Source organism: Pipistrellus hanaki (genome assembly GCF_964339955.1).
Source record: "Pipistrellus hanaki genome assembly, chromosome: 17".
Lineage (NCBI taxonomy): Eukaryota > Metazoa > Chordata > Mammalia > Chiroptera > Vespertilionidae > Pipistrellus > Pipistrellus hanaki.
The window spans coordinates 37,533,249-37,677,427 of NC_140519.1; the positions used below are offsets into that span (position 1 = coordinate 37,533,249).

Consider the following 144,179-nt stretch of genomic DNA (forward strand, 5'->3'; position numbering starts at 1 on the left):
GGAAAAATCCTACTTGGTCATGGTGTATGATCTTTCCGATGTACTGCTGGAGCTGATTTGCTAGAATTTTGTTGAGGATTTTGGCATCTATGTTCATGAGGGATATTGGCCTGTAATTCTCTTTCATTGTATTGTCTTTATCTGGTTTTGGTATTAGGGTGATGCTGGCTTCATAGAAGGAGCTTGGAAGTGTTCCTTCCTCTTGAATTTTTTGGAATAGTCTGAGGAGGATAGGTTTTAGTTCTTCCTTGAATGTTTGGTAAAACTCTCCTGTGAAGCCGTCTGGCCCTGGGCTTTTGTTTGCTGGAACCTTTTGATGACTACTTCAACTTCTTCCATAGTTACTGGCCTATTGAGCTGTGTAGTAACTTTATCAACTTTATTCCTGTGGTGCAGCAGTCGTCAGGAGAGGGAGGCTGGAGAGAAAGTGCCCAGTACATGGCATGGTGAAGGGCCAAATGCCCATTTGCAGCAAAGACCTGTCCCGGCCCCAGGGAGGGCCGGCTCCCAGGTCAGACCTTTGCTCCCTGGTTTGCAGAAGGACACGAGGGCACGTGCATTGTTAGGCTGCTGCCCGGCCCTCCGCTCAGCCTGCTCAGAAAGGAAGCCCATGCTGTCTCGTCCCTGAGCCTTTGCTGTCGCCTTTGCCTGTGCATGTTGTTCTGAAGGAGCCATGTGGGGAGGAGGCCGCGGGCCCCTCTTCCCGCAGCCAGTGTCTGTTCATCGCCTCCTCTTTCCCCGGCACCTTCCTCCGAGGCCAGCGGGCCGGAAGCAAGCACCGCCCTCTGTCCCTCTACCTGGGCCAGAAGACGGAGATTTGTAAATGAGCCCAGCAGACTCCTCCATCCCATAAACTCACACTCAGCAGCAGGGAGGGGAAGAGAAACGTGGGGGAGAGAGTCCCTCCCCAGGGTCCCTTGGAGGCGGCCTCTGTCCAGACGTCAGGGAAGCCCCTGCCCGCCTGTGCGGGAGGCGCGGGGCTGAGCGTGCGGGAGCCGCCAGGAGTCTATTTTTATTTGGTGCCTTCTTTTCGCTCCCGGCTTTGGGCGGAGAAGTCTGGATTCTGCAGACTCCTCAGTGAACACAAACAGGAGCAGGCAGTGCCAGGGCTGTCCCTCCTTCTCCTCCCCCTCCTCCTTCCTTTTCCCTCCCTCCCCCCCTCCCCCCCTCCCTCCCTCCCTCCCTCCCTCCCTTCCTCCTCCTCCTCCTTCTCCTCCTTCTCCTCCTCCTCCACCTCCTTCTTTTCCTTCTCCTTCTCTTCCTGCTCTTCCTCCTCCCCCGCCCCTCCTCTTCTTTCTCTTCCTCCTCCTCATAGTGTGGGGACCGTGGAAGGCTGGGGCCTGGTGGGCCGGGAGCAGGTGGTTTGCTTTAGAGAAAGGCCCACGGGTGGCCAGTGAGGGGAGTGCTGTGCTCGGGCAAAGATGTCTGCCCTGCCAAGGCTGGCTTTCCCAGCAGCTGCCGAGGACTTGGTGTGTGTGTGTGTGTGTGTGTGTGTGTGTGTGTGTGTGTTTAAGGGGGTTCCTTCTTATGTCCCGAAGACCTCTAGGCCAAAGCGAGAAGGTGGCCATGGCACACCTGGGCTGGAAGGATGGCCGAACCTTCCCGAGGGCAGAGCCAACTCACCCTGGGATACCTGGCCCGGCCTAGGGCTGTGGCAGGAGCCTGGGGGGTGCTGTTAAGAGACAATGCCCTCTACTGCCCCCAGGTCGTTCCTAGGGCGACACCTTGGGCTGCCCACTCAGGGCTGCACTCCCTGGAGGGCGGGCACGGAGCTCGGCGTTTCTCTGACCCGACAGGAAGCTCCTGAAGAGCTGGCTTCCCCGTCTAGTTTGCTTTTAGATTCCCAATGACGCCAAGTGACCCACGGTGCTTGAGTGAATGAATGAATGAATGAATGGAGGGACCCGTGCTCCGATGGAGGCAGGTGGTAGCTGGGTTAGTGGTCCAGCATCGGGCACACCACTCAGGCTTCGCGTCCCCTGGATCAGGAGTCCCTGAGCCGATCCGCTTCCTCGTGCGTGCCTGGAGCTCAGACTCAGAGGGCTTAGGTGAGGTGCTTCGGATGGGAGGGAGGGGAGCCCAAACCTCAGCGCATTTCTGAGGTTGGTTTTCAAATTAGAACCAGGAAGGGAAAGGCTCCAGAAGCCGGGTGCGTGCCTGCGCGCCGGAGGATCAGCGTGTCTGGAGAGCAGCGGCTCCACCTTGCAAAGTGGCTTTGGTCCCTGCTGGCCGGCCCGTCCCCCTGGGGACCAGCTGGGTGGCTCCCTCTCGGGCAGGCCCTGGCCAGTGCCAGGGAGGAGATGCTTTCCCGGAACTCAGAGGCTCTCTCGCCTCTGCCTGAGGCGCCATGAAATCCCTGGCAGCAGGGGGCTCAGGGGGGTGGACCTGGAAGCTCACAGACTGGGTATCGGACGGATGCTCCTCTTTGAGGTGGAGGTTGGGGCCCGTGAACCCTCAGGGAGGACCCGCACGCACGGAAGGAGGAGTTGCCTCCCTTCCAGCAAAAGGAATGCTTCCCTGGACAGGCTGCTCATCCTGCAACTGATTTCCTCCGCTGGCACAGGATGGCCCGTGGTGTGAGACCCTGAGGCTGCGGGGAGAGAGAGGATGGACTCAAGAATTCCTGGACGGGAAGGCTTTTCCCTGCGCTGCCCACAATTGCTGAAACACTAGGTCGAATAGCCCGGGGTGGCCTATATTTGCGTGGGAACCGTGTATGTGTGGAATTTTATCTTATTTTGCTTCAAGCTGACCATCGGGGCCAGAAGATGGGCGGCCGTGACAATCCTAAATTCCCCATCCCGTCCCGGTAGGCTCCATTCCGAGATCTCTGTCCTAAACGTTCCAAGTGCGTGTGTATCTAGCGACCTCACGAAAGCCCTCGTGGTCGCGGGTGCCAGACACACGGATCGGGTTTGCAGCCGGTTACCCAGTTCTAGGGCTGCCTCCTCTCGGACCGGCCGCAGAGCTTGAGGGAGGGGAGCGGTCTGGCAGGCTGTGGGGAAAGCTGATTTTGGGAACGGCTGCCTTTACGTGCGGAAGGTCGCTATGGAGCTGGCAGGCACGGGGGGCTGCTTCGGCGAGGCGGAGCGTGTGCAGTCGCCGCTCCTGGCTGAGCTGTGTGCTTGGAAGAGGGAGGCACGCCGCGGGTTGTTGGCCTCAGGAGTCTGGCTCCCTGTTCCCACCCCCTGAGTCATGTCCACTGGTGCACCTGCTGCTTTTGGAGCAGAGCTTGCACACGATCGCCGTTACTCTTCAATAGCACTAACGTGCACTCATCTAGGAGATCTGTTTCTTTCCCTTTCTTTCTCTGCCATGAAATAAGATCTCCAGGAGTGTGTGTGTGTGTGTGTGTGTGTGTGTGTGTGAAGGAAAAACACCTTCTGAGTCATTGCCTGAGAAGTTTTTTTATTGCATTTTTTCAAGTGATTCAAGGTTGTGAGAGCAGTACAGGGCAAGCAGACATTTAAACAGAAAACAAACAGCCAGGTGGTAAGGACCTGTGCTTTACTCTGCCCCAGGGCAGGTAACTCCCAGCCATTTCTGACGCTGTGAGCAAGTTGGAGAGTGGGGCTGGGGAGACTTCTCCCGTAGAGGTGGTGGCGCACACACACACACACACACACACACACACAGACACACAAGAACCGCAGCCTGTAAGAGAGAAGCTTCGGCACCTGTGACGACCTCAGAGCTCCCATTTGTGTCTCGTAGAAGCAGGAAGGTCCTGATGCACATATGGAGACCTGGTTCCACCCACCCATCGCATTAGCTGGTCATGAACCGTGAAAGGGCGCTCTTGTGAGCTCCCGAGGGCCCAGGGAACTAGAAGGAAGCCGTGGAGCACGGGCAGAGGCGTCTAGGCCAGGGGGGCTGGGGGGGGGGGGGGGGGTTGGCTAGCCACAGCCCGAGGGCAGCCACCTGTGTGGGGAAGTCAGGCTTTTTGTGTTTTTAAAAATATATATTTTATTGATTTTTCGCAGAGAGGAAGAGAGAGGGATAGAGAATCATCGACCAGCTGCCTCTTGCACACCTCCTACTGGGGATGTACCCGCAACCAAGGTACATGCCCTTGACAGGAATCGAACCCGGGACCTTTCAGTCCGCAGGCCGACGCTCTAGCCACTGAGCCAAACTGGTCCCGGCGGAAGTCAGGTTTTACTGGTGCCCAGCCATGCTCACTCGTTTCTGTATCGTCCGTGGCTGCCTTCATGCTACAAGCACAGAGGGGAGTAGCTGGCCGCACGGTATGGCCAACGCACCCAAAACATCATCTCTCTGGGTCTCTCAGGGAAGCGTTAGCAGGCCCCTGGTCTAGACAACTAGTCAGATGAGTCAGGTGTTGGCTAGAAGTCCCCAACTCATGGTGCCAAGAGGAGGACGGGGTTGGCTTTGGTGGTTGTCATGCACTGTGTAATTTTAAAACGTCTTTATAAGCCGGCACGATGGAAAGTCTCATTCACCCAATTTTGGAGCAGCAAGGTGGAAAGTGAAATTAGACCTGAGTACAGTTTCTATGTTACCTGGGCTTCTATCATAAAGCATTGCTCCACTGCTTATATATACCTGAGTCAATGTCATGTCTCCAAACTTTTAAAAAGATGCAAATGTAGGTGATTTTTAAAGTATTGGCATTATGCTTTTATCTGTAGCAGAATTCTACAATGCTCAGCATCAAGGGCTGTGGCTATCCTTTCAGTCCTACATCAGGTAAAACTCTTTAGACTAATAGTTTCCCCATCTTTGAACCCGTTTTAAGAGTCACCAGAAGCCTGTAGGTTAAGACACCAGACACATTCCCGAGCTGAGCTTGCCAGTGCCAACATGCTGGACCAGTTCAGTCAAACATGCCATAAAATTATGACTGTTTTATTCGAATTAACGGGACACTTTCCACAATGGCAGGAGTTCAAAAGCCAGACGTGGGCTCCAGGTTATCATGCACATGTTGGTGACAGCTTTGAGCCTTGCCTTTGTGGTCAGGTCTGGTGAGGAGAGCAGGGTCTGACCAAAAGCACAGCTCACAGACCTGCAGCCATGAAAACTACAGTCTCCATAGGGCTGTGTTCACCAAGCTACACAAAGGCAAGGGGCTGGGACCTCGCTGTCCTGACATGTCAGAGGTGACCTGGAGGTTTTGAAATGCCCTGAAGGAGAGGGCCTATTATTTGATGTTGGTTACAATGAAGGGTAACTCTCTTCTCCTTGTTTGAATATTGGGTAGATTCATAAGTAAATGATGATTGACGGACACTGCCTGCAAATGTGATCGTAGTTGATTTGTGACCAGTGGCAACAGAAAAGCCCTCCAGGGCACAGGAGCCCCGGGCTTCCTCTCTAGACTCAGATGGACCACCTGGCTGTGTGCTTTGTCTAGGCCCGTGGTCGGCAAACTGCGGCTCAAGAGCCACATGCGACTCTTGGCCCCTTGAGTGTGGCTCTTCCACAAAATACCAGGCCTGGGCAAGTCTATTTTGAAAAAGTGGCGTTTTACTGTTGTCACAATCGTTGTACTGTTGACACTTGGCTCTGCAGACTAACGAGTTTGCCAACCACTGGTCTAGGGTTTAAATGGCTGGGCCCCCAGTTCTGGAACTGTTCCTTCTACCTGGGCGAATTTATAAAGCTTGAAATAATGACGTAGGGGAGAAACGCCGTGTTAGTGAAAATATCACCGGGAATTTAAATATGATTTTTTTGAGACGTGTTAAGAGTTACAACATATAACTTATAACAGCCCACATGATAAATTATAACAGCTAAGCAAACGAAGGCACAAGAATATGAAACTTTTTCTTCAGTTTCAATTCAAGTGTAATAGGATCTTAATAGCTGAAGGAAACGTCACCATTCTGTATTATTTTAAAAAACAACGGTCCTAGTTCTTAGGTATTTTTTCCTTAAGAAGCCAGCAAGGTCTTTAGGTTTGGCCTGTCCCATCTTGGAATGCCACATGTAAATCCGAACTTAAAGGTATCCTTCATGTTTAAAGAAGGAGCATAGTAGGGCTGGTTTTCTGAAAAGAGGACTCCCTGTTCTTCCCTGTTCTTTTTTTTAAATATATCTTGTTTTTTTACAGAGAAGAAGAGAGAAGGATAGAGAGTTAGAAACATCGATGAGAGCGTCATTGATCAGCTGCCTCTTGCATGCCTCCTACTGGGGATGTGCCCGCAACCAAGGTATATGCCCTTGACTGGAATCAAACCTGGGACCCTTCAGTCTGCAGGCTGACACTCTATCCACTGAGCCAAACCGGTTTCAGCTTCCCTGTTCTTATTTAGGAACAGAAAGGTGAGAGACCTTCACGGGGTGGCTAAGAAAAGATTTCAAAAAAATGATTGCTCTCAAACCTGTATTCCAGGAGTCAGGCTGTGGTGGGGTTGGGGGGAAGCATCTCTTTAAAGCAAAGCAGCCGGCACCCCCGGAGGCTGCGAGCAGCCAGGTCGGGGCACGTTTCTGCGTGGCAGTTCTGCTCGGGGAGCCAGGCCCTCGTTAAGCTCCAGGCGGCCAGAGGCTGGCTCGGGAGAGGCCCCGGGGGTGGGGGGCACTTGAAGTTACATTCCAGGCGAACATTAGACTGTCAGAGCGCAGGGGGGCCCGAGCGTCCGCAGGATGGAGGTGGGCAGAGACCTGGAACGCACGCGAGCACATGTCAGCGATAAATAGCTGCTGACACAAATGGAACATGTGCAGCTTTTTAAGAAGGTGGGATCGAGTAACAGGCCCACAGCCATCGCTCTGGGCACTTTAGACCGCTTTCTTCTCTCCACTTGGGCTCTTTGTTGAGTCACTTCCATCAGGCGGGGTTCCACGGGATAAACCGTTTGAATCTGGTTGTATTTTATCCAGCGTTTGTTTCCCTGCGGAGATAGTAATCACACAGAAATCCTTCGAGCTCTTGTAGGAGCGTAAGGCTTCGTAAATTCCCCCTTTTTAGACGGGGTGGTCGACCTCTACGCAGAAGGGGAAAGGCCCTGAGGCCCCCGTGCCCCTCGCCACATGGTCAGTGGTCAGCATTGTCCACGGGAGAAGGCAGTCTCCCCGCCCACGGAGGCTGCCACGCCGGGCACAGAGACCAGCCCGGGGCGGCCAGGAGGTGAACACGATGCATCCCCCCATCTCCAGAGCTTGCTCCCCAGAGTCCTGTCTCCTTTTAGGTGGAGTCTAACGCACATGGCTACACAGAATGGCTTCTAACCGCCACCGATCCTATGCATGGGGCTTTGCAAAACGAAAAGGAGTTGAAAATAAGTGAACTTTATTTCCTACCGAGCCTCTGACCGCACGGGTCACCACCTCTAATGCACACCTAGCCACGAACGCCAGCTCTTAATTCCCGCCCCGAACGCTCTCAGCCCACCAGAGGGCTCACGTGGGAAACAGAGCACAGAGTCCACGGGGCCATGTGTTCTCAGTCGGGCGGACGAGGCTTTAAGGGCTTGTGCTTCAAAGGCGTGGTCCCAACAGAACGGTGGAGGAACCTGTGAGGACACCAGGACTCCTGGCTAGGCCCCTACAGGTCACCCCCGACCCCTAGCAAAGCTGGAGACTGTGGAGGGGGGAGGGGGGAAAGAAGGGAGGACACAGTGGAGGGTGTCCTTCGTCCTGGACATTGCTTCTGTGGGCCGCAGGACTAACAAGAGTGATTCTCGGGGAAAGGAAGGAGCTAACTGGAAAGATGATGCAGGTTAAAGGGACCAGGGGGAAGGAGGAGGGGGAGAAGCCACTCATGGTCTGGGGAGAAGGTCACTCTTAGCCTCACAGAGCACAGACCGCCTTCCCCAGGAACAAGGTTCCCCTCCTCCTCTTTCCCAGTTTAAGGAAACTCGGAGGAAATCGGCAACATCACCCAAATCAGGAGAACAAGGTCAGTTCTTTTGTAGCTCCTGTTCTGTGCAAACCCGACGTCCAAATAGATGAACATTAGCACAGTTAATGATAACACCAGAGGTGATGCTTTTAAGTGCTTATGTTTTGAAAATAATTGTTTTCCGTGAATTTTACACCCTAAATTGGTGGTCGGCAAACTGTGGCTCGCAAGCCACATGCAGCTCACGAGCCACAGTTTGCTGTTCTGTTGACTGAGTTTGCCAACCACTGACCTAGTCTCTCGATTCCAATAATTGCAGGCTGTTGTTCCTTGTGATTAAGCCCCTATCCCAGTGGTCGGCAAACTCACTAGTCCACAGAGCAGCCAACCATGGTTCGAGAGCCGCATTTTGCTGACCACTGCCCTAAATAATACCAGCAATGATTAATTTATGAGGATAACATTTCTATTGTAAATGAAAGAATATACACTTTTACCGGGAATAGTCCCCAGGTCAATGTAAGACTGTGGCAGATGTTCCTTCCCTCGATGTCTCGTGACCAAAAACACACCCAGGAATGACAGAGAACACCTGTAAGGAGAACAGAAACACAGAACGCTGAAACAGCGTGTGGTATTAAATAACAGCCCCCTATTCCACAAGATGGCATACATTCCACTGGTTTTGTTCTTCCTGTTTCCCATGGTAAGCTGCCTAAAACTTGTCTTAATTGCTGTAGCCAATAATATTTGTCCTCAGAACCAAGCACTGGAGAGCGTCCAACAAATCTCTGCCCCAGCTTTTCACCATCTGGAGGCTAATTCAGGCTCTAAACCCTTTGGGTAGACATTAAGTCTCATTTTCTGTCCATGCATGCCCAGACCCATTACTGGCATGCAAAACGAGCACACACACACAGAGAAAAAAATAATTTATGCTTTAATTTTCTAAGAAATTTAGTTGTCCTTGGCCATAAGAACAGTCACAGTTTCCAGATCCCAGAAGTTTAGCCTTGCCCAAATATCTTATGAAATTGCGTTTTCAAGATAGATGGGTTTTCTATGCTGAGAGTAGTCTGGGCTCCAGTTTGCATAACAACAGTCATGCAGCATACCAGATGAAATGTCCACACTACCCAATGCAATCTACAGATTCAATGCACTCCCCCTGAAAATACCAATGGCATATTTCACAGACCTAGAACAAACTCTCCAAAAATTAATCTGGAATTAAAAGACCCCGAACAGCTGCAGCAATCCTGAGAAAGAACAAAGTAGGAGGGATTTCAATACCAAGATATCCAGCTGTATTACAAAGGTAATAATGCGGGTTAAAGGGACCAGGGTGAAGGAGGAGGGGAAGAAGCCACTCATGGCCAGGGGTCTGGGGAGAAGGTCATTTTTAAAAAAATATATTTTATTGATTTTTTTTTTTTTTTTTTTTTACAGAGAGAGGGATAGAGAGCCAGAAACATCGATCATCAATCAGCTGCCTCCTGCACACCCCCTACTGGGATGTGCCCGCAACCAAGGTACATGCCCTTGACTGGAATCAAACCTGAGACCCTTCAGTCCGCAGGTCGACGCTCTATCCACTGAGCCAGACTGGTTTTGGCAGAAGGTCACTCTTGTCCTCCCAGTGCACAGGCCACCTTCCCCAGGGACGATGTTCCCTGGCCTCTGCCCTGTTCCTCCAACGCCCTCTGAGCTCCGGGGCTGTCTTGACTCCATTGTATGTTCTTGCCTCCTCTGTCAAATATTAATTGAGCATAGACCCAAACCACTCTGCTCAATTAATATTTCACAGAGGAGGCAAGAACATACAATGGAGTCAAGACAGTGTCTTCAATAAATGGTGTAGGGGAAATTAGACAGATACATGCAAAAAAAAAAAAAAAAAATGAAACCACCAGCTTATACCATACACAAAAAATAAACTCAAAATGGATACTTAAACGTAAGATGGGAAACCATAAAAATCTTAGAGGAATCCACAGGGAGCAAAATCTCAGACATATGCCAATGCAATTTCTTCACAATACAGCTCCTAGGGCAATGGATACTAAAGAGAAAAACAAATGGGACTACATAACAAAAAGCTTCTGCACAGCAAAAGAAACCATCAACAAAACAAGAAAGCCCACTGCACTGGAGAACATATTTGCCAATGTTATCTCTGATAAGGGTTTAATTCCAACATTTACAGGGAACTCATAAACAACCCAAACAAAAAATGGGCAATGGACCTAAATAGATAATTTTCGAAAGACGACATACAGAAGGCCAAGAGACATATAAAAACATGTTCAAAGTCACTAATCATCTGAGCTATGCAAATCAAAATGATAACGAGGTGCCATCTCACACTTGTCAGAATGGCTATCAACAAACAAGTGCTGGTGAGGATGTGGAGAACAATATGGAGTTTCCTCAGAAAATTAAAAATGGAACTCCCATTTAACCCAGTGATCTCACTTCTAGGAATAAATCCCAAGAAACTAGAAACACCAAACAGAAAGGATACATGCACCCCTATGTTCATAGCAGCACCATTTACCATAGCTAAGATTTGGAACAGCTTAGGTGCCTGTCAGCAGATGAGTGGATTAAAAACTGTGGTACATCTACACAATGGAATACTATGCTGCTGTTAAAAGGAACTCCTACCATTCGCAACAGCATGGATGAACCTGGAGAGCATTATGCTAAGCAAAATAAATCAGAGAAAGATAAATATATGATCTCACTCATTTGTGGAATATAATGAACAACATAAACTGATGAACAAAACAGATCCAGAGTCAGAGAAGCATCAATCAGACTGTCAAACGTCAGAGGGAAGGCAGGGGAGGGTGTGGCGAAGGGGGAGAGATCAACCAAAGGACTTGTACACATGCATATAAGCCTAACCAATGGACACAGACACTAGGGGGTGAGGGCGAAAGGACACATATGTAATACCTTAATAAAGAAAAAACACCATTAAGCAAAAACTGGTTTGGCTCAGTGGATAGAGCGTTGGCCTGAGGACTCAAGGGTCCCAGGTTCGATTCCGGTCAAGGGCATGTACCTTGGTTGCGGCTCATCCTCAGTTGGGGGAGTGTGCAGGAGGCAGCTGATCAATGTTTCTCTCTCCCTTCCTCTCTGTAAAAAATCAATAAAATATATATTTTAAAAAGCACCATTAAGCATTATTGGACTGCCATTTGGAACCAACGGATGATCCTATACCTTGGTGATCCTCCATCAAAGTCCTGTCCTCTGCAAAGATGTCGGCAATGATGCCCAGCAATAAAGGGTTAAAGCTGGGCACCCAGATCCGGGAAAGGGATGTCACCAATCTGATGGCATTAGGTCCAAAGCTAGATCTGCCCATCGTGGTCTTTTCTGCTAGGTGATCCTTGAGGTGTCCATAGTTCCCTGTTTGAGATCTAACCTAGGGCTCCCCAAGGGTGAGACAGGTCTGCTGTAGTATGGAAAGGCATGGAGTAGCTACAAGGAGCCAGTGGCTGGAACTGAAAGTCCCCAATGTTTCAGAACCCTCAGGCAGATACCTACATCACAAAGTCAAAGTCACTGAGCCTTGTGTTGGGTGTGAAATTGAAAAACATTTCCTTTAGGAGCCCAGGAGATGCTTGTCTGTCCTATAATTTTCCAGTTTTCTGTGCCTCATGTGCAATGCCAACAATCCTACATAAAAGTAATAGAACTTCAGATATTTACTCACCCAAAAAAATATATAAACAGAGAGAGAAAAGCCGCACCCAGGAATTCCTTATAAAATATGATGCCTGCAACAGGAACAGAAGACAACATTTTAGGATAAGAATATTTACAATAAGCTGCACATTGGTTTTCAAATCACGCCAATAGAGGAGGCCCCATTTAGCCATGGCTTCTGTTACCCAGGGTCAAAAATATTAAATGAAAAATCCCAAAAGTAAACAATTCATAGGTTTTAAGTTGCAGGCTGTCCTGAGTTGCATGAAGAAAACCCACACCCCCGGGACATGAGGTATCCCTCTGTGCAGCATGGAGGGATATACACTTAGGTAGCAGCCATCTTGGTTGTTAGGCTGACTATGTGGTAGTGCAGAGTCTGTGCTCAAGTCACCCTCCATTTACTTAATAATGGCCCCAAAGCACAGGAGGAGTGATGCTGGCAATGTGAACATGCCAAAGAGAAACCAGAAAAATGTATTAATTTTTAAAATTTGCCCACTGGCAGTCACATTGTTTGCCATGAAGTAAAAAAAAAGAGGAGCCGATTAGGAAACAGATAAAGCCCTACCTACCTCCAAAATACAGGCATTTTTGCAACAGGAAATGAAATCTCAATATTGGTGAATTCATCCAATGAGCCAAAGAACCAAACAGTAGGAGTGATGTACCTGGTTCTACTGTATTTGGGTTGGAACCAAGTTTAAATTTCATACTTTTTAAAAAACACCATTGTGTCTGACACATTAAAAAACTGTCCATAGCCAAAACTGGTTTGGCTCAGTGGATAGAGCGTCTGCCTGCGGACTGAAAGGTCCCAGGTTCGATTCTGGTCAAGGGCATGTACCTTTGTTGCAGACACATCCCCAGTAGGGGGTGTGCAAGAGGCAGCTGATCGATAATTCTCTCTCATCGATGTTTCTAACTTTCGATCCCTCTCTCTTCCTCTCTGTAAAAAAAATCAATAAAATATATATTAAAAAAAAAAAGAATGTAATAGTAGAAAAATAGAGGCTAGCACAGCAAAAGCAGTAATTTCTGTTCTCATCTGTCTGGCCTTCCTCAAACACTGGGCTGTTTTGGGCCCTCTCTCTGATCAAGGTGGCGAAGGCCAGAGAGGGAAGAGTTAATGGACCTGGGATGTTTGGCCCGAAGACAAGACACAAGAGGACCCTTCCACTGCTCTCATCACCAGCAGGGCTGGCAAAGGGAAGACTTCAGAAAGCAGAACTAAGATGAATGCCTTGAATTCACAGGGAGGCTAATTGCTGTCCAATATAAGGAAATAATTTCTAACAATTAGAGCTCTCCAAATAATTAGAGTAATTTAAAACGGGTCTGAGCTGTCTTGGGAGGCAGAGAGCCTTGGAGAGCATTCGCTTACACAGTAGAAGAGCATTCCTAGGCTGAAACCTGTTTGGCTCAGTGGATAGAGTGTCAGTCTGTGGACTGAAAGGTCCCAGGTTCGATTCTGGTCAAGGGCATGTACATTGGTTGCGGGCACATCCCCAGTAGGGGGTGTGCAGGAGGCAGCTGGTCGATGTTTCTAGCTCTCTATCCCTCTCCCTTCCTCTCTGTAAAAAAAATCAATAAAATATATTTTTAAGAGAGAGAGCGTGCGTTCCTAGACCTGTGGTCAGTAAACTGTGGCTCTTGAGCCACATGTGGCTCTTTGGCCCCTTGAGTGTGGCTCTTCCACAAAATACCATGGCCTGGGCGAGTCTATTTTGAAGAAGTAGCATTAGAAGAAGTTTAAGTTTAAAAAATTTGGCTCTCAAAAGAAATTTCAATCATTGTCCTTTTGCTATTTGGCTCTGTGGACTAACGAGTTTGCCGACCGCTGTCCTAGAGGGTGTGATGGAGGAAACTCAGACACTGTGTGAGGCTGGGAGGATATGGGTTACACAGATCCTGGTAACTGAAGGATTCCTTGATTTTCTTACATGCCTGTTTTGGGGGTAGAACACCTGAGTACAGAAAGCCAAAACTCACCTGCAATAATGGCACTGGTTGTAAATAAAATGTGGTTCACGGGCACCACCGCCACTGTACTGTAGAGTTTCGTGGCTTGATTCAGGAACCTAGAGCAGAAGGCACTTACTGACGCTCTGGCTTTAAGAGATGCCGGGCAATAAGTTAACAATAACATCGAGAAATGCATGTTCTTCAGCTACAACTACAAAGGGAGAGGAAGTGCAGTAAAAGGGCATTTCCAATCAGCAGTCATAGCGTATATGCATCTGATGTATGAGATCAGATGTCAGGTTTTATGGTCTGTTTAAACCAACAACAGTAACAATGAAAAGCAATTAATCATATTCTGAGGCCACAGAAGTTTGAGTTGGAAGCAATTCAAGCTGCTGGACTGGTATCACACTGCGGCTGATTCATTACGATAGGCCCTAGAATCTGTTAAATATCATATCGAGGGAATAGTATAGCTTATGCCTTGACATGCCACGTGCCAAGAAAGAAGATGGAGAAGGAAAAGGAATGTTTAATGTTTCAAAAACAATGCTGAGGGCTCCAGCTGCAGAGCACATGTGGGGAACTCGGCTTCTCACTTTGGCCACCAACCGAATTCAGGTTCCTGCACTCAGCAGTGCTGCCCGCCAGGGACTAGAACATTCTCTAGAGCAGTGCACTGCACTGACATCACCTGGGTGCTTTCAAAAAGCATGAATGCTTAGGTCCTCTTCTTGAGCAATGGAAAAAATAATTTTTGTGGGCGGAGCCCAGGTATGCCTATGCAAGTATATACATGCGTACATGTGTGTATATACATATACACATATATATATGGATTAAGCCTCCTCAGGTAATTTTAATGGGCAAGCCAGAGCTGAAAGCCACAGTTCTACAGTTCCACTGTGTTCACACAGCTCCAGTATGCAAGGTGCAGGGACCGAAACAAGGGCAATAAGAATGCAGTTTACCTGTGCCGTATCTACCTTTTAAATTCATCAAGCAGAGGTCAAGGATCATGATGCTAATCGTTACATGCTAAAAGGTAGCAGAGCAGCCCTGATTAATTCAGAAGAAGGGAAGAGACAAAACAAGCAAGACTCAAGTATTAGAAGCACACTCAGTCTTATAAGGAAATGACTAATGAAACGGTGACAAAACATCGGTTCCTCCAGTAATTGTCCGCACTCCCAGTTACAGGGCCTACAGCCAACCCATGACAATGGGGCTTGACTTCTAGGACTAAGAAAGGAACCGATCCCTTCCCGAGTGTGCGCTCTGACTTCCCCGCTGGCGCTGGGATGGCGGTGGCTTTGCATAGCGTTTTGGGGGTAAACAGAAGACTTTCTGGTTGATTCGAGAGCCTAGCAGGCAAAGGCATCCTCACCATGTGAGATGGAGGGGAAGCTATTGGAGCAGAGGGGTGGCGGGGGGGGGGGGGGGGAATAGGCGGGGAGAGCAGAAATTAAAAATGTTCCATGTCACCACTATTAGGCCCCAAGAGAAACATAAAACAATCATTCCACAATCCCTTGGGTACGAAGCAAATTCTGGCCTGAGATACAAAGTTCTGGGGAAAGGATTTCCCTCCCGGCCAAACGTCTGGTTTCGTCCATCTCTGGGCAATTAATGAGCATGAGCTAAGAAGCGAAGGTGAAGGGTTCATGTATTTCCTATACTTAGAAATGAGATCTGGATGTGGACCTGCCCCTTTGATTTATTGCTAATGACAACCTGTGTACGGTGGATATTAATTACAAGCAGAAGAGCATCAGGAAAGTATCAAAGTGCACTTAGCTGGATTATGGCTGCACTTTAGAGCTCACAAGATGTGAAGGCAGCGCTCAGTAAAAACGTCTTATTGGATGTGAAGGATATTGCAAGGCATGTTAGCTGAGGATAAGCCGTAGACCCTTCACCCTTCTAAATCAGTTGCATCTAATTTTAATTATCATCTGAAGCCAAGAAAGACGGACGCTCAGGGAAGCACAGGAATGCTGAGAGACGGGTGAGGACATGGGAGCTAACTTACTTGACTTGGAAAGCACAAGATGTGATCATGATGATAAGCATTATATAGAAGATGGGATACGTTAGCTGTATCTTATCCGTCACAGAAAAAGTGATCATGCCCGAGACGGCTTTCACGGAAATAACAGTCAATGAGGCTGAAAAACAAAACAAAAACAAAAAAGGACACAAATAAAACACATACCTGAGACAGGATGAGAAATAAATACAGGAAGCGTACATGGTACAGGGGTCCATACCCCACTTATGCGTTAAGCATGAAGACTCGAGCTAAGCAGTAGCCCTGGTGCTTAAGCTGGGCGGGCGTCAGGTTGGCTTCTATCAGCTGAAGATCTGCCGTGGGACTGTGCTTTTTATCTTTGCAGCAAGATGCTTATTTTCCAGCCGTAACTGTCGAAAGGATGCTACAGAGGTTATGATTACTAATAGACGGGAAAGGAGAAAACAGTGAAGGGAGAAGATAAGAAAAGTCAGATTGTCCATGTGACATTAACGGGAAAATAACTATGAAGCTATACCAAAAAAAAATGTAAAGCCAAAGAGATGAGAAGACCGAAAAGTGAAAAGCAACCCACTCTGTGAGTTGGCTAAGAGTTGTACTTAGTTTGTGCATGAACCCTTTGTTAATAAATGCCTAGAAGTTTCATTAAAATATTTTTTTGAAGAAGACACTAATAGGAAGCAGGACCAGAGCTGAGGATGCATTTCTCAGAGTCAACCATAACTCTAAGATTTACATAAGCATGTTTCCACATTTTCTATGCTGAAGAGGAACCTGCCCTTTATGGGAACACGTTTTTCTTAGTTTCCAAATAGCAGCAAAGAAAAAGTGACCTGACAAGGTTATATCAATGTGAACGCAATGAAGCATTTTCTGGAAACACTGAAGAAGACAGGGCTTCCTTTTTGTCTAGATCCCTTGAAATATGTTACTTATGGTTCCACAAATTAGCTGAAAGCTACAGAAAAATAGAGTTTTACATGAAATCAAACATAATTATCAGTCAAAGGCAAGGGGAAGGAGAAATACTGTTTTTGTTGCTGCTGATATCTGGTCATATATATCTGAACTTTACTCCTTTTAGTTTCTGAAAAGAATATATATATATATATATATATATATGACGTTACCTATTATATATATGATGTGCTTAAAATAGCAGGTGAAGTGTTCCAACCAGGAAAAGCCTTCCAGAATCTCCTTTTCCAAAAACCGAAAGTATACTTTAACTTGAAGGGTACTAGGGCACACTTCCAAATTAGGCATTTTCTTTCTGTTATAAGTCACACTTAACAGAGGAGACCTGGTAATAAATTCTAAAAACAAACTGCCAATCCCAACAAGGAGGCCCTTACAACTGGGCACCTCTCTTCATTTTAAAATGTCTTTTGACCTGACCTTTCACATATTTTCTACAGAGTGTGACAACAGTCATATGTCAGCGAATCTAGGCAATGTCAAGTATCTACTGAGATGTGTGTTACTTGATGGTTTAAGTTTGTAAAGTTAGCTCTTGAGGGACCCTGATTTCCTCCTAACCCCGTTGCTTGTAATTAGAGCACAATGTGATTATGGCCCTGTGGTCTGAATAGCTTGGATTCCCAAAGGGATGGCTGATGGAGAAACAGCTGAACACACTGCTCCATTAGCCGCAGAACCTCAGGACTGCCAAAGCCCTGAAAGGTCACCGACTTTTAAAAAATCATCTAATTCAACAGCCACCTGATGTTAAATTATACTTAAACACAAAATAAAAACAAGACTGGAATTCTTTACCAAACAGCTAAACCAACCATTAGTTGCTAGAGTTGATCATTGCATTTTCAAAGCATGCACAATCATCAACTGATTAATCACTATTAATTATAACTCTGCCGAAACCGGTTTGGCTCAATGGATAGAGCGTCAGCTTGGGGACTGAAGGGACCCGGGTTCGATTCCAGTCAAGGGCATGTACCTTGGTTGCGGGCATATCCCCAGTAGGGGTATGCAAGAGGCAGCTGATCGATGACTCTCTCTCATCGATGTTTCTAACTCTCTATCTCTCTCCCTTCCTCTCTGTACAAAATCAATAAAATATATTTTAAAAAAATTATAACTCTGAAAGTTACTTCTAGACTGGTATCAAGTTCTTCTAAGATGTTATTTTGGTGGGGGGAGGGTGGTTGATGAGGACAGATGAAAATACAAAACTGTAATGCAGTCTCATTCTAATATTGTATATATAAAAATAAAATATTATGCAGAAAGAAGATTAGAAGAACCTACATACTCTAGGTAGTGGGATTATGAATAAATTTTAAACTAATTTTTTTAAAACTATACAAATACACATGTTCGTTTAAGAAAACTTAGAAAACGCAGAAAAGCCTTAAAAGAAAAATGAAAATCACTTATAACCTCAACATTCAACTCCAGGTCATTCTTAACATGGGGGAGATACTCTTGTAGTTATTTTTCTATCTTTATATTTTTCAATTATTTCCAAGAAAAAAAATGCTAAGTATTCAGAGAGCAAATATAATGACCAAAAAGTAAAAAATTGTTAAATATATTTTTAAAGAATTAAATGTATATCAATTTTAGTAATAGACATGCAAAGTCTAGTTTACATAAATGAGACTCAGTTTCTTTCTATAAATCAGAGTTGAAAAGTAGAAATAGTGAGAAAGGAATAGAATGCTCAAGTATTTTTCCTTTCTGACTTAGCATGGCCTGATTACAAAATTAGGAAACAAAACACATCCTTACCTAGAAGTGCCACCAGGGTTAGTAGAATTGCAATGTGCGTCATCCCTTTTCTTTTATAGAAATATAGGAGAACGCAGAAAATTAGTATTTCTGAAATCTGGAAATCAAACAAAAGAGTCAAGTATAAATTATTTTATACAAAGTCTTCAGAATGTCACATTTCTTTGATTTTGCAAGTTATGAGAATTGGTAAAGTGACTAGAATCCCTAAGGACAATTATAAACATGGGAAAACAATACTTAAAACCTCTGCTCAACCACGGGCTTCCATTTCTCACCGGATTCGGGGACCACAGTTCCCACTGATGGAGAGAAGCAAGCTCTTCCTCACTTACATAGAGCATGGTAGCTGAATGGATGAGCGTGCGGATTGTTAATTTTTGGTGGGGTGGGGTTGGGCGATGAGGGTCATTATCAGTTCTAAAACTCATGTATGACTTTTTGTAAATCCGCTTCTGAGGTTTCAGATAAATAAAACACGGGTTCCTATTATTCATAGAATGGCTGCAGTTGCCCTGGGTCCTGTCTTATGTTAAGACGTCATGGCACTCCCAGGAACAAAATATTTAAACAGCATGAATTAATGTTAATTTTTTTCTAGCAACATTTTCCCCCCTCTGTGAAAATATCAATATTAAAGAAGCTGTGATTTCTGCGGGTTGCTGCAACCCACAAAGAGGCTGCTTTGCTGCTATCTGAGGTCAGAAATAATAACAGCGCTTCATGCATGCTCACCACATGCTTTAGTTGTACTAATTCATGGAGCCCTCACAGCAACCTGTGGAGTGGCACTCTTACTATCCCCATTTTACAGATGGGGAAACCAAGGCTCAGAGGGGTTTTGCTGGCCTGGCAAAAGAGCAGTTATCATTACTGTAGTTATGGTCTTTGCAGTCATGGTTTATAGAAAAAGCACAGAATCTGCCACATCTAAGGATTAAATATTAATTATTTAGATGTTAACAGATTTAAACCAAACTTTAGCTCAAGATCTTAGCATGTAATGGATAAGTTCTAGTCTTTAGAGATACAACATCTAACAGGTTAAATTTCAAACTAACATAATATAGATCTATTTCCCTTAGAGTCTAATGCCAATAGTGTTATTTAAACATGACTTTATTAAAGGTTTATTTTATGCTATCTTATAAATATCTGGAATTATATACATTTTTGGTGCATTTTACTTTCAAATGTATTTTTATGGGACTATGGATCTCTCCCAGGACTGTGAAATTTCTGCTACAAAAATTCCCCTCTCTCTACTCAGAACGACTAATAAATTGAGTTGCTTTTGGAAAATAGTAAAATGCTCTTAATTTCAAATTTTTGTGTGTGTGGAAACATAAGGTTTCATAAAAAGTAGCCTTATTCTTTTAAATAATAGAATGGTGTTAAAATGGTTTTCTCTGGTGTTAAAACAATGTAAGATACATCATCATCAAACAATGCTGCTTATTCCCCCCAAAATAAGTCTTGATGCGTCTTTAATCTCCAAAGGATTTAACTTGGCCTATTAAACTTCTGATCATAAACTATGGGACCCTTTTCTCACTGGATGGACAATTTGTTTTGCCTACAGACAAAGAATAACATGTGTTGGTAGGACTTCAAGTTTAGACCATCATGAAGTACAGAACGAGTCCTTCTAGTTCTTAGATTTGATGGATGACAGCTGCCGAAGTTCAAGGACTGGGTATGGTGAACAAGTAGGAAGATACAATGGGGTGGGCAGGCAGGAGACACAGAGCATGACAGACCCAAGGAAGGCTGACCTGGGTTGGGAAGCCCAGTCCTAAAGGCTGATGGAGGGCAGGGGTTAGGGGAGCCTTCTGATATGAGAGAGGAGGGAGTTGAGGGGAGTAGATGGTGAGTTCAGTTTTTAAGATGCTGCATTTGAAGGACCTCTGGGACATCTATGCAGGATAGAGTAATCAAGGGACAGATGAGACATAGATGTGCAGCTCGGAAGAGGCCTGGGGAGAACTATAGATCTGAGGTTGGAAGTCCTTCCAAAGAAGGATGGTGGGTGGGCAATGAGCTCACCCTAGGAAACCCTGGTTGAATATGTAGCATGAATAGGTAAGAGTGGTTGGCAGAAGACAAGGAGGTGACTATCAAGAGTCTGGGATGGGCCGAAACCTGTTTGGCTCAGTAGATAGAGCGTCGGTCTGGGGACTGAAAGGTCCCAGATTCGATTCCAGTCAAGGGCATGTACCTTGGTTGCGGGAACATCCCCAGTAGGGTATGTGCAGGAGGCAGCTGGTCAATGTTTCTCTCTCATCGACATTTCTAGCTCTCTATCCCTCTCCCTTCCTCTCTGTGGAAAATCAATAAAATATATATTTTTTAAAAAGAGTCTGGGACAGAATAGTTGGAGAAGAAGAGGAGAAACAGGGAAAACAAACTGAGGAAGCAGAGAGGCGAGCAGTTTGAGACGATGATGGGTCATGAGTCAATGCTGCTTAAGGTGCAAGAAGAATTAGGTTCCCACCTCACCCCACCCCTCAAAACACACACACACACACACACACACACACAAAAAAAAAAACAACAAAGAGAGAGAGAAAGCAATTGCATTTGGCAATTTGTGGGGAGGGATCGACTAGATCAGCGGTCGGCAAACCGAGGCTCTCGAGCCACATGCGGCTCTTTGGCCTTTTGAGTGTGGCTCGGTGTTAGAGGCATGTCTTCAAAATAGACTCGCCCGGGCCAAAAATCGACTTCTGTGCATGGGCCACAAAGTTTCAATCGCACTGGATGTGCACGCCCGCACGTGGTATTTTGTGGAAGAGCCACACTCAAAGGGCCAAAGAGCCGCATGTGGCTTGAAAGCTGTGGTTTGCCGACCACGGGCCTAGATTATAACAAATGGTGAGTGAGTAGGAGCTGAGAAAACAGAGGGGAATAAGTGGAGGTGAGTGGAAGAGAAATACAAGTTTATTAAAGGGTGTGTAGTATGTGAAGATTTAAAAAAAACAAAAACAGAGGAATCTTTGAATTCAGGGAAGAAAAAGGGGTCTTCAGGTACCTCCCTTTGGACTTGGAAGAGAGGGTTTTGGGGGGTTTGTTTGTCTGTTTTTACTTTGAGTTTTCCTAAAACACGATGCTCTGAAATGTGCCAGATCCAATGTTGTGGAAATTATTCCAGTCACGGGTCACCCTCAAAGATGGGCTACCTGGGAAACTGGAGATGTCTATTGCTGAGTTAGTGTTTCAAATGCTTCCATGTTGGTCAAACACATTTGCACTGTAATGAGATATTAATGCTGAGAAGGAGAGACTGTGTTAGTTCTCCAACATCTGCAGCTACCAGCGGGCTAGATAACATAGCTGCGCCATCGTAATTAGAATGCTTACCACATAGATCAGGAACTGCCAGCCAACAAAGTAATTCTTCACTGTTCTTCCAGAGATAGCCTGGGATATGTTTGGAGCAAAGTTCACCAACAAATAGGACCCTGCAAAGGCCAGTGTCATACCTTTAAGCAAAACAGAAAAGACAAAGCAAGTTGAAAAGAGACTTTTTAATCTTTTGTTGATGTAAACATTCCCTATAGACTGAGCATTACTTGTGAAGGTGCTGACAGTCCCGCCCTAGTCAAATATAATTCAACAACCATCCCTAGATAGCAGCACACATTCACCTGATAGCATTACCTTTCAAAAGGGATAAGGGCCCTGGCTGGTGTTGCTAACTGGTTAGAGCACTGGCTCGAATACCAAAGGGTCACGGGCGGATTCATTCCTGGTCAAGGGCACATACCTAAGTTGCAGGTTCGTTCCCTCACCCCAGTGAGGGAGCATGGGAGAGGCAACCAATTGATGTTTCTCTCACATCAATGTTTCTCTCTCTCCTCCTCTCTCCCTCCACTCTCTCTAAAAAATCAATGGAAAAAATATCCTCGAATAAGGATTAACAACAATAACAACGAAAGGGGGTGAGGGGGGGAGAGAGATAGGGCCAGGGAATGGATGGGGCAGGACATAACTTGTGGTTTTTCTCTGTTGTTCCAGATAGATCCTGGCCTAAGCAGAGAAGTGTTCTGTTAAGATGGGGAAGATCAGAACATGTGCATATGGAGACATGAAAACCCAACCACGCTGGCTGTTTGTGTACTTATGGGCGAGTCAGTGCAAGATGGACCTGGATTTAGGTTTTGATGGCAGAGCCCAGAGGGTGGGGAGTCCATCACGTGCCATTTACTCTACACTCTACTCATCTTGGGAGCCTTACACACACACACACACACACACACACACACACACACACACACACACACACGGGTGATTTTACACTTAGAAACTCTGGTAAATGAGCATCTTAATCATTGCCACTTTTTTTGGAGCTCCTTTAGCAAAAATAATGAAGGTGAACATTGACTTTGCTCTAAGATTTATCTAGTCCAATTTAGTATCTAGAATTCCAGGCATAGCTGAGTAAAATATCACATAATAAACCTATGAAAGGAATGTGTTACTGTCATCACTTTAATGTTACTTAAAATAAAAGAGGAAGGGCATGTGTTGGGGGAGTGGCCATGGATGGAGGGGTAAAGGATGGACACTGCCAAATAACACCGAAAGCTGCTTATTTGTTAATAATTAGCAGCCTGAGAAAAAGTGACAATCGTAGCATTTTTCAGGTAGCACCCTTGAAAACATAAGTCAGCTCGCTCCATCACTGAGGTCGGGATTGTTCTGTACATAATTGACAACCAGCATTGACTCCAACCCGAAACAATTTGATTTGCTGATAAAACCTCACACTTTGAAGACACCAATTTCCTCTTCTTCTTCTTGACCAAATGATTTATGACTTTGAACTCTAGTTTCTGAGAACAAAGAGCATTGGATTTTTCACACAAGCTAACTAATAGCTGTTGCCAAATCAGGTTTGGCTCAGTCGTAGAGCGTAGGTCTGCGGACTGAAAGGTCCCAGGCTTGATTCCGGTCAAGGGCATGTACATTGGTTGCGGGCACATCCCCGGTAGGGGGTGTGCAAGAGGCAGCTGGTCGATGTTTCTCTCTCATCGACGTTTCTATCTCTCTATCCTTCTCTCCTCCTCTCTGTAAAAAATCAATAAAATATATTTAAAAATAAATAAATAAATAATAGCTGTTCAGGGTACTGTAGAAGCTATAAAATAAGTTTTATCGAAGTAACAATAAATTCTGTAATGCTCTGTGAAGACAGAAATTATATACACAACTTTAAAAGCTATTTCTAGTGAGATTTTAAAAATAAAAAATACATTATTAAGCATTGTAATAAAAGGAAAATAATAAGCACCATCTATAAGAACGTGGGCAAAATTATTGGTCAGCCTTGTCCTTTCTTTAGGAATAAAAAATTCTTTTATAATTGTTCAATATTAGGTTTCTAGGAAGAAGGGTTTAATAAAAAGTTTTGTAAACTTGGTAAAGTAGAATAAAAGCACTGAATGCGATTTAGAAGTCTCAGAGACTTCCAACTTTCTTTTGTGAAATCCAAATTTCTTGTTTATATTGAGTTCCTCTGCCAGCTATTTCTTTATCTCATTTAACTGTATCTAGTGTCCTTTACATTTCTCTCTAAAAATTTACTTTTGGATGGGTATCATATGTATATGGTAGAAAATTCAAAAGCACACGAGGGTGATGCATGAAGAATTAAATCTCTCTTCTACCCTAATGCCTCCATCAGTTCCAAGTTCTTGAGATTTCCTTTTTTGAGATACTTTATGCATGTGTATATGTTGGGGTGTATGGCTTTTGGATTTCTTGGACAATATTATCCATGCTCTTCTGTACTAGTGTGCATTTTATTTCTAATCAACAGAACATTGTGAAGAATGTTTCAGTATAGGAATGGCAGCCTCATCCTCTTCGAGTCTGCATAGCATCCCATTATACGGAGGTTGTGCTACTTATTTAACTTTCCTATATGGTCCCATGTCACATCCTGACACAACCCCTCTCTCCCACATTTCATCTGCTTCCACATTTGTTTACTGTTCCCATTTATACCAATGTAGATCTTCACTGCATTTCAAAACTCCTTAAAAAAAAAAAACAAATGACTAATGATTCCACAATTATACACTGAGTGGCCAGATTATTATGACCTCTGAATGCATATTAATCTGGCCACTCAGTGTATATCCTATATAATAAAAGGCTAATATGGAAATTGTTCCCTCGACCAGGAGTTCAACCAGCAGGCAGGCCGGCTAGCTGCCCTTGGCCAGGCTGGCTGGACCCCACCCATGCATGAATTCATACAACAGTCCTTATAAACACAATTCTAAATGTTTTATATATAACTTAAACCTTACAATAAAACTGTGAAAAATAATTATACCATTAAATTATTATACTATTATAACATGTACTATATGTATATTATATGTATATACATAATATCTCTCTATATAAAAGGTTAAGTGACTGTACATCCATTTGACTGGCCGGTACATATGACATGCACTGCCAATCTATATATATATATATATATAAATGGCCAAGTGACTGACCATCTGTCCATCTGACTGACGGTCTGGTACATATGATGCACAATGGTTATTTAAAAATAAACGTTGACTCATGCATGCATGATACAGATAAAGCTCTTGCTGGTGCCAATCACACGTGTGTTTTAATTTTATAATACCATATTATATATACTATTTTGACATATAATTTTTTGCAGTAATGTAATTATTGCATGAATCTTTCTTCTAATTAATATCCTTTCAATGTGCATGAATCTGTGCATAGGGTCACTAGTAACATATAATATTGTATAAAACTATTACTGTCCCTATTGAGCATCTGAGGATATGGAGTCAAAGAGGGAATGACTGTCTTATCTGGAATTTTCTAGCTAAGTGGAGAGTGTGGATTGGAACCCAGGTAGTTACTTAATGATCACACTCTCATGCCTCTTGTATGCCAGGGCCGATGCATGGGACAGCTCATCCCTGCCGTAGTCTCAGCAAGTGGCAGCTAGGAGCTGCACGGAGCATGACAGGGGAACTGACCATCATGGCAGTGCGCCTTGCTGGCCTGAGGTTCCTTCAGACGAGCTCTCCAAACTGGAACACGTTCCATAAGGTGGACGCTCCACCAAGAGAGGTCCCACGTCAGACTGATTTGGGAGGAGAAGGCGAGTTCAACCAGCTTCGATGGTTCTTTAATGGAAAGAACCTCGGATCCTCAGTGCCTTCGTGTTCACTGTGAATCTCCTCCAGGAGGATATGGTTGTGATATTTCTAAACATATCTGACCATTAATATCATCCTGAAGTAGAGCTTTGCGGAATATTTTCTACTTTGGGAAACGTCTGACATTTAACTGGATGCAGCTGTGCAGGAGGCGCCGCCGCCCCAGCCTACAAGTCTCCTTTCGGAACTCGCGGGCTGAGGATGCAGCCCAAAGTGGTTGGAGGGAAAACAGCCTTGAATCGGAGTGATGCTTCCGTTCACTGGCACCTCCAGCTGCTGTGTCCGCTACGCAAGCCCTGGATCCGAGATCTGCGGCCCCATTCTTCCCCGGCTGACATCCTGGTTCCCAGCCCACCTGTCCTCTTAAGCAAAACCTGAGATCTCTTTTAATGAGTCTCTACCCCAATTAATCTATTTCAATGGGTCTCTATCCCCAGCTCGAGGCCAGCGGGTGTTAACTGTCTGTCGCCTAGCTTCTGGCATTTGACTTGACCTTACTTCTGGCCTTCAGAGTTTTTTCAGATCCAGCTGAGCCCGACTCCAGTGAAGATTGATGGCAGACTCTCTTGGTCCTGGTTCTATGTCTCCTGACCAACAGGGGTCCAGCGATTACTTTTGTGGGATACCAGGAGTCACGGAATAAACTGGCTCCTGAATACCCCGTGGGACATGCTCTCCAGATCCTCGGGCTATGGCCATGAACCCTTGAAGGAGGTCTGGACCAAGACGTCTCAAAAATGCCGGGAATGCGGGGTCCTGAACCTGCCATTGGAAAGCCTGTCGTTCAAAGCCCAAACAGCCACTCTGTCCTCTCAACCAGAGATAACGGCCTGTGTGGCTAGATCCGTACTCTAGACACTGGCCCCACACAGGCTGGCCTCTGGCGTGGGGGAAGGAAGCGGGAGACGGTCCTCATCTCACAGTGAAGTTCTTGACATTCTGTCTGGGGAAGCCATTCATAGGTGACTTGAAGTCAATACGTGACTAGTCTCTGGAGAGAGCTGATGAATGGACTTCAGTTTTTATTTTTATGATAAGTATCTGGAATAAATCAGCAAGGATCTCCCAGATGATTAGATTCCATACTTTTGATGACAAAGGGAGAAGAGAGGGGAACATACTATCATTTCTTGGCTGATTAAAGGGGAGAGAAATCTGGTGCTTAAAAAAAAAAAAAAAAAGGAAAAAAAATCATTAAACTAATTTAAAGCTATTAATCCACTGAGAATCAGAACACAGGCCAAAGCTTGTCATTGAGTTAATAATAGTTGGCGATGCTTCTCAGACATAGCTTTTGTGAGGTCATTTTTTTTGAGGCCAGTGGTGAAAAGCTTCACAGTCACAGAGCCACATTTGGCAATAAATTAGTTCAGCTTGTTCCCACATGGTCCAGAAATCTTCATTTGTTCCATCCTGAAAACAAACTGCCATTTGCTTTGAGCAGGGGAAAATAAGTGATTTTTCTTTTGCACATTTTGACAATTTAATTTTTAGCATGCTTATATGTTAATCTTTTTTTTTTCTTTAAAAAGTCACTATTCTTTCCCTTGTTTGGTTTTAGTCTGTGTAAAGGGAAAAAAAAAAATGCATTTTTTAGCTTCTACCGAAAAGTGCCAAATGTGCTCAAGGCAACAGCAATACAGGACAAAAGAAAAGGCGTGTGACAACACGCTGCTAAGTGAGGCTGAGGGAAAACCTTTTCCTAAGCCTGAGGTGGGTGACTACACTTCAGATCATGATAGCATATGATACCGCTGTCGGAGACGTGGGTATGGAATCAGTGACTAAATCCTTCCTTATTCTTATGATACTAGATGGAAGTTAAGAATTAACCAGTTTTGCCAGCTGGCATGGCTCAGTGGTTGAGTATGGACTTATGAACCAGGAGGTCACAACTGGATTCTGATTGGAGCACATGCAGGCTGTCCCCAGGAGAGCAGCCAATCAATGATTCTCTCTCATCACTGATGTTTCTTTCTCTCTGTCCTTCTCCCTTCATCTCTGAAATCAACCTATCTATCATCTATCTATCTATCTATCTATCTATCTATCTATCTATCTATCTATCGAGAGAATGGACCAGTTTTAACTAGAGTATGGAACAAATATGCTATCAGTGATATAGCCCTACTAAAAAAGCATCAAGTTAGGAAAGCAAAAAAAAGAACCCCAACCAGAGCTATGGGAAATGAAACCTGGGTTGCTAAGGTGTGCAAAGATATCCTAACCTGGTTTCTTCTGCTGAACCAGTAGAGTGCAGTGGTGGCTAGGGTGGCTGTGGGAGTGAGGATAATGATATTATGTGATATTATGTGATACTAAGAGTTTTTCATACATGAACTAATTTAACCCTATGAGGTAGGTAATATTATCTTCATTTTAAAGATGAGAAAATTGAGACTTCAAGTCAGGAAGTAACTGTGCCAGGGTCACACAGCTTTCTTACAAGGGACACACACCTGAGCTTTTGCCCTGTAGTGCTACCTGACTGCCAGTAGGGGCATACTGGCTCACCACTTGCTAGTCCTATGACCTTGGGCAAGTTATCTAACCTAAGTAACCAGTTCTGTAAGTGGGTTGATTCCTGCATTTAAGTGGGATAGCTCATTTAGGACATTTATAATACATGGAAAGAATAAATATTTAATAAAGTATTCTGTTATTAAAATAAGAGAAATTAGTGAAGGATTAAATAACTAATAGAGGTTTTACTTTGGGGTGTGTGTGTGTGTGTGTGTGTGTGTGTATGTCTCCTATTTCTTTTTAGTATTACCTCTTGGGCATAAAGTTGGCTACACAAATGATGACAATGAACAGGGCTTTACATTTTTCAAGTTGTCTTAAGTGAATGACTCAATTTGATCCTTAAAACAGCCTCTAATACTTGTCAGCCAGCAGGCCTAGAGAAGTGAAGTCATATGCTGGCCACACAGTTGACAGCAGAAGCTGAGTCCAGATCTGAACCCACGAGAGAGAGTTCAATTCATATCCTTTGATGTTGAGCCAGTTCATTGCTGTTAGTAATGCTTAGTTGATTTGGGGTTTTCAAAGTATATGATCAAACCACCTGCACCGATGGATACTGATCTTCTTCCCTTTCACAATTTGTGACTAGCATTTATTCTTCCCCTAAACAGTGGTTTTAGTTCAGTACCGAACAGAAACTTACCCTTTTGCACCTCTGTTAACACTTCTCGTGTGATTCCCTCTGTATGCCCTCCTCCCAGTGCTTGGATGTGGCCCTTGCCTGACATACCCAGCCATCAGAGAGGACTCAAATGTCACCTCTGCTGTCAAAAGTTCTCTCTGAGCTTCCCAGTTACAGTAATCTCTCTTTACCCTAAACCAGCGGTTCTCAACTGGGGGCGATTTTACTCCCCTCTCCCCGCTGCCCGGGGAACATTTGGCAATGTTTGAAGTCATTTTTGGTTGCCATAACTGGTGCAGAGGGCTCTACGGGCATCTAATGTGTCAAGGCCAGTAGGGATGCTGCTAAATACCCTACGAGGCACAAGTCAGCCCCCTACAAAGAGGGAGTAGCCAGCGTAAAACATCAGCAGTGCCGAGACTGAGAAACCCTGTTGTAAACTAAAGCTTTAGGCCTTAATGGTACATATCGTTTCCTACTTTTAGAAAACATTCAACTGTATTGTTGGAGGGCACAGAATCTTTCTTAATTAGTCATCTTTTTACCACGAATATTCACCACAATTAAGCAAGTCTCCCTTTATATCTTATATCTTATTGCTTCATTAAATATCTTGGATTGATTTAAACATTAATCGACCATTAATTACAAATGATGGTATATTTTCGACAAAACGATGTAAAGTTTCCTGAAGACATTACATAAATGAGAAAAAGGACGTAGGGCCTAACGTTTTTAATTTATAAAATGCAGGCATGGCTCATTCTTATTTCTGATTTGGACAACTTCCCCAAATGATTGCACAAACCATTAAAAAAAAAAAAACATAGAAAAAGAAGATATTTGACAAGATGCAGTCACAGATGAACAGCATTTGGAAAGACATTTTAACCATGAAAAATGTGACAATGTTGACTAAAAATTCGAGTAGCAGAATCCCAGTGAGGAGGAGAGGAGCAGCGCCAGCCCTGTCCCCACACTCGCTCCCGGGAAACACGACCAGAGACAACAAAGGCCCAACATAGCAACGCCGGAGTCACAGCCAAAGCTCACATTGTAAAGGCAAACGTGATCTCCTCAGAAGCAAGTGGACATTGTTTTATTTCAAGTGCCTAAAATATTCATTCAATCATATCCATTGTCATTCGTCAGCAGCAATTCTGACAGGAGTTTGTCAGGAAAGAGAACAGGCATCTCCCAAGTCTTCTCTCGCCAAGGACATTTCCAACAAGAGGTGGAAGATAGGATCAATTTGCTAATAAGGAATCTGTCTTACAGCCAGGCAGGCTACTGTGTCTTTCCACTAACTGCTGTATTTCTAAATAAGATTTTATGAAAGAGCAAAGTTCTGTGTTATGTTTGGAGAGAGCTAACTACAAACCAGGTAGCTACTGGTACATCTAATTTGTGTGTGTGGTTTCCCTTTTTCTTTCATTTTGTTAGTCCTCACCTAAGGATATTTTTCCATTGATTTTTAGAGAGTGGAGGAAAGAAGGGAGGGAGAGAAAGGGGAGAGGGAGAGGGAAGAAGAGAGGAGGAGAGAGGGAGACAGAGAGGGAGAGGAAGAGGGAAAGGGAAAGGGAGGGGGATAGGGAGAAGGAGAGGGAGAAAGAGAGATGTGAAAGAGATACATTGATGGGTTGCCTCCCACACATGGTCTGACCAGGGCCAGGGATCAAACCTGCAACCCAGGTATGTGCCATGGACCAGGAATGGAATTTGTGGCCCTCCTGGACCGAGGGCCAACACTGTAAGCATTTAACATAGGCCAGGGTGTGTTTTATTTTTTAATTTTTTCTCATGTATACTTACAGTCTAACAAACACATCCTTTGAAATAAAATTTACTGGATTTTATTATGCTCGTAAAAATTCCATAAAATTCATAATCACAACAGTATAAAATAATAATTTGCTGTGGTCAGTAGTATGGGGAGTGGGTGCAATGGAGGTGGAAGTATTTCCCACGGAAGAGCAAACAGCAGCTCCAAAAATCATATCATTTCAGTAATTTGTTCCCAGTTTTCAAAGCACGTATTTTTTATGGATAGTATTATTTCCCTGATCAAGCAGTGCTATAATGACACGAATTGAAGAATTACTTACCTAGTACATCGGAGGCTCTCAAATTTTCTTTCAGAAACATAACAGAAATAAAGGCACTACCTAGAAAGAAAAATGACCATTAGTGGTGTTTCCAATATAAAAACATATATTATGCAATGGCATTTGAAAGGAGTGAAGCAGTTCGTGTCCTAAGCTGGCTTGCTGTGCCCTGGTCAGAGACACCCAGTGACTGTGGCTGTAAAATAATTTCCTTCATTCCTGCTCATGGTTCAGGATACATGGAAATAGCCTGGCTCACAATGGCCCTGGGCTGTGATTGGGATGGTGCCCCAGTACAGTGAGGGCTTAATAACTGAATGAATGAATGAATGAATGGGAAGGAAGGGAGGAAAGAAGAGAAGGAATGATGAACTATGACACTAGTGTTGCTATGGAGAGATAGGAAGGAAAAAAAGGAAGGGTGGATAGAAGGAAGTCTTAGCTCTATATCCCAAATGGAAACTCATTATTTCCCGTTACCCCCTCCTCCAATCCTCACTCCTATGATACCTCTGTGGAGCACCAGAATCCTAGGACTCTGCCTGGCTGCCCCCTCCCTCACACTACACATCCAACTGGCTACTGGATCTGTTAAATCCACGTCTCTCTCTCTCAAATCCACCCTCTCCTCGACATTTCCCTGCCGCTGTCCCAGCTCAGGCCACTCTCATAGCTTCCACTGGGGCCTCCCATCTCGCGACCCCTTCCCCTTAGCACCACCAGAGTCATCTTTCTAAAATGCAAATTGAATGTCAAGCCACAGCTGATCAACCTCTTAGTAGCTTCTTCTCGCTTTCAGGGGAGAGGTGGCCATGCAAAGACAGCCAGCCACGATTTGGTCCTGCCACGTTCCTTGCCGCGTTTGCCCTTGACCTCTTGTATATGCCACACTCACTCCCACTAAAACAGTCGCAATCCCCAGGACCGCCACTTAGCTGCATGCTAAAGGACTGTCATGTGTACCATTCCCTCTGCAATGCGGCCTCCGTCCCCTCAAGCACCTGGAGACTCAAGCATAACCTCTGGGCCCCTCACCCTGCCTGCACCCCAATTTCCACCTCCAGGCTGACCACGCCACCCTTATGGGTGTCACCCCTTGGAATAGAGCTTTCACCACACCTAAGATCTGCGTGTCTCCCCTAGAACCATCCATCCACTTGGCTCTGAAGTATAGCTTATTATCCCAAGATCTCTGATGGATCTTGGGGGCAGACTGAAAATGCCTGAAAATCTTGTTTCAGGTTCGAACCAACATAATTCAGGTCAACTGATTTCACGTGTTAGAGAATTAGAAAAGGTATTAAAATCAAGACCCCACTTCCAACCCCCACCACTGACTTCCTGCAGAGTGGTTCGTGCCTAGCGCATCAATAAAGTGTTTGAGGATCTCTGTCCTACACTTGCTGGCCCTTGTGAGGTGTAAGAGCCTCGTTCCATTGCCGAGGCTATTGAGTTCGCAGCCTCGTGACTGAGCCATGGCCTCTGTGATGGCTCAGCTACATGGGCCAGCCAACTCTTCCCACATAGTTCCTCTTATGGAGCCATTCCTGGGCGAGTGGGGGCATGGGAAAAGGAAACGTGCAATAATACAAAGAGCAGACACACAACATGATCTGTATTTTAAATTAAAAAAATTATTAGCCGAGTTGGGGTTTTTTTTTTTTTAAGTAAATATACAAAGGGAAAATCATTATAAAATAATTTAATCACTTAGAGAAAACTGCAGTTGGTGTGTGTATTTTCCTTAATTAAGATAAACTATAATGCAAGTTCTTTTCTCAGTTTCCTTGGTTACTATATTACGCACCATTTGCCGTGTCATTAAAAATTCTTCATAGATACCCTTTTAATGAGTCTGTATAATAATCCATTAAATCAGTTATATTTGAATATATCTGATATTCTGGCAGTTGATGTAAAACAAAATAACAATTCTACACCAGAAACTCTCATTCAGAGTAAACTGGGATCCTCATAGGTTCTCTCCATCTTTTTCTCAGCCTAGCTCTCTCATTCAAGTTAAGCTATATCCTTGTGAACTTTTCCTGAGCAGGTTGTTTATAGGAATGAACGATTCACACACAATAAACAGAGCATGGGAACTGTCCACCAGGCATGAATTTAATTGTGTGGCATGGCTCTAAAACATTAAAGAAACATTTTCTGCACACAAATTAATCTACAGATACATAGCCCATTACCTTAAGAATTGAGTTGGGGGCAGACTGAAAATGCCTGAAAATCTTGTTTCAGGTTCGAACCAACATAATTCAGGTCAACTGATTTCACGCGTTAGAGAATTAGAAAAGGTATTAAAATCAAGACCCCACTTCCAACCCCATCACTGACTTCCTGCAGAGTAAGGTAAGGAATGTTTCCAAGCAGAGGGAGACAGATTAGCAATAAAAAAAAATAGGCAAAGTATCCCTATGCTAACACACACACACACACACACACACACACACACACACACAGTACTTTCCACTGTAATGACAGATGACTTATATTTCATAGCAAATATGCCAGTAGGGAGGGAGACACTGTTGGCATGGAACAAGGGAATTCTACAGCGAGTAGGAGACAGAGATAATTTACTGTTAGAATTGGGAAACTGAGGCCCAAAGAGGTGGTGTATTCATCGATCTGTTCATCTAACAAGTATGTATATTACAGCAGGCGTGGAAGCAGCGGCCATGTTTCCTTATCCCAGTCCAGAGCCCTTTCTAGTAAACTACACTCCGTGGCTCCCTTGAAGTAAGGAAAACATCATTTTCCTTCTCTTGTTGTTGCTAAGCCACCATTTCATAAATGCTTCCACTTTCAGAGGAATTGGGGAAAATGTTATGTAGGAGATAATTTCATTGCAAGAAGCAAAAAGGATATGATTGGTAACAATAAGCTTGAACTACACGAATGCACCAAATCATATAAATGTCTGTGAAATAGTTATCAGAGTTTTATGAAACATAAATATGCTGTTTTTACTTTCTGGGGGGAAAAACATTATGTCCTATGCACTTATATACTCATTTTTCTGTTTTAAGAGAACATGAGATTTTCTGTAAACATTTTACATAAGAGAATAAAAATATTTTAAGTTTTATTTATCTAACAAAGAAAGCAATAAAAAAAAAGAACATTCTATTAAGATCCATTTACTTGCAACTCATCTACCTTGCAAAACATTATTAAAATGAGAGCTGGGCTGAGCAAACACAGTATCGGAACAACAGCTAGTCACATGACTTGCAAGTGGAGAAGTAAATATTCAAGATGAGGAAAAAATAAACTGAAAGTGCTCCCACATACAATCAGAGATCTGTCAAACTCAACCCTGTCTAGTTGTGGCTAAAACCCTGACAATTGTGTAATGAACACTTAAAAAGGGGGAAAATCTTTTACACTTTTATTCCTCTAGTAAAATCCAATATTTAACAAGAGAAAAAAAAAAGTCGAGATCAAAAGCATTAAAACAGAACACACTTGTAAAGTAAACAGATTTGGGCTGGGTATAGCTACTACTGAGCACGCACACTGTTGGTAATTTTGGACTACACGCATATTTGGGCAGAGGTTCGTTCTGGCTTTCGTAGGACATGGGTCTACACAGAGAACGCTACGACACAGAGTGCTCACAGACACTGGTCTACGTGAGTGTGCATAGACTCCGGGGTTAAATTCATGACACAGTGTCACTCTGTGACTCCAGAGATAGACACTGGACTGCAAATGACCATAACAAATTAAAAAGATGAAAAGCAGCATAAGAAGTGGTTCTGTAGGAATTATGAGGGGAAAAGAGAGCAGAAATATTATCCATAGGGAAAAGGACAAAAAAAAAAAAAAAATACTGAAGTATCTTCTCTGGTTCACAGAGTGCTCCATGGGGAAGTTTATTCATATATTCACTTGGCCTTGACCAGAGAGCTTCATGGCCACAAAGAATCTTAGCAACAGATAAAATGGACTGGCTCCTATTGATGAGTTGTCTATACTCTCTTCAGCCGTTAAGTGTCACTCAGGTTAGCAATCGGAATGAAGATGCTTTCTGGTCAAGGTTGACCAAGGAAAAGTATTATACACATGGGCATTCTGATTTGGATTTCCAGATGAAAACAGATAAAGGCGACACAAGATTCTGGTGGCTTTCGCTGAACCAAGCCTAGATGTGGGGGACCATTCCGGTCCCGGGTATAGGTATGTGTCCTGGTATTGAGTTTCCTAATACTTCCTGGTTTACTCAGGAACAAACCCTCTTATTTGTCCTTCATTTACCTCCTTTTTGATGTCACTTAGATTTGGTCTGAAACCTGGCTGTTATTATCGAAGAGTTACTTAGCTTACTGTAGCCGAGAGCTGGTGTTGCAGGCCACGAGTTAGAGAGAGAAACCAACGAGCATAAATTAATCTGGTGCCTGAGAGTTCCGAGAGGTTGTACACACTTGATTTGGATTTCTTCTGTGATAGCTACTAAGGATCAGAAGTTAGGCATCAGTTTTCTGTTTAGGTCTCAAGGTCTTGGCGGTTCTTAATGCTATTCTTTTTTTTTTTAATATATTTTATTGATTTTTTACAGAGAGGAAGAGAGATAGAGAGTTAGAAACATCGATGAGAGAGAATCATCGATCAGCTGCCCCTTGCACACCCCCTACTGGGGATGTGCCTGCAACCAAGGTACATGCCGTTGACCGAAATCAAACCTGGGACCTTTCAGTCCACAGGCCGACTCTATCCACTGAGCAAAAACGGTTTCGGCTCTTGGTGGTTCTTAATGCTATTCTTGCTAGATGTTAAAAAATGCACAGTATTTTGCAGCGGTAGCTGCAATGAGATGAGCTTGACCAGAACCACACCTACATAAGTTTAGGCAACTGCGAAGAAGAAATGAACAAGTAATCAACCAAACAGCGTATACAAACAATGGCTAAGCCTTCCTTTGGGAAGACAGAGCTTTAGGTGTGCGTTTCACTTGCTGCAAGAATAAACAAGAATAAAACTAATGGCAACCGTGCCTTGTTAACAAACCCCTTGAGTTTGGTAACATTTCTGTAAGGTAGCAATGAAACGCCAGGGTAGATTTTTACATATCATTTTTTATTTTTGTGTCTGTAGAGTGATAAATTGGCACTCCCTTTTTCAATTTGCAACACTGAATTATCTGTGTACATTTTACTTAAATGATCTATCCCTCCAAATAATTTTTTATTAAAGATTTATTAGCACAGAAGAAAGTTCAATAACTAAATGTGTTATAGGATGGCTATTTAAAAAAGATTTTAATCCGAGTGGATTAAAAAAATTGTGCTTTAGCTACATAATGGAATACTACACTGTTGTAAAAAAGGAACACCCACCATTCGCAACAGCATGGATGGACCTGGAGGGCATTATGTTAAGTGAAATAAGCCAGTCACATGATCTCACTCATTTGTGGAATATAGTGAACAACATAAACTGATGAAGAAAAATAGGTCCAGCCTTAGCTGGTTTGGCTCAGTGGATAGAGCACTGGCCTGCAGATGGAACGATCCCAGGTTCGATTTTGGTCAAGGGCACATGCCTGGTTGTGGGCTCGATCCCCAGTAGTGGGTGTGCAGGGAGCAGCTGATCAACAATTCTCTCTCATCATTGATGTTTCTATCTCTCTCTCCTTCTCCCTTCCTTTCTGAAATCAATACAAATATATTTTTTTAAAAAAATAGATCCAGAGGCAGAGAAGCATCAGACAGACTATCAAACCTCAGAGGGAAGGCAGGGGAGGGAGAAGGGGGTAGAGATCAACCAAAGGGCTTGCATGAATGCATATAAGATTATGGATGCAGACACTAGGGGGTGAGGGCATGTGCTGGGGTGGGAGGGGAATGGGGCACCTGGAGAGCACTGTGCTAAGTGAAATAAGCCAGTCTGAGAAAGATGAATATCACATGACCTCATTCATTTATGGAATACAATGAACAACATAAACTGATGGGGGAGGAAAGGAGACATATGTAATACCTTAATCCAGGGGTCTTCAAACTACGGCCCGCGGGCCACATGTGGCCCGCAGAGGAGTCTGATCCGGCCCGCCAGGTTTTTTGGGCAGTGAGCGCAGCCGAGGTGTTACAGTAGGAATTAGTAGTTCATATAGTCCGGCCCTCCAGCTCTCTGAGGGACCGTGATCTGGCCCCCACTTTAAAAAGTTTGAGGACCCCTGCCTTAATCAATAAAGAATTAAAAAAATAAGAGATTTTGTTCACATGTAGTTTTCATTTTTTTTTTATCCTTTTATGACCACTTCTTAAAAAACAAATTTAATCCAAAATTTAGGAATAAATACAATTACACATTACCTATATGTAATTATGATACGATATTCTTATTTGATTCAATTGGAAGGAAAAAAACCCACTCAGATCATGGACACAGATGCCGACAGTGACCATTTAGCTGATCCCGTTGCCCAAAGGCGCTGTGGGCTGTGGCGCCTCGGCCCACACAGTCAGCGACAGGTGGCAGCCGGCCCTCAGCCCTCGCGCACTGCGAGTCCCGAGCCACCAGATCTGATTCCTTTGGACAAAAACCCAGTTCTTGTGTGTCACGGTCCGGTTTCTAAACATGAGAAAATAATTTGTGTTCTTATAAGCACTGTTCGAGCCAAACAAAACACAGCCGAGGCCAGAGCTGGTGGGCAGGCCACCGCCAGTTTGTGAGCACTGACCTCGTCCTCAGTGTCCATTTCCTAGGCGTTCGAGTTATTGGTTCGTGTCTCCCATCTGAAGGGAACTCAGGGTATACATTTATAATACAGGAAAGTAGAAGACAAAGTAATAGAGAGAACTCTTCTTTTATTGAAACACACACACACACACACACACACACACACACACACACACACACACACACATGAAACAAAAAACAAAAACATGACATGAAAAGAACAGGCTTACATAATCATGCTACAAACAGCTCCTCCCATGTAAATATCTGGCTTGTGGTTTCTGACCGCTTAGAAGGGCAGCTGCATCGTACGGGGAAAAGCTAACCACAAGGCGCTTTCATGTCAGTCACGGCCCAGTGTCAAGCACGTGCACACATGGAGCGTGCTCACAGGCTCAGTGGGCTGCCCCACCATGATCATCCCCTGTTAGTTGTAGCATTGCGTGTCAGTTGCAATGGACCCCGCGGAGTCAGGATTCAAAGATCTGAGGACACCTTGAAAGATGTTTCTTTTTTTTCCCTTTTTTAAAATATATTATATTGATTTAATTTTTTTTTTTTTTTTTTTTTTTACAGAGAGGAATAGATAGTTAGAAACATCGATGAGAGAGAATCATTGATCAGCTGCCTCTTGCACTCCCCCTACTGAGGATGTGCCCGCAACCAAGGTACATGCCCTTGACTGGAATCCAACCTGGGACCTTTCAGTCCGCAGGCTGAGGCTTATCCACTGAGCCAAATCGGTTTCGGCAGATGTTTCTTTACAGAGAGAAAAGTTAGCCTACCATCCCTAATGGTAGGAATAAAAGGGAAGAAGTAATTCATCTTACTAAGAAAACTGCTATTGTCATTTATTGAAGACAAAAGATAATTCATAGGTTATTCAAATAATTTCAAATGAGGAAATGTACCCGGATTAAGAGCAATAATCCCTTCTTTTCTACTTTTTTTTTTTTTTTTCTTGACACACTGTAGTGATTAAACTTGAAGATGACTCCAAAAAAAAGAAAATGCTATCACTGGAAAGATTAACTCTGTATTATAAATTTAAATGTGCATTACTTCAATAATAGCAGTTTCTCTAGAAATACATTGCGGTGTTCTCAAATAATAAGGATGGATGGTAGAGACATGTCAAATACAGGTTTTAGGCTTTCGGAATGCTTTCAGCTGAGTGCATGAGTGGACAGAAATAAGGTGCGAACCTCAGAGTTTTATTCCACACACCAGACGCCTGGTGTACGAATTCATGCACCAGTGGGGCCCCTCAGCCTGGCCTGCAGGATCGGGCTGAAAATGGCTCTCCAACTTCCCCTGAGGGGTCCCGGATTGCAAGAAGGTGCAGACCAGGCCAGGGGACCCCACTGGTGGACAATCAGGGCCAGGGAGGGATGTGGGAGGTTGGCCAGGTAGAGAGGAAACATGGGAGGGCTCCAGGGATGTTTCTGGCCCGTCTTTCTCAGTCCAGATTGGCCTGACCCCAGCAGCAAGCTAACATACCAGTCAGAACATCTGCCCCCTGGTGGTCAGTGCATGTCATAGCAACCGGTCAACTGTCTGTCCCCTGGTGGTCAATGTACATCATAGCAAGCAGTTGAGCAGCCTTAGCATATCATTAGCATATTACCCTTTGATTGGTTGAATGGATGACCGGACACTTAGCATATTAGGCTTTTATTCTATAGGATGTTGCTTAGGCTGGTTTTGGGACCAGATGCTGAAGCAGACAGCCTAGCAAGTCACTGAGAAAAGGGGCATCTTATCTTTGCACATGTCCAACATGAAGACAAACGTCCATGCGGAGTGCCACTGTGACAGGCAGCTGTGAGGTTTGGAGCTCCAGCGAGTCCACGGGCTGGCACTAAGCACAGGTCTGTAGAACACGATGTCACTCACTCATTGGCCTGTTTATGCTTCCTTTCATTTGTTTCTAGTAAAAATCTTGGGAGACCAACATTTCTGCTTGAGAGAGGACTTCTCTGGAACTCCACGAGGCCTCGCCCGGGCGTCTGGCTATGCTATGCCCATCATCATTCTAATGGATCGCAGGCATGTTTCAGTGCAGAGCCTCCTAACAGCACAGCGGAAATACACGAAACAACATACATGCCACACCATGCCTTCCATTCTGAGCAAAAGCCAGCCATGTTGGGGGTAAATGAGAGACGGAAGAGACTTATCAGTCCTAGGTCTCCCTCTCCTCTCCAGTTTTAATCCAAATGAGTCACAAAGAGGGTGACTCCTTCTCTTAGAAAGTTGCCCCAGGGCCGAGGAGATGTAGCTGCTATTCATTTTTTATCATTCCATTCACTATCCCACCCTTTGATCTTGGATAATTCACCTCAAATTTAACCTACTTGCTACTCATTTCTATTCATCTGAGAGGTAATTAAGGAAAATAAGCGTATGTGGCTCGGATGGTACCTGGCCCAGAGGATGCACACTCAAGGTTAGTTTCTTACCTTTCACTAATTTCTAAAGGACTGCCCGCGCCGGCACCGGTTTGGCTCAGTGGATAGAGCATCGGCCTGCAGACTGAAAGGTCACGGGTTCGATTCCGGTCAAGGGCATGTACCTTGGTTGCGGGCACATCCCCAGTAGGGGGTGTGCAAGAGGCAGCTGATCGATGTTTCTCTCTCATCGATGATGTTTCTAACTCTCTATCCCTCTCTCTTCCTCTCTGTGAAAAATCAATAAAATATATTTTTTTAAAAAATAAATAAAATAAAGGACTGCCCGGGTTTAATTGGAGAAAGATGACATCGTCTCTGAACTCTTTTCTAATTACTTCAAAAAAAAAAAAAAAAAACACTTGGAGACACAACACTGGACAATGTCCCTCGTCTTCCATCGGTCCCACCCTCCTGCCCTGCGGCAGGCTCCCTTCGTGGCCCGCTCCCTGCCACCCCCGGTGAGTCTCATGCTCAGTAAGCTTCCCTGGATCTCCTTCACCCGTGTGGCTTCAGCTCTTTGGGGTGTGGGTAACGTGATGATTTTAAATCATCTCTCAACGCACAGATCACAGTCCCGGGGATGAACGGAAAAAGGAAAACGTCACACAAAGGACACCCTTTGTCGATGCACAAATAACCTGAACCAACCCCCAAGGGACAGTCTTACAAACCTCTGTGTATTCACGAGAGCCAATAGTCACAGGGCCCTTGCAGTGACATGTGTAGTAACCCTTATGCTTCATCAGGAACGGAGATCTTGGACACACACGTTCTTTTCTGTCCCAGCACCCTAGAACGGAGCAGCCTGTCCTCGTTGTATCTCCATTCCGATTCAAACCAATCTCCTAGAGCAGTGTTTCCCAAACTTTTGACATATGTGCACCCCTTCTATAATTTCCGTAATGCTGAGTACCCCTCGTACTCATGAGAACGTAGAATTAGGTGCAGCTAAGCACGGTGCAGTGCATATCCCCACCAAACTCCGGTGCAACGCGATCCCCAACCAGACTTTTCCCGTACCCCTGGGGGTACGCGTACCACACTTTGGGAAACACTGTCCTAGAGAGGGCCAACAGCAGGCGACCAGACACGCACAGTCACAGCAGCCTCCTGGCTCTCCCAGTCACAGGGGGCATGAGGAGACTTGCCAAAGGGGAAGGGCAAGGCCAGGACCGGCCGGGGCCGCTGAGCAGGTTGTGCAGAGCACAGACAGGGCACCGGAGGCGGCGCCACCCACATCTCAGAGTCTGTTGATTTGTATGTTCCCCGGGACAACTTTCTGACAGACGGCCCCAGAGCGTCCAGCTTTAATAAAATCAGTGCATCCCAATGTGCAGACAAAGTACCACGAGAAAGGCTGCCTTTGGCCAACTCACCGAAAGGCACTACGTGGCTGAGAGGGCCCACAGAGGGCGGGGAGGGAGCGGAGACCACGCCTGCTGAGTTTGGTCTAGGAGCCGGGAGAGGCCTGCTGAGGGAGAGGGTGTACCTGAGACAGGCAGTGAGGCAGGAGTTTACATTTTTAGAACAAGTTCTACAGCTATCCAACCTACTTCTTTTTGCTAGGTGTTTAGTAAATAGTTCTTCAGAAACTATTTTTTAAATATATATATATATATATATATATATATATATATATATATATATATATAGATCTCAAAGAGGAAGGGAGAGGGAGAGAGAGGGAGAAACATCAATGATGAGAGAGAATCATTGATGGGCAGCCTTCTGCTCGCCACCTCCTGCCCTCTTATTGGGAATCGAGCCAAAACCTGGGCATGTACCCGGACCGGGCATTGAACCGTGACCTCCTGGTTCATAGGTCAACACACAACCACTGAGCCCACCAGCCGGGCAGAAAACACGTTTTTAAATTGCAGTGAGACCTGAAAAACTCTGCCCTTCAGCCTCTCAGAAGTTAGTTAGCGAGTGAAGAAAGTGCTGTCAAGTGACCACTTGTCCTCTGACTAGCTCCTGGGTCCGGTTTCTAGAGGCGTTCTGTCTCGGTAGGTTACCTGGAAGTCCTAGAGCTCTCCAGCTTGCTTTGGGAGGGGACGTGTGGAGGAGTCCAAGCGTCATTACTGCTTAATGGCCCAAGGGAGGAGCCGGGGAGATCCGGCTGCTCAGCTCCCTGGAAGCTAACCACTGCGTGGGTGAGAACGGAAAGCTCTTCTCCAACTGGTCCGTCCACTTTAGAGCATGTAGCCACTGGCCTCCTGTGGGGGCCTGCAGGCAGCTCCGTCCTCGGGAACTGGGAGCTTCGTTTCCATGTGAGGAGGAGGAGGCACAGCGGAGACAGCCAGTGCTGACACTGAACTCACTGCACAGCTAGCTCTGTTCTCAGGGGCTACCAGCTCCTCCTGTGACCCTTCTGAGGCAAGCACTCTTCTGTTTTTTATTTTTAAATATATAGTTTATTGATTTTCCACAGAGAGGAAGAAAGAGGGATAGAGAGCTAGAAACATCAATGAGAGAGAAACATCGACCAGCTGCCTCCTGCACACCCCCCACTGGGGATGTGACCGCAACCAAGGTACATGCCCTTGACTGGAATGGAACCTGGGACCTTTCAGACCGCAGACCGACGCTCTATCCACTGAGCCAAGCCGGTTTTGGCTCTTCTTTTTTAAAAACAATTACGGTATCTTTTTGTTGAAAGGATTATAGATGTGACCCCCCACCCCCATTAACCTCCTCTACACAGCACCCCCCTCCCATGCCTTCACCACACTATTGTCTGCCCCCCGGATTATGTATAGAGACATATAAATTCTTTGGTTAATCTCTCCCCACCCACCCCCACCTTCCCTCTGAGATTCCACAGTGTGTTCCACGCTTCTAGTCTCTGGATCTATTTTGTTCATCAGATTCCACCTATGAGTGAGATCGTGTGATACCTGTCTTTCTCTGACTGGGGTGAGCACTCTTTTTACCCCCATTTTACAGATTAGAAATCGAGGCATAAATCAGATTAAACACCTTGCCCGAGGTCACAGAGCTTTCCGGGGGCAGGGCTGGGATTTGAACCTCAGTGTGCCCCGAGAGCTTGTGCTCCTGACCATTCCACCACCCTGGCTTATTGGGGAAGCACCCAGCCGAAGGTGAAAAAACTACCCATTGAGCTTTCTTAATTACGGAAACATAAACACAAGTCTAAAATTCAGACCTATTCTTCACGGACAAAGGCCTTTAGTGAGAAAAGTAGGGAAAAAGCACAAGGTGACAGAAGGATATGAGAGCTCCGACTCTCTCTCCCAAAAAGCAGGACCCAGGCCTGGCCACTCCGATCTGCCCATCTGCCGACACACCAGGACTATTTCCCTGCATCCGACCCCACTGCCTGCTCTGGCGAGTGGCCTATCCCGGCCGAGTCCCGATGCTGGGACTCGATGAGCACTGCCTTCAGAATTCCCTGAGGGTCCTCAACAGAACTGTTGCTTGTAGAGATGCTTTGCAGAAAAGCATCTTGAGACTGACAGGTGTGGGGGACCTGGCCCACTGCCCCTGCCTTTGAAAGACTGACCCTGCGCCTGGACGGTCCCAGGCCCCGGAACCCCACACGGACCACACCTGTGAAAGCTGTCTCAGGGTGAACACGTCAGTGGGGACCAGCAGGACACAGACAGAGGGCCAGAAAGCACAGGAATGAGGATGGTTTGAGGCGGGAACGTGGAGAGAGTGCGAATGGAAATATTTGTAACGCTGACCATAGTGCTTCTTCCATACTGGCCCTAATTAAAAAATAAATAAATAAAATAGCCTGCTCTATTGCAGGGTACAAAGGGAGCAGGAGCTCTGAAGACAAGACAGAGCTGCAGGTCCGACACATGGGCACCCATGTGCGGTGAGGCTGCACGTGGGGCTAAGGAGCACCGAGGGCTGGGAAGAGCGGACGAGCAGGAAGAAGAGGGTAGAAGGTACCTTCACTTGGGACTTAAGAGCTAAATTCTCTACAGTGTTCTAGATTTTAATTTCTTTTTTAAAATGTATAAAGCAGCAGAAGAAAAAGAGGCCAGACAGAATATGCAACCTCCGTGCAACATTGCGACAGACATGATCATGTTTTCTTAATTCTAAGGGAGATGTGATTTCTCTGTTGAGGCTCATAAGGAATAATAAGAGAAAAAGTTCTAGCAAAGGAGTGTGGACACTCTGCTGTTTTATCTGTAAGCGCAGCCATAAGATACATCTGCGTGAAAAATACCTCCCCCTTCGCTTCAAAGTCTCTCGAGTCTCCATAATCTTTATCAAGCAAGAAGCTCAGGATGGTAGGAGGTTGTTCTGGGGGAAATTCTCCATCACCAGTAGACCCTATCCCTCCCACAACACTTCATCATAACCTAAATTGAGCTCAGGAGTGCTGTGGGGATATTACTTCTGAGAATATATTATTATCATTTTTTAAAATATGTTTTATTGATTCAGAGAGGAAAAGAGAGAAAGATAGAAATATCAATGATGAGAGAGAATCATTGATTGGCTGCTTCCTGTACACCCCCTACTGGCGATTGAGCCCACAACCCAGGCATATGCCCTTGGCCGGAATCAAACCTGGGATCCTTCAGTCCACAGGCCAATGCTCTATCCACTGAGCCAAACCAGCCAGGGCAATGAGAATATATTATTATTTGCAAAGATTGTAAAGTAGGAAATGATTTGTGTTTGTGGCCATCGTTTACTTCTTTGAATCGTTTTAAATGGGCAGACAGGGAAATTGCTAAAAATGCTCTACATGTGAACCATTAATTGGGGCTGAGATCGCACATGCACAGTGATGAGAAGCAGTGAGCAAAGCCCATCAGTCAAGGCAGTGGACTCAGAGTTTGTGGTGGGCAGGCTGGCCCCACAGGGACTTGGCGGGACAGGGCAATGAGGGAAAGGAGCTTCCTGTGGTTAATGAGAGCCTCGGGCAAGGCATGCCGCAATGAGCAGTTTCACTGAACATCTGCCCTGAGGGCCCTACACTTTTGGCAACTTCTGAATTTCAGCCTCAGGTCCCAGGAGGCCTGGCTATATTTCATTCCTGGGAAGTCCCGAGTCTATACAATAAATCCAGCTATATCCCTCCTTCTTTCAGCTGGTTAGAGTAGCGCTTGTTCTCTCTCTCTCTCTTCTCTCTCTCTCTCTCTCTCTCTCTCTCTCTCTCTCTCTCTCTCTCTCTCTGTTCCCAGAAAAATTATTTCCCAGAACTGGGTATCTGGTGATCAATGGAGAATTTCAGTACAATCTGGTGCCCTCGGCCCTGCCCCGGTAACTGATATGCCTGGGCACTTTTTTCCCTTTAGCTATTTCATGGAAATTGAGGACAAAGCAGAAAAAGAAACAAAACTAAAGCAGTCATTAAGAAAAATAATATAACATTTTCAGAACAATTGGGGAATTGGGCCTGAAGTCCCACGTGGACAATGTAACTACATCTTTTATGTTATTTCTCAGATTTTGAAAATAAAATCTAGGACATCCATGTATATGGCATGTATACTAAACAGAAGATAAGATATACCCATGTTGCTCCCTTTATCAGGATGTCAAAAAGGGTAAAGAATTACATAAATTGTGAGCTTATTCAGAATAATAACAGCATGGCGATTTTAACTGAACAATTTCTAGATATTAGCAAAAAGTGGTCTTTGCTAAATGTTCTACTATCATGTATCATAAATGTATTTAAATATTTTAAATGATTAAGAGGGGGAAACTACTTGCTAAACCAAATGAAATTCTCTATGAATACACATTATTTCAGTTTAAACGATGCATTCTTTAAGACGATTTTATACTTCTTAGGAGAAATACTAAAACTGGGATATGTTTGCACATGTTATGCTTGATCTAGTTGTTTCCAGACAATAACCATCAACTTGTTTCTATTTCAATGGTTTCCAAATCCACAGAAATTTAGAAACATGCCGTTTCCATAGCAGCAAATAGAGAGTAAAAATAAAAAGACCTTATTGATTGAACAAAGGTTTAGAGAATTTGTCCTCCTTTTCAGCAGGGATTTTTGCTCCATGTTTAGTCTTTTAGCAACATCTCACATTCTCTTTCCTGAAAGCATTTAGTAAATCATATACATTTTAAACGTAACAAATATTTAATTCTTAATGTCAAAGGGATGCGAACCTGTGGAGTCGAGATCAGGCACCAGAGTCTAAGTACATTCCATGTCAGCTTACCAAATAAATAAAATATAAATTGGATTACAGAAGCTTTGCGATGAGATTCATTAAGAAGTAACAAGCAGCCGAGACCGGTTTGGCTCAATGGATAGAGCGTCGGCTTGGGGACTGAAAGGTCCTGGGTTCGATTCCGGTCAAGGGCATGTACCTTGGTTGCGGGCATATCCCCAGTAGGGGGTGTGCAAGAGGCAGCTGATCGATGACTCTCTCTCATCGATGTTTCTAACTCTCTCTCTCTCTCCCTTCCTCTCTGTACAAAATCAATAAAATATATTTAAAAAAAAAAAAAAAAAGTAACAAGCACAGCCTAGCCGTTGCTGTTACTGGGAATTTATTAAGACGCAGGCTGGGAATGGGGCTTTTATACACAGTGGTCATGCTACCAGAGGCAAGTTTACTCACGGTTCATGTGGCAGCATGGCAGCGGATAACTGAAATGAGTCATATACTGCTTAACATGCTAAGAGGACAGGAAATAGACCTTCTTCCTTCCTGTGTGTGAGGCTGTGTGTTTTCCATCAACTGTCTGATCTCTTAACATTTCCATTTGTCAACACATAGGAAATGGGCTCACCTGTAACAGACATGCAGCCTAGCGGAGCGACGAGAGTGACGGGGGCCAAGCCGTAGGCCGCGAAGTTGCCTGCCTCTCCCAGGGCCATGAGGAGCGCCCCGCCCCACCACAGCGCGCTCCTGAAGGACGGCCTGGCGTGCTCCTGGTGCGCCGACTGAAGATGAGAGTATTTCTAGACGTAAATCAGAATGCAAAGAAGAAGATAGTTAGAGCTTTGTTTGAAAAGTGTTGGCCTTATGAATTTGCACCGTGGCCCTAACATTTATTTGCCAGGATCCCTGTGTAGAGCAATGATTACGTTCGTGTGTTTGTGTCAAAATAGTCGCAGCAGAAGTGATTCAACACTGATGTAGCATTTTATAGTTCAAAGGGTCTTCTCACACATGAATATTGCTTCATTCTCATAACAACTCTGTAAAATAAGCATCAGTACTATCAAAAGTTGAGGTGTGCGTGAAGTGGCTTTTTGGTCCACCATCAAAACACTTATTTTATTATTTTTTTTGTTCTCATTAAACTTCATTTTACTGCGTCTCAAAATTCTGTGATGGATTTTTGGTCAAGCTTTTTTTCCCATTAAAAAAAAATACTGATTTTTAAAAACTAATCATTTAAGAATTGCCACACACACACACACACAAAAAAGAATCCAAATGGCCCACAACACGTTCTCCTTTCCTTCTGAAGGCTTTATGAGGCATGAATCGTTCACCAGTCTTTGCCTGTTAAACCCGAATGGCCAATGGAGACAAACAGTCCTGAGACTGTCTCCCACCACCGATGAAGAAGGGGGTGGCAGGTATGGGGATGCCATGCATTTAGCTTCTGAGCTCTGCCAGCTCCAGCTGCCTTCTTGCCCACTGCTTTGGTGACACCCACAGCAACTGTCTGTCTCATGTCACGAACGGCGAAACGGCCCACAGGAGGAGAGTAAGAAAAGCTCTCCACACACAAGGGCTTGCCAGGAGCCATACTGACAATGGCAGCGTCAAGATCTCTGGGCCCTCTTCCAGCTTTCCCCCAGAATGACAATCCATCTTCTCCTTCAGCTCAGCAAATTGTACAAGCAATGTGAGCTGTGTGGTCATCAGCACCAGTGCCTCGTCAGCCTTGATCTGACCTGGATGGTTCAGGATAATCACCTGAGCTGTGAAGCCAGTTGCTTCCACAGGTGGGTCATCTCTGTTGCCACCAGCCACACTGCCATCCTCGACAGACACGTTCTTGACATTGAAGCCCTCCCTGCCTTCAGGGAGAGTTCCATCCAAAGCTTCATGGTGCATCTACACAGACTTGGCTTCAGTTGTAACACTGCCTGGAGCACAGGTGGCCATGATGCTGGATCTGAGGACACCAGTCTCTACTGGGCCCACGGGGACAGTACCAACACCACCAATTTTGTAGACATCCTGGAAGGACAGACTCCAGGGCTTGTCAGTTGGACCAGTTGGTGGCAGGATCCAAGCCAGAGCTTCAAGCAGCGTGGTTCCACTGGCATTGCCAGCTTTACCAGTGATCTTCCATCCCTTGAATCAAGGCATGTTATGTTAGCACTTGGCTCCAGCACGTTGTCACCATTCCAACCAGAAATTGGCACACATGCTACTGTGTCAGGTTTGTAGCCAATTTTCCTAATGTAGGTGCTGACTTCTTTAATAATTTTCTCCTATTTCTTCTGGCTACAGGGCCACTTAGTGGAACCCATTTTGTTAAACATCAACAACCAGTTGGTTCACACCAGGCAGAGTATGCTCAGAGGTCTGCCCATTCTTGGAGATGCCTGCTTCAAATTCACCTACACCAGGGGCAAAAGTCAGGACAGGACAGTCAGCCTGAGATGTGCCTGTAATCATGCTTTTTATGAAGACTCTGTGTCCTGGGGCATCAGTAATGATCCCATAATACTGATTGTTCTCAAATTTCCACAGGGAGCTACCAGTAGCGATACCACGTTCATGTTTCAGCTCTCAGCTTCTCCAGGATCCAGGCATACTTGACGGAGCCCTTCCCCATCTCAACAGCCTCCTTCTCAGATTGTGGATGGTTCTTCTGTCAGTCCCATCACACGTGAGCAGATGGCCAGTACTGGTATCTACATTCCAGCCGGAATCTACATGTCCCATGACCATGATGTTGATGAGCCTTTTCCTTTCCCATTTTGGTTTTGATTTAGTGGTGGCTTTCACGACACCTGTGTTCTGGTGGTAAATCCTTTGCTCCAGAACACTTATTTCAGAATATCGAAAAATCCAGATGCCAAAATAAACATAATAGAAGTTAATAAATTACTAAAGAGAAACCTTTTGAAAAGAGATTCAATTTATAAGTCAAAGTAGCAGTCACAATGAACACGCCATGGCAGATGCTTCGGTAGCAGGGGTTACGTTGGGGGAGTCTTACTTATATCTGGCTTGAGTATTTCTCTGTACTTTAAACATATAAATTCCTGAAAAACAGGCCATTGAAGAAAGCTCCATTTCCTTATCGATTTTATGAAAACTGAACTTTTTTTATTGCAAAGTATGTACAATTCTAGATTACTTTAAAAAAAATGTAAAGACAATAATTAAAAGTACTAGAAGAAAACACAGAGCATTAAAGAAAATCTTAGCTTATGCCAAGGCTATGAATATCTTTCTAAGTGTGGTACAAATTCATAAGCCACCTACACACCTTGCCTAGGGTATACAATACTATCAAGAGGACCACAAAAGCATTTATTTCTTTTAAAATCAGAAGAAAACATGACTGTAATCCAGTTGGATTAAATTTCTCTTTATATTGGTGAGTTCATAAAACTCACCATGTCATAAAACATAATTTTAATATTTTTAATGGAGGAAGAGCCCATGGCCCATTAAAGTCATGTGCTAGAAAAAATTCAGAATTAGGAAAACAAGCTCTTCTTACCTGAATATTCAGGGAAATGCTAATGACCAAGTTTCCTAAAACAGCCAGCAAAACTCCATAAAGGTGAAACTGAAAAAGAAAATGTTATATTTAAATGGTGCACTAAATAGCATTTGCAAGATATTTACTAAACAAACAAACAGCAAAAAAAAAAAAAATAGGTTGATACATTTATTCCTTTGTTCATTCAGCAAATATTTACTTGGCATCCATTTGGGAGCATTGTTTGAAACATGAATAATGACTTTATTAGGATTAGTAGCCCATCTTTACTTTCTCAGACTCTCAGTAGCCAACATCCCTTAGTCCTTCTGTTATATTGTCATGAGTATCATTAGGATCTATAAATAGATGGCAGATTCTCTGAGGAAAGAGAACCATGTCTCAGGCTTCTATTGGGTCTTTGATATCATCTACTATACAAAATCAGGGGATTGAACAAAACTTGCTTGGACATATGTACAGTGGTTTAAAACAAGAACTATATAAGTTAAAAATTATTTCTTTTGCATTGCCCAAGATATTTACTATAGATAGTGCATCTATTACGTGATGACTTCAAAAGATACATTAGCAGCTCCAATCTAAATACAAAGGTATAATATCTTCTAGCATTATAAATTGCTATGATTTAAGGAATTTCCCCCCTCGCTTCAACTTCCAAGGAGTTGTTTGAATTTCAAATGAACATTACAACCATAAGGAACCTTTTTCAGAATGCAAAATGTCTTTGAAGTGTTAGAAGTTTATAGAAGCTGAAGTGAAACTCAGTATTTTGAAAAAAATGAAGCAAAAAAAGTTAAAAACCCATTTAATAGTTGATATATAATATCCATAGTCTTTGATCAGTTAAGAATTTTCTCTTCCTAATATAGGCAGTTGGCAATCATTTTGATCACTATTCCTCATGGGGAACAATTGTATCATAATACAATGTGCTATTTCCATGTTTTTGATTTCCATTTAAATGCATTTGGCAGCAATCAGGAAAATAAAGATTCAGATGAAGTTTGGGATTGAATGAAAATCTCCCATAGTTATAAAAGTAAAATGATAAATAGAAATAACATTCCTTAAATCATTCACTGCATAGTGTAAATGCCACCAGGGCAAGTATTTAGAAATTGGTAGCAGCATTTGGCAATGATTTCTTGGATATGACACCAAAAGCACGGCAACAAAAGAAAAAAAACAGATAAATTGGACTTCGTCAAGATTAAAATCTTTTATGCCTCAAAGGACACTCTTAACAGAGTAAAGAGACAACCGACATGTGAGAAAATATTTACAACTCATATATCTGATAAAGATTGATATCTAGAATATATAAAGAACTCCTATAAGTCAACAACAAAATAAACAATTCAATTTAAAAATGGGCGAAGGACTTGAGTAGCTATTGTTTCTAAGACAATATAAAAATGGCCCATAGGCACATGAAAAGATGCTTAATAATCCTAATCATTAGGGAAATGCCAATTAAAACCACAATGAGCTATCACTTCACACCCATTAGGATATCTAAAAAAAGAAGAAGAAGGAGGAGGAGGAGGAGGAAGAGGAGGAGGAGGAGGAGGAGGAGGAGGAGGAGGAGGAGGAGGAGGAGAAGAAGAAGAGAAAATAACAAGTGTTGGGAAGGGTGTGGGGAAATTGGAACCCTGTACTTTGCTGCTGGGGATGTAAAATGGTACAGCTGCTGACCTCACACCATGGACAAAAAATAACTCAAAAGACCTAAACGTACGGGCCCAAACTACAAAAAAACTCAGGAGAAAACATAGGAGTAAATCTTCATGACTTTGGACTTGGCCATGTTTTATTCTTACTGATAAAACATCAGAAATATAAGCAACAAATGAGAAAATATTTGGACCTCATCAATATTAAAAACTATTTTATTTCAAAAAACACTATCAAGAAAGTGAAAAAACACATCATAAAATAGTAGAAAATATTTGTAAATCGTATATCTAATAAAGGACTTGTATCTAGAACAAAGAACTCTTACAACTCAATATTAAAAAGATAACCCAAATAAAAGTGAGCAAAGGATCTGAATAAACATTTCTATAAAGACAAATGTCTTATAAGCACATGAAAAGATGTTCAAGATCGTCAGCTATCAGAGAATGCAAACAAAACCATAGTGATATACCAGCTTGACACCAAGTAAGATGGCTAACACAAAAAGCCAGATAATAACTAGTGTTAGCAAGAATGTAGATAAATCAGAACCTCATAACATTTTATGCTGATGGAGACATAAAATGTAAAAACACTTTGGAAACACTCTGGCAGTTCCTCAAAAAGTTAAGCATGGCAATCCCATTTTATTTATTTATTTTTTTAATTTAATTTAATTTAATTTTATTTATTTATTTTTTAATATATTTTTTATTAAATTATTATCTGTGTACACATAGATATTGCTGTACATGTGAAATAGTTCACTAATATGTTATATTCATTACATGTTGAAATACTACATGTTGAAATACTATTGTGCATATGCTAGATTAAATATGTGTTTAAAAAAAAAAAAAAAAAAGTTAAGCATGGACTTTCCATTTGACTCAGCAATTCCACTCTAGGTACATATCCCAGAGAAATGAAAACATATGTCAACACAAAAACCTGTACAACAAGCATTCATAGTGGCATCTATATATATAAAAGCCTAAGCAACAGGCCAACCTTTTGACCAGAAGCTACGAGGTGCACTGACCACCAGGGGGCTCAACACAAGAGCTGCCCAGCTGCTGTGACTTGGCAGCTGCAGTTTTCGGGTGATGCACCTGGAACCAGAGAGAAGGGAGCCTGATTCTGGGGTGTGTCACTCGAGAACCGCCCTCTCACAATCTGGGATCCCTTGGGGGATGCCAGAGAGCTGGTTTCGGCTGATCTCTGCAGGTCAGGTCAAGGGACCCCACTGGTGCACGAATCCATGCGCCAGGCCTCTAGTTATGCATAACAGCGCAAAGTGGAAATGACTCAAACGTTCATCACCTAATGAGCAAGCAAAATGTAGTACATTCATACAATGAATATCATTCAGCAACAAAAAGGAATGAAGCACTGTATGTATGCTACTGCCTCGGTAAGCCTTGAGAAGTTTATGCTAAGGGGAAAAAGGGCTAGTCACAAAGCCCACATATCCTATGACTTCATTTATGTGAAAGGTCCAGAACAGGCAAATCTATAGAGATATAAAACAGATTTGTGATTGCCTAGGGTTGGGAAGGATGGGAGGCTAAAGGGTGGAGGGTTTCTTTCTGAGGTGATGAAAATGTTCTAAAATTATTGCGGGGATGGCTGCACAGCTCTATGAATATCCTAAAACCAGCGAATTGTACCCTTTTAATGAGGAATTGGATGGGATGGGAATTATATTTTAAAGAAGTTGTTATAAAAATAAAATAATTTTGAAAACCTAAAACATTTGCATCTTTGTTTTTTGCCCTGAGAAATAAAATGGCACAGATGTAGCTATCTGTATGTCAGTCTCTTCCTGGCTGCAGTGTGGAGGATGGACCTGCAGGAAGCAAGAACAGGGACCAGGAAGACCAATTCCAGGAAGGAGACTTCAGGAGTTCAGAGAAGTAGGTAGGGGCAGTGAAGACAGTTAATTACACCAGGGCCATGAAGTAACAATATTCATGCTCATAGCTGCCAACGTTGGCGACAACCTGAAATATGCAATGCTTTTCAGATTACTGAGTGGGTTGGACTATCCTTACCACTAATCTCCTTGCCCTTTTATGTAACTGAGTTGTTTGCCACACTAACCCAAGCTGAGTTCAAACTAAAACCCCTATGTGAAAAAGAAGAAAAAGGTTCAGTCAGGAACAGATTTTATATATATATATATATATATAAAATTGATTTCAGAGAGGAAGAGGGAGAGAGATAAAAACACAAAAGATAAAGAGATAAAAACACAACATACAGATGATGTATTATAGAATTATACACCTAAAGCCTACACAATTTTATTAACTAATGCCACCACAATAAATTAAGTGAAAATAAAATAAAGAAGCCAACCACAAGAAGGACAATGAGAGAGAATCATTGACTGGCTGCCTCCTGCAGGCCCCCAAAGGGGATTGAGCCTGAAACTCAGGCATGCGCCCTGACTGGGAATCGAACCATGACCTCCTGATCTCCTGGTTCAAAGGTTAACTGCTCAACCACTGAGCAACACTGGATGGGCAAACAGATTTTTAATTTATCTTGCTTATTGTATGCTGAAAGGTTATTGCCTTTCTTTTCTAATTATTTATTTATGTAAAGTAATTTATTTGTTCGTCCTTCCATCCATCCATCCATCCACCCATCCATCTAAGTCAAGAAATAGTTATTGAGCACCTGCTACAACTATGAGTTCCAACTATGGGCATACAGCAGAGAACAAGTTAGACTCTGCTCTCAAGTAGTTTACATTCCTTGGAAACAGATCAGCAACAAACAAACAAGAACACACATCTAGTAAAAACTGGAAGACGAACATACAGTAATGCCATAGAGGGCGCGAGGTGGTGGCCCAAGAAGGCCTCTGCGGGGGTGCCAGGAAGCAGCTACTACGGGGAGAAGGAGGGAAGAGCAGTCCAGCCCAGGGAACAGCTCGCTCACTGTTCTGCCTGCAGATTCCAGAGTTCGTGCCCTAAAACATTCCTCTGGAGATATCCAGGGGGCTGGAATCTGACCCTTCCTTTTGAGAGGCTCAGAGCAGCATCCATCTTGAACTACTACGATGGTGCCCGTGTGAAATAGTTTGAGACAAGTGTTTTCCAATCCTTTTTATGGATGCAAGATTTTAATACTCCTGACAGCTGTGTCTCCCCACTTTGCAGTCACACTCTAAGGCATTTTCTCCTTGATGGTGCTCTCTCTCTGTTGCTTTTGTTGTTTGTTTGTTGTTTTTCATTGTCCTTCTTGTGGTTGGCTCCTTTATTTTATTTTCACTTAATTTATTGGGGTGGCATTAGTGAATAAAATTGTATATGTTTTTGGTGTACAATTCAATAATATATCATCTGTGTGTTGTATTATGTGTCCATCACCCCAAGTCAAGTCTCCTTCCATCACCATTTATTCCCCTTCTATTTATTCTCTTCAACTTCCTTTCCCTTTGGTAACCACAATACTGTTGTCTTTAATAATTTTTGCCTATGCGTTAAACACACACATACCCACCCACACACAAACCCATAAACACAGACAACTGTATGGTTATTGCCTTTCTCTCCTGAGAATGTCTTATGACACTGAATCCAAATCTGGTGATTTAAAGCCAGCAAAGAAGGTCAGGGTTACATAACACACACACACACACACACACACACACACACACACACACTTTTTTTTTTTTTAATAAACCTTAAAACCTAGGTAGGAAAGCCCAACATATTGCCTTCCAATACAACTATGAACTATTACATTATTTTTTCTTTTACTCTGGTACACATTTACTTACATAATTGTACATTCATTATTTTTAAAAACTGAACTCCACTGAGGATAAACCTTACCAAGCTTACTAAGAAGCCATTATGGTTTTGCTCTTGAGAAATTTGTTTCAGCAGAATAAATTTATGGGGAAAGTAATACATTTAATAACACATCCTCTGGGGGCTTTTAACACTTCATTAAAAGGAGAGCAACAATAGTCAAGAAAGGTGAGACATCAGTTAAGGAAGTCTTAAACTTGGTTCTACTACAGAACAAATCAATCCCATATAATGGAAAGGGAATCTTTGAAACAAGGACAGACATTCTGAACACTATTGTTTGCATTCAGATCAATATATGCTCCCCTGAGTGTCACATTTTGTAAGGACATTGTCATCGTCATAATTTTAAGTTTTTTGTTTTGTTTGTTTTGTTTTTTTACAGAGAGGAAGGGACATGGATAGTTAGAAGCATAGATGAGAGAGAAAAACATCAATCAGCTGCCTCCTGTATATGCCCTACTGGGGATGTGCCTGCAACCAAGGTACATGCCCTTGACCGGAATTAAACCTGGGACCCTTCAGTCCACAGGCCGACACTCTATCCACTGAGCCAAACCTGGTCAGGGCAAAAATCTGTAAGCTTTTGTTTCCAACAAAGCAGATGTCAGGCTGCCTTTTGCAGGGCCAGTCCAGGGTTTGGAAGAGACTTCCTACCCTAAAGCTGGAAACTTGAGAGCTGGCTGATCAAGCTGAAGGTGGCTGTGACAGAAGGGAACACAGTGCACCTGCCTTCCAAACAGCCCTGGCACAGTCAGAGCTCTGCAAGTCCAGAGCCTAAAGCCATAAAGAACCCCCAGAATTCACAGGGTTTTCTGAAATTTAATGAGATATTGGCAACACTAAATGGCTTCTAGGGTTCAATGCAGCATTGTACTCACATACCATCCCCTTTTCCCTAAATCCACACTTCTTTGCCACACGTGTCCGGGTTTCTGCAGTACATGTCCCCTCTGAAAGCAATGCCTGCCTTGAATATGAATATTTTGCCAGATCCATTCCCCTGGAGGCTGAACTCTATGGTCCATGTCAGGACCCAGCCACGGGGAGAGTTTCTGCCTCAGTATGGGGGAGGGACCATGACATTGCCAATCACTGGTAGACCTCTGCCAGACTCCCGTGGCCCTCCTCACCCCCCCCCCCCCCCAGACCAGATCTTTCTGACAGCAAGGCAGGGATCCAGTCCAAGTTGCCTACAACTGTGGGGCATTGTTACGTGGGCTCTGCATTGCCTCTCAGGGGCCAGTCTCCATAGCCAAGATAATACCTCCTACCCCCAAGGTCCCCCCCCCCACCCCATTCCTGGCTAAATTCTCACACCCTGCTGATCCAGCAGCCACATCCCAACACACTCCAAGGCCAGCCTACATATGACACCCACAGAACTTACCAGTGCTGATTGTGACTTGGGTCTGCAAGTGTCTTTCATAAAAATAATAAATGTCTGTGTGTGTGTGGGGGGGGGGGGTGGGCGCACAGAGAATCACAGGTTTCTCTACTGCTGTGACTCAGGCTGCCATATCCAACGGTGTATGACAATATTGCCTCCTCTTCTTTGGCTCTTTTACAATTACGTAACTGTACTAGCATGTCAGTCCTGGAGGCTAACCATAAAGCGTCCATCAGGTAGTATAAGACAGCAGCGTCACACCAGTCCTTCAAACGTTGTTTTTCAAGTATTTCTAAAGCATTCTCTACCCTCCCACACCTCTCCCTCTCTTTCTCTCTCTCCCAAATTATGTAGCTACCTTTGAAGGACAAAATCCATGTTTTCTGATTTCTTTGACATCACTTCCCAACACAGCTCTGTGGAGAAGGGCTCTCTGCTTATGATTTGTATCAAGTAGAACGTTGACTGCATCCAGGCCCTTATTGAGCTGATCAAGCTTAAGATGGCTGTGACAAAAGGGAACACAGTGCACCTGCCTTCCAAACAGCCCTGGGACAGCCAGAGCTCTGTAAGTCCAGAGACTAAAGCAATAAAGAACCCCCAAAATTTATAGGGTTCTTCTTGAACTTCAATGAGATATTGGGAATGCTAAATGCCTTCTAGGACTCAATGCAGCATTGCACTCACATACCATTATCTCTTAGGACCCTGGTCTGCAAACTGTGGCTCTCGAGCCACATGAGGCTCTTTGGCCCCTTGAGTGTGGCTCTTCCACAAAAATACCACGGTCTGGGCCAATCTATTTTGAAGAAGTGGCATTAGAAGAAGTTTAAGTTTAAAAAATTTGGCTCTCCAAAGAAATTTCAATGGTTGTACTGTTGATATTTGACTAATGAGTTTGCCAATCACTATAGGAGATTCCTGCCCACTACAGAGGTGGTTGCTGATGGTTTAAAAAAATTGCTAATCAGGTAGAGGCAAGACAGGGACTGAGCCAGGGACATTGCCTTAGCCAGCTGATTCCCTTGGTAGGAAAGCAGGCCTTTCTAGAAGTCCTTTTTGAAGTCACTGCTTAGAGATGATGTTAACTAAAATGTTTTGAAGGAGATGATGGCTCCTGTGCTCTCACAAAGACAAGGAAGGCTAAACACGGAGCTGCATTTCAGGGGTTGCTCCTGGGAGATAAAATACGGAGGGTAGGTCATAGATGCATTGGGAGGGGTGCTAACCTGAGAGTTGCTCAAGAAGATATTCATCCACAGGAGGAGAAATGAAGCCCACCTGGTGGGCTCTGACTTAGGGCCACGTAGTTAACTATTTCTTTTGGTCACAGGACCCTCTTTCATCCAGCCCTTCCCAAGCATTCCCATGTTCTTGGGGACACCAAGCCCAGTAAGCCTAGGTACGTCTAGCCCTGGTGACTAGTACAGCAAAGGACATGGACCTAACCTTGTTTAGTCAGACTAAAGCCCGAGTAGGTTGAGAAAGTTGAGCTTTCTCTTCTGGAAACTGTAGGGTAGAGTAGTAAGCCTACTAAACATGGGATCCATGACCCTGAGGAACAAAAGTGGAAGAGGAGGGTGAGAGACTGTTAAAGCCTCTGAATGAAGGTTTAGGTGAACCCATATTTCTTCTGGCCTTTTATGCCATCCACATGGATTAATTTCTTTGATTATTTAAGCCAGTTAATGTCAAATTGGAGGTTTTCTGTGACTTGCAAATGAAGCCTCTTAACTTACAAAGCATTCTTGGGAACACAGTGCACCTGCCTTCCGAACAGCCCTGGGACAAGCACAGAGCCAGAAGGAAGAGGGACTCCTACAGCTAAAGAAGGAAGGCCGGGGCCCAAGTTATGGAAAGAAAAAACCACCTGGGAGGTGCAGAGTAGGTGATGTAAGACACCAGTGTGTCTGCGGGAGGGAGGGCGGGCAGGCAGGCAGCAGGGCGTTCACTTTAGGCAGAGCTTTTCATGCCCTGCCAAGGCCAGGGTGGGCCCCTGAGGAGCCGTGCCAGGACAAACACAATCGTCAGTGAGGTGCGGAGTGCATAACTAAACATATGTTAGCCATGCGGGGAGTGACCCAAGTTCCAGGCAGGTGACAGGGGAGGCACATGTCTCACAGGTGTGCACACGATGAGAGTTACATGGAGGGGCATTGGAGCATTAGCTGCCAGTCCCCAGGCAATTATGGCACTCCCATGACTCAAGATAGACTGGGAATACAGGGGCGGAAGGGGCGGGTTATAAAGTATAAACTGGCCCTGGCTGGTGTGCTCCAGTGGTAGACCATTGGCCTGTGCACAAAAGCACTGTGGTTTCCATTTCAGTCAAGGACACAGACCTGGGTTGCAGGCTCATTCCCTGGCCTAGTCAGAGTGTGTGCAGGAGGCAACAAACAATTGATGTGTCTCTCTCACATTGATGTGTCTGTCTCTCTCTCCCTCTCTCCTTCTCCCCCCCCCCCCCCTCTTTCTCTCTTGTTTCTCTTCCTCTCCCCTCTCTCTCCTCTCCTCTCTCTCTCTCTCATTCCCTTCTACACTCTGAAAAAGCAATGGAAAAAATATCCTCAGGTGAGGATTAACAAAAATCAAACAAACAAAAAAGGTCTAAACTGAATAAAGGAATTTTGGACTTTCAAGAAAACAAACAAAAAACAACCCAAGCTAAAATAAACTACAGTTGGTGTCTGAAGATGTGATCCCACCACTGCCACCAAAATATCCGTCAGCTGTTCCCGGATCCCCACCCCAGAAGTCTGGAAAGTGCTTACAGGCCTGTGAGGAACCCTTGCTTTAGTACTTCAAGACAAGTTTTCCAATTAGATGATTAATTAGGAGGTGTTCTGGAATGTGAATTCACCTGAAAAGGGAAGGGGAGGCAAACATCAAAGGGAGTGAGAAAGGTATGAGGCACAGCGAAAGCAGTGATTTTAGACGAAAGAAAGCAACCCCTCATCAAATCACGGATACATTTACCTCTTATTTCCACTTGTCACCAGCTAAGACCGGTGACTAATTATTAGAAGTACTACACCTTTTATGACATTTCTTATCATCTAGGTGGGCTGCAATCTGTTACTAATAGCTAGTACTTATGAGGGCTCTTTGTGTGCAGAGCACTTTGCTGAGTATTTGACACACATTCTCTTATTTTATTCCTACACCATCTCTATAGGCACGTAGTGTAATTATCATTTTAACTTCAATAGAGAAAGCTGCAATTAGGGGGAATTAAGGAACTTGCTAACACATCCAGTAAAAACACTGAGCTTTAAAACTGCACTAGACAAGAACAAAGAGGGTATCTTGGAGGGAATGCAGTCCTTGCCACGGTAAGCTCTCAAATGCTAATTTGAACAATGACCAACATTTCAAAAAGAAAGGATTTACATAATTCTCAGAAGCAAATAAAATATGGCGTAGCATTTCCCACGCTATCTGGATGAAACATGTGAGCTGAACAGTTATGGCAAGGCCAACATTATTTTTAAACTTTTTAAAATTGTAAAACAGATACAGACAACTGCAAAGAGAATGATATACGTAGATGAATGAAATGAATTATTTTAAGGCAAACACCCTTATCACACCATCCAGATCGAGAAACAGGAATTGGGCATCCAGCCAAGGCCCTCCCTTTGCCCCATCTCATCACATCCCCGCCCTTCCTGAAAGGGACCATGGCCTGACTGTATGGCAATCACTCCCTTGTGTTTCCTTAGAGTTCTATCACCCAAGTCTGCATCCTGAAATACTGCAATTGAAGGTTGTCTTTTTTCTGATTGAACTGCTAGGTCTATTTTATTTCATTTGTTTTATATTATTTAATTTTTAAAAACATTTTTGTTTATTTTTTAAAAACATTTTTATTGATTTTTTACAGAGAGGAAAGTAGATGGCTAGAGAGTTAGAAACATTGATGATAGAGACATCAATCAGCTGCCTCCTGCACACTCCCTACTGGGGATGTGCCCGCAACCAAGGTACATGCCCTTGACCAGAATCGAACCTGGGACCCGTCAGTCCTCAGGCTGGCGCTCTATCCACTGAGCCAAACTGAATAAGGGTGTTTTATTTATTTATTTCTAAATTGAATTTATTGGGGTGGCATTATTTAATAAAATTATATAGATTTCAGGGGTACAATTCTATATTCTATTATCTGTATATTGTATTATGTGTTCACTACGGCAAGTCAAGTTTCCTTCCATCACCATTTATCTCTCCTTTATTTCTCCTACCTCTTCCTACTCCACTTTCCCTCTGGTAATCACTATACTGTTTTCTGTCTATGAGGTATGTGTTTGATGCTTAATCCTTTCCCCTTTATCATCCAGCCCCCCTACCCACACCCCTCTGACAGCTGTCGGTCTGTTCTCTGTATCTGTGAGTCTGTTTCTGTTTTGTTTCTTAGTTTATTTTGTTTGTTAGATTCCACATATAAGTGAAATCATATGGTACTTGTCTTTCTCTGACTGGCTTATTTCACTTAGCATAATACTCTCCAGGTATTAGAATACTCTCACTCATACAATCATGAAAGGCAAAATTTTCTTTCTTTCTTTCTCTTTCTTTCTTTCTTTCTTTCTTTCTTTTTTTAATGGCTGAATAGTAGTCCAATTTGTAAATGTACCACAACTTTTTTTATCCATTCATTTTCTGATGGGCACTTGGGCTGCTTCCAAATCTTGGCTACTGTAAATAATCCGCAATGAACATAGGAGTACGTATATCCTTTCAAATTAGCACTTCAGGTTTCTTCAGATACATTCCCAGAAGTGGAATCACTTAGAGAACCCTCGTGCATATTGGTGGGAATGCAGATTGCTGCAGCCACTATGGAAAGCAGTGTGGAGTTAACTAAAAAAATTACAAAATGGGACAGCTAGGTCTACTTTAATCTACAGGTTCTCTCTCCGTTCATTGTCTCCCTTTGTTTTTCTTGTAAACATGATTTATGAGGAAATTGAGTCTTGTAAACCCCTAAACTGGCAAAGTTGCCCATAGCCTGAATTTTTCTGATTGCATCAATGCCAATATTCATACTAGTTCATATGAACCAAGTCATCAAGAGGATAGCAAGGTAGATTTAAACTCCAACACCTGGTCTGCTAAATCCACAAGCGCATTAAAATGCTGTTCCTCTAACACAGCGGTTCTCAACCTTCCTAATGTCTCGACCCAAGGGTTGAGAACCGCTAGCAAGGTCGCCTAAGACCATCAGAAAACACAGGCATTTACATTACGATATATTAACAGTAGCAAAGTTAGTTATGAAGTAGCAACGACAATAATTTTCTGGTTGGGGGGTCACCACAACATGAGGAACTGTATTAAAGGGTCAATGCATTAGGAAGGTTGGGAACCACTGATCTAACAAGAACCACGGGATCCTCATCATGATCACAAATGCTCTGACAGAGTAATCTGTTTCTCTCTTCCCTCTTGCTGCCTTACACACACTGCTCACAGAATAGCTGGTAAAGGGATGTGCTTGTTGTATACATAAGGCAAAAAAAATAAATCAATATGCATTAAAAAAACAAACAAACAAAAAGGATTTTTCGTGGGAAGAAAATGGAGAGGTTCAGCAACCTGTACCTGGCCCTTTGACCATTTGTAAGTTTTGGCACTTTCTTTAAGAGACAGTAAGATGCAGCTACCAGCCGAAAAGAGATAGATGGAGGAGGGAAGGCAACATCAATAAAGGGGTGATATGAAACTCAACGCCATTTTTTTTTTTTTTTTTTAGAACTGTGAAAAGCCATATTCACCCCCTCCCCCCATTTACTCTCACCACCACATTCTTTTCAAGCCGGGGTTTCTAAGCATGGCCTTCAGGCACGGGATAAAAATAGCTTTGCAGTTAAACCTACTTGCTGTAAGAACTTATGCAAGTTATTCAACATGTTTCCTATGTGAACAGTGAGGATAATAGGGACCTTACGAGGTTGCTGGGGCTCCAATGAGATAATAGCTATAAAGTGTCACGTAGTAAATGCATAACAAATGTCCGTCTCTCTGCTCTGCCTCTTCCCTGCCAAGTTGTATCAGTTTTCCTTTAAAGATGTTGACTTTAAAGATTCAAGTCACCAAAAATCAAAAGTTCAAATAAAGGACATCAAAAATTCTGAATTTTCATTCACCCTATGTGGGATGAACCTTTTGACAATTGTGAATATATATTTAGCAATATGCTGTACATAAATTTAAAGAACCAGTAGCAAAACCCTCCCCTTCACATTATTTCCCACATTCTTCTATATCCCCTCTAAAACCATGTTGATTTGGCATTAATTTTTTTATTTTAGTTTTTAAAAATATATTTCTATTGATTTCAGAGAGGAAGGGAGAGAGAGAGAGATAGAAACATCAATGATGAGAGAGACACATCGATGGGTTGCTTCCTGCATGCACCCTGACCAGGGCTGGGGATCAAGCCTGCAACCGAGGCATGTGCCCTTGACCAGAATCAAACCCAGGACCCTTCATGCTGCAGACTGAAGCTCTACCTGCTGAACCAAACTGGCCAGGGCGGTTTAGCATTTGGAGAACTATTTCAAACCTAGTTTCACAGGTAAAGAAAGTGATGCTCAGAGTGACTTGCCCAAGAACACTCAGCTAGTCAATAGCGAAGAATAGACAACGGTCTCTAACGCTGGTTGCAAATTGCCTATCGGGCCAATAGGTTAAAGCCATGGTCGGCACACTCATTAGTCAACAGAACCAAATATCAACAGTACAACGATTGAAATTTCTTTTGAGAGCCAAATTTTTTAAACTTAAACTTCTCCTAATGCCACTTCTTCAAAACAGACTCGCCTAGGCCGTGGTACTTTGTGGAAGAGCCACACTCAAGGGGCCAAAGAGCCGCCTCTGGCTCTCGAGCCGCAGTTGGCTGACCATGGGGCTAAAGGATGAGAGCAAAGGTAGGGGCTTAAGTGGGGAGCACAGCTGTTCTAAACTGTCAACTCCAGCTCACGGTTACCAGGTGGGAAAGAGGGCCTGGTGTCGCTAGGATGTCTAATATTTAAAGAGATCGTGGAAACTTCCTAGATCGTCTATTCATTTTTAAAGGTTGGCAACGCATTAAACATTTCCCAAACCTCTCTGTAGGTCTAACAAGACCTGTATGGATGGGAAAGGGTCCACAGTTGGCCAGTTTGAGGCCTCTGCATCCTGCTAACCCTAATTTAAATTTATTGAATTTAATTCTCTTTCTCAAACGCCCTTCTCAGAAAATCTTCACTGGTTCCCTATTGTCTACAAGATAAAACCCAAACTCCTTAACCAGTCCTGCAAGGTAATCCATGACTATACCTAAACCCCAAACTATATTCCCACCTCACAATTAGTCTCCCACTACAACCGGGATGGCCACTGACTTCTGTTCCGGGAACAAAAATGCCCAGGCCACGCGGGCTGCTCCCTCATTCCCAGACGTTTCCTTTTCTTGGAACGCCAACCGTCTGTATCTCCCACCCATGAAATCCTGTCCATCTTCAGTGTCCAGCTCACATACCGCCTTTCCACAAAACATCTCTGATGGTCCCTGCCAAAAGCCACCTTGCTCTGAATCTCCAAAGACTTTATTTTACTCACTTGAGGCGCACCACATACTGCCTTGTTTGGAGTTACCTGCATAGCTCATTCCCCCAAACACCTAATACCATTCCTGGGAAGAAGGGTTTGAGTATTAAGATTACAGTAGCCTCCCCACCCCCTATCCACAGGTTTGCTGTTTGTGGTGTCAGTTACCGGCTATCAACTGTGGTCTGAAAATATCAAATAGAAAACTCCAGAAATAAATAATTTGTAAGTTTTTTTTTTAAATATATTTTATTGATTTTCCACAGAGAGGAAGGGAGAGGGATAGAGAGCTAGAAACGTCGATGAGAGAGAAACATCAACCAGCTGCCTCCTGCACACCCCCTTACTGGGGATGTGCCCGCAACCAAGGTACATGCCCTTGACTGGAATTGAACCTGGGACCTTTCAGTCCGCAGACCGACGCTCTATCCACTGAGCCAAACTGGTTTTGGCAATAATAATTTGTAAGTTTTAAGCTTCATGCCATTCTGAGAACCCTCCTGGCTCCATCCCACTGGGGACACAGATCATCCCTTTGTTCCACGTATCCACGCTGTATACGCTCCCTGCCCAGTAGTCACCCTGTACCATCTTGGTTGTCAGATCAGCTGAGGCAGTATCCCAGCACTTGTGTTCAAGGAACCCTTATTTTACCTAACCATGGCCCCGAGTGCAAGAGTAGTGATGCTGACAACTCGGATATGCCAAAGACAGGATGTAAAGGAAGTGCTTTCTTTAAATGAAAAGGTGAGCGTTCTCAACTTAAAGGGCCGGAAGAGGGATGGGAGAGAAACACCTTATAGGCTGAGGTTGCTAACATCTATAGTAAGAATGAATTTTCTATTTGTGAAATTGTGAAGAAAAAAAAAAAAAAAGAAACTCATGCTAGCCCTAACCGGTTTGGCTCAGTGGATGGAGCATCGGCCTTCGGACTGAAGGGTCCCAGGTTCGGTTCCGGTCAAGGGCATGTACCTTGGTTGCGGGCACATCCCCAGAAGGGGGTGTGCAAAAGGCAGCTGATCGATGTTTCTTTCTCATGGATGTTTCTAACTCTCTATCTCTCTCCCGTGCTCTCTTTAACAAATCAATAAAATAAAATAAAATAAAATAAAATAAAATAAAATAAAATAAAATAAAATAAAATAAAATAAAAAAATAAAATAAAATAAAATAAAGTAAAATAAAATAAAATAATAAAATAAAATAAAAGAAAAGAAAAGAAAAGAAAAGAAAAGAAAAGAAAAGAAAAGAAACTCATGCTAGTTTGTGGTCTTACCCAAACTGCAAAAGCTATGGCCACAGTTTTAGCGCTTTGTGGGCGGGAGAGACAAGGTAAGTTTCAATGGATGGCAATGGGTTGCACCTGAAAGCACGGAGCCTCTGGGAAGACTTCAGCAAGGGATTGCCCAAACCTGTGACACAAGCCATTTATTTCAAGTCGGAGGTAGTTACAATATAATATTTTGAGAAAGTGACCACAATCACATAACTGTTAATAGCAAAGTGTATTAGTAAAATTGTTCTATTTTGCTGTTAATGTTTGTCTCTGACTGCGCTTAGTTTGTAAATTAAACTTTATCACAGGCATGTGAGTATAGGAAAAAACATAGTGTATAAAGGGTTCGGTAGTATCCATGGTTTGAGGCATTCCCTGGGGGGTCCTGGAACATAACCCCACAGGACGGGGGGAGACTGCTGTGTACTGACTATCCTTCCAGTGCTTCGTACAAAACAGGGAGCACAATCACCATTTTAGAAACACTGTCCTTTTATCCGGCCATAAAGAAAATATCTCTGCAAAGCTCCACTGCATCCACACTTGTATAGGCAGGCCTCGCGTCCCCGGCTCCCCAAAACATTTCTCCACGCCTACTCTCCCCCCACTACTTTCTGCTTGCTTTGGGGATTCCTCCTTTAAGGTTCTCAGATCTTCCCCCAGACAACACTCATTCTAAGGGCCACTGTTACGCATTCATCTCTCACAGAAATGGTTTCAGGGGAGTTGGTCTTTTTCTGGGAGTGAGGCTAATTAATCCGATCTGATGGCTATCGCTGGAGGGACACGGAGAGCTGGGCTCTCAGTAAACAGACGCTGTCCAAATATTTAAGTTGTGATAAAACTGATTAAACCTTGGCTTTCCAGTAACCAAGGCTAATTTTGAGTAAAGTTTTATTTCACATTTTGTTTTTCTTCAGCCACCCTCATTTTCAGCCTTCTATTTTTAGTTAGGTCAAAAAAAAATAAAATAAAATAGAAAGAAGAAGAAGAAAAATTAAACTCCCTTTTACTTTTATTGGCCTGGCTAGCACTAGAGGCGTTCAATAAAACGTTGACCAAATGAATAAAGAAATCGATTTTTTACTTTTGCTTCAAAACAAATGCAATTACTGAAAGGGTAAATATGACAGCCTTACGAGACAGCCTAAATTTGCACAATAATGGGAAAAGTGGATCTGGTCTTGCCTCCAACTAGCTGTAGTTTAAATGCCAGCCGAGTAATTTCAATGAGCCTATTTTGGGTATAGCCTTTCGAACCTGTATAAATATATGGTCAAAGGCAAGTCGAGGGTTGCAAAAAAGTCCTCACATTTATGTCACACGGTCATCTGCATTCAGAGAGCCAAGACAGTCTTGAATTCCAGGAAACATTAAATAAAGGAAGACTAATGAGGACAGAGGCTTCCGCTGAGAACACAATGGTTTCTCCTGTTTTGGATGATGGCCATGGTAGCTCACAGGTACTTAACATTCTTAATTTCTTTACCAAAAGAGAAAAAGCCATTCCTAAACTCTTTCTAGGAGTGCTTCTCCCATAAGCACTTTATAACACGCCATAAGCACTTTATAACACGCCCATAACATGTACTAGCATTAGCATAATATAACATGTCCTCAAAGAACTTCCCACAGAAAGCCACTTTCTCCCAACTCCTGTGAGAAGAGAGGAGACAGGGAATAGGTTACATCTGCTAATCAAGAGGCTCTGGGCCCCACATTTATCCTGTTTCAGTATATGTGGCGGTAAGACTTAAAGCAACGCTCTCCCCTCTGTGGAAAGCGACGGTGAGCACGCTTCTTCTGTCCTTACATAAATAATCCTGTGTTACATTTTTGAAAATGATATTTCAACATTACAGAAACCGACGTTCAAAACGCTTTTTATGCACACAAGGATCCCAGACATTTATTGGTTAAAAAAAAAACCCTGCTTTAGACCAACAGCAACAAATGGCTAGATCGTTGTAGAATAAAAGGGCCCACAGATTTGTTCAAGAACCAGAACAAAGTAAGGTGGGAGGGAGGAAGCCTGCAATCCACTCTCTCGGTCCACTTGTGCCCACTAGCGAGGGTCACAGCAGCCAGAGCGGGGCCCTCAGAGCCCTTTTCCTGACCTCAAACCAAGCCCCAAGTTCAAGGGCAGCCCCGAACCCCTCGCTGATGTTACATGTTTATCTGCGGGGTAACCTGGTGCTGTTTGGGCTGGCTATTCGGTGCTAAAGGGCCGGCGAGAAAGAAGGAGAGAGCCAGGCAGATGCTCCTGGGAGTCAGGTGCTCCTGCTCCGGGCCCTTCCTGAGCCCCTGCTTCTGAGGAGCTGTCACTGCTGCTAACTGGGACACAATCCTGGGGGGATAGGGGTGGAGGAGGATTCACCAACGCACACCCCAAGAATCCTGCTGGGAGCCTAAACCGGTTTGGCTCAGCAGATAGAGCGTCAGCCTGCCAACTAAAGGTCCCGGTTCGATTCCCCGGTCAAGGGCATGTACCTTGGTTTTGGGCACATCCCCAGTAGGGGGTGTGCAAGAGGCAGCTGATCCATGTTTCTAACTCTATGTCTCTCTCTTCCTCTCTGTAAAAAATCAATAAAATATATATTTTTAAAAAGAGTCCTTCTGGGAGGAAAGGCAGATTCAGGCTGGAGGGGCCCAGGAATGACGCGCGGAGGTCAGAGCCGCAGACCTGTGCGCCCCAGAGCCGGGGACTGGGGGGGACTGGTGCCCAGGGGTGGAAGCCGAGGGTACCCCGCCCGCTGCCCCCCTCCAGGGCAGTGACGTCAGCGCTGCAGACCCAGGCGCGGCGGGGCCACGTGGCCGCGGGCGCTCGGCTCCGGGAGCCGGCGGGGGACGCGGGGGGGCGCGGAGCAGGGGTCCGCGGGGCGCGCCCCGGGCTGCGGGCGGCGGCCCTTACCTGGTTGCGGCGGTACCAGGCGCCCGACAGGGAGCCGTTGCCGGCGCCCGGCGCCCCGTACGTGAAGTTGCGGGCCAGCTCGTCCAGGGCGGCGCCCCCGGGGCCTGCCATGGGGCCGCGCTCCGCTCCGGCCGGGGCTCCCGCCTCCCGGGGCTGCAGCGCGGGGCTCGGACAGGAGGCGCCGCGCCCGGGCCGCGCTGCCTCCTCCGCTTCCTGCTGCTGCCGCCGGCCTGGCGGGCGGCGATCGGGGCCACCTGCTCCCGCCCGCCCCGCCCCTCGGGGCCACCTGGCTCCCGCCCCGCCCGCAGGTGCGCCGCCGCCCCGCCCCCTCCACCCGCCGGCGCCCGCGGGGAGCCCCGCCCGCCCCGCATCCCGGGCCTCCGGCACTCCCCCGGGCCGGCCGGGGGTCCGCACCTGTCGGGGCGGCGCCGGGACCCTCGCCAGATGCCCGCCGGGCCCTGCTGCTGGGCGCCCAGTCCGTATTCGCGGGGTGGATGGGAAGGAAGGGAGACCCAGGCTGACCAAAGCAGCTACACCTTCGCCAGTTTCACCTGGCCATCCCAGCTCCCTGAAGCTCAGCAGTGCTTCTCACTTGTATTTTTAAAAAATATATATTTTATTGATTTTTTTCACAAAGAGTTGAAGTGAGAGGGATAGAGAGCTAGAAACATCGATGAGAGAGATTCATCGACCAGCTGCCTTCTGCACACCCCCTACCAGGGATGTGCCTGCAACGAAAGTACATGCTCTTGACAGGAATAGAACCTGGGACCTTTCAGTCCGCAGGCCGACGCTCTATCCACTGAGCCAAACGGGTTTCGGCTCACTTGTATTTTTAAATTGTTTGCAAGTGGGAAAGTCACGAGTTCCCCAAGTGCTGTAAGCAGCCGGAGGATGAAGGTTGGGTGGATGACATCTCAGGGCCAACCCTGGAGAGAGGCTTCCTGCAATGACTGGGAGGACCCCCACCGGGAGTAGGAGGACCCCAGCCTGTGCTCGGACCCGATGGGGTTTCCTGCAAAGGGAACCAGGAGGACTGACACATCAGAGTGTAGGCTGGAGATCATTGTGGTTAATGGTCTTACGGAGCTCTCACCAGATGTTCTGGGTTTACCTGTGTGCAGACGGTGCGCTGTTACGCCCAAGGTTTCTCTCTGCCAGGTTTCTCTCTCGCCTGTAGAACTTTGTGATTCTGTATTGTTGCCCCAAGCTCTGGAACTTGCAGACCTTTTGTTGTTGACGCCAAGCCGAGATTCTTCTCATACAATGTGTGTTGACTGCCATGACTTCCTGAAAGAGAGACCTTCAAGAGAAGAGAGCGTTTCCAGTGATTTTTAGGGGAAATGTGCAAATGAGAGAAGAACATGAGGAATAATAATTTCAAAGAGAGAAAAGACATGTCGTCTCAGAAGTTGTATCGTTTCTTGCTTGAGCACCCAAAATATTCAGTGAGCAGTTAATATGGTAGGCGTTTCCAATTTTAAAAGGCTCACTTATTTCTAACTAGAGGCCCAGAGCACAGGTCCGTGCACTTGTGAGGTCCCTTGGCCTGGCCTGTGGGGATCTGGCCGAAACTGGCTCTCTGCTTTCCCTGGGGGATCCCAGATTGTGAGAGGGCCCAGGCCAGGCCCAGGGATCCCACCAGTGCACGATTGATTGGGGAGGAGGAGGACTGAGGGAGGGCTCCAGGGTGTGTCCGGCCAGTCTGACCCAGTCCCGATCCACTAGGCCCCAGCAGCAAGCTAAGCTACCGTTCAGAACCACTGCCCCATGGCGATCAGTGCACATCATAGCAATTGGTTGGATGGTCAAATGAAAGGTCAGACACTTAGCATATTAGGCTTTTATTATATAGGAGGATAAATAATTGAGGGTGTCTCTCTTTTAAAAATACATTTTTATTGATTTCAGAGAGGAAGGGAGAGAGAGAGAGACAGAGAGAGAGAGAGAGAAACATCAATGATGAGAGGGAATAATTGATTGGCTGCCTCCTGCACACCCCCTACCGGGGATCAAGCCCACAACCCGTGCATGTGCCTTTGACCAGAATTGAACCCGGGACCCTCGAGTCCACAGGCCAACGCTCTATCCACTGAGCCAAACCAGCGAGGGCTGAGAATGTCTCTTTTTGATATGTTCTATACACCACCCAAATTTGTGCCGGTTTTATTCATGGTTCCGTTGAGATGCTTTAGGATCCGAGGAACCGAATATTCAAATAACCGTGGCTTCAATAACAATCACCTGTTTTCTCCAGGGGAGTGTGGCTATTTAGGGTTCTATGACGTCATCATTTCCATCTCCCTGCGCTGCCATCCCCAGGGATTGGCCCTGTCCCTTTTCATGGCAGCAGCTCAGGTGTCACCTGCCAGCATGACCACGATTAGAAAGGAAGTGGGCATTCCTTCTGATGCATCTTTTTATTAGACAGGAGTCCTCTCAGCCACCTTCCCTCTCAGGCCCCATTAGCCAGGACTGGGTCACACGTGTATGTTTTACCTGCACGGGCGGCTGGCAAAGTGACGTGGGCATGTTCAGCTGGCAAGGAAGAACCAGGAGGTGGTTTGCAGGCAACCCCATTAGAGCCTGCCACAGCCAGTCTTCAGTATATCCTATGAGCCAGAGTGTAACGAGTTATACAGTCTCTAACAAGCAAATAATAAATGGGTCATGTTCCTTTCCTGTTTAAAATGCTTCCAAACCTCCCCACTGATGCAATAAAGTTCACACTTTTTAAGCCTGGCTTATGAGACCCTTTATGATCTGGCCCCTCTACTCTGCTACACTCAAGCTCGTTCCCATTTCGTTGTTTAATTGAAAAAATCCTTTTCAGGTTTTTTATTTTTTTTATTTTGTGTTTGTTTAAAAAGCTCTCATTTTAGAGAAAGACATCGCTTGGTGCAGAATAGGTGTGACGTGTGCAGCCTGCGATGAGTGGTTCTGCACATTCCCAGGTGCCCCTGCGGTCTCAGAGGCTGTCCCAGGGAGAGCGGGGGTGGCTGGGACAAAGAATTCGTGACCAGTGTTCCCACACGGTTCACAGGGCGGCAGCACAGCGTGCTGTGAGCTATTTTGGTCCCAGCGGTGTAGGCGGAGCCGGAGGCTGTTCGGGACTTGGTGATGGCCTCTGCCTCTGGCTGGGGTGTCTTCAGGGGATATGCTGCTCACTTTGCAGGATGCGGAGCCTTTGATCAGCCTCCTGCCCTCAGTGCTGAACAGGCAGAGCTCTGTCTTCCTCACTTAATTCAAAGAATTCCGTCCTGGTGCCACACCCTCTGAAGCTGGACTTCATGGTGAGCTCAGAGAACAGGTTCACATTTTGCCCACCTGGCCTGGGATCACCTCTTAAAATTTTTTTTTTTAATTGATTTCAGAGAGGAAGGGAGAGGGAGAGAGAGATAGAAACATCCGTGATGAAAGAGAATCATTGATCGGCTGGTTGCCTCCTGCACTGGGGATCAAGCCTGCAATTCAGGCATGTACCCTGATCAGGAATTTAAGTTTGACCACCTGGTTCATAGGTCAACACTCAACCACTGAGACATACCAGCCTGCTGGGATCACCTCTGGCAGCATCCACACACTAGTTTGTTTGTTTGTTTGTTTGTTTGTTTAAATTCATCTTTAGCATGAATCAGTCAACACTAGTTTCATTAATGATGAATGTCCGAGGGGGAAAGGTAGTTATTACAGTAAAGATTAATTCAGGTATCTCACTTCATGTAAAAAAGGCAACTTCAGATTACATGGCTTAAGGAGAAAGGCAAAACTTTAAGCATGACACGCTCCCTACCACTATTTTGAGCAGCTGTCAAAACGCAGATGCTAAAGACAGCCTGTTTGGGTTCAGATGCTGACTCCACTGCTTACTTGCTGTGTGACCTTGACCAACTGGCTTAACTTCTCTGTGCCTTACACTCATCGCCTGTCAAAGGGAGACAATGAATACTGAAACAGAAAGAGTAATCGGTATGTCCTGGCTTTTACTGTTTATCACCTTAGGATGGGGAAGGATTCCTTAAACAAACAAAACTACAAGCCACAGAGGAGAAGATGGATACATGCAATTACAATGAGATTAAGGACTTTTATACATCAATAGACAATAAAGTAGGAAAAGAAAAACCACACACTGAGAACATGTATTTGTTACACATGTGACTGACAAGGGATTCACCTCCAGGATGTAGAAGTGACCCCCAGGGCTCTGGAAAAGAGGCCTTTCAAAGGTGTGTCAGCATAGATGCACCAAAAACACTGCATGGGGCTCACTCCAGGCAAATAGAAACTTCTACTGAAGGAGCTATATGCCCAGGGCAGGACTACACATTCGAAATGACCTGCACATTAGAAAATTGCGGTCAGATCCCTGCGAGGTTACTTTGACTTGGTTTCACTATAGCACACCCCTCTTTTGTCCACACGTAGGGCCTAGGCTCGGAAAGGTAAAGGAAGTGTGGCACATTGGGTATTGCTCCCAGGCCTTGTTGTCCCCAGTGCAGGGTATATCTGCGTGGTGTATCCCCTCCCACTGCTGAGTGACTGCAGGTCCTCCCATGGGAGGCATCTTCCCGGGATGCAGGGTTCGGCCACATGGCCTGTTTGGGAGATGTGGACACAGCAACCCTGGGATAGTTCTGGGCCAAGACCTTAAGAGCATCTCTCGTTTCTGCTTGCTCTGTGCTCCTGGGCTCCATCCTGAGGAGAGTGTGCTCCAAGGAGCCCAGAGCCAGAGAGAATGAAGAAACCCGCGGAGCGCACCTGCAGCTAAACTTTGCCACGTTTGGCTCACAGGCACACAGGCCAGAAAATAAATATGGATCGCTGAGATTTTGAGAGCATGACACAGCAAAGCAGATTAAGGGTATTCTCCACCAGCTTCATTGACAAACTCCTGGTGAAAAACTCCGATTGGCCTGGTTTGGGACATGTGACCCGTTGCCGCACCCATCACTGAGGACAGAGATTTGGTACTAGGAGTGGCCCTCCTGGGTCACGCGCCCTCTTTATTCAGGGAGGTGGGGGCAGTTGCCAAGGTGAGGAGAAGAAATGCTGAGCAGACCAAAGCAACAGCAATGTAAAGGGGTGCCACGGAAACTTAGGCAGGAGAAAGGAACAAAAATGAGGGTGTGTTGATTAATGCCATCCGTAGTAAAAAGGACATCGACACAAGAAATAGCATGTGTTGCCAAAACCGGTTTGGCTCAGTGGATAGAGCGTCGGCCTGTGGACTGAAAGGTCCCAGGTTTGATTCCGGTCAAGGGCATGTACCTTGGTTGGGGGCACATCCCTGGTAGGAGGTGTGCAAGAGGCAGCTGACTGATGAATCTCTCTCATCGATGTTTCTAACCCTCTATCCCTCTCTCTTCCTCTCTGTAAAAAAATCAATAAAATATGTTAAAAAAAAAAAAAAGAAAAGAAAAGAAAAAGAAATAGCATGTGTTTATTGGCTCCGGCAATAATAACCAATAAAGGTCATCGGTGATTTTTTTGTTTCAGTTGAGTTTTGGGGTGGCTGCCTGATGATGGTTAAGTAATATTTCAACAAATGAGAAGTATTTCAATAAACTAGAAATCACTATACTATTTCAATACATTAGAAACCAGTACTTAGAGAAGGAACGGGTTTTCAGGGAGAGCTAGTTTTACTTATTTGTGCATCACTTTGAAGCCACAGGAGGCTTTGGGGAGGGGTGTGCTGGGATCGCCCACACTTGAGGGAGATGATTCTGGGAGGAGGGGAGATTCCCTCGCGGGTGGGACTGGGCTAAAAGGTGGAGCACAGTCCTGGTGTGACCCTCAGGGCCTGCGGCGAAGTGAGTTGCCTCTTTGGGGACCACATGGAACATGACGGCAGGATCCAAGTGATGTACGTGGACTTCAAAGCAGCAGGGCTTAGCGAGAGATCACAAGGGATGTGTAAGAGGCCAAGGGAGGAGAGAGCTGATAAGGATTATCTGGTCTTGGGCCTGGAGAAATGAAAACAGAGCCAGCTCCAAACACAGGCATCCAACTGACAGCATGTGACTCCAGGACACTGACCTTTTCTCAACTTCAGTGGAGACCTCTCTCTTTCCCCTTCCCCAGCCCCTGTCCCTCTACACCCCGTCCCTCCTGCTTTTACTGACCTCTGACTGGGCAGGACTTGCCCGGGCTGTGTCCCATCCAGCCGGGTCCTCACCACACAGCACACCAGCCTCTCTCCCTCTGCCTCACCTTTAAGCGCACCGTCTTATGCCTCACTAGGTTGCTCTCTACTTTCCAAGAGGCATCTGGGAATGCATCCGTACGAGCACAGCAGATCTGCTTCTGCGTTATTTGCCTCCCAAAAGGACTTTTTAGGTAACACAACATTGTGCCCAAAGGAATAACTTTTGCCCAAGGACTAAGAATTTGGCAGATGGAGGAGGTAGGGCCTGCAAAGTTGCCCCTCAAATGTTACCACACAATAGGTTTGTCACTGACGAGGCTGGTCCTGAACTGTAGACGGTATTGAATCTTCATTTTAGGAATAAAATATCTGCTTTTAGGTGTCAACACAACAGATTTTAAATGTAATTAATTGCTGCACAAAAATGCCCCGAAGTGAGAAATATAGGGTTAGACAAATGGCCACACACCTCCCTTCCAGTGTATGGTTACAAACACTCTCACGTCTGTTATTTCCCTCGATTCCTTGCAAAAGCTTTGTGAAGTAAGCATAGCGTTTGTGTTTCTTAAAAGCATTTTTCAAAAGCAAAAAATTTCAACGTGGAGAGCTAGATTACTTATCTCCTCCGGTTCACTGCTGTTTGTGGAGTCAGGATTGCCGCTGCTGCTCAATCCAAGATGGTCTATGTGAGTGGGTGTAAGTCAGGGTTCTCCAAAGGAACAGAATCAATTTTCTCTCTCTCTCTCTCTCTCTCTCTCTCTCTCTCTCTCTCTCTCTCTCTCTCTCTCAGTCCCATAATCTAGTCAGCAATCTGGATCCAGGGGACCTGATGGTGCAGCACCAGTCCAAGTCCAAAGTCTTGAGAACCAGAGAATGGAGGGCATATCTCCTAGTCCAAAAGCTGGCAAGCTTGAGGCCCAGGAAGAGTGCATTTTTTTAGTTAAAGTTTGAAGAAAGGAAAAGATTGACGTCTAGCTCAACAGTCAGGCAGTAGATATGTCTACTCGGTCTTGTTCTACTTAGACCTTCCGCTGTTTGGATGAGGCCCCCACATTAGGGAGAACTGTCTGCTTCACTCGGTGTGCCAATGCAAACGTTGATCTCATCTAGACACTCACAGACACACCCAGAATGATGTTTGACTAAATACCGGGGCACCCTGTGGCCCAGTCAAGTTGACCCATAAAATTAACCATCCCACTGAGCTCCTCAAGGAAGAAAGTGAAAGAGTCAATCTCGTTTTGCATTTAGTATTGATGAAAGGCTTATAAAGCCGGATGTGACAAATGTGGCAAGCATAAGTTTCAGGGACATAAATGCGATCATTTCTATCATTTTACCTTTGGCCTGAGTTGGATCTCCCAGTAATCCAACTTGTTCTCTAGGTTTCTGTGACCATTTTACTGTAATAGAATTTACTTTTTATCATTCACCACCTCTCCTGCTCATTTCTCTCTATCATCATTATGATCATCAGCATCCAAGTGATACTGAAGGCCCGGCGCTCACATGGCTCTGTACCAGGCAGGAATTTGCAGTTCACAGAGGAAACTAGATCTGTCCCTTGCTTTGAGGGGCTTAATTCCAGTTTAGGAGACAGAACGTGTCCACAAAGGCATGTGAATAAAGTATGAATGGGGATAACTACAGAAGGATAGTAATCTTAGAGCCGATTGGCAGGCTGAACAAAGTCTAGAAAAGCTTTGGGAAGGCTGTGATCCTTGGGCTGGGCCCGAGGGGAGAGTGTGACCTAACACGTCGGGAAGCAGAGCGGCTGTCGGGAGCAGAGAATTCCGGGAACAAAAGTGAAAGGTGCAATGTGTGTACAGCTCAGGCGGGGCGTGGTGTGGCGGGTACCTGCACCATGGAACAGGCTGATGCCTGGAGAGCAGCATCCGGGACCAGACGCAGGCCCAGGTGGCCAGTGAACATTGCTTTACGGAGTGTGAGAACATCCAAGGTCAGTGTGGTGTGTCTTCTCCCAAAGGCGACTCCTTAAGCCTGCCCAGACGGTCACTGCTGTTCTGCCAGGTTCCACAGGTGTCCTCTGAAAAGCAGCTTCTGGATCTGCACATGATCAAGAGAAAGAAAAACAGGTTTTTTGGTTTGTTTGTTGTTGTTTTTTGCCTGTTTTTATCAGAACACAACCCGTAACTTCAACATCCATCGCACAATATACACATATGCAATAGAAAATTAATATGTCAAAACACTTCTAAACTCGTTATTTAAAATATCAACTCTCATCAACTCTCAACTGTTGGACAGGATCAACTGTCATCCTCTTTTCACACGTCGTCAGAGAGCCTCATCCGCTTGGATCTTGCCTGCATGCGACCCTGTCTGAGGACTCATTTGCTCATTCAATTTGCTGAGTGCCTACTAAGTGTAATGGAATTACACATATAAAAATGAGCGGGAAGGATGCAATGCCCACCCTTAGGAAGCTTAAACTTGAGAAGGATTGAGATGGACGGGCAGATGAGTAAGCAGGATCGAATTGTACATGGTGCAATGAGGGAACTAAATGCCAAGTATTCTGGAAGTTAGACAACGAACCTGACACGTGTGTGTGTGTGTGTGTGTGTGTGTGTGTGTGTGTGTGTGAGAGAGAGAAAGAGAGAGAGAGAGAGAGAGAGAGAGAGAGAGAGAGAGGGACGCCTTAAGTTTGAGTTGAAGTTGGTGTGTGGGGTTGTTGGGGAGTCGAGCTGGGGGAAGGAGGAGAGCATGCCCAGTGAGAAGAGAGGAAGCACATGTCCCAGAAGGTACAGAGGCCTGCAGAGGCCTGCACATCGCCTCACCCGGCTGGAGTCCAGGAAAAGGACATTCATGGTTTGGATAGATGTAGGGAGGCAAGGGTTAACCGGCCAATAATTTGGACTTAATTTAAATTCTGTCAAAGTTCCTGAAAACTTTAGCTCTGCTTCTGATGTCTCACCTGCCTTCTTATTCTGTGTTCCTGATGTTTACAGGGTATCCTCCTCTTTCACTTAAATTCAACATGCTCGGATCACTCAACACCTTTCTCCCCTACTAAACATTCCACCCTGATTCTCTGTCTGCATGTCTTTGTCTGTCGGAACGAGATCAGCAAAGTTCTAGTCTCTTTCCACAGCTAAGACATCTTTCGTCCCTTCCATAGCTTCACTCCCTCTACCCAAGCTGACACCAGATCTTGCTAATTTTTTGACTGGATATCTGAAGGCTTTTGGTTCAAGCACTTTCTGGCTTCCTTGGAGATAATGCATCCCTCATTCTCCTATAATAGCTTCAAATTTTCGCCAAGACTATCCAACCTCCAAGTGAGTGGTATAACTTGTACTCCTCTGAGATATCATTTTGGAACAAAATAGCAGTTTTAAAAAATCACATCAGATTATAAAGCAGGGAAGTAATTTCAGCGGTCCAGAAAAGCCCCAAGTCATTTTTGTTGGGGGTTGGGGGGAAGATAGTCCTTAATGTTTTATTTCTTTTATTCTGTATTCCTTTATCTTTAAAGAAATTCATCCACCTGCCTCCGGAAATCATCAGGCGTTATTACATGCACAGAGCATCCATGAACAGGGATTTTTACTTGTCGCACCGTGTCCATCCCTTTCCGTACACGCCCTTTCCTGGATTCGTTACCTGCACATTCGCTCACACTAAAAAAATGTCCAACACTGTTTAAAACTTGCCCTTGATTACCAAGTGCCTTACTTCATACTGGCCGGGCTATTCATTATAGCCACACCCTGAAAACTGGACATGGAAAATTTAAAACACAAGGACCAGATTGCATTCTGTGTCTCAGGAAGAAATGAGAAGAAAAAAATGATAATTTCTCCCAGTTGTATTTTGTCATATTTTAAACAAAATGTCCACTGGCTGGAAATTCCATTTCAATCAGTAAAGTATTTACTGAGATTTAAGGACTGCACTCAGCATGAAACTACTTACTTGTCAGAGGTCTGGTGACCATATTTTCTACAATTAAAAATCGGGGCACATGGTGTGATGGAGCAGAGCATTTGAAATCAGTACTACCCTGGGAAACTTGGGTTATATGATCGCCCCAGTGACAGGACATGCAAGAGAAATATTGCCCCTCAAATTTACAATTGTATTGTAAAGATAATTAAAGATAAATATAGATATATGGTTATGGATATGGATATGAATAAAGGTAGAGATAGAGACCTAAGCCATATGCACATTGGGGGCAACCAGGCCAGCAGGGAGGGCCAGCAGTCAGACTTCCTTAGCTGCTGCACTTGCCAGCCATGAGGCCAGCTGTGGGAGAGCACTGACCACCAGGGGACAGCTCCTGCATTGAGCGTCTGCCCCCTGGTGATCAGCGTGCGTCCTAGTGACTGGCTGTTCCACCGTTTGGTCTATTTGCATATTAGCCTTTTATTGTATAGGATATCTAGGTCTCTATCTCTACCACTATTCATATCCATATATCCATATATCTATCTTTATCTTTATTTCCTATTGGTTTTGTTTTTCTGTATTAAGGACAACCTTAATACAGCTCTCATAAGTATTATCATTTATTTCCCATTCCTGAAATAACCCATACATTTTAAAGCATAATTATATAATACCTTCTTTTCCACAAATAGTAACGCCCCACTTTACAAATGTGCCTTTAGCAATGTTTTAAGCACGTGGCATATACTTTCAAGACCCACCTTGCTGCAGGAGAGAAGCCCCAGTGATGTGATCTGATGGAACAGAGTTGCCCACCTTTGGGTGGAATGAGGAGTGTGGGATTCTGGGAGCTGAGAAAACCAGGGCATGCTCAGATTGGGCAGCAGCAGGCATGCAGCACAGAGCAGGCCGTGCTGGCCTTCTGGTCACAAACCCCAGAGGAAAGAAACTTCGTGGACAATAGCGCCTGTGCCTGTAGGTATCTTTATAGCAGAAAAAGATCCTGTGGGAAGAAAAGAGGAAAGTAGTGCAAAACTGCTCAAAGAATTTGGAATAATAATAATAAAAATTGCTTCGGGTCAAAAAGCTAGATCTATGTCCAAGAGCTAGAACTATGAGTTCAGTGCTATATTAATATTTGGGGAATTAGACTTTTTATGAGTTATTCCAGTGGAAAATGGTACAGGTTGATCTGTTCTAAAAAGACGTGTGGCATGTAACATTGTATTTAAGATCATTTTTCTTAAAATATTAAAAAAAAATTTTTTTAAAGTGTGGGTGCTTTGTAGCAAGAGAATTCTGGCTGGAATAAGTGACAGTCACTTTTCCACATCTGATTTGAGCACGTAGCAGGCCCACTTCTCTGAACCTGCAATAGAAAATACTTGGAAGGGGAAAATCTTATGAATAATTAGAGATAATTAGGTTGTCAGCTCGTATATCATTATGTCTTGCCTCTTGGGGATGTTTTGCAGATTAATTAGCTAATGTTTGTGAAATAAGCTCCAAATGCTATGTATCATTGGCATAGAATTTGATTTTCAGTATGATGAATGTAATTAAGTCATGTTGATTTCATACGGACTTTCATTGCAGAATAATGTCTGTTCGGGGGCATGGATTCTTGTACTGGCATTTCATCAAGGAGAGATCTTGATGTTGGAAGCTCTGTGGCAGGCATTTTGCATCGTGTGTGATGCACACCTCAGGAAGACGAGGCATTTAAATGGTCAGATTAGAATTGTGGCTTCTAGTCCCGTCAATGTGGCTTAGTGGTTGAGCCTCGAACCATGAATCAAGAGGTTACTGGTTCAATTCCCTGTCAGGTAACATGCCCTGGCTAAGGGTTCAATCTCCAGTAAGGGGCGTGCAGGAGGCAGCCAATCCATGTTGCTCTCTCATCAATGTTTCTATCTATATCTTTTTCCCTTCCTCTCTCTCTCTCAAATCAAAAAACACATTTTTTGAAAAGAACTGTGGCTTCTACTGATGAATAAAGGTTATATTCATATGTGATGCCCATCTTGACATTACAATAATTAAAAACAAACACTTTAAAATCAAGATCAACCAGGAGAGGAAACATTAAGTTCTTATTTGGTGCCCTATGTCATCCTTGCCTAAATGACATGTACATGAAATAGTTTTCAGTTAGGATTCATTTTTTAAACCCCAAATGTCTTCAAAATCCCAAATTCATACCCATTAGTAACCCTTTCTTCAACAGTACAACTATAATAGTTATTGACTCAGAAGCTCCAATATATATTTATTAGTACCCTGGTGCACGGATTCATGCACATTGAAAGGAAATTAATTAGAAAGTGGCTAATAGGGAGGGACTGGGCAAGATGGGCCAGACACCCTGTGGATTCAACCTCCTGTGGTCTCTCCCCACCTGGCTGCACCTGGGGTGGCACTGCAGCTCGAAGGGCATCTGCAGAGTGAGCAGGGTCCCTCTGCAGGTGGGATCCGTTGGCCTGGCCTGTGGGGATCAGACAGAAACCCACTCTCTGACATCCCCCAAGGGGTCCCAGATTGCTAGAGGGCAGTTCTTGAGTGACACACCTCAGCATTGGGCTCCTTCCTCTCTGGTTCTGGGGTGTGTCACCCAAGAACTGCCTCTGCCCATTCAATTCAGTTAAGCAGCTCCTGCATTGAGCATCTGCCCCCTGGTGGTCATTGCACATCATTACCGGTCTGATAGTCAGGTGGTTATTTAGCCTTTTATATATATAAATAGATATTTTGGATTTGGTGACTTTTTTTCACAGTGGAATCAAATAAGGTCTAGGACAGTGGTTTTCAAATGTTTTGGTCTCAGGATCCCTTTAACAAAATCTTCAAATTCATTGAGAACCCCAAAGAGTTTTTGTTTATGTGTTCTATCTACCAATGCATATTGCACTAGAAATCAAAGTTGAGAAAAAATATTTATTTATTAATTTAAAATAATAAGCCCATTATACAATAAGATAGATAAGACTTTTTTAATAGGAAAGGTGGGGAGCAGCAGCGTCTTACATTTTTATAAATCTCTTCAATGACTAGCTTAAAAGAAAGCAGCTGTAGTCCCATATCAGCTTCTGCATCCAATCTGATGTGATACATCATTTTGGTTGGGATGGATGAATAAAATTTGGCTTCACACAAGTATCTAACTGGAAAAGGGAGGAGTGTTTTAATAGCCTTTTCAGATCATTCTGGATGTTCCTTTTTGATTTGACACCCAAACTCAACAAGTGGCAATTTTTTAAAGGCTGCTTTCTTAAAGGTTGGTGGGTTCAGAAAACACACCAGGGACTTTTTTGTACTCCATTGCTTTACAGTGCATTGGCCTGTCTTGTATTGTGTATTGGTCATTTGGAAAATATGGATTCACTGAGCTATGCAGACCTTCCAAACGTTGACACACTTCATTATACAGTGTCAAACGACCACTTTCATTAGTATCACCACTGATGTCACCATAAAATTATTTAAGTATTGGTATACTCTCAAGTTAAAATTGTTTTCTCACTGTAAAGCTGGAATTTTATTATTGGCCGTAAGTGCTTTCAGTTGTTTTCCCGTAAGTGGTAATCTCACTTTGTTCATTTTAGAGACAGTTGTCTGCCAAACACCCACATCTGAACAAGCGCCATTCGTTTTCAAGTAAAACTGGCATTCCACGAAAAAGCAGCTAGCTCAGCTCGCAACACGTGCGATTTTCCTCGAGACAACTATTGTAGTCGGTGTGCACCGAGATCTCTGTGAGAACTTTCCGTTTCCTCCCACAGAATATTAAAATGATGTGTGTTCAAGGGTCAACATTTCATAAAACAAATACTTTTTTTTTACTGTTGGATCCAGGTCATTGGAAATGAGACTGGCACTTTAAGAAAAATCTGCACGGGCCTGGCCTTTGCTCCGCCAATGCACATGTCAGGCCCGTAAAAAGGCAAAGAATGTCCTGTCTGACCAGGAAATCGCTGGGATGTACAGACCCTCTGTAAGGGCCTCGGGGACCTTCAGGGGTCCGTGGACAACACTTTGAGCATCACTGAGGGAAGCAATGCTTTGAGGGCAGAGCACAGGAGAGAGGGGGGTATCTTTTTAAAGCAGCTGTGTTGGCAATATGGAGGGCAAGTAAAATTTGATGGAATTTCCCGCTGTTACTGTTTTGTTTTGTTTTGACATAGCAGGAAGCATATCGTGCTGCCTTAATCAGTGTTTCAAATTTTGTTGACTGTAACACACAGAAAAAAAAAAAAAAAAAAAAATATATATATATATATATATATATATATATATATATATATATATATATATATATATTTTATTGATTTTTTACAGAGATGAAGGGAATGGGACAGAGAGTTAGAAACATGGATGAGAGAGAAACATCGACCAGCTGCCTCCTGCACACCCCCTACTGGGGATGTGCCCGCAACCAAGGTACATGCCCTTGACTGGAATCGAACCTGGGACCCTTCAGTCCACAGACCCATGCTCTATCCACTGAGCCAAACAGGTTTCGGCAGGAAGATATATATATATATATATTTTACATTGTAACACGGTGCGCATACTAATACATCTGCACTTACTGAAATAAAAGTGAAATGAAATTATAGCCTTACAATTTATGATACAGGCTAACATCTAACATTTAGTCCTTTTCCATTTCTTCTGAAACTATTGGTCGTGACCCACTAGACTGATGGCACAGCCTACGAGTGGGTTGGGAACAGCCATGGGTAAGAATCTGCTCTAAGTAAAGACAGTTCGCTTTGTAACCCACAAGCCTCCCTACAGGCTGGCCACCTCTGGCTGGAGACTAAATGTGGACCCATGCGTTTTGAATAGTTTTTTATTCGCCATTTCAGTTGCAAATTATTTGCAATTCAGTTGCAAATTATAAAACCCACATTTAAGAGGCTACCAATTTTGGGTGTTTTGCTTTAATGCTAGTTGATTTTTTTTTTTTTTTTTTTTTTTTTTTTTTTTTTTTTTTTTTTTTTTTTTTTTGTGATACAGTAAGAAGGTACCTAGAAGTGGAATGTATCAGAGTGTTCTCTTCAAGATTCAGCCCCTCCCTGCTTCCGCTAGGCTTTCAGGATATCCCTTCAGAATTTCTCTCTCCCAACCCTCTATTTATATTTTTCAATATATTAGGGATTGATCTATTGATATATTTTACCTTGACCCTTAAATGTTGGTCTTTTTTATTTGTTTAAGGTCAAGGACCAGTCCAGTCTTGCCTCCTCTGCTTTGGCATTATTTACTCCCCAGCTTGGAGCAATGTGTAGGAAAGGCCAGGCAGGGAGCTAGGAAGTGAGAGGGAAAAAAGCTAGCCATCCATTGCAGTTGTTCAGAAGAGAGGGGAAGAGGCACTGAGTTAGGGAGATGCCACTGAAATGGCAAAGAAGGGACAGACCCTTCATGTTTGCCTCGCAGTTGGCACGGGGATACAGAAGAAAAGAGGTTCTCACGTAGGAGGACTTGGCCAAGTAGAAGGAGGAGCTGATACAGGAAAAAAATGATTTTAGAACACATTGAAGATGTTAAACAGGTACAAGAGAATGTCAGAGTGTGACTTGACAGAGTACAGGGCTAGAGATTTAACCTAAGTCATCTAGACTTGAGCAGTTTTTGAACTCGTGGGTAAGGATGAAGTCACTGATGTAGAGGGGGGAAAAAAAGAAAAAAGAAAAAGAATGGCTGAGGACAAACTTTAGGAAACTTGGAAATTGGAAAGAGCAGAAAGAGGATGAGGAGCCCCTGAAGGAGATAGAGAAGGAGAAACCCAAGGAGCAGAGACCTGTTTGGGCAAGCTGCAAAACACAGACAGGAAGCCGTGGGAGAACAACTGAAGACGAATCTGTGTCCAAAATGTTGTCAGAAAGACACCACGTTCAAAAGAGTGCAGCTGTCTGATTTGGGAAGTCAGAGAGCACGTCCACCTTGAGCAGAGTGTCAGTGGGTCAATAGGATTTTGTCAGATACAGTGGTGGAGGAAGAATACGTGACGTAAACCATTTTGCTTTGTCATCTGGAGAAGAGAGGATTGAAGGCGCACATTCCTCCAGGAGAGAGTGCCTGTGTTTCCCTTTTCCTTATTTGGGAACTCAGAAGCCTTGTTCATTTGAGACATTAACATACAATAGTTTGGTGCTGGATGGAAGAAGAAAAAGAGTGGAACAGTTCACATTTACACTGAGTGGCCAGATTATGATGATCTCTGAATGCATAATAATCTGGCCACTCGGTGTATATCTATATAATAAAAGGCTAATATGCAAATTGTCCCCCTGACCAGGAGTTCGACCAGCAGGCAGGCTGGCCAACCACCCATGTCCCCTCATCCTGGCCAGGCTGGCCGACCCCACCCATGCATGAATTCATGCACCGGGCCTAGCTGCCAGCACTGGCTTTCCTCTGGCACCTGGGACCCGGGCTTCCCTCACAGCCCTGGCTTTGTCTGGAAGGACATCTGGTCTAATTAGCATATTATATTATATATATATTTACACACATACACACACTAAGTGGTCAGATTATTATGCGTTCAGAGATCATCATAATCTGGCCACTCAGTATATATGAAGAGCCTTCCATTACAATGGATGGGTTGTACTTTATTCATTTTTGAAATGTACCCCAAAGGTCTTCAATGAGGTGCTTCTTATGTTATTTGAAAGTAAAGCAAGCATGTAAAGATCCCCCACTTTACAAGCAGGGGGTGCAAATAAGCAGCTTGTCATTTAGCTTAGAGATGAAGCGTGGGTGTCCTGCGGTGGAGCTCTGGGAGACAGATATTCGATGTGATGAGAATGTGCATCTTGGATCACAATAGGAGAGAACGACAGGGGTTGATTTCAAACTGAAAAGAGATGCAGGGGGAATACAATTCAGAGGAATAAATTATTTAAGAGTATTGTGACTTTTAAGATAAAATATCAGTTTGGTAGTCAACCAACATTCTTGGGCCATGATGATGGTTCCTTTGGGGGGGAAAAATCAAATCAAGCAAACAGAAAGGCCGTTTACTCCACCGTCTTTGGGGAAAAGAGAGTCACAAGTTTGACCTCTAAGAATCAGTTCCAGAACGCTATGGGCTTCACGGACCATGCACTGGAACGGGATCAGCAGTTGCGTGGCGACACTCGGTCACTGCTAAGAACTGTCTGCTAGGCATCGCTGGAGGCTCCAGGAAGGGTTGTGGCATGGCGTGAAACCAGTGAAACCAGTGAGATCACCAGCACTCACTGCAGTGAGGACAGGCTGAGGATTAGCAACTTTTCCAACTAAAAAGCAGAGAGTACTAAATGTGTCGTCACTGGGACACACACAGGGATCACTGCTATGCTATTAATCATTTACAATTTCTTCATAGACAGAACAGACTGACAGCTGTCAGAGGGGAGGGAGTATGGGGACTGGGGGGGAAAAGGTGAAGGGATTAACAAAGTAATTCTCATAAGCAGATAATGACATGGTGATTGCCAGAGAGGAAGGGGGTTAGGGGGAGGTCGAAAGGGTAAAGGGGGGGGGGGTGAATGGTGATGGAAGGAGACTCAGCTTGGGATGGTGAACACACAATATGCTATACAGATTATGTGTTATAGAACTGTACCCCTGAAACATATAATTTTATTTGCCAACTAGAGACCCAGTGCACAAAATTCATGCATGAGGGCGTGTGGGGGAGTCCCTCAGCTCGGCCTGCAACAATGCCAGCATCCCATACCCCGGCCAGACTCTGGCCAGAGGCCCGTGCTCCCTCCCTCCATGGGCCAGGGTGGGTGGGATGCTGGGGCTCATTGCTGGGGCAATGCCACAGCATCCAGGTCCCTGGCCATTATGGGAGCTGCCATCTTTTGTGATGGAATGACACTTCAATTTGCATATTATGCTTTTATTAGATAGGATGTCCTCCCTATAAATTCAATTTAAAACCATTAAAAATGATTTCTTAATTATATAGGCATTCAAGTCTTGCATCATTGACCACTTATTTAAAATAGCTTTGTATCACTTACAAAACCAATTTAAAGAATCAGATTATTGAATTTTCTCGGATCCAATGTCCAACTGCCTTACAGCCAAGATTAACTTATGAATTGCTTTGTAATTACATTAAAAAGCTTTATTCTCCCATTGATCAAAAATTTAAACACAAGGATATGAGGCAATTTACACATCTCTATTCAATCATCTAGGATTAAAATTCAAGAATTGAACTCTGATTTTTTTTTTTTTAAAACCTGGTCTGTATTTGTACAGTATGCTAGGCAGGCAGCGTACTGTTAAAAGAAAAGAAGGAAAATAATGAAATAATAATAATAATAATTAAAAAAACAAACAAACACCCTATTAGCTTTGAGTTGAATAACAAAGGAGCACCAAATGGAAACTCACCTCTTAGCCAAGAAGGGCCGAATGCCCTCCCCCATCCATCACCACCAGCTGGCAGATGGGCCCAGGAGGAACGCGTGCCTCCCAAGATGCCAAGTCCTCTGCTTAGGCAGCAGGCTGAGCCTCGCCTGCAGGGGTGGGGGACAGGGAGTGGCTGAGCCTGCAGTTCCATGTAGCAGCTCATCCCACTGATGAGGAGACTCTTGGGGTTAGCCAACAAAAATGGAATTCAAATTTGGAACCAGAGCTCACCTGATACATTTTAATTGATTGCCATGACACGGGCCATCTGTTTATCATTTGCGTCTCTTTTCTTTATACGAGAAGTGCTTTTGTACAGGGCGGGACCCGTGCTCCCCTCAATTTCTATATGGAAAAAAAAAAAATCTCCTCTATCTTTTCATTGCTTTGCTGAGTAGCTTTCAACAAGCTTTTGGAAAAAGTCTGGATCCAGATTTATAAAGTATCAACTGATGCTAAAACAATGAGGTATTTTATGGGCTGTAAAGCTTTTATTATTGTTCTTTTGGGGGGAGGTTGTGATAATTTTAATAATCATGGTAAAATAAAACTATTTTAGAGGCTGAAAGATGATAAAACTTTTAAAATCAGTTGAGATTATTTAAATTCAATTTACACTTTTAAGGACTAAATCCAAAATATTGTTTGGCTATAGCTTTAGTTCTATAATTTATTTGAATATCACCATTTAGATGATTCATAGAAACTGATACTAGCTAGGATTATAGCTCAAATTATTTGTCCTTCAAGTTTCTAGAAATGCAGAAGTTGGATTTTTTTCCGATTTAAAATATACTAATCTTCATTGGTCCAACTTTTCTCCTTTTATCTTTTTATGAGTCTCTTATCAAAAGTTTGGTAGCTAATATATGAGTTTGGGGTTGCATTTTCTTAAAATATGTTTTATTGATTTTTTTAGAGAGAAAGAGAGAGGGATAGAGAGTTAGAAACATCGAAGAGAGAGAAACATCGATCAGTTGCCTCTTGCACACCCCCCATTGGGGATGTGCCCGCAACCAAGGTGCATGCCCTTGACCGGAATCGAACCTGGGACCTTTCAGTCCGCAGGCCGACATTCTATCCACTGAGCCAAACCAGTTTCGGCAGGAGTTGCATTTCTTAAGGGAAAAGAACATAGGTTCCCAGACTTTGGTACATCAGAATAACCAGCCCCAACCCCAGCCCAAAGCCAAGGAATCAGGATCCGGATAAGGACATCTTTTCTGTCACGGGTGCTCAGTTCATTCTGATGCACACCCCAGTTTGAGAACAAGTGCATGAGGCCAATCTGTAGGCCGAATCTGCCTCCTGCGTGTTTCTCTAAATACCATTTTATTGGAATGCGGCCATGCCCAGCACTTCGGTATTGCAGTCCCTGGCTGCATTCACACTGCAATGGCCGGTTTGAGTCATTGTGACAAAGACCCCATGGCCCACAAACCGGAAAGTATTTCCTCCCTGGCCCTTTACAGAAAAAGTTTGCCGACTCTAATGAGATGAATGATATAAAAATGAATACATTCCCCTCTCTCCCTAGGTCTAGTTATTTCAGTTCCCTCCATTCATTCGTTTATTTACCTGGACATATAAGGACATGTAAAAATCATAGGAACACTCATGGGGTTCAAAAAGGACTTTAGATACTGCTTTTTTATTTTCTCCAAACCTTCCAATGATCTCAAGCAGAGAAAAAAGAATTAAGCGGGTAGTATGGAGTTGTTTTGTTTTTAAAAACTGTATTTGATTAAAATTTTGGATATTTAATGATTCTCCAATTTATTGCTGCAAAATGACTCATTGCTAAGTTCAACTGTGATATCAGGAATTTTAGCAGTGATTAAAGTAACATTCAAATATAAGCAAAAGTAAACCTATTCATTTCAAAAGGTGGGTTCATATTTAAGAATATGTAGGGGCCCTATCAGGTTTGGCTCAAGTGGATAGAGGGTCGGCCTGCAGACTCAAAGGTCCCAGGTTCGATTCCAGTCAAGGGCATGTACCTTGGTTGCGGGCAAATCCCCAGTAGACTGTGTGCAGGAGGCAGCTGATCGATGTTTCTCTCTCATCGATGTTCCTAACTCTATCCCTCTCTCTTCCTCTCTGTAAGAAATCAATAAAATAAATATTTTTTAAAAGGGGGGTACATATTTAAGAATATGTATGGGTTTAGGAGTGTGTTTGGATTCCACAAGGCAGTAAAGTGGGAGGAAAGGACTAAGGATCTTCAGAGCTCCCTAGCCAAAGACGGCACATCATAAAACAAGGCTGTTTTCTGGTGATGCAGAGCAAGAATGCTCTCTACACAGTACGAAGCATCTTGAAATGTGAATAAATTTGATGAAGTTCCAAAAACAATAGATATGCTCAAGTGAATGGGAGGCCTGAGCTGCAGAGGCCTTTGATTTACATAGTCTGATTGCTTCAAGGCGCACACAGCTCTTCCCGAGAGCCGGGCTGGAGTTTCCTCCCAGGGCCTGCGGGAGTGTTGAATTGACATCACAGAACATTGTCAGCAGAGAAGAGAGACTGATTGCCGGGCTGCAGGAGGGAGCTGGAGGAGGGAATTAGTTTCCTTACACCTTGTTCATCATGTCATTCACTAGCTTCTTCAAAGGTCTTCAATGGCTTTTTATTACTTAAAGGATTAAAGTCAAATCCTGGCTGGCATTTCAGGCCCTCTCTGATCTGCCCCTTATTCGGGTATCACAAAGCATTTTCATGCCCATTACGTCATCCAATCTTTACAGTACCCTCAGATGAGGCAGAAGAGGAGGCTCTGTCCTCATTATATAGATTTTAAAAAAAGCTCAGGTTTAGCTGGTGCAATGGACTGGCAAAAGGTCGCACAGAAGTCAGGGTCTCAGTCAGGACTGGAACTTGAGTCTCCTGCACCATGTGGCACATTCATGAATCTTTTCCTCTCAGTTAGACTTGTTCCCCAAACAAGCCAGAAGCTCACCTACTTCTCGTATGCTCTTGCCCCCGGGGAATTCTGCTCCCTTTTCCACGTGGAATGCCATATTTTGAGTTCACTTTCTGTCTCTGCTGGCTAACCTGCCCTCAGCTCTGGTATGGAGAGCTCTCTTTCTCCTCCTCTGAACTCACTCTCTGTTGATATCATTCCTTTCCCTTAGAATCCCATCATGCTCTGTGGCACCTCTCGCCTTACGGTGCTTGTATTATGCAGTGAGCGCCTTCAATGGCTCCTTAGCTTTGCACATCGGATGCCCACATCTCCAATGAAACTGCGTGCTTTCTGAGCAGCATCCAGGTAGATTTTTCTTTCCTCCTCCATTGGTGCCTCGTTGTAGTGCATGAGGAAGGTAGGGGCCCAGCACATAGTTGTCGGACAAATGAGTTCATTCTTATGCTATCTTAATCAGGGCTATGATTAAGAGAAATGAGATGAAGCTGAAAAAGGGAGACCAGGTTCCATGTCATCAATGTGTTTTTAATAGCAAATTCTTTTCCACTGAATCAAAGCATCCCAAGGACAGCAAGGGATGCTCCACGTTCCGCCGAAGCCCAGAGTCCTGAGGGCTGAATGATCTCAAACTGGGCATAACATAAACCAGCCCGTCAGACATCGAGATTTGGAAGAGACACCAACAAGACCTAAGGCCAGCAACTCACAGGCAGCTGGCATCACAGGAGAAAGAGCAAGACAGTGTTTTCTTGCCCAAATGCTGGCCTTGCTGGATCCCACCTTCCCGAGGCCAGAGCTGTGCTTTCCTGGCCTGGGCTCAGGGGTGCAGCTGCGATGAGGCAAACCCTTCCTTGGAGCTTTGACAAGGTCTTCCCATCTCTCTCTCTCTCTTTACAATTTTATTTTATTGTTCAATTACAGTTGACATTTAATGTTATTTTGTATTAATTTCAGGTGTGCAGCATAGTGGTTAGACCAGTGATTGGCAAACTCATTAGTCCACAGAGCCAAATATCAACAGCACAACAATTGAAATTTCTTTTGAGAGCCACATTTTTTAAACTTCAATTTCTTCTAAAGCCACTTCTTCAAAATAGACTCGCCCGGGCCGTGGTGTTTTGTGGAAGAGCCACACTCAAGGGGCCAAAGAGCCACAGTTTGCCGACCACTGGGTTAGACAACAACATACTTAACAAAGTGCTCTCCTCCGATATTTCCAGTGCCCACCTGGCACTAGGCACAGTTATCACAATATCATTAAGTGCACCCCCTAAGCTGTACTTGTCCATCTTCATGACTATTTTGTAACTACCTTTGGTTGTGGGATTCAAACTAAGCAGAGTTGCCTTTGGAAATTCTGGTAAATGGGCAATCAAGTTCAAGGAAGTATTACCTCTTAGGTTTGGTGTTTCCGGCAGCGCAGGTTTGACTAGCCCTGCTGGCCACTTTGGGTCACTCAGGATACTGTGTGTCCTCCCAGTCGCAGTCACCGTCTCCCCTAGGGTTAGTGCATGAAAATTCAGGGCTAATCTCACCTCCTGCGTTGACCACACCTGTGATCCGAATTCCCTGGGTTCGGAGCAGAGGCAGCTGGGCAGGGAACGTCTCTAGCATGTTTCCCTGTTTCTGGATGAGTCCACTGACCACACTGAACCTAAATGCAAGGTTATACCTATTTACACTGATGACTTCCTCCCAACTAGTCCTTCTGTCACAGAAAGTGATTAATCTGAGGGCTACCTGGGAAGTTGAAAGCTGATATGGTTTTTATTACTTCTGCAAGAGCCTTTCAATTATAGTCTACGCACACATTTCTTCACTTAAGAATTAAGCAGAGCTGTGTAAAGTGAGCAGCCTGTTTACAGTAGATCCCTATGGCTTGCTATCAAATTAGTGGCAAATCAGTATTATAGTAAACAGAGGTCAAAGATCAAACCCACAATTTCACATAAAATTCAAAACACGAGACATAGAGTACAAAATAGAAGGCTCGTGTCATGAGACCATCAACTACTCTTAAAAAATAATCAAAACCAGGAAAAGATGAGAGGAAACGAAATTTAAACATGATTTTAGTCCAGAATCTGATGCAAAAGTCAGACCTTACAGAGATCTTTTAAACACCATGACAACTGACAACATGTCACTCATCTTAAATGGAAACACACATCAAAAGGTGGCAAGAACCAAGACTTAGCAACTCCCGGATTCTGTTCATGGACTTGACACTGACTTTGGACCAGTCAAAATCTGTTTTCATTTCTTACTCTGAAAAGCAGGGTGGAAACTATTGTTTTTACTTCTCCTGATGGACAACTCTGGGGAGAGTCGTACTAATAAGGAGACAGTGGTAATTCTCTCCTAGATTTGATTAGCTATATTTTTGAAAGGTCAAATGATTTAGTACCATGAAATTACACACACCACAGCCCTCTTTTGCTGTGGGCAGCTTTCCACTCCTGGCTTCTAAGCAAGAAACTAGAGAAATCACATGTATTTCATGTTAAATTATTCCGTGAAACAAAAAGCGAACCCATAAAAATTGATTGCCATTTAGATCTTATTACCAAAATTGACATCCTAAATTAGTGAACAGTTTACACCTCTCATTATAAATCTAGGATTAATTAATGTTGAGGTAAAATATAAGGTTTTACTGAAGGCTTTAAGGAATGGACTAGGCTGGATGATAAGTATTATAGGGAAAAAGCAAAGCCTTTTAAAATAGTTTAGAAAAGCACCAAAGGAATTCTGAATATTAAAAAACAATGCATTCAATCATTTTAATTACAATGCTGCTTATTCATTTGTAAGCATTTGCTTAATCAATGCCACCAGATGTCAGCATATCCTGTATGATTACCACCGAGTTCTCAGAACCACCCAGTGTTTTCATTCCACTTAATGACAATGATGGAGGGGGCAAATAATTACGTCTCCCCAGAGGGTTATAAATCCTGTTCCTCGGCATTTGTTATGTTATGGTAGGGGCCATGCTTCCCAATGCAAATTCCCAACTTCCCAATAAATCCTGGCACCGAGGTTCTTGAAAGCAGGGATGCGGAGATCGGAAAGTGATGTCTACTCGTAGTCTGAGAGCTCAAGTAGCAAACCTGAGCACAGCTTCAGCTAGCCCAGCTCTGGACCTCTCCTTCTGTGTTTTTCTAGCCTATCGACGGACTTTTCCATTGGAGAAAGGCATTCGGGTTTTAAACTAAAGAAGCTGTCAGTGTGATAAAGGGAGTTTTTTATTAGCAAAGAGGCTAACCTGACTGAATGCTTAGATATGTGCTAGGACTCTTGCCAGTGTTATCAGATTGAGACAATAAGAAATTGAAAGAGAAAGTTCTAAGTGCCCTCTAAGCTAGCTCAATATGGATCTCTCTCTCTCTCTTTTTTTTTTTTTTTCAATATTAAAGACTTAAATCGAGTTCAAAACTCTCAGAATTTTCATTTCAGTTAACAAAAGTGATGTCGTGGCCAAAAGATTAAAGGTCTTAGTTGAATTGGCAAAATTTTACATTTTTAGGTTATTATTAAGCAACAACTGGTCTATTCTTTAACAAGATAAATCTGAGAGGCTTTTACTAAGTAGTAAGGATAAAGTTTTAAATGCTATTTAGAAATATGCCTTTTAAAAATGTATTTATTTATTTTTAGAGAGAAAGGAAAGGGAGAAAGAAGGGGAAACATCGATGTGAGAGTGGAACATTGATCAATTTGGCTGCCTCCTGCAGGCCCTTCCTGAGGATCCAGCCCACATCCTGGGCATGTGCCCTGACTGGGAATCAAACCAGCAACCTGAGACCCTCTCAGTTCAACCAACTGAGCCACACTGGCCAGGACAATATGTCTTTAATTATTAGATATGTGTGCATTTTGATACCTGCAAACATTAGAAATGTTCAAAGACCCTTGCACTTTGCTATGTTTTCAGAAAAAAAAGTAAATTTTGTATAAACAACATTCATGTTGGAACTTCACGTTATAAAGTCCAGCAGTACAACTTCTAGCACTAACCAACAATGTCCCGACATTTTATTTATTTTGTTAATCCACACCTAAAGATATTTTCCCACTGATTATTTTTAGAGAGAGTGAAAGGGAGAGAGGAAGGGGTCTGGGGGAGAGAGGGGAGAGAAACATCAATGTGAGAGAGATACATTGATTGGTTGCTTCCTGCACGTGCCCCTAGTGGCCCAGACATGGAACATGTAATCCAGATACATGCCCTTGACCTGGAATCGAACCCAAGACCCTTTCAGTGAGTGGGCTGGTGCTCTAACCACCAAGCACCCCATCCACGGCTGTCCTAATATTTTCCCCTCTCCTTTATTGTTGTCCTGATTTAGTCCACATATTCAACATCTTAGCTAAATTAGAGGTTTACTTTCTCTTGAAACCTGTAAACCCCCCCCCTCCCCAAAGATAGTTCATAGGAAATTAAATGTAAAAAAAACTCCCAGCAAAGAATGCCATTCAAATGTGCTTTGAAACAGACACTTACCATGGGTACGCTCAGCAGGCTTCTATGTGCTCGTGAATTAGTTTGAATGGGGCATAAAAAGGAAACCCGGATCCAGAACCCTCAGGCTGGCTCAGTGTTCCAATGTCCTGTTTGCACTCTGTAGCTCATCTTCCCCCCCATTGCTCATCTCTAATTTAAAACATCCAAAAGAGAAAGAAGGAAAGCAAGATGCATTATACCCTGATGATTTCATTATCGTTATGTACAGTTTATATCGCATCAACAAGTCGAGGGTCAAAGAAGTTAATACTCGAAAATTCAGTCTTGCTTTTTCAATTTGGGTTTCCATAGACTTAGGTGGTACTAAGCTTTCAAGCAGACCTCAATATAGAGCGAGCAACGGGAAGCAAGTCTCTTTCCCAGCCAGAGAACTCTGTTTGTTTTTAACTGGATTGACGGAGGCAGTTGCTACTCTGGTGTCTAAATGACGATCCTTGGTGTTTTAGGAAAGTAAGAAGATCCTCTGTGGGGCCAGTTTGGAGACAGCCCTCAAAAGGTTGAAGAATATTATTGAGTCAGGGAAGATCCGAAGGACACCAGCCTCCTAGCCACCACGCTGCTCTCAGGTGCATGGAAAACACACGAAACCAGGAGGAGTGGCAAGGAAAATAACCTCACAGGATTGCACAAGTATTACTTATTCCTTTCTGCTAGGGACGTTTACAGCGTTTAAAATACCACTGTGGTCAGTGTTCGCTCACCAATGGATCCTTCGAGGGATATTCAGCTCTTCATAAAAATTCCAGCTGCTCTGACACAATGGAAGAGAATCTCTTACTCATGTGTGTTTGCAATATTCTATGCAGGGGATGAGGCCTGACTCTGGCTCATCCCTTTGCAAGTCCTTTGGCTGTGACTGGCCCGAAGCCCAGGTCACAGTCTGCATCCCTCCGGAGGGCCTAGACGTCTCCATAGCAACGGGCTCTTCCCAGACTGGTTGCAGAGCTGCTCCGGGGGCACCTAGAGCAGAGCCAGGGATTCCCAAGGCTCCCCATTCTCTGCTTTGATTTGTTTTTAGGGTAAACACACTTCTATGCGTGGGTAAAGGGAAAAAAACTAACCAACCCATGTTTCCTTGACCTAAAAAGGCAAGCTCGGAAACCTCCACGTAACAGAAAGAATCTAGGCCAGAAAGAAATGACTGACTTTTGCAACTATCTGCACCAACAATATAGTCTATGCTTTGAAAAAAAAGAAATTAGGATACTCAATATAAGAGTTTGAAACCTATCAAATCACTCCCACCATATGCCTGCTTTTCTTAATCATAGAGTCTTCAAACTACGGCCCGCGGGCCACATACAGCCCGCAGAGGAGTCTGATCCGGCCCGCCAGGTTTTTTGGGCAGTGAGCGCAGCCGAGGTGTTACAGTAGGAATTAGTAGTTCATATAGTCCGGCCCTCCAGCTCTCTGAGGGACCGTGATCTGGCCCCCACTTTAAAAAGTTTGAGGACCCCTGTGAAAGTAAATTGTCTGGCTTTCTTGCCTCCAACTATTGTGATATTGAGAGAAAAGAACCTGTTTCTCTCGTGTGTGTGTGTGTGTGTGTGTGTGTGTGTGTTTTATCAGAAACTTTTAGTAAACATTTATGCTCAGCATGACAATTCTGACACAAATCCCTCCTATGGCTCCCCACCGTCATAATACTAGCTCATGATTTCAACATTAATAACAAAATAATAGAACTAACAGCAATAGCTATTATTTATTTGTCAATTTGTATGTGTTACCACTTTGCTGAGAGTTTTATATACATTATTTCATTTAATCCTCACAACAGTTAAGTAAGCAAATGAGGTTACCACCAAGGGCTTACTATATGCGGTGGTTCATTTTGTGTGTCAACCTGACAGAGCCAGGGGAGGCCCAGGTATCTGGCTAAATATGATTTCTGGATGTGTCTCTGAGAAGCGTTCTGGAGGGAATGAGCATTTCACTGTGAACAAGAGTAAAGCAGATGGCCTTCCCCATGTGGGGGTGGGGGTGGGGGGAAAGGGGCCATTATCCCATCCACTGAGGGTCTGGGGAGAAGAAAAAAGCAGAGGAAAGCTGAATTTGTGAAAGTCAGTCATTTCTTCCTAGCCTAGAGTTCTTTTACTACATGGCACTTTCAAGTTTCTAAGTTTTGCCTTTGGGCTAGTGCCTTAATTTCCAAAATTAATGACAGTGGCAGCTTCAAACATATCAGAGTTACAATCTTCCTTTTCTTCAATCCTTCAGGGTTCATTGTTGCCTTCATGGTGAATCCCAAACTTCGCGGCATGGCACTGGAGATCCACAAACATCTAGGGCCTTGATTCCCATTAGTTTCTACCACTCACTGCAGGTACAACTGGCGAATGTGGCATCTCTCAGCTCCACTGCGTTCTTTGGTGCCTAGAGCGTGTGCATTGCTACTTGGGTCACGACCCCCAATCCCTGCCTGCCTTCGCCACTCATTCCTAGACACCTATTTCTCGTGTGAATTGCTGCAGCCACTTTCCGCTGCTCTTCCTGCCTCGCCCCCCCCCCCCCCCAATTCATTTTGCACTCACTTGGTAGCAGGAGTAATCTTCCTACAATGCAGAGATGAACATGGGTGTCCTTCTCAGTTGTGGTGCTCTCTGCTGGGGGGGCCCAGCGTGGGGATTAGATCCCAGAGTTCTCAGTGAGCATACTTGAGAAATAGGTGTCTAGGAGTGAGTGGCAGTTCTCAGCATCTCTCCGGAACTTCAGTTGCTGTCTGTGGACGCCCAGCCTCGCGCCTCCGCCCCTCCTACCAGCCTCTTTAGGGGTGTCGAACTCAATCAGAGAAGGGGCCAAAATCTAAAATCCAGCCTAAATCGCGGGCCGAATGGTTTACTGAACAGTCATAAACTGACAATGTCATAAACTGACAGCGGAGTGCAGTGATGACAGCGCAGTGCGGGCCACATTGCAAGGCCTGGCGGGCTGGATTTGGCCCGCGGGCCTTGTGTTTGACACATGTGCTCTATGTGGTCTCCATTTCCGGTCCTCGGGTATCAGGGTTCTGTCCTGAGAGTCTCCCGTTGATGATTCAGGAAGTTTTTCTGTATTTTGGTTGTAATTCCAGTTTGTTCCTGGGAGCATGTCTGTGTAGCAGCCACTCATCCTGCTGCCATTTTTTAATCTCCAGAGCTGAGCATGGCATGCCCACGCTGAAGGCCTCTCAATAATTTCCCACTGCCAGAGGAATAAATCTAAATTCCTCCAAAGGGCCCTTTATGGTCTTGTCCTCATCTCTCACCGTCTTCCTAAAGGAGCCCTTTCACCCCAGGGCCTTGTACAGAAAGGCCCTTTGCCCTAAATATTCTGCTTCAATCCTCACCTGGCCAATACCTCCTCCACCTGCAGGAATGTCATCTCCTATGGCACATGGTCCTTAACTCCTGTCCCCCCCTGATGTCTCCAGGCCAGAGGCGTGCTGTGCCATCCTTTGTGCCACCGTGCTCTGTGCTCACTACTCGCCGTTGTCCTTGTTCCACTGGCACAGCCTAGAACAAGCTTGTCACAGCTTGTCAGCTTCTAACTTTCAACTGTGCACTCCCTCCCAGGCAGGGCTGTCATTTTATTCACGACATCTGTCACAAAACAGGAACTCTATAAATGTCCTGCAAAGGAAGTGAACAAGTGAATGAATATCTGGCACGCCTGTCCCGGGATCACATCTTGTTGAAATACCTGCTTTGCTTCAAAAATTGGCTCTGACCTCAGTTCTCTTCTAGAGCTGCCCCCGCTCTGCCCCCTCTCTGGAGTGAGCATACCTTCCTGGCAATGCAGTGCTATTTATGTATACTGTATACTGTATACTGTATACTGTATACTGTATACTGTATACTAGTATTTAGCAAGACTGAGGCCTTCAGATGAGTCAGGGTGGTGCTGGGAGACAAGGGGGCAAGGTGAGACTGGAGACGTGTAATAGCATTACATCTTTTCAAGGCCAAAAGGAAACCACTCCACAACATAATTGGATTTTGTCAGGCTTGGCCACGTGACATGGCTGTAGGCTGTAGGGGTAATTTGATGGACAGACAAGGAGGTCCGATCACAGATCTAGGATAGCCTCCAGGTTTATGGAACGCATTTGAACCCTCTACACGTTTTAGCTTCTGGCGTCTTGTTTTCTTTTGGTTTGTTTACTCCCTTTGATGGAGGGGGAGATTTCCTTTTCCTGAGCTTCTCAGTTTTACCCAAGTCATTAGTAACGTCATGTGGAATAAAGATCTCAAGAAAAATACGGAATTTCATCCCTTATGAGGAAGTGTAATTTGGGGCTCAAGGGGAACTGAGCCTGTGTTATTGACAGAAGAAATACGACCCTCGCAGGGAAAATAGAACAATATGGATTGGAATACTCATACTTCAAACATATAGCACTGTGTTTAAACAAACAAATAATCGAGAAATATCTACCGTGGGGAAAGCACAATGAACAAATGATGATGATCACATTCCACCTGTGCATCTGCCTCCCTCTGAGGTGTTTGACCCTCAAAGGAGTTCCCAGAAGCAAGGCTTTGCTGTGCTCCGTGAGCTTCTGCTAAAGCTACAGCAGCAGCCTTGGGTGATATTTTCTCCAATAAATTGTGTTTTACTTCATCAGCAAAGAAAAAAAATCAATGACATAAACAAAGGGTATTTTGGGACTTGTTCTTGTTTATTTAATTCCATTTTTTTTAAAAATAAAAAAAGCATCTGGTGTTGGAGAAGGAAAAGGAGGGTGAGAGTATTAAAAAAAACAAAACAAAAAACAAAACAAAACTAATTATAGCATAAAATCATCCTAGAGTTCTCTTTCGGTGCCTGTCAAAGCCCCAGCTCTGTGCTTATGGATGAGTCAGAGCCACCCAAGGGTCAAGCTTGTGACTCCCAAGAACCATGTTTGTGTTCAGTTGTTTATGTGCAATATTGGAATGCAATTAGTGCCAATCCCAGCCCATAATATATAGGACAGGTTTCTCAATCTTGGCACTATTGACATTTGGGGCCAGATAATTCTCTGTTGTGGGGCTTACTCCTTGCATTGTAGGACGTTTTAGCAGCATCCCTGGTTCCATCTGATACATAGATGCCAGGAGACAACCCCAACCCAAAGTGTCTCCAGTGGTTGTGTGCCTCTGAGAGAAGTTTCTGATCTGTTGGAATCTGGAAAGTATTTCTCCATCACCTCTGTGCTACTCTCAGATTTTTGTGTTTTGTTTGTTTTTTAGGTAGAGAAGATAAGCTGTCTTGCAGATATTCTTTATAGAGGCCTTTGTGTTTTTTAAAGTTCTGTAGACTCATCAAAGAAATAAAGTTGGATGTCAAAGAGGGAGTAACTGGTTTTCCCAAATGGTGGTGCTGCAGGAATGGGAAGGAAAGTGGATCTGTGTTTTAAAAGGATGGAGGCCTGGGTTTTCTAAGTTTTTCCAATATGGCAGAGGCTTGGAGGGAATGGCCCAAGTCAGCTAATTATATTTAATGTGCTTCATACCAGCAAATCCAGGAGTACTCCTGAAGTTCAGCACAATGTCAAGATCTGGAGTGCAGGTGAAGTTACCTGAAATTCAGAAGGGCAGAAAGGTGAAGAGGTTAAGCAAAGCAAAGCAAAACAAAACTAAACAAAACAAACAAATTCTCATAGACATAGACAACAGTATGGTGATTATCAGAGGGGAAGGGGATGGAGGGAGGCAGAAGAGGGTATAGAAAACTTAATGGTTATAAATGGTGATGGAAGGAGACTTGACTTGGAGTGGTGAACACACAGTACAATACATAGTTAATATATTACATTAATGTGTACACCTGAAACCTACATAATTTTATTAGCTAATGTCACCTGAATAAATTCAGAGAGAGAGAGAGAGAGAGAGAGAGAGAGAGAGAGAGAGAGAGAGAGAGAGAGGAAGGAAGGAAGGAAGGAAGGAAGGAAGGAAGGAAGGAAGGAAGGAAGGAAGGAAGGAAGGAAGGAAGGAAAAAAGAAAGAAAGGAAGGAAAAAAGAAAGAAGGAAAGGAAAAAAGGAAAGGAAAGAAGGAAAGGAAGAAAGACAGAAGACCAAGAATCCAAAAGGCTAGAATGTATTGCATGGGCCATCCATAAAGCCATTGAAACATCCTAGAATAAAGCACATTTGGCAAGAGTAGACATGGAGGTGCCGCCCTTCTCTTCCCAACTGCAGCCCTGTTCCATTCTGAGGTGGGAAGGGGCTTGCTCTCATGCCTGTGTGACCTCAGCCTGCACATTCAAGATCCACCTACACCCCTCCAACCAGAAGGAAGATGGCTGGAGAAGGGCCAGAGCAGGGCCCTCTAAAAGATGGGGCCCCGGGTAGAAATCCTGGTGGGCTAGGTCTGAAGGTAGCTAGATTGGGATAGAGAGAAGAAAGGCTGTGAGTCAGGGCCTTATATTCAACGTGTGTGTGTGTGTGTGTGTGTGTGTGTGTGTGTGTGTGAAGGTGGCTGGCAGCAATAGCAAAAAGAAGGCAAAGAGGAAGGCAAAGACCATCCTTGGTCTAACCCTATTGTCCTGGGATGTATGGATACTGCTCTAGCAGATTATTTTGGTTTTTTTTTTTTCATTTTCCCCTTATAATCTTTATTTCCCACAGAGTTTAAAAACAAGCAAGCAGAGTGGGAAATGTTGAGAGATGACACATGAAGAAGTGGTAGCTGGCAGCAGGGGGGAAAAAAGACAAAAGAGGAGTCTCCAAATGGAAAAAAAACACATTAGCTGGGGGTCATTTAGTGCCAGGGCAAACAGCCCTACATGCCTCAAAAGCTCCTTGGGAAAATGATGGATGTGCTTTTAGAAGTTTCCATTTTTGGGAAAAAGCATTTGCTTTCAGTTGACTAAAAAAAAAAAAAAAAAAAAAAAAAAAAAAAAAAAAAAAAAAATTCATTAATTTAGAGCTCCTCTTCTCCAATAATTCAGAATAAGTGGGGTACCACAGCCATTTAATCTGAGACTTCCTGCTGCTTCTCCTCTACATCTGAATGACCTGATCGAGTTTCACTGTTGCTCTCCCTCCTCTCCCTCCTGATCTGCCAGCAGCTGCAGAGCTGCCCTGCAGGGCTCATTGCCTGGTCAGGCAGCATAAAGTCAGCTCAACTAATGGAAGCCTGAAAATGAAGTGACAATTCTGCTGTTATGTCCTAATTCACAGCCACACGATTAAATTGTTCATTATAACCTCCAATGGGACTTTTAATTCTCTTGCAACAGCTGGCAATTGGGAGGAACAGATGTGCCCAACCCTGGAACTGCTTTAGCAGGAGCAGGGAAGGAGGAGGAGGAAAATGGAGTAGATAAATAAGGTCCATTCATCCCGTCCCTCTTCTCCCCAGCTCTCAACCCTGGACCAGCTGGGCTTCTCCCCAGGGAGGCTTGGTGCAACTCGGCAAGAGGGGTCTGGATCTCTGGGCTTTCCTCTGAACAAAGAGGCTTGGGTGGATCATCCTGGCAATCCAGCTGCTGTTCGTGGGATAGCGAGGAGGAGAGGGAGGGGGAAGAGGAGGAGGAGGAGGAGTAGGAGTAATAGAGGAAGGAAGAAGAGGAGGAGAAGAAAGAGGAGAAAGAGGAGAAGTGGGAGGAGAAGGAGGAGAAGGGGAGGAGGAGAGGAGGAAGAAGAAAAAGGAGAAGATGACAATGATGGTGATGGTGGTGGTGTTGGTAGGAGGAAAGCTAACATGTTTCATAACCCTGCTGCTCTGTAATCCCAGTGCTTGAAAACAATCATCCATGTCATGGCCATGACTATTCTGTGAGGTAGGAATTACTAAACACTGTTAGAGATAGGAAGCTGGACTGGGATTATCTCACTTTCCTGAGGTCACAATGATGAGGGGTCATAAAGCACACCTCCATCATTTGCTGAACCAAGTCCTCTCACCCAGGGGTCCTTGCACACACACACTGTGTACTTCTTGCATGGCTGTCACCTGCAGTGATTATGTCTGGCCTATCTCCCCTGCAACATGTAGATGGGCTCCCTAGAGAGCAGCATATTTGAGTTGGCATTTAAAATGCACAGATGGCCTAACTCAGTGGTAGGCAAACTTCAGCTCGTGAGCCACATGTGGCTCTTTGGCCCCTTGAGTGTGGCTCTTCCACAAAATACCATGGCCTGGATGAGTCTATTTTGAAGAAGTGGCATTAGAAGAAGTTTAAGTTTAAAAAATTTGGCTCTCAAGAGAAATTTCAATCATTGTACTGTTGATATTTGGCTCTGTTGACTGAGTTTGACAATCACTGCCCAAACTGGTTTGGCTCAATGGATAGAGCGTTGACCTGTGGACTGAAGCGTCCCAGGTTCGATTCTAATCAAGGGTATATACCTTAGTTGCAGGCACATCACCAGTTAGGGGGTGGTCAGGAGGCAGCTGATGGGTGTTTCTCTCTCATCAATGTTTCTAACTCTCTATCCCTCTCCTTTCCTGTCTGTAAAAATCAATAAAATATATATATTTAAAAATGATAAATAAAATGCCCAGAGCCGAGCTTGACTTCCCCGGAGTCTGTGCCTTGGCCAACCACTATTTACCTGGGCTTACCCTGTTTGTCTGCCATGCCACTTCACAGCCAGCCTAAAGCAGAGCTTTTTCAAAAGGAAGTCCAAGAACCTCCTAGATATCCCCAACTGGCTGTGCTGGTTCCCTGTGGGATCCATGGCTGCTGCTTTTCTGGTGCTACGGGTGGAGGGGGTGTCCCCAGAGCCACACTGGGGGGCTGGCCTAGAGGTGGCAGTCCTCCACTCCAAGCTGCCTGAGCTGGTAGTACTTTGGCCTTCTGCCCTGACACCTGGTTCTCAGGCTGCTGATGTGCCCGCCAGAACCTGGAAAACTCCTGAGTTGGGAAGGAACTATGGCAATTGGGGCAAGGATGAGCTATGTGGCCATCATCCAGAATACTTGCTGTGTGCTAAAGTGTCCTGGATCTGGTCCCACTGAAACCCAGGGCCATCAGCCCATTGGGAGCCTGAGCCCCAATGTATTATTTTAAACTTCAGAACACCCAGGAAAAAACCTCCATCTGCTCAAATCAGAAAGAGTGGATTCTGTGACCTACAGCTAAGCACTGTGACTATTACAAATTCAGATTCTGAAATTGCTTCCATTTTTTTTCCCCTTGTGTGGAGAAATAAGAAAAACACATAAAAATGATCTGTAATCCCACAAGATGGAGGTAATTGCTATAATATTTTTTCATGTTTGCTTCTGGGCTTTGAATTCTACCTATTTTTGATACAGTCAAAATGACACTTTATATTATCCTGTGCCAGTTTTGCTCAATTAACATGGATTATAAATATGTCCCAGTGGCCTTGTCCATGAAACATTTTGTTCCCTAACCAAATCAAGTCTTCTTTATTTACTCTTTTTTTTTAAACCACATGCTCTATTTTTAAACCACATTATTATAATCAACATACAAAAAGCATTTCATTTCTATAGCTTGATGAGTTTTGAGATAAGCTTATATCTGTGAAACCATCACCACATTCTATGTCATAGACACATCCATCATCTCCAGAAGATTCTTCTACACTATTTCTTCTTCTGCTCCTTCTTATTTTATAAGAACACTGACTATAAGATCTATTACCTTATCCAATTATTAATTCTAGGCACTAAATCTCTAGGATTTATTCATCTTCAATAAGATGTTATACTTTTTGACTAATATCTCCCCATTTCCCCTTGTCCCAGGCTAGGCAACCACCATTCTATTTTCTTCTATGAGTTTGACTGTTTTAGATTCCTCATATAAATAGTATTATGTAGTATTTGTCCTTCCATGCCTGACTTATTTCGCTTAGCAATATAGCCTCCTGGTTCATTCATGTTGTTGCAAATGACAGATTTTTATTCTTTTTAAAACAGAATAACATTTAATTGTGCGTATATACCACATTTTCTTTATCTATTTATTCACATTTAGGCGGCTTTTATGACTTGACGATTGCAAGCAACACTTCAATGAACATGAGAGTGCAGATATCTCTTTGATATACTGATTTCAATTCCTTTTAATATGTGCCCAGAAGTGGAATTGCTGGGTCAAATGGTAGCTCTATTTTTAATTTTTTGTTTGTCTTTGCAATCAGGGTAATGGCCTCCCAAATGAGTTCAGAACTGTTCTTTCTTTTATTTATTTTTAAACAGCTTTAGAAGGACTAGTATTAATTCTTCTTTAAATGTTTGGCAGAATTCACTTGTGAAGATAACTGGTCCTGGGCACACATTTTATGTTACTGATGTCACACTTTACATCTTTTCTGTTGTGCATCCACTCATGAACACATTTTTGTAGTTATAGTTATTCACAGATTTTTGTTGTTAAATTCTTAATAACTCATTCTTCTAATTATCACACCTTTTTTAATAGTGACTTATGTACCACTATTTCAGTATTACATTATTCTGTATCTGTCTATATATTTTCCAGTGAGACTTATACTTTCATATGCTTTTGTATCCATTCATTTCCATGTGAAGCACTACTTGTAAAGTTAGGGGTCAAAATTCAATTTTTGCTTGGGAAAGTCTTTATCTTTTTTTTTAAGTATTAATTTTTAAATTAATTAATTAAAAAATAATAATAAATAAAATTATAGCCTTTGTTTTCCTCTTTTTCTTACTCTTGTCAAATGGCCTTGCTCTGATTTCAAGAGGGGGATAGACAGCCTCAGAGGGAAAGCCACCTGGCTGAAGCAAGAAGCCTGTCACTTCCTCACCCTGCGATACACAGGGCAGTAAATTTAGGATAGCCGAACTTTTGAACTGTATATCCAAGGTCAGAATAAGAGGCACACAATAAAGGATAGGCAAAATATTTGGATACCCTTAGAAGCACAGAATTTTAGAGTTGAAAGACCTACATATCAGTGAGAAAGTGGAAACAGGTCATTTTCATTTAAAACAAAACATTGCAAGTTATAAAACCTAAACTAGTTTGAGATCTATGCATACCAGCTCTAGCATAGACCCACCTACCCTAGACCAAAGGGTTACATGCCCAAACTCTTATAATGGAAAACTGAGCTCATAATTCTTGAATAGCAGTAAAGAAAGCAGCTCTTTAGATGCCAACACCATTTCTTTACACTGAGGGCACCAAGTAACCACCTGATGCTTTTCACCATTTCATACCAGTAGGAATTCTCTCACTTGACTTCCCTGGTTTGGGTCTGTCTAGAGCTTTGCTAATAAGGAAGCAGCTTTTTAAAAATATTGGACACTGGATATAGAACTTTCAGAAAATCATAGCAGCACAATTTTCAGTCTCTCTGAGTCCCCTAAACACACACACACACACACACACACACACACACACACCAAAAACAATACAAAACAAAACAAGAGTGTAGCTAGACTAGATAGAAAACAAAAACAAACAAACAAACAAAAAACTCATGGATAACTTTTAAATAAAACTAGGTGACAAGGTATCCCTACCAACCTCAAAATCAAGCAGATGGAGACAAATCACCAGTAGTCACAAAACCAGCCTGCTGGTAGGGTCTGATAAACCCAATAATAAATAGCCAACAGACACACACTGGAAAGCACACTGGGCCAACTTGAGATGGTAGCTGAAACTGGGAGGGTGTGGACTTTTCCAATACCAGGTCAATAAAAGCAGTATGTTAAGAATAACTGAAGCCGAAACCGGTTTGGCTCAGTGGTAGAGCGTCGGTCTGCGGACTGAAAGGTCCCAGGTTCGATTCCGGTCAAGGGCATGTACATTGGTTGCGGGCACATCCCCGGTGGGGGGTGTGCAGGAGGCGGCTGGTTGATGTTTCTGTCTCATCGACGTTTCTAGCTCTCTATCCCTCGCTCCTCCTCTCTGTAAAAAATCAATAAAATATATTAAAAAAAAAAAAAGAATAACTGAAGAGGCTGGATCTTCTAGCCCTTTGAACTCTCAAATCTAATTCAGAGCTCCCTTCTAGGATAGAGCCACACAGTTAGGGGAAACTTATGGGAATGGAGGCCAATTAATCAGGACATAGACAATAAGAAAAGGATGGGAGAAAAAGTCCAGTCTAATGTGGAAAGAACAGAGCCTAGCAGTGTCAGAAAACAAGCACACGGATCTATTAGCACTACACAACAACAGAAGAGGGAGCTCTGAGCAGTTGCAAAAGTTTTCCTGAATCTATTTCCTGCCTCAGTCCACATGCCTAGGAAAACTGAAGTCACATAAAAGCAGCAGCCAAAGACCGTACCAAGTTACTACTTAAAAATAGGATCCAATGAGAATAACATCCCTACAAATAATAAAAACACCAGAAAGATGTGTCCACAAAAACAGTTCAAAATTATCACTTATTACTTCAAAATGAACCAAAAGGTATTAAGGAAACAATTTAAGACTTGAAAGAACAACAAAAGTCAGAAATAGAAAAACTCAGAAATAAGCTGACAGAACTCAGAAAAAATGTAAAAATAAAAGAAAAAAACAGTCTGAAAACAAAGACTAAACTATAAGGAACAATGAGTAAAAATACAATAGAAGTAACAAGAGGAAAAATTTAAAAACAAAAAAGGAAGAATGCGATAAAAATAATTCAAGAAAAAAGAATAAATCTTGAAGCTAGGCAAGGAAAATTCAACGTATAATAATAGAAATTCCTAAAGATGAAAATTAAAGCAGGAGAACAGGAAAAATACTAACATGTCTAATTCAGGAAAACATTCCTGACAAAGAATTGAAATGATGTATTGAAAAAGCACAGCACACCTCTGTGTTCAGGCCACAGTACAGTACTGGAGGCTGGATTTACTCTCCAAAATGAAACAAACCCCCCAAAGTGGGAAAATATAAGAAACAATGGAGGACAGTGATCCCTGAGACCTGGGAAATAACTGAGGTGAGATCTATGATTGGCCCAACTTGTCTGGTGAGTGTTTCCAGGTTGTGATGCAAGAAAGTGAAACCCAAGAAGTTCCTAACAGGCTCTTCAAGTCAAGGAGACAAAGCTGAGTCCAGGAAGATCAAAAGGAGCTAGAGTTAACATGACAGATTACTGAGAAGCAAGCTGCACAGAGAAAGAACTCCAGAAATCAGAAGATACCATCTTAGGTGGCTAATTCTAATAAAAGGCTAATGTGCAAATTGACTGGGAATTAGATATGCAGTGACCACCAGGGGGTGGCGAGGAACATGGTGAGTATCAGTGATTCGGTGCTGGCAATGGCGGAAGTGGAGGCACTGCCAATCCTGATGGGCCACAGCAAGAGCAGGACCTCAATGTGATGGTGGAGCAGGTGAGTAGGCAGCGCCAGGCCAAGGCTGGTGTGATGGGAGCCCTAATCACCCCACTGGTCACCCCAAAGTCAGTGACCAGTGGTGGCCGTGGGTGTGAATGGGGGCCCCGATCACCCCAACAGTTGCCTCACAGATCAACCCTGATTGCCAGCCAAGTCTAGGGACTCTACCCGTGCACAAATTTCATGCACCAGGCCTCTAGTATTTAAAATAACAGAAAAATAGCGTGTTGGCAAAGATGTAGAAAAACTGGAACCCTTCCTTGTACACTTCTGGCGGGAATGTAAAATGGTGCAGAGACTAATGAAAACTAGTATGGCAGTTCCTCAAAACATTAAACATAGACTTACCACATGATCCAGTAATCCTACTTCTAGGTATATATTCCAAAAGATCTTGAAGAAATACACGTACATCCATGTTCATAACATAGTTATTTACAATAGCCAGAAGATGGAAGCAACCCAAGTGTCCACTAGTAGATGAACAGATGGAATCTTTCGTATAAACACAGCTTTAAATAGGAAGAACATCCTTACACATGATACCACATGGATGAACGTTGAGGACATTATGACAAATGAAATAAGACAGTCATAAAAAGACAAATATGGTGTGATTCCACTTATCTGAGTATCTAGAGCAGTTAAGTCAATAGAGAAAGAAGGTAGGGTGGCGGTTGCCAAGTGCCTGGGGAAGGGAAGAATGGGGAGTTTGTTTAATGGGAATAAAGTTTCAGTCTTGCAAGATGAAAAGAGCTTTGGTTGCACAACAATGTGTATGTACTTAACACTACTGAACTGTACAATTAAACACAGCCAAGATGGTAAATTTCATAGTATGTGTATCTTACCACAATTAAATATAATAAAAAGAAAGCTACAATTGGCATTATTAATGTCACACAAAGTGGATTTCAAGGCAAATACTATTACCAGAAACGAAAAGGCTATTTTAGAATACTAATAAAGTAGCCAATTCAGCAGGAGGGAAAAGCGCACCATGTGCTTGGGACTATCGACCTGAATGACCAACTCCACCATATGTTTTAATAAAATCACAGGATTTTCAGAAAAAGGAAAGTTATATTTTGGGCACCTAGGGGGGAAAAAAAGAGCATGTGGCATACAAGAGAAAAATAAATAAATTAGCATCAGACTTTGACAGTGACATTTTATGCCAGAAGAAAGTGAAGTCACATGTTTAAGATACCCAAGGAAAGGAAATGCAAGCCAAAGATTTGTGTGCAGCAAAACTGACTTTCAAGTGTAAAGGGTACAGGCATGTTCTTATCAACATGCAACAACTTAGGGAAACTGGTCCGGTATGCCCTCTCTAAGAAGTTTACTAGAGAATAAACTTTGAACAATCAAAATGGCTAGAGAGGCGTTGTGGGGAGCACGAAATATATCATTACCTGTCACACTAAGACTAACTGAAGGCTAACAGGGAGAGTAGAGTATCTAATAGTTCTATGCTCTAAAAATGTAGATATAGCACAACAATTTTTGAAAGGAAGGAGGGATGAAGAGATCATACACAAAATCTTTTAATGTGATTGGTCATCACAATGATGATAGAATTGGTACTGCTATTCTGAGACTGCTATGTATGCAATTTGGGATAAAACAAATGAGTAGTTGTGGGATATTCTAATTCTATCATTCCCTGTGCCCTTGAGAATAGGACTCAGCATGGATAAAAGGAAATACAGATTTGAGAGGTCCATAAAAGCACTATAATCCTAAGGACATTACAAAATGACTACCCAACTTGCTAAACATATCCATCATAAAGTGCCTGTGGCTGGAATGGTGTCAGGTGTTATCTTTCCCACGAGTGGCAGCATTTGAACAGGAAGCTTTCAGACACTCAGTGCCCTTGACCTAGTGATTATCTTCTGTGGTAGACACTCATATTTTTCCGTACAACATTCGTTCTCCCTTGCCACCCAAGTGTTGATTTTATGGTAGTAGAATCAAGTTCCTTGCATTCTCTCTCTTTCCCTCCCGCCCTCCTCCCATATCCCTCCTTTTTTTTTTTTTTTTTTTTTTTTTTTTTTTGCATTTACTTATCTCTGTATGTCTGACACATTCTTTTTGCCCTGCATTTCAACTTTGTAAGTTTCTCCATGCATATGGCAGAAAATGTCTTTGTGAGAGCTTCCAAAATTACATGCATCATAACAAGACTAGCTATTTCTGAACTACAATTCTGAATTTCTGGGACAGAGATTCCTATGGGCTCGGCTTTGGGTAGGTGCATTTCTTTGATCCAATCAATTGCATCTAGGGGGAGCTGTCTAGTACCAAGATGACAGCAACTGCTGGGCCACCCCTACACCCCTATGAGTAGGTAGTGTGGGTGGAGCACTCAGAGAAGAAGGGCAGGGGCTTTGCCAGGTACTGCAAAAGGGTATCACTGCAGCTGATCCATTCTGGCTTTCCGAAGCTATGCTCCCGGGGCTGGGATCTTGTTGAGGCCAGGGCCAAGAAGGGCTGCGGGTTAGTATAGACACTGCAGCAGAACCTCCACAGTTAGGTAGGCATGCTGGATGGAATATCCATCAAAGCCAATCTCCAAGTCATTCCAGCTCTCTGTCTTCTGGGAAGGTAGGATTTCATTTCTGGCTCTCCCTGAGTTTGGATGGCACCACGTGATAAATTCTGGCCAATGCGCTATTTAATTACTTGCAAAAGGTTTTCCAAGATGGTCCTTTCTGTCATAAGCACTGACAATGTTTCAGATAGTGGTTTTTTACATCAGTTGTATCCTGGTGTAAATATTACAATGCAATGGTCGTGTGATGGGCATCTACACTAATAAAAGAGATACGCAAATTGACCACACATTCATGACAAACCATCAGCAAATCAGATGTGAGTATGCAAATTAACCCACCAAAGATATGCTATGCATATGCTATGAGGGAGAGGGGAGGGCGGAGGGAGCTACAGGAACAGTTCTACAGCTGGGAGTGAGGACTTGCAGGCTCCTGGGCGGCCAGGAGCGAAGCCAGGGGAAGGAAGACCTATTCTTGCACAAATCTTCATGCAATGGGCCTCTAGTGTAATATCAGCAGAAATAAGTCATAGAGATTCAGGGCTGTTTGTTAGTGCAGAACACCTACACTACCATGGCTGATACCACGTGAACTGGGCTGGAATCAGCATCATTTCTGGAAAAAGGAACTTGCAGTCTCTAACTCACAGCACCAAGTCTGCCACACAGACCCTTCTCCCCTCCTCTGTTCTGGTTCTGGGGCTCCTTTATCTTTACCTCAGAAAGAAAAGTGCCATTTCCTAGGACTTAGTGATACCACCTAAAAATAATACAATAGCAGGTTTCTTGCTTAAAAGGGGTGATGCCCAGGGGTGTGCATACATGGTTAGGGGAGGTTAGCACTCACTTCAAGACTCAAAAAGAGCTGTCCCTTTGTTGAAACTCAGAGCTGTCCCTTTGCTTTTAGAAGGACAGGGCCCCCGGCAGGGGGTGCAGCATGATCTCATGCTCTCAGGTAAGGCTCCCGATGTTGCCCTCCTTCCTGCAAAATCCAGGGAGAGAGGCTTAGGGGTCTGGGCAGCCAGGCTGAGCACCCTGGGTGCTCCGGCACACATGCAGATCCCAAATGTGGGAATGCTATGTGATGATTTTATGAAATATAAAAGTCAAATGAATTTTTTATGAAGAAGTTATCTTCCCAAGATGCAATAATGGAAAATTCCTTTCAAGAACTGGTGTTTAGACCTCACAAAAATGCGCAGCAAATTGCATTGTGATTTATTTGTCAATGTTTTTATAGGTTAGGCGTTACTTTCTACCCCACAGCTGGAGTCAATTTTTAATATTTAAAAGTGGAAAGAAAGCAAAACCTAAACACATGCAGAGCTGTCTGTTTTAGATTGAGCTTTTCCCAAACAGTGCTGTTTAGAACTGAACCCTGAGCATGGTCGGTCAGCGGCCAGCTGGCACTTACTTCCCGGGAACATAGAATTAAAATATCTGGGACTGGGCAGATTACATATAAGACCTCCTAAATTGTAGTTGGTGGGTCTGGTATTTATAATCGCTTTCAAATGCATGTAGCCCGTCTGCCCTCTCGATTGAAGAAGGAAAAAGTCTTTTGTGCTTTTTTATTCTGGGCTTCCCTTCATGCTCCGAGCTAAAGGTGCCGTGAACATAATTTTCAAGGCCAGTGGTTTCTGGCCCCCCTTTGATGGCTGGGTTAGCAGGGATCCCACAAGACGGTCCCCTGGGTGATTTCCAGCACACCGACCAATTGCAGAGAGGCAGCCAGGCCCCTCTAGACGTCGACTTCCTTGAAGTCTGATCTGGGAACCACCCAGGACCCATCTCCCTGGGGCTCCAGGTAAGACCATGCTGCCGGCCTTGAAGGTGGGCTTTCGCGGCAAGGATTCAGATCACACGAGGGTTCTAGCCCCAAAGCTGAGCTCCGATCCTCAATCCCCTCAGGCCACGTCCCCAGCTCAAATGGGAGCCTCGTTATGTCTGGTGACAGAGGGTTCACAAAGCAAAACTGGGGTCTGTGCCTTTGGGAGCACCGCCGCATGGCGTTCCCAGCAACGCGGCCTTCATACCTCGGGTGCCTGGCACATCCCACTTCATGCTCAGTTGCCGCCCTCATTGTGGAAGCCTTCAGGCTGGCACCGACTGCCGCTCAGGCTGCCATGTGTGTGCCTCCCAACAAAGGATCTGGTAACGCACAACATCTGGAGGCAGGAAAAACAGCCCTCAAGTGTGACAGGCAGCAATCCCTCTGGGAAGGGTTGATACCCTTCTGATGGAGGGGATGGTTCTCTTTGCCCTCTCTTTCCTGCTCCCTCCTGATGGTTCTGCAGCCAAGGCCCACAGGAGGAGCTGACCCACTTCCAAATGTGTGCATTGGTCCAGCTGAATCAACCAGAGGGGGGCCCTGAGGCTGCTGACAGCACCCCCACCCCCACCCCGTCAGGCAATGAGAAGCATCAGCCGCTTCAGAGAGACAAGCTCGGGGTCACAAGGAACCTCAGCCACCATGGAGATGTCAGAGGTGCAAGCACTGCGGGCTCAGCTTCAGCTCCAGGGCCTTTCCCCAGGAACCACGCTCAGGGCCTTCAGCAGGAGCACCAGCATCAAGAGGACCCCTTCAACAAACCCGCAGGTTCGCAGCATCAACAAATGAAGGGCTGAGGGAGGGCAAGGAGCATTACCCATCTCAGAAGGATTTCTCCCCTCACACATAGGATGTCCCCTGCGTTTCCTTTTAAATGCGCACACCCCAACAACATGCACCATGTGATTTGATTTAATGCACACGTCTTCCGGAACGCACCCAATGCTTCTAGGGAGACACACAGGCTTTTAGAGCTCAGGCACAGAAGCGCTGCCGGCCAGGAGGGGGAGCTCTTTCCCTGGTTCAGACAGCCATCACAAGTCTCCGATCCACCCCCACTTTACCAATAAAAATACGTGGGGCTGAAAGAGTGAGGAGTCAGGGCTGAACCCCACGTCCAAAAGAGCACAGGCAAACCGTGGGTTTGTGTGTAACCCTGGGAGCAGAGGTGGCCATCGGGGATGATGGGGCTGTATTAAGTCATTCTGTCTTTTTTTTTTTTTTTTTGCCAGTGTCTGTCTCTGATGGCTTAGGGGAGACCATCTTCAGGAATGGCGTCCCTGCATTTTCAACCACTCTGAGTATGAGTTGCGGTGATGGCCTACCAACCAAATACTTTTTAGGGACAAGGGCTGGTTCAGGGTTGGGGGGGTGTTTCTCGGAAGTGTACAGCTTTGTGTTGGGGGCCAGGGGCCAGAGGGGTAGCGTTTAGGGGAATGGGAGGGAGGTGGAGTTAGAAGTGTTATTGTTTTATGCTCCAGTAAAGCTCCAAACTTTGAAGCAGGCTACTTGGCACCGAACACGGTGCTGTTTGGGAGCTGATGGGCGAGACCTTCTGAGAAGCGGGCTGCGGAGATAAGCATCGGGGCGGAAACTGCCCCGTTTGAAGTTCGCCTGCGACCGGGAAACCAGTGAGCACACACATGTGCTGGGAATCCAAACCCCATCCAGGGGAAACATCTCAGAAGTAAATGAAGGGTGACTTTTCTGGGGGGAAGAAAAGAAAGAAAGAAAAGGAGCTGGGGAGATGGTATTTCCTTCCTGTGCTGGGGACCATGTCACGTGTTCTTGGGAAGAGAGGTGAGCTCCCAGGGCAGGGCCTGGGCCCCATCCCTGGACTCCTGCCGGAGATGGAGAGGAAGAGCGAATGTCTCGGCCTCAGAGAGCTCCGAAGGGCCGAGGAGCCCAAGGGGAGGTGATGAAAACGAGAAGCGAGTGTTGTCTTGAACAAATACTCGACACCAAGGGCAGCCACTGTGGTGTCCCTCCGGAGTGACTGCACCGGGTGTCCTCCCTGTTTCTCAGTGCCGCCTGCCTCCTCTCCCCGCCTCCTTTCCCCTCCATGGGCCTGCCAGGGGAGCTTTCTGCATTGGTTCTGCTTAGAATCCTTCAGGGGCTCCCCACTGTTCCCAGGATCAAGCCCCAACTCTTTGATACAAGCATGTGAGGCCTTCATGCCTTCTACTCTGAGAATCTCTCTGAATGCCATCTCTTGGCCTTCCTGCTCTGGGCATGAGGCGTGCCATGTTTGGAGTGGCTCGGGAAAGGTAGGCTCTGGGGCTTCGTAATGTACCTGGGTCCTTTCTCCTTCATGTTGCCTAGACGTTGCCCATACTCCCGTGGTTGAGAGGACTCCAAGGATTGGGGCCTAGGCCTTCTGCCCACCCCGCCTCCCACCTTTGCTCCACCCCGTATAGTTTTCACTCTCCCTCTGGACCTCTGAACATACCCAGGGCTCTCTTTGCACCCCTCCACTTCTGTTCTGTCCCCCAAAGGTTGACTTAGATTTCATCAGGGAAGCCTTGCCTGAGCTCCAAGACTAGGAGGGGCCCCCTGATGTCTCCTTCCATGTCACCCTGGGCTTTTCCTACTGTGCCATTTGCACACGGTGCCTCACTACCTGCTGACCTGCCCCTTGAACTCTCTTGACTGTGAACTCCACAGAGGCGGGCCTTTTCCTGCTGTGTCCCCATCCTAGACCAGTGCCTGTCGTACGGTAGCAGCCCAGGCAGGCCCTGCCTCCTGCCCACACTGAGATGCAGCATTTCCTTTTTAAACTAAGCATGATAGGCCTGGCCGGTGTTGCTCAGTGGTTGAGCATCTACCTATGAACCAGGAGGTCATGGTTTGATTCCTGGTGCAGGCACATGCATGGGTTGTAGGCTTGATCCCTAGTAGGAGGCATGCAGGAGGCAGCCACTCAATGATTCCGTCTCATCATTGATGTTTCTATCTTTCTTTCCCTTTCCCTTCCTCTCTGAAAACAAAACAAAACAAAACAAACAAACAAACAAACAAAAAACATTGACTTTGTAGACCTCCGGGGAACTTCTCTGCGCCCCAGTCTGCTCATCTCTGGATTGTTGAGAGGGTTAGATGAACTAATGAGGTGCTTAGAACAGTGCCCAATAAATGTGAGCTATACCTATGACCTTCGTAAGAAGAGTGGACAGACTTTAATGTATGTTGGGCTACCTCAAAGTCATGGGAGTTCAAAATGTCCCCCTCCCGTTGCCCTGCTGCGGTGACGTTGATGAACAGCATGGTGGCATATCTTGTGTAAATGGCGACTATTGCATTGGAACATTAGAGGTTTGCCTGGCATGCTGGCTTCAGAAGAGACCTAGAGATGAAGGGGTTTTGTTGGTCTGGTCAGGCTGGAGTGAGCTGTGGGGACAGACCTTCCGAATGTGGCCCTGGGAGGTCAGAAAAAGGAGCCATGGGGGAGTTGCTTCTCAGCTCAGACAATAGAGAGGTTTAACTCAAGCCGGTGCCAAGGCTGGGTGACCTCAGTGTAGCCAGTCCCCAAGGCTGCGTGACCTCAGCGTAGCCAGTCCCCAAGGCTGGGTGACCTCAGTGTAGCCAGTCCCCAAGGCTGGGTGACCTCAGTGTAGCCAGTCCCCTGCTGCTGGCCCGGGTCCTCTGTAAACTGGAGTGGCTGTGACAGGCTGCACGAGCTCCTTAGAGGAGCCAGTTGGGTTGGATTCTGGGTGCAAATGTCCCCCTGGGGAGGTTTGTGCACACGCGCTCCTTTCTGCGGGGGGATCGGGGTAGGCTGACCCAGGAAGAGATGTACTTAGAAGAGAGTGGAGGAATGTGGTTTGAAGGGAATCCACAGCCCAATCAACAGTCAATGGGCAAGTTTTGGGAGAACACTGGCGTGGATGAAGGTAACCCAGTGGGAAGGCGGGAGGAGAGCACCGGTTTGGGATTGGGACTGGGACTAGCACTGACAAGACTGCTGATAGGTTGGATGGGGTAAGTCGGAGGAAATGGCTCCAAGGTTGTTTCTATTTGTTTGTTTTGTTTTGTGGTGTGGTTTTGTTTGTTTGTTTGTTTGTTTGTTTGTTTGTTTTTGCAGCAAATGGGTGGCTTTCCAGGCTGAGCTAGGTGGCTGTGAGAGTCCCACAGGTTCCTCCTCCAGCATCCTAGTCAGCAAAGCTCCCCTCCCCACAGGTCAGTACAGACTCACTGCCTTTAGAGCAGCGGTCGCCAACCTTTCGCACCTCACGGACCACCAGCTGGCGACCTTTGCTTTCGGGTCCAGGGTGAAGGAGCAGGCATATGGGGCGCCTTTCCCTGGAGCTGACGGGGATGCACAGCAGAGAGGATCTTTTGGGCATCTAGCTGACTGGCGGGTGGGTTGATGGGAAGACGTCCATCTCTTTGCAGATCTAGGGCAGAGGCCCCGTCCCGAGCATGAGCTTCATTCCTCCGCCTCCCACCGTGCTCTGCAGCACAGCGTTAGAAACTGGGGTGAAGAGGAAAGAGCGTGATGCTCCCCCTGAGTCACCGTCACAGAATCACAGCCAAGCACAGGGCTGCATGGAGAGGATGCTCCCTTCACTTCCTCTCTCTTTTTAAAAAAATACATTTTATTGATTTATTTTTTATAGAGAGGAAAGGAGAGAGATAGAGAGCTAGAAACATCGACCAGCTGCCTCCTGCACATCCCTCTACCAGGGATGTGCCAGCAACCAAGGTACATGCCCTTGACCAGAATCGAACCTGGGACCTTTCAGTCCGCAGACTGATGCTCTATCCACTGAGCCAGACAGGCTTCAGCCCCTTCACTTTCTCAACTGTAGTTTTCTGCCCCCTGTCTGTGCCCTCGACAACCGGCACCTCGACAACCAAGGAGATTCGGCAGGTCTAATTTACAAAAAAAAAAAACCCACACAACCTTTTCAGATGTTAAGACTTAGCTATCTGTTTCTAGAAAGCTCCTACATAATCCTTATGTCTGTCTCTCTCTCTCTCTAACACACACACATTTTATTTATAGCCCAGGAAACGTCCATACATTCTGAGTATATACTCCACCTTCCCCACAAACCACTGTAACATTCTAAAAAAAAAAATACCCCTGCTTGTAAATAGATCATCCTTAAACTGAGCGGGATCTCTGAATACCCATGAGTCATGCAGCTAAAATGTTCCCCGGGGAGCCTGACTTGGCAGCGCGCATTTTCCTGTAAAAAAAAAAAAAAAAAAAAAAAAAAAAAAAAAAAAAAAATCGAGTGCAAGCTTTCCATGGCACCCAGCTCTGTGCCAGGAAGAGACCATCTGTGTTTGGTGGGGAACCAGCAGCAGGAAACCTGTGAGGCCCCAGGCTTTTCACCTGGAGAAAAAGCTCCCCCATGAAGTCAGCCCAACAACGAGTCTCATTGAGCAGAAAGAGCAGTAGACTAGGGATGGGGGTGGGGGGTGGGGGGTGGGGGCGAGAGTTTGATTACAGGCCCTGTGTTCCCCGGGGAAACAGGGACCAGATTAAACCCGACAATCACTGAGAGCCAGGTATATGCTGTGGGAAGGGAAAGGAGCATGCGGTCTGGTGAATGGATAATGATGTCGCTGCATGGTTAGGGTTTGGGAGCCCCCAAGGAGGCCGAGAGCCACCGCTCCCAGGTTTAGGAGGCTGATGGTTGTGTCTCCCTGACTAGAGCAGCGTCAGGTCGGGGTGAGTGGGGGTAATGTCACCACAGAAATGTCACAGCCAGCGGGGGCCCTGTGGACGCCTTCTCTCCTTCACTACTGACCATGGCTAATGATAGATCCTCCCTTCCTCCAGTTGATGGACAGATGTAAACCCCACCTGCGGCCAGACATACCTGGGCACTGAACCACCAATCAGCACCTGACAAATACCCTAAGCCCACCCCCACCCCCACCCCACCCCATTCCTAAGTCCCTTGGTCTCTAATCACCAATCAGCGTGTGCTGAGTACCCTAAGCCCCGTCTCCTATCCTCCCCTTAAAAGTAGACCCCCGGGTTTCTTCCGGCCTCTTTCTCTCTGGAAGCAGCTGGCGGAGGTACCCTTCTCTCCAATAAAAGCCTGTGTCCTGGCATCCCGGTCTCTGGCTGCCTTCTTTATTTAATCTTTTAGCTAACCTATGGAGCATCTACATCACACCCCCACCAGACACTAGCCAAGTGCTGAAGGGGACAGGGGAGGAGGACAAAGAGCCTGGCCTGAGCAGCCCCCCAGCACTCCTCTCTCTGCATCTCAACCAAGCCAGGCAGATCTCAGCTGAGAAGCCAGAAGCTGAGAAAAGTCTTCTTAATGAGCTGGTAGGTGTCACTTTGCTGAAGGGCCCCTGGGGGAGGCAGCCGGGGATTCCTGAAGTATCCCCAGGCCCTCTTGTAGGGGGACAGGGACTGTTTCCCAGGGGGCCGCTGGCAGCCTCAGACAGAGGGTGGCCTTGGCATTCTCACCTGCAGATTCTGGGCCCTTCTCCCTCCCCCTCACCTGCTTTCCATCAGCTGCCTGCTTCCTTCCACATCTGGGCACCCAGCAACCATGGCTACCTATGAATTCCCCCGTGAAGGAAACAGATGGGGTTTTAGAGCTGCTGGCTGCCAACTCCCTCTGGCCCCATCTCAACGCTCTTGCCCCTGCCTTCTGCTCCCACTCGGGGACGAGTGAGGCCTGCTAGCTTCTTTTCCCAGAGGCTCAGCAAGAGCCAAATCCCAAGCCATATTCCTTTTCCTTTCCGGTGTCCCCTCCCCTAACTGTGACCTCTCTCAAAGGCAGAGCGGCCCAGGTCTCTTCTTCTGTTCTTCCTAACTAAACTGTGACCATGACTCACTAACTCCATGGCTGGGATTCTTTCAGCTCTGAGCTGGGTTGTCACAGTTTGCTCATACCTCCACCCCAGCTCTTCCCTATTGGAGTCGGGGTGGGGGTGGGGGGCCACCAAACTATATCTATGGACTATATCTCCCAGAATCCTTTGTAACTGGCTTCCCATAGGGTTTAGCCAATGGAAGGAACGGGAAGAGTTTAGAGAGGCTGGAAAGAAAGGTAAGTCAGGGTATTTCTTTCAGCTGGTCCCCACCTTCTCTTCTGTTAGGTGAGGTCCCCACAGTTTCAATTTTCACTGGGCCACAGTCACACTGTTCCTTCTCCCCCTCCCCTTAGCCCTGAGAGGTTAGTGACTTCCCACTAATGCTTCATCACCCGGTGTGTTCCCATAACCCTGCCCACACTCCTGTAATAGTCTCTGAGCCTATTCTGTTTCCTGTTGTGATCATACTGATGCAATAGTCCTCTGGTTTTTATTCCAGAGTTTGGCTCACCAAACTTTTAAAATTACATGATTTTTTCCCACCAAGATCACTAGAGTGGATGCTTTGCTTTTAATATTTTGCCGACTAGGAGTTCTACAGCAGCTCCAGACAGGTTAAATTCCTTGATAAATCCATGAGCCATAGGAAGACAAGGTACTCTCTCAGAGACAGGATGAATAGGTCCCCAGAGAATAGCGAGAAGTTTCTCCCATGATGGATGGGACTCCTGGCTCTCACTCCTTGATGAAAAGAAGTGTGGGAGATCCAGGCCCTAGAAGGAGGGAGGGAGGCAGAACGATCCCCAATCTGCTTAATTTTAACAGAAAAAAAAAATACACAACACAAAACCCTGAAAGAATCCATGTGCCAGCTTCGAGAAGTGAACAATGCTTACTTGAAAAAACGTACCTCAGACCTTTATTAAAAGAAGCAAAACATTGGAGTTAACATACCCCATGTCCTCACACCAGCCTGCTCTCCCTGCCGCCCCAAAGTGACCACTAGGATGAATTCCACATGTCCCCAGTCCTTGTCTTTACCTTTTAATACACATTTGTGCATTAATAAACAGTATGTAACACTGTTCCATGTTTTCAAACTTGGATGAAAAACAGTATCACCCTACATATAATATTCGTCAACCTTGTCTTTTATACCTCAACATTGTCTTGTCTAGCTTTAGCTCTATTGCTACATGAAGCTTGGATTCGTGCATTCTGGTTGCTGTATAGCTTTCTGTTATATGGATACTAGAGGCCCGATGCATGAAATACGTGCAAGAGTAGGCCTTCTTCTCTTCCTCTCTCCCTCCCCCCTCTTCCCACCCAGACTTCCCTGGAAGCCTCGGCTTCCTCTGAAGGTCATCCTGTCTAATTGGCATATTGTGCTTTTATTATTATAGATTATTACAGATGGACTCCCCATCGCCAATATCTCAATTTTCAATGTTGCCCTGCACGCATCTACTAGACCAGTGGTTGGCAAAACTGCAGCTTGCGAGCCACATGTGGCTCTTTGGCCCCTGAGTGTGGCTCTTCCACAAAATACCACGTGCGGGCATGCACGTATAGTGCAATTGAAACTCATGGTCCATGCACAGAAGTTGGTTTTTGGCTCTCAAAAGAAATTTCAGTCGTTGTACTGTTGATATTTGGCTCTGTTGACTAATGAGTTTGCTGACCTCTGTGCTAGAGCTATCTTTAAAAGAATCAGCATTATCCCCTAGTTTTTTTGGTGCCTACTGTGTGCTAGGCTGTTTGCTAACTACCCACACGTTAGTCATCTGTCCTCATGGCTCTAAGAGGCAATCCCTGTTTTGCCAACCAGGACACGGAGGCTCAGAAACTGAGTGACTGGCTCACGGCCAGTGAGAGACAAGGCTGGGGGGCTAGCACCCGGGTCTGTTTGTTCCCAGGGGCTCCTGGTGATCTATTTCCATGGTCTAGCCTTCAGGACCTCCACAGGGTGGTCCTCCGCCTCATCTCAGAATGCTCCCGCCTGTGAAATGGGGACATGAGTCCTTCTTTGCGGGATTGGCCATAGCACTGTGAGAGGTTATAAATGTGAAAGTCCTGGGCACAGTGCCTAACACATAATAGGGGTCCTCAAACTTTTTAAAGTGGGGGCCAGATCACGGTCCCTCAGAGAGCTGGAGGGCCGGACTATATGAACTACTAATTCCTACTGTAACACCTCGGCTGCGCTCACTGCCCAAAAAACCTGGCGGGCCGGATCAGACTCCTGTGCGGGCCGCATGTGGCCCGCGGGCCGTAGTTTGAAGACCCCTGTGTCCTCAACAAACACCGGCTAAGTCTGAATAAAAAGCATGCCACTGTTGCCAAAGGTTAAAAAAGATAAATAAAAGTTTATCCCAGCCCACGTATCCCTGCTTTTGCATCCCGGTGGGAGCAGTCACCTCTCCACTTGGCTTCCTCTGGGTAGGGGCTCCAGAACAGTAGAAGACGGACAGGGAGAAGCTGACCAGCACAGGGAGAAGCTGACCAGGACAGGGAGAAGCTGACCAGGACAGGGAGAAGCTGACCAGGACAGGAAACCCTCAGAAACCTTGTTATTCCTCAAGGCTCAAGGTCCACAGCGGTCTTGTAGCTCTGGACTTGCACCGCAAGCTTATCTATTGAATGACCATCAAGCCCCAGGTTTCTCATCTGCAGGCACCCCGAGCCACAGGGGAGCATCTTCCTTCCTCTCCCGGCTGCCTGGGCTTGGACCACAGCCAGCCAGCCAGCCCTTTGGTGATTACCATGGCAACAAAGCAACTCGAGGCCTCCTTCGGAGGAAGCAGGTGAAACAAGACAGCCTTTCCGGCCAGCCCTCTGACTAATGGGAACCACATGGAGGGAGGCCGCGGACGGGCCTGAACAGCCCGGTGCTAGCACGCGGCTCCCTTTAATGCTGGGGGATTATGGTCACTTGCAATTTTCTTGCTAATTGAAGTTTTTGTAGGAAAAGCAAACACACATATACACAGGGATGGCGGGCCACGCTGACTCCGTTTCGGGAGCGGCCGGCAGGGCACCTCGGTGGCCGGCTCTCTTTGATGCCACTGCTCACATCTGGGCTGTGTCACCCACAGACCTGCCCCCCGGACCTGCTGCAGGTGCCAGCGCCATAGGGGAGCACCAGCGGGAGGACGAGGCCGCTCGCCCTCCAAGTCCTGCCCATGTCTCCCAAGAAGCAATATGCCGGACCCTGAGAGAGCTGAAAGCTACCCCAAGTGACTCAGAGAGGAACCCCAAAGGAGCTTCCCTGGGCCGGCGAGGGCTGTGGAGGCAGGTGCGTCCTGCCACGGGGTTCCTCTGCACCGGACTCATTTGGAAAGGGCGAGGGTTTTCCCTTAGACAGTTTCTCCTATTCCCTCAAACCAAGGGAGGACCCCGGGTCCCCATACCTCTCTACAGGAACACTCAACCTCTGTTTAAAATCTCAGAGATGTGGCCGTGCCCTCGGCTCTGCCTCCTGCTTCCACAGGGTGGGGGCGGCACAGCCCCAGGGACCCCCTGCCTCCAGCATCCGCCCTCCTGGTCTCCTCCATCTCCCCCTTCACCTCCCCCTGCGGGCCCGGCCCGCACACGGGGTTCCCCTTCACCCCTCATTGCCGAACCCCCAGGAGCTCCCCATCCGCCAGAGGGACCCTCGAGGGAGAGGCCTCTGCCCCGCACCCACCTCTCTCGGGGCCTCATCTCCCCGGACTTGCGGCTCCGAGGGCCGGGTGTCCTCTCCCAGGACGGGCCAGGCCTCCCCAGGGGAGGGGCCCTCAGGCCATGGAGCCCGGGCCTGGGGGAGCAGCCTGAACAGGCCTTGGGGAGCTGCAGGCCCTCAGCCCCGGGACTTCCGGCAGAACCACTTCCGGGGCAGGAGGACAACTCATCAGGAAGAGGGGGCACCTGGCTCCCTCCGCAGGGCGGCCCCGGGCTGGGCTGGGCCAGTGTCTCTGGGAAAGGCTCAGCCTCCAGCACCACCAGCGCCTATGGAGCCCAGAGGCCTCTGAGGGCCCCTCTGCCTCCCCTGGGGCCTGGCTTTTTTGAAAAATTATTATTATTATTATTATTATTATTAATATATTTTATTGATTTTTTACAGAGAGGAAGGGAGAGGGATAGAGAGTTAGAAACATCGATGAGAGAGAAACATCCATCAGCTGCCTCCTGCACACCCCTCCCCCCCACCAGGGACGTGCCAACAATCAAGGCACATGCCCTTGATTGGAATCAAACCCGGGACCCTTCAGTCTGCAGGCCCATGCTCCATCCACCGAGCCAAACCGGTTTTGGTATGGGGCCTGGCTTTTACCTGAGCCTCTTCCTGAAACTAACCATTCTTCTAACCACCCTGGAGCCCTCTCCCATGGACTGGGCCAAAGGAAACAATAATGCTTTTTGCAGCATAATAATAAAATAATAATAATAATGATAATAATAGTAAATTGCAGAGATTTGAAGAAGCAGTTGTCCACTCTAGGGGAACGAAAGGACTCCCCTTCCTTGTTATGCTAACCTGGTAGCAGGCTGGTGCCCACCCTGTTGTCACACATGACACACACACCCTCAAACAGATGGCGATGTTCATAGGCACACCACACTGCCATGGACGTGCCCAGGCCAGGCCAGCTCCAGGGGATGGCACACTCACATCTTCGGCATTCATGGAAGCATAGTGAGCTCCAGTTCACTCACCAAGATCATTGATTGTGACCGATTCACTGTGGTGCATCTCCATGAGGACAGCGCCAGCTTGGAGACAGAAGAGCTGGTTTCCAGTCCTGGTCCTGGCGCCAGCTCAGTGACTTTGGGGATGGAACTTCTCCGAACCTGGGTTCTCTCATCTGTGAACACGTGAGGTTAGGCTGGTGGCCTCTGAAGGCACGAATATTCTCTAGGGCAAACCCCTCTTGTGCTGTGTGCCAGGAGGCAGGCCTGAGGCCCCTGGGAAGCAGGAATTGCCAGAATCCCCGGGCCTCTGGCCATTCTCGCTGAGCCCTGCAAGAGCCCTTTCTCCCGTGGCAGTTTCTGTTCAGGGCCTGTTCCCTTGCGTAGCAGATATTCTCCTGGTCTCCCTCCATCCCTTCCCCTTGCACAGGGGCCCTTGGATAGAAGGAGGAAGCTTGGAACCAGAGGAGTGGAGTTCTAATGGGGGTTTTAACTGGAAGATTGAAGGGAAGGCAATTGGATCCTACCAACACAGAGGCTTATCCCACTGCGGATGCCTAAAAGGTCACCATTAGCACGTGAGTTCTTGCCAAAACCGGTTTGGCTTAGTGGATAGAGCATCGGCCTGTAGACTGAAAGGTCCATGGTTCAATTCTGGTCAAGGGCATGTACCTTGTTTGTGGGCACATCCACAGTAGGGGTGTGCAAGAGGCAGATCATCAATGATTCTCTCTCATCAATGTTTCTGACTCTCTGTCCCTCTCTCTTCCTCTCTGTAAAAAAATCAATAAAAGATATTTAAAAAAAAAAAAAAAAAGAAAGAAACACAAAAAACAAGTGAGTTCTGCTAAAACTATGAAGGGCCTCCTCCCCATGAAAGTAATGTAGTAACATTCAGCTGTCATTCAGGCCTTGATGGGAAGGAGTTATTTAGATTCTTTTAAAAATGGCTTTTTTAAATTGGTGTGTATGTGCGTGTGTATGGGGCAATAGGATAGGGAACTGAACAACTGAGGGATGTGAGAGGAATGTCCTGAAGGAAAATAACCACCACCACCACAAAGGGAGGACTTGGGACCCCAGAAAATAAACTTTTTCAGTCCCACACAATGTTGGCGAGGGCCTGCCCTGGAGTGGGAACTCCTAACAGGGAGGAGGGGGAGGGGCCCCGAGAAGGATGAAGTCATTTCGGACTTGTTGGAGCAGCATGGCCTTGAGAGCTCAAACAAGAGAGGCTGTGCTGAGTCACCCCATAAAGACGAGATGCACCCCCAGCCAAAAGTGGGCTCCGATGTGGAGACTGATGTCACCACTCACGCACCAAGAGGGCATTAAAAACCTGTTGCTTGCACGATGAAGCTTTCTAGGGGGATCGGGCCAGGATGCAGGGAAGATCTGAAAGTGACTTGAGATTTTATGGTGGTTGGCGGAGGGGGGTGCGGGCAAGGAGGAGACTTCCTGCTGCCAGGGGCCTGTGTGCCTCGACCTTCCAGCTGGTGCTGAGGGAAGGTGCTCCCCAGATGGGAAGGGAGTGGTTGGCTCTGAAAGCTGCCAGTAGTCAAAGTCAAGAATGGGATTTTGAGGTCTTTTACCAGCCAGGAAGGAGCAATCCTCCTGTTGGTTTCCAGGGCTTATGGGGACCCTCCCTACCACCACCAGCTCCAGGGGACTTGCGGTGCTGGTTGGGGACCGAAGTGACGCCACCCACTCGCAGGTGAGTGTCTCAGGGACTTCCATTCTTTTAAGAACTAGGGAAGCCTGTTCAAACATTTTCTGAGTCCACAGGCCTCCTGGCTGCAGTGTGTGTGTGTGTGTGTGTGTGTGTGTGTGTGTGTGTGTGTGTCTTCAACTGGCTTTAGCACTAACCCCAAGGTCCAGGGCCTCTTCATAAGAACTGGCAGCTCCAAAGTTGACCATCTCCTAGCTACTCATCCAGCACATGTCACGTACGGCAGGAGGAGGAATAAAACCCAGAAGACACGCCAGAATGTGAACTCACACGTGCGTCATCCTCCTGGGTGGTCCGGATGCCACAAACCATCCAGAACTGTGAACTCTTCCCCCTGGTTCTTGGGACCAGCTCTCCTTGGGGCAAGGTTTTCGATCCAGGTAAAAACGAACCCTGTTCCCTTAGGGCAGTGGTTGGCAAACCTCGGCTCGAGAGCCACATGCAGCTCTTCGGCCCCTTGAGTGTGGCTCGGTGTTAGAACCACTTCTTCAAAACAGACTTGCCCAGGCCGAAAACTGACTCCTGCGCACGAAGTTTCAATTGCACTGTACGTGCACGCCCGCACGTGGTGCTTTGTGGAAGAGCCAAACCCAAGGGGCCAAAGAGCCACATGTGGCTCGGGAGCCTCGGTTTGCCAACCACTGCCTTGGGGCCACCATTTTTACATTGTAGGTGGTATCCATCAGGAGACAAGGTCTTGGGCTTCAGTCAGGCCTGTTCAAATCCCATGTGTGATCTTTGGTTGTTTTCTTTCTATATGAACCTCAGTCCTTCGCCTGCAGAATGGGGATGCTAAGGCCACGTAGAAAGTTCTAAAAGAGGGGTGTTATATGTGAAGGACCTGCAGAGAGAGTAGGTATCTACTACTATATTTTTACTAGGTTGTGCGCTCCTACAGAACAAGAATAGGCATGATTTGCTGCATCCTCCAGTGTCAAACACAAAAGAAGGTATATAGTAGGTGCCCAATACTGCTTCACTGGATTGGAGTAGTAAAGTGATGATGGGTATATCCATCCTTCTGATCTCATCTGCTGAGGGCAGGGGAGAGAAAGGAAATACACACAACACTGAACACTTACTATGGACACTTTTCTGTACTTATGTCCTTTCATTCTCACAACTCCAAGTAAGTATTGATGGTCTCGTTTTGACAGCTGAGGAAAAGCAAGGCTCCAAAAGGTGAAATAATACTGCGAAGGCTGCACAGCTGGTGAGTGACAGAGCCAGGCTTTCCTGCAAAAGCCGACACTAGCTGGAGGCCAGCAGAACACAAGTGCCGTGGGAGGCAGCGCCTCAGGAATGTTGCACTGATATGTTCTTCAAACGCTCAGCCCCTCTCTCTGCAGAATGCCCCCCAGATGTGTCCAGGGCCTGGCAAGTCTTTAGTCGCAAAGCAAGGGGTGGTCCCACACCTGCAGGGGAACGGAACTGTGCAGTGACCTCTCTGGATTCTGCTTTTTACTCAGTCCAAGGGCCACCCGGCGGAACCCTGGCTCAGCTGCATGGAGGCCTGAGAGCAGTACTGACCGGGAGCCACTGCTTCCCCGCCCAGGCCTAGGTCACAGAGGGCCCTATGGTTGAATTGCGTCTCCCAGAAAGAAATGTGAACGTCCTCACCCCCAGCACCTGTGAGTGTGACCTTCTTTGGAAATAGGGTCTTTTGCTGATATAAACAAGTTAAGATGAGGGGATACTGAGTGAGGGTAGGCCCGTAATCCAATGTGACCTGTGTCCTCATAAACAGAGGGAAATTCAGGCACAGATACCAACGCAGTGAGGCCACGTGGAGACAGATCAGGGATAGCAGTGATCCAGCTGCAAGCCGAGGAATGCCAGGGGCCAGCTGCTGCCAGAAGCGACCCCACCTCAGAGAGACTGATCCTCCTGACACCTTCCTGTCAGACTTCCTTTAAGCTTAGTTTAATAAAAGCCAGTTTTAAGCCCAGTTCCCGTGACTTTGTTCGGGCAGCCCTGGGAAAAGAACACAGAGGGCTCTTCGGGGCACCTCCACGTCCTAGAACCCAGGGCCCCAGCCATCAGCTGTGGAGGCCCACACATTCCCTCCGTCAGGACACTCTGCTCGCTCCCCAGCCCTTCGGCCATCCCTGTGAGACCAGACAGACTTCAGCTCCTGGACACACATCTCCTGGTGCTTTTCATTCCACTCCTAGCTCAGAACACACTTCGTGAATTGAGAAGGAAAATGTCCTGTGGCCATAAGCACCATGATGCTGGCTACTACTTCCGCACGCACGCACGTTCCCAGTGAGGGTGGAGGCACAGAAGCACGGGGACTGTGTGCGGTGCCCAGGGAAGGGGTAGAGTAAGGAAATTAGAAGAACAGAGGTTTTAGGCTCAAACAGTTCCAGTTCCAGCTCTGCTCCCTACCAGCTGTGTGATGTTAGGGAGTCTCAAAGCCTTGGCCTCCTCGTCTGCAGTACGAGAAAAAGAGCACGTAGGGCTCTTCTGAGGATAATGCACACGAAGTGCCCGGCATATAGCAAGGGACCAATAATAATCACTGCCATTAGCTTTATCATTGTTGTTGCCATCATTCATCGTTATGAGGCACTTCCCTGAAATAGGATAGTCCACGCCACGAACTTGAGTGCAAATGAGGGGGAAGTACCTAGAGAGAGTCAGATTCATGGTCAGGGGCACGTACCTGAGTTACAGGTTTGGTTTGATTGCCTGGCAGATCAGGGCGCATGTGAGAAGCAAGCAATTGAACTCTCTCTCTCTCTCTCTCTCTCTCTCTCTCTCTCTCTCTCTCTCTCTCTCTCTTTCTCTCTCTCCTTGATCACTCCCTTCCACTCTCTCTAAAATCACTGGGGGAAAAAATATCCTCTTGAGAGGATTCACACACACACACACACACACACACACACACACACAAAAAAAAAAAAAAAAAAAAAAAAAAAAAAAAATCCTGGGAGAAGCATGTTGGGGGATGGGATTGTCTGGTCTGATTGATTGTGGGTGGGTGTTGAGGAACCAACATGTCCTGGCCACGGACAGGTCGATTTGTCTAAGCCAGTGGTCCAGGCACCAGCCTCTGGCATCCAGTGACTTTACAGAATGGACGGCCAGCGCCCAGGAATTGGAGAGTGGTGCCTGAGTTCCTTTCCAACCACAGTAAAATGAAGCCATTTATTCTACAAATATTTACCAGATAAGCCAGGCAGCCTGAGACAATAGCAGTTAGAAGCTGAGCATTTATTCCTGGCAGGGACTTGCCCTTGGCAGCTGCCGCTGGACTGTGTGGACCACGTACCTGGCTGAGCACTTCAGCAAATAGGCCCTCCAGGCCCCTTGGGGGCTGTCAGTCCCGGAGAACAAATCTTTATTGCCCAAGGATTCTGTATACAATATGTGAAAACCATCAGCTAAACCAAACCCAAGGCTACAACTAAGCCTTCTCCCAGAATTGAGGAGCCAAAGAATAGCCCTCTACTGTTAGGGGGGAGAGCCCCAGGATCTACTATGAAGAAAAATAAACACTGTGTAAACTGTGTTACTCTTGGAAGAAAGCAGAGGAAAACAAAGATAATATTCTTATTTGCTTGTATATACATAAAGGAACTCTGGAAGGATGCATGAGCAACTAATAACTGGATGTCTCTGGAAGAGGGGGGTAGGAATTAGGTAAATGGGGGTGGGAGTGGGAGGAAGACTTTATTACATACTTTACATTTTTTATTATTAAAACTAGAGGTCTGGTGCATGAAAATTCATGCACTGGAAGGAGGGGGGGGGTCCCTCAGCCAGGCCTGTCCCCTCTCACAGTCTGGGAGCCCTCAGGGGCAGGAGGTGACCCTGGCGATCAGGGGAAGGCGACGCCCCATCACACCTCTGCTGCTGCCACTGCCAGCAGTACAAGCTTCAGCCGGCCCTGGTTATCTGAGCAGCCACCATCTGAGGCTTGCCTGTGCCTCGGGCATTGGCTGGGCAGCTGCCATTTGAGGCTTACTTGTGCCTGAGGCCAGCTATTGGGGGCTGAGGGGACTGGGCGCCACCATCTTGTGGCAACGGGCACTGCCATCTTTGAGGGTGTGGCAGCAATTAGCATATCCCCACCTTATTGGCTGTGGGTGCCGCCATTTTTGTGAGGGTGTAATGGTCAATTATCATATTCCCTCTTTATTAGATAGGATTATTATACAGTAAAATTGACCCTTTTTGAGACCTTTTGCAAAGTTTTATAAATTGTAACATGTAGAGATATATATAATGACACTCTAATCAGGATACCAAACAATTCCATTCTCCCAAAGAACTGTCTATGCTGTCTCTTTAATGTCAGTGTTGCCTACTACCTTTAATCCCTGGCATTGACTCACCTATCCTCTATCGTAATAATTTTGTTTCTTTAAGAATGTTGTAATAATGGAATTGTGTGGTGTGTAATTTTTTGTGGCTACCCTCCTCCTTGCGAAACATATGAAAATGTTTTCATATGTTTCACATTTTCAGTACTTCCTGTGTCTTCAGTACTCCTGTGTATTTTTCTATTGCCTGGTAAATTCTGTAACATCCATCCAAACTATTGCACGGATCAAAAGTCCATTCCTTGTTATTTCTGAGTACTAGTGACACGGAATTTTTGGACTGGAACCCGGATTCTTTCTCCTCCGGAGTCAAAAAATGAATCAACCCATGGATAGAAGATGGTATAGCAAAGGTGGAAATTCATTAAAGAACAAGCACAGACTCCCACATAGGGAGAGGGAAGAGTCCCACAGAACTGACACCCATGAGGGGAGGGGAAAGGGTCCCCCTGAGTCCCTTTTCCCTATAGCTTATAAAGGCTGCAGATCTTGGTGCCTTGATATCCCCTCTGATTGGTCACTATTCCCTTGGACTGGTTACTATAGTAACTCCTGAACTCAAAGGTCAAACCTCACGTGGGATGTATGAGGTTCTCCCCCTCCTTCCTCATTGTTTTCCTATTCCCTTTGGGCTTTCTTCTTCTCCTTCTAGATGAGGGGCTTCCTTCCCTTTATTTGGTAAATATAGAACTTTTGCTATTCTCAGCTCCCTCATTCTATGGAAATATACTTGTTGCAGCTTTTCAGCTCCCCTATTCTATAGAAATACACCTTCTGCTGCTCTGCAGCCCTGTGCTTCCTCCATGGTCCTCTTATTTCTAAAATTTCCTAAGACCTGTCTTTCTCACTCCCTAAGATTTGTTTCACTAGCCCATGGTGTCCCAATTATGCCCAATTAATTAATTATCTGTCTAGACTTAGTAGGACAAACACAGGTGACAAGGAGTCAGCAATAACTGCCTATCCCCTGGCGCATCAATATCTAGACAACTGAGTCAAACTGGAACACATGGCACACAAGACAGAAACAGTATGCACTCACACAGGGTGTATTTACCTATTCCTAGTGGGTCCAAGGTTCCAGAAAAGGCCACCCGGCGATGCACACAGAAAGATGGACGACACAGACAGAGACAGACAGGCTGACACAGTTGGTTCAGGCTTGCACAGCAGAGCAGTCAATCAGGGCGATATGGAGTTCTCCTCCATCAGGCAGGAGACATCAACCGAAGAAGGTCCGGTGCTTATATAACCGCTAATAAACAACTTGTGTCTTATCGGTGTGGGCCAGATTGTGTGTCTTATTCTAGGAGCAGGGCATTTACACTTTAAGAGCTAAGGATGTTCAAGATAGTGGGGTGTTCACCAATTTGGAAGTTACAGAGTATTGGGGTCTCCACATGCAAACATTTCACACAATAATTATTTCATACATTAGAGGGGTTTCCTTATGACCCTGACATAATTATAACACATGGATAGAGATAATCCAGGTCCCACCCCCACCCCTCATTCACCCACTGAAGGACATGTGGCTTGTTTCCAGGTTGGGATAATTATAAATAGACCTGTTATAAATATTCATGTACAGGTTTTTGTGTGGACATACATTTTCATTTCTCTAGGGTAGAATGCAGGTGTGGGATTATTGGGTCATAAATATATGTTTCACTAAATGAAAAACGGAGACTTTTTCAGGGGGGCTGTCCCATGTTGCACTCCTTCCAGCAAGAGATGAGTTTTAGTTGCTCCATATCCTCATCGGCAACTGGTGCTGCCAGTATATGTGTTTATAAACATCCTAACAGGTAGGTTAGTGGTATGGTGGGTCTATATTTTCATAGTGACTAACCATGTTCAACATCTTTCTATTTGCTTAATCTCTATACTTATTGTAATATCCACTTTGATAAAATATCTGTACATGTGTTTTACCCATTTTAAATCTGGATTATTCGTTTCCTCGATGAGTTTTGAGAATTCCTGATATATTCTGAATATAAGATCTTTGTCTGATTTGTGACTTGCAGGTAGAAAATTATGCCATCTTTGAAGGGTAAGTGCTTTATTTCTTTATTGCCAACCTGTCTGTTCTCTCTCTCTCTCTCTCTCTCTCTCTCTCTCTCTCTCTCTCTCTCTCTCTCTCATCTTATTGTGCTGGCTCAGATTTCCAGTACTATATTGAAAAGGAGAAGGTGAGAGTAAAAACCTTACCTTGTTTCTACAATTAGAGGGAAAGAATTCCATCTTATCGCCATTAAGTGTAATAAATTAAGTTAATCAAGGTTTTTTGTAGAGTCTTTTATCAGTTGAGGAAGTTCCCTTCTGCTCCTAGTTTGTATATTTGGGATGGTGGATATGTATTTTGTGAAATGCATATTACTTTGTCTTTTAATTTGTGTTTTTATATAATTTGCATTTAATGTACTTATTAAAATGTCTAGATTTAAGTTTACAATTTTTTATTGGTTTTCTGTTCACTCCTTCTGTTTTTCTCTTGTTTGTCCAATTTTATAATTGTGATAAAATATACATAACATAAAATGTACCATCCTATCTATTTTAAGTGTTCAATTCAGTGGTATTAATAAATTCATAATATTGTGCTACTATCACCACCACTCATCTCCAAACTCTTTTCATCTTATAAAACTGAAACTCTATGCCCATTAAATGGTAACTCTCCATTCCTCCCTCTCCCCTCCAGACCCTGGCAACCACATTTCCACTTTCTGTCTCTATGAATTAGACCTCTATAAATGGAATCATAGTTCTTGTCTTTTGGTGACTGACTTATTCCTCTTAGCATAATGTTCTCCAGGTTCACCCACATGGTAACATGTGCCAGAAGTTCCTTCCTTTTTAGACTGAATAGTATTCCATTGTATGTATACACCACATTCTGTTTACCCATTTATTCATCAATGGACACTTGGGTTACTTCTATGTTTTAGTTCTTGTGAATATTGCTGCTTAGGAACATAGGTGCAAATATCTCTTCAAGACCCGTTTCTATTTCTTTGAAGTATATATCCAGAAGTGGAATTTCTGGATTATACGCTAATTCTATTGTTAATTTTTGAGGACCTGCCATACTGTTTTCCATAGAAGCTACACCTTTTAATCTCACCCACAGTGTACAAAGGACCCAATTTCTCTACAGCCTCACTAACTCTTGTTATTTCTTGTTTTATTTTAAAACTAGAGGCCCAGTTCACGACTTTTGTGCACTGGGGGTGGGAGGGTTCTCAGCCCAGCCTGTGCCCTCTCGCAGTCTGAGACCCCTTGGGAGATGCCCAACTGCAGGCTGGGCCTAAGCCGGCAGATGGACATCCCCTGAGGGTACCTTATCACTACTGCAGGGGCAGGAGAAGCTCCACCACTGCCCTGTGCTTGCCAGCTGTGAGCCCAGCTTCTGGCTGTGCAGCACTCCCTCTGTGGGAGCACACTGACCACCAAGGGGCAGTTCCTGCATTGAGTGTCTGTCTCCCTCCCCTCCTTCTCTTCCCTCCCCCGCCACTCCTCCTCACCACCCCTGTGGTCAGTATGCATCATAGCGACTGGTCATTGTGCTGTTTGGTTGATTTGCATACTAGAGTTTTATTATATAGGATAGTAGCTATCCTAGTGGGTGTGAGGTGGTATTTTATTTTAGTTTTGATTTGAATTTCTCTAATGACTAACAATATTGAGCATCTTGTCATGTGCTTTATATATCTTTAGAGAAATGCCTATTTGCATATCTTTAGAGAAATGTCTATTCCAATGATTTTCCCATTTTGAATCAGTTTATTTGTTCTTTTGTTGCTAAGTTTTAGGAGGTCTCCATATATTCTGGATATTAATTGCTTATCAGATAAATGATTTGCAAATATTTTCTTCCATTCCATGGGTTGCCTTTTTTTTCTGTTGATAGTGTCTTTGATAAACAATTAAAACATTTTTTTTTCATGAAGTCCAATTTGTCTATTTTTTGTTGTTGTTGCCTCTGCCTTTGGAGTCACATCCAAGAAGTCACTGCCAAATTCAGTGTCATGAACTCTTTGTGCTATGTTTATTTCTAAGACTTTTATGGTGTTAGTTCTTTCATTTAGGTCTTTGATTCATTTGGAGTTAAGTTTTGTATATAGTGTTAGATAAGGGTCCAGCTTCATTCTTTTGCATGTGGATATCCAGTTTTCCCATCATCATTTGTTGCAGAGTCCTTTTTCCCATTAAAGATTCTTGGCACCCCTGTCAAAAATCATTTGACCATATATGTGAGGGTTTATTTCTGAGTTCTTTCTTCTATTTCATTGGCCTAATATCTGTTTTTGTGCCAATACCTGAAGCTTTGTAGTAAGTTTTGGAACTAGGAAGTGTAGTTTTCATTTATAAGTATTTCACCTCCTTGATTAAGTCAATTCTTAAGTATTTTTTATTAGTGTTGATGCTTTTATAAATTAAATTGATTTCTTAATTTCCTTTTCCTGTTATTCATTGTTAGGGTAGAGAGCTGCAACTAATTTTTGTGTGTTGGCTTTATATCCTGCTTCTTTGCTGAACTTATTGATTAGTTCTAACAAATTTTTGTGTAGAATCTTTAGGGGTTTCTATGTATAAGATCATGCTATCTACAAATAGATTATTTTACTTTTCCCTTTCTAATTTGCATGGCTTTTATTTCTCTTTATTACCCAATTGCTCTGGCTATAGCTTCTAGTGCTATTTGAATAGCAGTGGCCAGAGCAGGCATCTCTGCTTTGTTCCTTATCTTAGAAGAAAAATCTTTCATTTCTTCAACCTTCCCTGTGGGTTTTTCATTATTGTGATGTATGACCATTGACTGATTTTAATATGTTTAACCATCCTCGCATGCCACTTGGTCATAGTGCATAATGCTTTTAATATGCTGCTGAATTCAGTTTGCTAGTCTTTTTGTTTGTTTGTTTGTTTATTTCTCCTTATTTGAACCTTCTTTAGCATTCCATTTTAATTAATTTATTTGATTTTTATTCTATCTCTTGGTGTGATTGTTTTAATAGTTACTGTTGATATTGCAAATAACATACTTAATAGCCTGCTTGGAACTGATATTTTACCATTTCATTTGGAATGCAGAACCTTAATACCTTCCCACATTTTGTTAGAATTGCTTTATGTATTACATCTACATATATTGAAAACTTGGTCAGAAAATATTCTAATTTTCCCTTTCAGCTGTCAAGTACATTTTAAAAAATCACAAGAGGAGAAGATTAGTATTTTATATTTACTTAAATACTTGCCATTTCTAGTCTTCCTTCATCTTTGATATTCAGTTTTCCTTCTGGTATCATGACTCTTCTGTCTAAGAGCTTTCTTTAACAATTATTTTAGAGCATGTCTGCTGGCAATGAATGTTTAGCTTTCCTTCATCTATGAAGGCCTTGATTTTGCCCACATTTCTGAAGAATATTTTTGCTGAATACAGAATTCAGGGTTGACTCTTTTTTTTTTTTTTTTTTTTTTTTTTTTTTTGCATTTAAAAGATGTAAGAATTCCTTTTGGCCTCTATGGTTTCTTATGAGACATCTGCAGTCATTCAAATTGTTTTTGTTAAAGTAATACATCATTTTCCTCTGGCTGTTTTCAAGATATTTTTAGCAGTTTTTTTTTTAGCAGTTTAAATACAAAGTGTTTGGATATGGATTTCTTTAGGATATGCTTGGTTACTTGAATTTCTAGGCTTATGTCTTTTACCTAATTTAGGAAGTTTTCAGTCTTTTTTTTTTTTAACATCTTTTTCAGCACTGTGCTCTTTCTCTTTTTCCTTATGGCACTGGCATGACATGAATGTTAGAGCTTTGTTAATGTCTCATAGATCTTTGAGGCCCTGATCATTTAAACAATGTTATATATTTATTGTTCAGATTTGATCGTTTCCATTGATCTTATATTCAAGATCAGAAAGCAGATATTTTTACTTGCCATTACATTTTTATTTCGATTTGATTCTTCTTTGTGTCTTTTATTTCTTTGCTATGACTTTCTGTTTTAACATTTGCTGCAAGAGTATTGGTGATTGTTCATTTCCTCTCTTTGAAATCAATACACGGATATTTTTAAAAAACCACACATTGTATGTTTTCATTTATAGCAGATGTCCACAACAGGCAGATCCTTAGAGAGCAAATGAACAGTTGTTAGGCGATGGACAGTCAGAAGAACTAGGAGTGACTGCTGAGAGGTATGGGATATCATTCTGAGGTGATGGAAATATTCTGGAATGAAACAGTGGCAATGGTTGCTTAACAATGAACATGCTAAAGAAACACTGAACTGTATGCTCTAAAATGGTGACACTTACGTGTATGAATTGTACTTCAAAATCGCCTACAAAATTAGACAATAATGAACATTTATCAAACTCACTGTTCACTGTAGGTCATGAGTTCAGGAATGACTGCGCTCGGTGCTTCTGGCCAGGATGTCTCAGGAGGCCTCACTCGAGACCGCAGCCACCAGAACTCACTGGCGCTGCAAGCGCTGGCCGCACAGAGGAGCGGTCACCAGGCTGGCGAGCTGGTGCCCACAGTTCATGGAGGGAGGCCTGGGTGCATTCCCACGTGGGCTTTTCCAGGATGCTCGAGTGTCCTGAGGATTTGGTACGAGACTTAATTGCCAATTCCATGTGCCAGGAGCCTTGGGACACAGTTATGAGTTTGCATCAATTTTGACCCCAGGTGGCTGACAATCTTAAGGCAGATAGTCTTAAGTCACCAAGCTGTGACTTCCCAGCTGGGAAAGTTCCTTTATGTCTTCAGAAAGAGATGGGCCTGGGAGGACAGGCAGGGCCTAAAACAGTGCTGAGAGCGGGCAGAAGGGAGGACAGGAGGAGCGGGAGACCAGGCACAGTCCATGAGCCATCACTGGGGCTTCCACCAGGCTGGCTTCCCCCAGGGCACATGCGTGAGTGGCGGTGGAGGCGGGGCATATGCCAACCATAGAGCTTTATTGTGAGGGCGGAGTTCTTCCCCGCAATGACCCTGAGTGCAAGAGCTCCTCCCCTAGCCGCAGCTCCTCCCCGACACCCAGATTTGCTGCAAATCTCAGTCATCATCCTTCTGAAGCCAGAAGTAGAGCTGGAGCGCTCGCTGCTGGGCAGGACTTCCTTTTGGGTCACGGGGTGCTCTGAGCTCAGGTCATGGGATGCCGAAGGGGAAGCACAGGGTGCACTCACCGCCCGTAACATTCAGGGGTACTTTGAATTCTGGTTTTCTTCCTCAGTCATCCGCAAATTTACTTTTCACCGTCTTCAAATCATCCTCCACGTATTCATTCTGTGCAGGTTTATTCCTTCTACCTCTGTGATTTTACAAATAAATGTTCTCTCACCGTTCGAGTCTTGGCTCTGAATTCTTTCCTGGCCAGAACTCGGGCCCTGAGGTTGCTCATCCCAGGCCTGGTTTGACCTCTCTGGTCTAACATCCAGTGCCGTTCCTGCAGCCTAAACATAGTGTATATATGAATATTTATATATTCTCCATCCCATTGCTTCGATTTCTCTCAAGAACCCTACTGATGGACCCTATTTTGCAAATGAGGACATGGGAGCTCAAAGAGTTGCAGTCACTTAACCTAAAGCCACCCAGTGGGCAAGCAGTGGAACGGGCTCCCTCTCTGTCTGTCACGGAAGCCCAGTTCCCACGCCCACCCAGGCTCCGGGCTCCCTGCCTGCAGGCGGGGCTGGGACCACGGGAGGCCAGTGAGGTGAATCGTTGGATCTTGCCTCGATTGAAAAGTTGGAAGATTTGCACCTCATAGACTGTTTGCATTAATGTTAACTTAAAACATCTATTGCATTCAAATGTTCTTTTCCTTCAAAGGCCAGCTGGAGGGTGGGCACGCTGATTCCTCCAGTTGAATTTGTTACTCTGTTCTCCCCCCCCCCCCACCTTAAATTTTGTGTCCAAGTGGGTGCCTCGCTTACCTTTTCAAAGACATCAAGGCGAAGGCCTGGGAAGGGGAGAGGTTGGTGAACGAGTGCAGGCTGCGGCCAGGAGAACTGGGTTGGGACCAGTTCCCATGGTGACGGTGTGGCTCCCAGCAGCGTGCTTGGCCTTGCTGAGCCTCTGGGCCTGTCGGTGGCAGATCTGCTTCTTCCTGCCCTGGAAGCCCAGCTGGAAAATGAACATGGGGCTCCATATGCTCGTGCTTGGGATTCCCTGAAAGCTGTTGCATGTACATGCACACGGTCCTGACATCTGGTGATGAGCAGCGTTCAGCATCAGGTCAGTGTACGTATCATTGTGTTTAAGAAGCACACTTCCCTCCCAGCCCAGGCTGCAGAAGGTGGGGAAGGCAGACTAGCAGGTCCCAGGCCAGGGTGGCAGGAGAAAAAGGCCTTCACGTTCAGGCCTTCACGTTCAGGCTGCCTCCTCCACTCAGACCAAGCCTTCTCCGGACGGGGTCAGTGTCTCTAAGATGCGGGGAAGGGACTGATGGGGGACTCTGGCCTGTGAAACCTGCCCAGGCCGCTCACTGAGCCGGGGGGCTGCCCGGTTCACCCAGGACACCCACATGCTCATCTGCACTCTGACCATTCTCCCCTCTAGGACACGGTCCGCTCCTCCTGCCTGGAAGGCGGCCTGACAGCTAATCGCATTCCCGCCCACTTCGTCCACGCCAGCGGCCACATGACTGAGGAGAAATGGCAAGAAACTCCACTCCTGAAACCGGGCCCAACTGATAGGGCCCCGTTCCTGGAATCACAGCCCAGAGGGCGGGGGCCAGCCTTCCCGGGGCTTGGGCTCCGTCCTGCATGGCAGGGTTTCAAAGTCATGCAGGCCCAGCTGGGCTGCCTGCCTCCTGTGGACGAAGAAAGAAACCCAGACCCCAAGCTCACTCCTCCCGGGAGGCTCTCCTATTCCACAGCCTGAGTGGCCCTGCCTGTTCCTAACCTCCCTTCTCGGACTCTCCCCTCTCCCGGGCACCTTCTGCCTTTGCTACATATGTGTCGTCTATTTGCTCCTCACCCCGGGAGGTAGGCCCGAGGCACCATGATTATCAAGAATATACAGATGGGGGTGGCCGGTGTGGCTCAGTGGATAGAGCGTCGGCCTGTGGACTGAAAGGTCCCAGGTTCGATTCCGGTCAAGGGCATGTACCTGGGTTGCAGGCACATCCTCAGTGGAAGGTGTGCAGGAGAGAGCTGATCAATGTTTCACTCTCATCGATGTTTCTAATTCTCTATTTCTCTCCTCTCTGTAAAAAAATCAATTAAAAAAAACACATATTTATAAGAATATATAGATGAGGCCTGGCCTGTGTGGCTCAGTGGATGAGCATCGACCTATAATCTGGTTTGATTCCCAGTCAGGGCACATGCCTGGGTTGTGGGGCTGGTTCCCAGTGTGGTGCGTTCAGGAGACAGCCGATCCATGATTGTTCTCTCATCATTGTTTCTATCTCTCTCTTCTTCGCCCTTCCTCTCTGAAATCAATAAAATATATATATGTATATTTTTTTAAAAAGGAGCTACAGATGGGGAGACTGACTAGTCTTGTTCAAGGTTATTGGTGGGTGGCCCTATCAAGAGTGAAGACTGCATCTGTTCATTACTAAAGCCCAGGCCAGGGTTGCCAGACCGGAAGTGTAAATGAGAGACAAGGAGCTTCAGGGATCAACAGTAAGATAGCAGGTGTGTGCCCGGCTGAGGGAGCAGCCCTCTGCCCCCCCTCTCGCTGATTGTGCCACATGGAAATGCAGGCCCTATGGGGGCTGGAAATCCAAAATTTTAGGTGAAACACCTGAGTTTTAAATTCTGACGACTCATTAGAAATAAAGCAAAACAAACACTCTGCAGAAATCCCTGGGTCAGAGGCGGTCCAGGAGCCAGCAGTGTGCCACGTTTGTTCCACACAGTTACGCCTCACTGTGCTCATTGTGCATTCAATGCTCGTTGCATTCAATGGAAAGTAAACCAGCCCTATTCTGGAAACAATTGTATTTGCAGCGGGGAAAGGTACAACTTCTAATACACCTAATGCATCACTTTAAGTGGCGCAGGCCTGGTGCTGCCTGCTGGCAGAGGCACCTGGCAGTTGCAGGTATGGACCAGGCTGGCATATTTATCAGACGCTCTGAAACGAATCCTTTGCATCTATGGTGAGACCACATCCCGGGAGGGAGGAGTGTTTGCACAGCACTGGATCCTGCAAAGGCTTGGCCTCTCTGAGCTGTCCTTGTCTCTCTTTCTCCTACCCGTGTAAGTGTTCCAAGACCTGTGCCTCAGCAACTTTCTCTCTGTCTCATCTTCTTCCAGGAAGAAGAACTCTCAGACCCTTATGGATTTGACTGTCACTTCTGCACCTCGCCCAAGCCGAGAGCCAAGTTCACTATCATCCTCCCAGAATCAGCGTGCCCACCCTCCAGCTGGCCTCCCTCAGGCACTTGTACTATCATTCTTCTCCTTGGGCAGCTCCAAATTCCAGCCTCATTCCTGAATCTCTGCTCCTTCCCGCTCTCATCCATCAGCCCCAGACCCGTAGCCAATGTGTCATTCCACCTCTCATCACGTCATACCTGGCTGTTGCTATATGCTTTTCACTAATGTAAGCAGCATGATATTTAGAGATATTAATGGGGGTTCTCCTCCCATTCTTTTTCTCCTGTGGCCCTCCCACATTCAAACAATATTGTCAGGCATCCATCCACTGTTTCAAAAGAGGGTTGTTAGCCATCAAGTTCAAATTGGAATTCAAAAGCCAGACCACCAACTCACACCATACACAAAAATAAACTCAAAATGGATAAAGGACTTAAACTTAAGACGGGAAACCATATAAAATATTAGAGGAATCCACAGGCAGCAAAATCTCAGATATCTGCCAAAGAAGTATCTTCACCGACACAGCTCCTAGGGCAATGGAAACTAAGGAGAAAATAAACAAACGGGAGTACATCAGAATAAAAGGCTTCTATACATCAAAAGAAACCATCAACAAAACAATAAGAAGGCCCACTGCATGGGAGAACATATTTGCCAATGTTATCACCGATAAGCGTTTGATCTCCAACTTTTACAGGGAACTCATACAGTTTAACAAAAGGAAGACAAACAACCCAACCAAAAAATGGGCAATGGACCTAAATAAATATTTTTCGAAAGAGGACATACAGAAGGCCAAGAGACATATGAAAAGATGCTCAAAGTCACTAATCATCTGAGTAATGCAAATCAAAACAACAATGTGGTACCATCTCACACCTGTCAGAATGGCTATCATCAACAAATCAACAAAGGATAAGTGCTGGTGAGGATGCGAAGAAAAAGGAACCCTAGTGCACTGCTGCTGGGAATGCAGACTGATGCAGCCACTGTGGAAAACAGTATGGAGTTTCCTCAAAAAACTGAAAATGAAATTGCCATTTGACCCAGTGATCCCACTTCTAGGAATATATCCCAAGAAACCAGAAATACCAATCAGAAAGGATATATGCACCCCTATGTTCATAGCAGCACAATTTACCATAGCTAAGATTTGGAAACAGCCTAAGTGCCCATCAGCAGATGAGTGGATTCAAAACTGTAGTACATCTACACAATGGAATACTACGCTGCTATAAAAAAGAAGGAATTATTACCATTTGCAACAGCATGGATTGAACTGGGGAGCAGTATGCTAAGCGAAATAAACCAGTCAGAGAAAGATAAACATCACACAATCTCACTCATTTGTGGAATGTAATGAGCAACATAAACTGATGAACAAAAACAGATCCAGAGAAAGAGAAGCATCGATCAGACCGTCAAACCTCAGAGGGAAGGTAGGGGAGGGTGGGGGTAAGGAGGAGAGATCAACCAAAGGACTTGTGTGCATGCATATAAGCCTAACCAATGGCACAGACACCAGGGGTGTGAGGGCATGACTGGGGAAGCAATGGGGGAATAAGGACACATATATAATACTTCAATCAATAAAGAAAAAAATACACAAAGATTTAAAAGAAAAAAAAAAGAAAAAAAGCCAATCCTGGCTGGTTTGGCTCAGTGGACACCAGGGTCACAGGTTTGATTTAGTTGCAGGTTGGTCCTCAGCCCTAGTAGGAGCACATGCAGAAGGCAACCAGTATCTCTCTCTCTGTCTCTCTCTCTCTCTCTCTCTCTCTCTCTCTCTCTCTCGCTCTCGCTCTCGCTCTCGCTCTCGCTCTCGCTCTTGCTCTCGCTCTCCTCCCTCCCCCTCCCTTCCTCTCTCTCTAAAACAGTCAATGGAAAATATCCTCAGATGAGGATTAAAAAACACACAAAAGCCAGTGGTCAGTTAGAGAAAGCTCTCTTGCTGCTCTTCTTCCCCAGGATGTCCCTATGAGGTGCTGGGGAACGTGTGGAGGGACTGGTGGGTTCCTGAGGAGAAACACTGCACAGTCCTCCCACACCCAGGCTGGGCCACAGAGCTGTGGGGTCATTTCAGAGCAGAGGAGGGAGCCCAGCACAGGCCAGGTGCTGAGGAACAGAGATGACGGCATAGGCTGTTGGGAAGATAAGACCTCACAGTGTTCCCCCAGAGTCTCCTTGGCCACCAGGAGGTGCGGGAGAGGAGCCAGGGCCAAGGGAGAAAAGCCTTCTGGAGGAAGCCAGCCACAGCTGCAATGTCCTTGACTCAATGAGGACCTCCCAAGAGGAGGGTATCTCTGCAGGTGCTCAGGGAGGCAAATGATGACCAAGAGCCTGATTCCTATTCCCAGTTCCCCCCAACTCTCCCACCCCCTTCACCCACCACTGCAGCCACACCCATGACCCTGGCATTCAGAAGCAATCTCAAGGTGGGGAATGGGCAAAACCCGAATTGACAGAGATGATTAAATCTATGCTCCTCCCCAACCCAGAGAGCAATTGAATGGTAGAAAACTGTACAATAAGAATCATAAAAACATGGAGTTGTGTTTCTTATGGTTTGAGTTGTGTCTTGAAATTCACGTGTTCCATCCTCTCCATATTCTAAACTCTTCGGTATTCTGCAGCTAGCTTAATCTTCCCAGAATACCACTTCATAAGAATAATTATGGAATACTACAATAAGCCAGGATCTGCGTTCGGGGATTAAAAACCTTGAATGGAGTTTAATAAGAAAGATATAAAATAACATTGCGCTGAGATGCCATTTTTCAAGTAAAATTCCAAAAGCTTGACCAGATACTCTGTTGGGGAGGTTGTGAAGAAGCAAGCACTCAATAAATTGTAATTGGATACACAGAACGGCACACCCTATGGAAAGGAATCTGGCAGCATCCAGCAAAGTTACATACACAGTTGCCCTTTGAACAACCTATCCCACTTATAAGAATCTCTACCAAGGACCCTTTGGCGAAAGTATGAAGGGATGTGTATGAAAGGCAATTAATTGAAGCACTATTTGTATTAGCAAAGAATTGGATGCAAATCAAAAGCCTATCAATAGGGGTCTAGTTGAGTAAATGACTGAGTTTATTATTATTAAATTACTACAATAGGTTATCAAGCAGCTTTAAAAAGAAATGAGAAGTATTTCTACATTGTACTGTGGAATGACCTAGAAACCATATTACTAAGTGGGGGAAAAGGTACAAAATAATATATATAGTCTGTTACCTTTTATCTGAGAAAGGGGAGACTTATATACACACACAGCACCTATATCTTTTAAATGCAAGATAAAAAAAAATAAAAATAGTTACTTAAAGATGAGAGTGGAAATAAAATGGAGAAGACAGGGATAAAAGTAAGACTTCTCCGAATGTCCCTTGTATTATAGATTTTTACCCTGGACCAATGAAACTGTGCTACATAATTATGAAACAAAATCATATAGAAAAAATGCAGTGCTTTAAAAATTGAAAGTAAATAAAACAATTAAGCTTGTGTATCTATTTGGTGGCTTAATTACATAGGGAATAATTATTCAAGTGGCTTTACAACACACTAATTTGATTTTACAACTCTAGTGAGATATACCCTAACAACGTTTTAAAACCCTGAATAGAAATAGCACACTATTTTTCAGTAATTGTATTGTTAATAATATTTCTACTATTATTCTGAAATGTAAGTATAATAAGATAAAGCAAATAAGTCACTTTAGGATTCAAGATTTTTAGAGTAAGAGAAGAGAGATATAAATATAAAATTAGTTAAGTAAAAACCATGTGGTTTTAAATTTGAATTGGAAATCTCAGTGCAAATCTAGGATATATTGCCTCTTTAAAAGAAAAAGAAATACTTATTTCCCTCCTCTGTGTGCTGAAAAGACCTGGAGACAATAAACTACCTAGAAGCAATGTAATGAGCACCCCTAGGGCCCAGATTGTTGCTTCTAAATACAATTTTCAGCTAGAAGGAATCAGAGAGAGCTCTTTGTGAAATGGCCGATTTCATGTCTGGAACAGGAAATGTATAAGATAAAGCTGAAAAGCAAGGACGATCTTAAAGATTGCTGAGATCATGCAAAAAGGACCCAGAAGCCAACTTGGAGGTTCTCTCTGATCAAAGATGGAACAATCTGAGCATCACAATGAATAGTGATTGCAAAGGATTGAAACATATAAAGATACTAAAATGCATGAGCTCATAATAATAAACAAATTGGTTGCCTTTGGAGTATGGTAGGGAACTAACTCATAATTCCAACAATTTATAAAGAATTAAACATTTATTCCATCTTCTCAGGTTGCTAAATAATTGATGTGGGGAAGGTCCTTATAGAAGAATTCTAGTGTATAAATGAAGAAGTTACAGAATCAGAATATCACCCTTTTGTAGCTTCCAATGTTATAATGGGACTAAGCAATATCAACAGCTGCTATCCCAATATACTGTCTCAATATCAGTGGCTGCTAAAACCATTAG

General features: G+C 44.8%; 1 protein-coding gene and 1 pseudogene across 4 annotated transcripts; both read right to left on the bottom strand.

Moving 5' to 3' along the window:
* Window positions 1–3,395: 3,395 nt before the first annotated feature.
* NIPAL2 (NIPA like domain containing 2) lies at window positions 3,396–68,445 on the bottom strand. Of its 3 annotated transcripts, none has more exons than XM_084864589.1 (11): window positions 68,229–68,445; window positions 49,552–49,620; window positions 46,642–46,813; window positions 30,737–30,796; window positions 21,639–21,760; window positions 18,279–18,375; window positions 15,528–15,663; window positions 13,523–13,611; window positions 11,538–11,601; window positions 8,308–8,402; window positions 3,396–6,860 (listed from the first exon to the last, which is right to left on the bottom strand). In XM_084864589.1, exons 1-11 carry the CDS (start codon window positions 68,337–68,339, stop codon window positions 6,748–6,750), a joined length of 1,128 nt encoding a protein of 375 aa, XP_084720715.1. In that variant the 5' UTR covers window positions 68,340–68,445; the 3' UTR covers window positions 3,396–6,747. The 3 variants fall into 3 exon arrangements, with proteins under 3 accessions (XP_084720715.1, XP_084720716.1, XP_084720717.1); XM_084864591.1 differs by lacking the exon at window positions 3,396–6,860 and adding an exon at window positions 6,872–7,481; XM_084864590.1 differs by lacking the exon at window positions 30,737–30,796.
* LOC311611782 (elongation factor 1-alpha 1-like) lies at window positions 47,350–48,798 on the bottom strand (annotated as a pseudogene). The gene has a single exon. The product of its transcript is annotated as an elongation factor 1-alpha 1-like (transcript).
* Window positions 68,446–144,179: the final 75,734 nt, after the last annotated feature.

Coding starts and splice junctions, on each gene's coding strand:
- NIPAL2 (XM_084864589.1), bottom strand. CDS start 68,339: ATGGCAGGCCCCGGGGGCGCCGCCCTGGACGAGCTGGCCCGCAACTTC. Junction 30,797..46,641: donor AGGCTGCATGTCTGTTACAG/GTGAGCCCATTT, acceptor TTTTCTTTCTAG/GTAGTGCCTTTATTTCTGTT. Junction 18,376..21,638: donor GGCAGTTCCTGATCTATGTG/GTAAGCATTCTA, acceptor TTTGATTTCCAG/ATTTCAGAAATACTAATTTT.